General features: G+C 39.0%; 1 protein-coding gene and 1 pseudogene across 1 annotated transcript; both read left to right on the forward strand.

The window, feature by feature from the left end:
• The first annotated feature begins 30,836 nt into the window (after positions 1–30,836).
• LOC132376411 (BTB/POZ domain-containing protein KCTD5-like) lies at positions 30,837–55,734 on the forward strand (annotated as a pseudogene).
• A 2,907-nt stretch (positions 55,735–58,641) lies between these two features.
• On the forward strand, positions 58,642–116,681 carry NOX3 (NADPH oxidase 3). The gene is made up of 13 exons (XM_059941878.1): positions 58,642–58,689; positions 59,308–59,403; positions 59,517–59,627; positions 60,625–60,709; positions 69,037–69,182; positions 71,638–71,819; positions 75,615–75,744; positions 80,849–80,941; positions 82,886–83,139; positions 89,475–89,637; positions 100,862–101,008; positions 105,516–105,640; positions 116,555–116,681. Exons 1-13 carry the CDS (start codon positions 58,642–58,644, stop codon positions 116,679–116,681), a joined length of 1,707 nt encoding a protein of 568 aa, XP_059797861.1.
• The last annotated feature ends 5,761 nt before the right edge of the window (positions 116,682–122,442 follow it).

Below are 122,442 nucleotides of genomic sequence, written 5' to 3' on the forward strand. Positions count from 1 at the left end.
TGCAAATCAAAACTACAATGAGGTATCATCTCACACCGGTCAGAATGGCCATCAACAAAAAATCTACAAACAATAAATGCTGGAGAGGGTGTGGAGAAAAGGACACCCTCCTGCACTGTTGGTGGGAATGTAAATTGATACAGCCACTATGGAGAACGGTATGGAGGTTCCTTAAAAAACTAAAAATAGAACTACCATACGACCCAGCAATCCCACTACTGGGCATATACCCTGAGAAAACCATAATTCAAAAAGAGTCATGTACCAAAATGTTCACTGCAGCTCTATTTACAATAGCCAGGACATGGAAGCAACCTAAGTGTCCATCATCGGATGAATGGATAAAGAAGATGTGGCACATATATACAATGGACTATTACTCAGCCATAAAAAGAAATGAAATGGAGGTATTTGTAATGAGGTGGATGGAGTTAGAGTCTGTCATACAGAGTGAAGTAAGTCAGAAAGAGAAAAACAAATACCGTATGCTAACACATATATATGGAATCTAAGGGGAAAAAAAAAAGGTCATGAAGAACCTAGTGGCAAGACAGGAATAAAGACACAGACCTACTAGAGAATGGACTTGAGGATATGGGGAGGGGGAGGGGTGAGATGTGACATGGACATATATACACTACCAAATGTAAAATAGATAGCTAGTGGGAAGCAGCCGCATAGCACAGGGAGATCAGCTCAGTGCTTTGTGACCACCTAGAGGGGTGGGATAGGGAGGGTGGGAGGGAGGGAGATGCAAGAGGGAAGAGATATGGGAACATATGTATATGTATAACTGATTCACTTTGTTATAAAGCAGAAACTAACACACCATTGTAAAGCAATTATACTTCAATAAAGATGTCTTAAAAAAAAAAAAAAAAAGAAGGTAAGTCACTCTTGGAGGAGATATTTTCAAAACATATATCTGATAAAGGACTTTTACCCAGAATATCAAAATAACTCATAATTTGTTAAGAGGAGAATCCAATAAAGACTGGGCAAAACATGTGAACACTTCTTAAAAGAAGATATACAAATGGCAAATAAGCACATCAATAAGTGCTCAACATCATCAGTCATTAAAGAAATTCAATTGCTACTAATGCCCACTAAATTGGCTAAAATTAAAGACTAACGCTACCAAATGTTATTGAAGATGTGGAGTAACTGAACTTTCTTACATTGCTTCAATGTATAAATAAAATGAAACTTGCTATAGCTACTATGTGAAATAGTTTGGCAGCTTCTTACAAATGCTGCAAGTACATTTACCATACTACCCAGAAATCCCACTCCTATATATTTACTTAAGAAAAATGAAAATATATGCCATGCAAAGATATATCTGAAGGTTCATAGCAGTTTTATTCATAATAGCTCCAAACTGGAAACAAACCAGATGTGCTTCAAGTAATGAATGAATAAACAAATGGTATTACTATACAGGTGACTACTACTCAGTCACAAAAAGAAATACTGAAAGACTTGAAGCATAGATGATTCTCAAATGAATAACGCAAGTGAAAGAAGCCAGACACAGAGAACCTACAGGCCAAATGACAATGACAAAACTAATGCCATGCAAAGATCAGGAGTTCCCAGGGTCCAGAGCAAAGGAGAGACTGAATGCAAAGGGTCATAAGAGGATTTTAAGGATGATAAAAATGCTCTATATTTTGATTGTGGTGATGCTTACTTAGCAGTATACATTTGTCAAAATTATACATTTAAGTTGATTAATTTTATTGCTTAATTGTTCATCAATAAAGCTTATTCTTTAAAAATATCAGAAGGAAACATAATCAAAAGAAGTCATCATCATTTATTTAAAATTCTATGTGAAAATATATCGCTCTTTTTTTCCTATTATTGTGTGTCCTGAGGTGTGTTTTATCTTTTATCGAATAGGGGAAAAATCAAGCTATTTTAAACTGAGATTATGTGGAAAGAGCTTTAAGTGGTATAAATACATTTATATTAAAATTAGAGTACTTTACAGTAACTAATTGACGGTTTTTAAAGATATATTTTAGAAGTGCAAAGAATACACATGGATGCTTATCTTTTTTAAAATTAATTTTTATTGGAGTATAGTTGATTAACAATGTTGTGTTAGTTTCTGCTGCACAGCAAAGTGAATCAGCCATACATATACATATTGGATGCTTATCTTCATTGTGATTTATTAAGTAGTTGGATGGATCTACTCAAATCTCAATATTTACTACTTTCAGTACTTCATTTGAATTACAGTTTCATTTAGAGAATTCTAACTTTTATAATCAATAAGTCATTACTTTTCACATACAATTATAATGAACATAACGTTGGGATAAAATTATGTTTACTCTTTTGCAGTTTCACTTCTAGACTATTTCGTAAAAATTTGAAAAACAAATTCACTGATGGGAATAGATTTCCTCTGCTTGGCTTTCAAATTCATTGTAATCAATCCTGTAACATTAAGCACATTTCCTCATCAGTATGAAAATTAAACTTCAGGGACTGACCTTATAAATAGATCAGAGAAAGCAGAAGGACACTGAGAATAAGTTAACAACATTTCCAGATAATCAAGCCCAATAAAAATGTAGTGTTTGAATGTGAATTTGCAGAATAAATCAAATTCAAAGGTACGTTCCCAGACTTTAAATAGCCTATGCTGAAAGAGAAAAGAGTAACCTAGTAAATCTTGATCACTTTAAATTGGCAGCACCTTGAGTGTGCTCTGCAGAAGGTTTGTGTCAGACACACACACACACACACACACACACACACACACACCATGAGTTCATTATCAAACCAATCACAATAATGTAGATGTAAACAAAATAAAACCAATTTTCTCATATCAGGACGTCTCAGAACCTTTAATATGCTAATCTACATTGGGATTCTTACTGGAGAAAGTTGCATGTACCACAAATTATTTAACTATGAAATCTTTTATCAAGGATCAGCTACTGGAGTTTGTATTTGAAAAACGATCTTTGGGAAAGCTGGCCTAAAGTGGTGTTTATTTTCCCAGAGAAACTCTTACATATGTGAGCACAGTTCTCTAAACCACATCTCACTTAATCTTTTAATAGGTATGTTGTTTTATTTGTTCTGTTTGGTAAATGCCCGAAATAAATAATTATTTTGTTGCTTGTTCTTTAATAATCTCTTGGAAAGTGTTTATTTGTACACATTTTCAATAAGTAAATAATTATAAAATGTATGTATATAATTTAGCTAATTATGAATGGCTCTAACATTTTCTAAACCTAGGCAAAGCTAGTCTGCTTTATAGTAGATAGGCAGACCCTCTTATCTACAAAGGGACACTTTTTAAACAAGAGCAGTTGTTAGAAGACAATTCTCCATGGGTCTCATGCATTTCTGCATGTCTTATGACCAGAGGCATTGACAGTTTTTTCAGTACTATCTTTTGAAAGACATTTGTCTAGCAAACAGCCTTGGAAGATACAGAGTCTTCCTCTGGGGCACAGTACTCCAGACAAAGGTTGGGCAGGTTTGCTAGCAGTCCCCTTCAAAAGAGTAATTCCTTTAAAGTTTGGTCCCTGAACTCCCTTTAAACACTCAGGGCTTCTCAGCCATGAGACAAATGCACTTCATTGGAGTGTCCACCTGGGCTGCTCCGTATCATACCCACGGGCCTCACGGTGCAAGAGAAACATTGTGAACATGAAGTTCAAGCTTCCTGCTGTGCCATGAGTAATAACATCCTTTGTCTCTGACCCAGGAGTCTCATATCTTCTGCAAGCATCCATGAAACTGTGACAGGCTAACATTAGCTTGCAAATAGGATAAAAGCTCAGACTTTTCATAGTTCTTGGCAGCTGTAACATTTACACTGAGGTGACACTTTCAGGTGAATAACTTCCTGTATAACAGCAAGAAAAGTTTGATGATGTCAGTGGAGGATTGAACAGCTCAAGACAGGGAAGGAGCAAGGAGGCTTAGTCTTTTATTTTATTTTATTTTAATTTTTTGGCTGTGTTGGGTCTTCATTGCTGCTCACAGGATTTCTCTAGTTGCAGCGCACGGGCTTCCTATTGCGGTGGCTTCTCTTGTTGCGGAGCATGGGCTCTAGGTGCACGGGCTTCAGTAGTTGTGGCATGCAGGCTCAGTAGTTGTGGCACATGGGCTTAGTTGCTCCGTGGCATGTGGGATCTTCCCGGACCATAGATCAAACCTGTGCCCCCTTCATTGGGGGGCAGATTCTTAACAGCTGTGCCACTAGGGAAGTCCCAAAGGAGGCTTAGTCTTATTGAAAGAACCAAATACATACCATTGGTTCCCAGGAATGGCCAATGTAAGACATAATGACAAAGTCAGAAAGAAATGACAGAGGCAGAATTTCAGAACACAGTGATTTTGTTTTCATTGTCCAGCTGTACCATCTACACAGTTTATGGGACTTACAAGTAGAAAAGAGTGACAGGAAGCTAGAATCTGGGAGAGTCAGGGCAAGTCTATTCTATAGGTCTGCAAGAAAAAATCTAAAAAGCTCAAATAGTTCTATGTGTAAACTATAGTACATCTTATTTTGGTTGCTCTGGCATGATCAGAATACATACTTCATGCTTGCAATTCTAGAATGGAAGAAAGGACTTGAAAGGTAACTTGGAATAAGGACAAACTGCAAAGGAGAACATTCCAGAAAAATAAACGCTCTAGAATTAGAGAAATAAGATCCTACTGTCTACACTCATGGTTAGCACCTAACAAGTTATTCCTATACCATTTTGTTCATTTTATTCTTTTAGGACCCAAAAACCAAAAATCCCAAAGTTTTGGATGATGAAACTCTGGGTCTTATTATTCAATACTGTGGTAAGCAGAATAATAACCCCATAAATATTCATGCCTTAATCCTCTGAACCTGTAAGTAAGTTGCAGTACATGGCAAAAGAGACCTTTCAGATATAATCAAGGTTACAAACTTGAAAATGGGGAGATTATTCTGCCTTCTTTGGGTGGACCAACCTAGTCACACAAACTCCTGAAAGCAGAGAATTTTTTTCCAGCTAGAGGCAGTAAAGATGCAGCAGTGGGAAAGTCGGGGAGATTTGAAGCATGAGAGGGACTCGACTAGTTGTTGCTGGAGGGGCACCACATGGAAAGCATGAGAAGGAATGTGGGCAGCCTCTAGGAGCAAAGACCAGCTAGGGGCAAAGACCTTTGCTGACCAGCAGCAAGGAAAGGGAGACCTCAGTCCTACAACTTCATGGAACTGAATTCAGCCAATGACCGGAATGACCTTAGAAGTGGATTCTTCCCAGAGCTTCAGAAAGGAGTGTAACGCTGCCATCACATTGAATTCTGCCTTATAATCCTTTAAGCAGAAGACCCAGCTAAGCTAAGCTATACCCGGAAATTCTGACCTATAGAACTGTGTGATAATAAATGGGTGTTGTTTTAAGTGCTAAATTTGTGGTAATTTGTTATGGCAGAAATAGAAACTAATATAACACTAAACTCCCTCTGTAACCGCTGATGGACAATTTGTCTGAAACTTTTATATTTGAGGATTCAAGCAGTGATGACCCGATAAGCAAACCTATGGAGATGGTGCCAGTTTTTAATTCCAGTGTCATTTATTTGCCTACAGACATTTGTCTAGTAAATGAAATAACTTGATGAATAATTGAAACTTTGCTATTTGATACCTTTTCAATTATTCAATAACAAAAGAGAGTAACAGTATCATTCCCAGAGAGTTTAAATAAATATTTCTCTCCTGAATTTATTTAACTCTTACACTGTGACCACAATGTCAAGGCTACCATGCTGACAGTCAAGATTGGAAAACTTCCTTTGAATTATTCTTTTAGGCATTGCATGTGAGGTCGCTGTAGGTTAGTGAAGCACATAGGTTAGTATTTGCATCAAGATGCAGTCCTTCTAAAAGGATCTTTCTCGTTCCTTTGAACTAAGGAAGCTAACTTTGAGAATAAAATTCCTTGACAATCTAAACAGTAGAATTGGAGTGTTGTAACTTTGGGGAGATGGTTATATAGTTGATCATTAGTTAACTCACAGCAAGATTATCTTTATTAACAACACAAAAATAGTAGTAAAGAACAGAAAAGAGAAGAGTGGTCTCTCTAGGATACAGTGAGTGGTTTGGAAAGATCACGATTATTTATGTGGTAACTCTGAATCAATACTCCAAAGGAAGGAATGCTTTTCAGTATCACTAACGAGGTCTTAACTCTTCACATGGTTTCTCCCCATCCTTTCATTTAATATTAAGGTACGTTAGCTAATAATAACAGATTACCAATTACCTCCTTCCAAACATAAATCTCAGAAGCAGAAGATTCTATTTTTTGTCTTCTGACATCAACAACAAAACTAGAATAGAAAAAGATGCTGGTACCTCCCTAGAAAATGTTCTGCACTGCAGAACGTGGTAGAGAGCATTAAACCCCTGCCAGGAGAACTTCCACTTTGATAATAAGAATACACCATATCTCACTTACAATGTATGGTCTCCAGTAAAGGAGTGTCAGAAAAATTGAGGGGAAATTCTCCTTATTGAGTCAACATTTATTTTTTAAATTGTACCCGGACATCTGTAAAGGACAAACTCAAAGTGGAGCTTAAGAACTAAATGCTATGTAATATGTCCTCTTTTTAAGAAGGACAATACCATCTCAAATGGATAAAATTTCCTGGTTTGAAAAAGTCCTCTAGGAAGGGGAATTTCCCAGTGTCCTATGGCAACTCATATTGATATAGCATTTTTGGAATATTTATTGTCACATATAACTCAGCTGTTGAAGTCTGCTTCTTCCTGAAAAATCTTTCAGTCAATATTTATTAAGTACCTAACATGGTCTGATTCTTCCTATCTCTTACTTAACAAAGTTACTGAGCTATAATTCACATACCAAAAATCACCCATTTAAAGAGTTTTTAAAGTGGTTTTAGTGTATTTAGAGTTGTACAGCCATCATCCCAGTCTGTTTAGAACATTTTCATCATTCCAGAAGGAATCCCATTAAAAGTCTTTCCAGCATTCTTTCTTCCCCCAGCCACTGGCAACGACTAATCTGCTTTCTGTATCTGTAGATTTGCTTATTTTGGATATTTGATAAATATATGGAATCATATCTTTAAGACTGTTTTTTTTCACTTAGCACAATGTTTCAAGGTTTATCCACACTGTGGTATGTATCAGTTCATCATTCCTTTTTATGGCTAGATAATATTCCACTCTATGAATATATAACATTTTATTTATCCATTTAGCAGTTGGTGGACATTTGGGTTATTTCCACTTTTTGGTCATTATGAATAATGCTGCTTTAATCATTCATTTGTCACACAAGTTTTTGTGCAGATGTATGTTTTCATTTCTCTTAGATACATACTAAGAGTGGAATGATGGATCATATGATGTGGTTAACATTTTGAGGGACCACCAAATTTTTTCCCAAAGTGGCTGCACAGTGTTACATTCCTACACCAGCAATGTCCTACACATCCTTTCCACACTTGTGATTAACTGTCTTTTTTCTTACTGACATTCTAGTTGATCCACAATCAACTTTTCATGTACTAATTAACCATTTATATACCTTATTTGGATAACTGTCTATTCAAATAGTTTGCCTATATGTTAATTGGGTTATTTATCTTTTCTATTATTGAGTTGTAACAGTTCTTAATATATTCTGGATACAAATATTTTATCAGATACATGATTTTCAAATATTTTCTCCTATTCTGTGGGTTGTCTTTTCATTTTCTTGATGGTATTGTTTGCTGAAAAAACTATTTGTTTCTCTATTGAATTGTCTTGACACCCTTGTCAAAAACCATAAATGTATGGGTTTATTTCTCAACCTTGAATTCTATTTCATTGATCTATATGTTTATTTTTTTGCAAGTACCACACTACCTTGATTACTGTAGCTTTGCAGTAAGTTTCAAAATTGGGAAGCATGAGTCCTATAACTTTTTCTCTTTCAAGATAGTTTTTGCTATTCTGGGCCCCTTCAGATTCCATATGGATTTTAGAATCACTTTATCAATTCCTACCACAACCAAATAAAAAGCAGCTAGGAGTTTGATAGAGATTGTGTTGAATCAGAAGATCAATTGGGGAAGTACTGCTGTTTTAACAGTACTAAGTCTTCTGTTTTGTGGTTTGCACCTCTTTTGTTAATTTGTTTCTTTTGTTAATGTGTTTTACAATCAGTCCTATGAATTAACTGTCACTGTGTCTACTGACCAGGCAGTTTGACTTGTTATGTATAAAAGCTCTTTAAAGCTGCAAATTCTCTTTTCTGTTGACTTTGAATCTCCCACAGTACCCGGTTAAAGTATAAGACACTCCACAGAAAGTTAATTTGTAAGCATTGAATAAATAACTTTTACTGAAAATTAATTTATTACATATTGTGGGAGCTGAATGATCCAATGATCACGAACGTGGAAATGAAGACAATATGCCAAAAGATATTGGAGAAAGTCACCCCAGGAGTGGTTGCTGAAGACAAAAGATGCAGTCCTTGACTTACAAATAATGTTTGGCTGTAGAGCAAATACTGTGGCTTATACATTTTTTTTCCACCTCCAGAAACCCAGACATCCATAAAGGCCAGGGGCATAGGCACAAGAAGCCTCTTCAGTCAATAGCAGGGGTCAACATTTTTATTCTAAAAAGGATCAGATAGTAAATATGTCAGACTTTTCGGGCTATCTGTCCTCTGTTACAACTACTCAGTTCCACCATTGTAGCACAAAAGCAGACACAGACAATACGTAAACAAATGAATGTGCCTGTGTTCCAATAAAACTTTGTTTATAAAAATAGGTAGCAGACCAGATTTGGGCAGCGAGCAGTACATAGTCAACTCCTGGTCTATCATGGTGTACCTAGAGCACAGTGCTGTCATTATAGACTTGTTTAACTAAACAGCATGGGCAGAGGGTGCTAGTTCAAAGAGAAATCTTTTTCATTATTACAACCTAAAGTATCAGAAGCACATCTCCATCAGGCATTCAGCTGACCAAGAGGAAGATAGACTGCCGATTCTATACCTTCAGTGATGACTGCCTCCTGAGGAGGGAGCTGGGTTCATGCAGCCAGAGAATGGGGAGCTACAACTGCCCAAGGCCTCTGGATTAGTTTGCTAGGGCTGTTGCCACAGACTGGGAGGCTTAAACAACAGAAATTTATTTTCTCACAATTCTGGAGGCTAGATGTCCAAGATCAAGCACGTCAACAGGGGTTGGTTTCTTCTGAGACCTCTCTCCTTGAAATGTAGATGATTGTCTTCTCCCATGTCTTTACATGATTTTCCCTGTGTGTCTGTGTCCAAGTTTCCTCTTCTTATAAAAACACCAGTCATATTAGATTAGAGCCCACCTTAATGACCTCAGTCTAATTTAATCATTTAAAGACCCTGTCTACAAATAGTCACATTCTGAGGTACTGGGGGTTAGGACTTCAACATATGAATTTGAATACAATTCAGCCTGTAATACCTTCTCTCAGAGAAAACCCAGAAACACTTAAGTGTAAAACCAGCCCCTATATTTTCCTTTTCTTTGTTTCACCTGTCTCTATACCTGTACTTCCCACTTCCCTTTCCATGGCCACCACCAGCTGTGTAGGATCCGGATTTCTTCCCATCCTAGTCTACCAAAGAACAGATAAAATCTCCCAGCTTCTTTCTTATTTCTCCAGCCTATAAAGCATGCTCATAGCCATCTGAAGATTTCCATATGCTTAAAGTAGTGTGTAGTGTAATAAATATTCTTTCCCTCTTTCAGAACTTAAACCTTGTTAGGACAGACATAGTTATACTAGAAGAGATCGTTGAATATACAATGGACAGAAGAAAGATTTGTCTAGTTTACTGTTAATAACACTAGCTCACATTAACATCGAACTTTGCCACCAAAATATACATATACATATATCATCACTTTTGATCCTTATGGTAGCCTGTGAGGAAAATAGGTCAACCCCAATTTACAAATGTAGTATCTGAGCTTTAAAGAGTTTCAGTGATTTTGCCTAAGATTATACAACTAGGTTATACAATCAGAAAAATCCCATGGCTCTGACAAAGACTTGGGGTTATTTGTTCCTGATATTACTCAGATATTCAAAGCTAGAACCTTCCTATTTTAAATGTAAATGAAAGTGTGTCATTTCTGTCCATCAACAGATGAATGGATAAAGATGTGGCACATATATACAATGGAATATTACTCAGCCATAAAAAGAAATGAAACTGAGTTATTTGTAGAGAGGTGGATGGACCTAGAGTCTGTCATACAGAGTGAAGTGAGTCAGAAAGAGAAAAACAAATACCGTATGCTAACGCATACATATGGAATCTTTAAAAAAAAAAATGGTACTGATAAACCTAGTTGCAAGGCAGGAATAAAGAGGTAGATATAGAGAATGAACTTGATGACATGGGGTGGGAGGGCGAAGCTGGGGCAAAGTGAGAGTAGCATCGACATATGTACACTACCGAATGTAAAATAGTTGGGTGGTGGGAACCAGCAGCATAGCACAGGGAGATCAGCTCGGTGCTTTGCGATGACCTAGAAGGGTGGGATAGGGAGGGTGGGAGGGAGGCTCAAGAGGGAGGGGATAGGGGGACATGTGTATGCATGTGGCTGATTCACTTTGTTGTGCAACAGAAACTAACACAGTATTGTGAAGCAGTTATACTCCAGTAAAGATCTATTTTAAAAAAAAGTGTGCTATTTCTGATTGAGAAAAAGGAGGTAAGGATGGAGGGTAGATTTGCCCAAGGAGTAATGAGCAGATTCAGTCCTAGGAGAAAAGGAAGAAAATAAGTAAGCTGAGTAGGCTGCAATATTCAGAAAGTACAATACAAACCCCAACCAGGAGGGGAAATAGTGTGCTTCCCCTCCCCCCCACCTCTGCTAGGCTGAGGGTCCCCAGACAAAAGTCTGAAGTGCTAGCTTAGGGGAAACGTGAGGGAGAAGCTAGGCAGAGCTGCCTGGGCTTCCCAAAACCATTTTCTAAAAGGAAAGATGGCAGAAGGCTATCCCAAGAGGTAGCTGCTCCCATGACCACGGGAGAACAGGTTTGCAGACCTGTTTCAGGTGTTCCAGGCCAATGTTCCTTAATATGCAGCCTATGTATGTCAGACACAAGTAAGCCTGGATCTGCCTGCAGCCTGTTGACAGAAGAAATGGTCTGTCTTAGGTTTATCTTAGGGATAAACCTAAGAAGAAATCCTCACGTTGGAATACTCTGTGTTGAAAAGAAATTGTACAATCCTTCCCTCCCTGTCCTCCAGAAAAGGCTTTTTATTTTCTAAAGGGCATGATGCTTAAATTGTTCCCACCACGGCTGTGCAGAGCTCTTCAAAGGGGCGTCTGTGGCTGCCCTTGGGAGACAGCGCCAAAATACATTAGATTTTGAAGCTCTAATTTGAAAAAATGTTTCTAATTCAGATCCTCCAGTTTCCTTTAGTAAATTTCACAGCATTATTTCTCGTTATACTTCCTCTTGGCACTATATATAATCCTACCCTTCTTCTTACCCTTCAGATAGTAGTCAAGAGTTATTGCATCTCTCCAATTCATCACTTAGTTAAGACGCATAAAGCCTAGTGAGTTATTTTAGCCACCTTTTTCAGGCTTAAATACTTAATATGATCTCTTTATCGTCCCTAGCACTTTTCTGGCAGAAGATCTCAAAGTTGGGAGAAATTTTAAAGATCACCTTAGTCCAGCCACCTAATTGATATCTAAATCCCATTCACCCAGAAGACCAAGAAAAAGAACCCCAAATGGCGACTCAGCCCTCAGGTAACTCAGTACCTTGTGAAGCAACTCTTTCTTTGGACAGTGGATATGGTTTTCCTGTGTGTTTTTTTGTTCTAGTGGGGAAAAAAAAATCTGTGGCTTCCAACTGTTGTTCCATGCTCTAAGCACTAAACAAAAGTCTATTCTTTACACATGCAGACAATCAAGTATTGAAAACAAGTTTCGAGCTCATTGACTATCCCGAAGACTCTAGCTAAGGTCAGATAGTAAGGGCGTACATTAAATTTAACTATGAAGTAAGCAAATTGTCTACCTACTTACTCATTAGCTTGACTGGAAAAAACACAAAGAAAGCATCCAAGTGCCATTTACCGAATTTCCACCCTCCCCATGCCGTCTTTTGGTCAGTGTCCTGCTTGTTCTCCCTGGAGAGCCTTTACTTTACCTTTTCCCTCATCATTTACCTATATTTTCCTTAAGTCCCTACTACGTAATTGGTTAAAAATCTAACGTGAATTTGGACTACTAAGTGACCATGACAGAATGACTTAGTCTTCTCTGACAACATCATTTTATGAGAGACCATCAATATTTAACACTAATAAATACAGGATAGTGCAAACACCAGATGACCTAATAGTTTGAAAGGGGTGAGACCCTGAGCTCTGGAAAGTAATTTTGACCCTTTTAAAAGTACATTGTTTGTCTAGCCTAGGGCTCAGTGCTGGAGAATAACAGTAATGTGTTTCAGATTCTTGAATAAACCTCCATGTCAACGTTAAAGAATTGCTTATTTTTTTTGTTTTGGGAGATGACAACACTTCTGGCGTAAGTTGCAAATCAGCTCAGCTGAATTGCATTTGCATCTGGGAAGTAAGAAGCTTACCATAAGCATTCTCCCTTGATTATCATATATTCAAGGGAAGAAAGGTCTTGACTAAATCTTTACCCTCATTTCTAGAAATCCCTTCATTCTATGGACAGAGAGACCCATTAGCTTAGCTGTTTCTCCACCAAGGCAGCACTCCTGCACCTTCTCTGACTGATGAGAAGTTAAAGGTTTTCCAGGAAGCAAGTGCCACTGACTCCTGTGGTTACCTTTGTCAGTGTGGCACTTAAATATGCCTATATGTCACCCTGCCCCTCTTACCCTGATTCCAAACCCTCTGAGTCTCCCTGCCTTTTTCTATTCCCCCCATGAAGGCATTTTTCACCCTTCTGGCCCTGACAGATTAATCTTTGCTGGGTCAGCTCTGACCTCAAAGAACTCCAGACGTTCCATTTGCTTCCAGAGTAAAAGCCAAAGTTTAACCAGGCATTCCAGATTCTTCATGAGTGAGCCTCTTCCTACCTTTTTGGGCTGACCTCCCACATTCCCTTCACAAATCCTCTTAGGCAGAGCTAACCATTGGGCTCACCTCCCATAAACACAGACCCTTTCACACCAGCCCTTGATGTCCTTTCTGCCTGGAACTTCCTTTGCTACTTGTTTCCAAAGGGATACGTTCTTCTGCCCTTCAGAATCTAACACTAATGCTTCCATCAAGGGTTCTTTGGTATTGCTCATATCATTTCCTTCTAAACTCTCAGGAGATTGGCTTTATTACTTTTTTTGTGGTACTTACAAATAGCCTAACTCGCACTATTTTATCATCTTCCTACCTGCCTATAATAATGTCTTACACCAGCACCTAGTACTCTGTTTGAATCCATTGGCGCTCAATAAGAGCTTATCAGATGACATCAAGCTAAAGCCAGTAACCTGAGTTTATTCATAAACTCAAATTCCAATGAAAAAGAAATAAGAAAGAATAGATGTATAAATGACACATATACATGTCCATTTTAGGCCCAAGACCAGCTTTTTAGAATATTGACCTTGGGCACTTGATCCAAGGCATTTTTGTGGTTGTATCACTGAGTCCTATGTTATTTATATATTTTGCTATTAGAAGAAGATGAAAAAAGCTCATCACTCACTCCCACCAAGTTTTAGTACTGATAAACCACCCTGGAAACTCTTTTGTGTTTCATTCATTGCTGTCTCCGTCACAATGTTGTATTCCGTTGGTACTCTTGCTTTCCTTTTAACATTTCTGTGTTGTTCTCTTAAAGTCCTTGGAGTTGTTGCAGAATATCATTGTGTCTTGTAATCACTGAGAAAAATATAACAATTCAATTTCCCACCAACATAACTCTGGGTAATCCTCCTTTGCTGCTAATTCTGGAAAGGACCAGAAAACACAAAGAAAACATCAAAGTGCTATTTCCTGAAGTAATTCCATTCTCCTCGATGCCTTCTCAAAAGTGACAGCAGAAGCAGAAGAAACAAGGTGCAGCTTCCAGAAGCTAATGACAGTGCCGCAATTCAGGACTGCAATAACTGAGTTTTAATGTCCTGAGCTGTTGCTTGTCATAAATCCTCTATATGTAAAACTCTAGCCTCCGCTAGGCGAGATGAATGGTTAGCAGTGTATATATTATTTATTAAACCTCTTTTTATGTTGCTTGGCAATCTGTGCTACCTTCAAACAAGTTGAAATAATTGACATTTAGCACATCAACCTGCTTTTGACTGAGAAGCATGACATTCATGTAGATAGTAAACATTTGGCAATTGCTGTAAATGTCTCCAAATTTAACGTCATGACCTTTTCTCAGGTAAATGTTTTTGGATAAAATGTAAATAATGATTCACTGTATGTCAAATACCACAGTATGTCAAATACTGTGCAGTGTCAAGTTTACTGTCTTGTTACCCTCCAGGGGTTCATAGATTGGTTGACCTGTTGCATCTTTCAGTGAGTTTTATATTAAAGCTCACCATTATTTATTATAATTTATTGGCTTTCCAAACTTTTTTCCCCACAATATGTCTGATTAAGAAGAAGTGTGGTTTGGTTTCATTGTTTAATTAAATGAAACTTGGCATTTTAAAAATCCATACTGCAGCATGAAAAAATTAATTCTATTTCAGAGGTTTCTAAGCACGAGGATACACACATGCCTCGGAGTCTCTGGAAGTAGTGACTGCAAATCATCAAATAGAAAGTAAGACTAACGGATTCAAGGGGCCCATTTTTTACCCTCCAACATCTCTGGGCTCTTCTCCAATCACATAACAAATGCTAATGTTATGAAAGTATAATGTAACTGCATCTAATCGTGCTGCTTTATAAAAATTCATCCTCATTCATCACCATGAAAAGGATCACTCTAATTAATAATCCATAGGTCCTTTGTTACTGCATTTAAATCCTTTCCCTAAGAAGAGTTCTACTTTTCAGATGGCGTTCTCTTTGTACATGCTAAGTGCACATGGAATTTTTTCATGTGACTTCCATTCCTTTAGTTTAACAAAGTATTCTAGACAGAGTATTTTGCAACTGCTGAAGTGGTTCAATGAGACTATTTTAATGTAGCAATCGGAATAGATATGCATTGACATGCTAAGAATAAAATGAAATCTATTGAAATTTTTTTTCTGATGTTGAAAAATAAGATAAGCAATTCAGTCAAATTTCTAGAGAGGTTCCTACAGAGGAACTCAGATAATCAGTTAAAGAAGAAATAGGTATGAATTCTGTTTTTGAATTGAAGTTTAGTTGATTTACAGTGTTTCAGGTATACAGCAAAGCGATTCAGTTTTATACATATATATAATACTTATATATGTAAGTATGTATATATATATACATTCTCAAATATATATACATATTCCAAAACAAGAATTTTAAAAAAAGAAAAAAGAAATGGCTATGAAGACCCATTGTGTGCCTGATATTTATTTTGCATTTTGATCACCCTTTATTAAACAGTTTTTTCAACAGAATTTTATTAAGCGCCTACTCTGGGCAAAAAGTCACTCTAGACCTTGTGACTTTCGCTCTGGATTGGGGTGCCTTCCTCACAGAGCTTACACTCTGGGGGAAACTTTACATTACACAGACTCACTCTCTCTTTGTTTTCACAATACCAAGGCACAGTTAAAACTGTTGAAACCTAAGAGATCACTTCTTCCAACACCTTCATTTTCTACGTGGAAAACTTTAGTCCCAGGCTTTCTCTCTGACTTGTCCAAAGTCACACACTTTCAGCAGCAGAATGAAATGAGAATGGAGTTCTCCCACCTCCTGCAGGGTTTGTGATCATCCCACTGTCCACCTAATTCATCCTCTAGTGCATTTAAAACTCAATTCAAAATGGCACCTCATACAAAAGTTGGGGAAAAATTATCCTATCCTTATGCAATTGCCGTTATGGGCAAACACAACCAACTTCATAGACATTTAACTATCTCTTAGGAATACTGTCAAATTGTGGTTAAAAATAATAGTGATGATGATAATAATATTAAACTCCTTTATCATGCCTCTTAGCTTCCAGATATACTTCTAAGCCCTTTACGTATATTAATGCATTTAATCCTCAAAACACTATGGGGCAGGTCCTATTATCCCCACTTTACACAAAGACACAAAAAAGGCACAAAGAAGCAAAGAAACTAGCTCTTAAAATATTCTTCAATTTAATGAGACAGTGCAGCCGTTCAAAATAATAAGCTGACAATGTGTACATACTGTACACATTATTGATACTGTAAGATTTCCATAGTTTATTGTTAAGTGAAAAAATATGCATTTATGTATGTGTGTAAATACATATATGTATATATATGTACATATGTACCTATATATATGTGTGTGTTGCTATTGTTTGTTTTCTTTTAATCACCAGGGAACTTTGTCAAAAATATACTTTCCACACTACTCAGGCATAAAAAAGAATGAAATAATGCCATTTGCAGCCATATGGATGAACCTAGAGATTATCATACCAAGTGAAGTAAATCAGAAAAAGAAAGCAAATATCATATGATATCACTTATATGTGGAATCTAAAATATAACACAAATGAACTTATCTACAAAACAGAAACAGATTCACAGATAGAGAGAACAGACTTGTAATTGCCAATGAGAGTGAGGGGATGATTTGAGAGTTTGGGATTCGCAGATGCAAGTTGTTATACGTCGGATGTAGAAACAACAAGGTCCTACTGTCTAGCACAGGGAACAATATCCAATATCCTGTGATAAATCATAATGGAAAAGAATATGAAAAGAATGTATATACATGTATAACTGAATTACTTTGCTGTACAGCAGAAATTAACACAACACTGTAAATCAACTATACTTCAATAAAATGAATTTAAAGTAAAAAAATATATACATACATGTGTATATACATATACTTTCCAGTGTCTTAACTCTAACCTGTCAAATTAGAGTCTCTCTGGATGGGGTCTACACCAACTGATTCAGAGATAGATGATACACCTAAGCACTCTTGGTTAAGGTTGCCTGCCCTAGTGTCGTCGAACTCAGCAGGGAAACAGCATTCTAATTAACTGATTACAATAAGTTATACAATTGCTATTACAATAAGTTATATTGTTATGAAATCCAATAATCTTAAAATTCTCAAGACTTATTTACATATATATAAATATATCCCACATCGTGTACAAGGAAAGAACACATGAACAGGAGCAAGAGCTTTCAGCCCATTGCTAACATCGGGCATCCACGAAATCTTTCCTGTCACTAATACACCAGAAAAGCAGGGTTCAGAATTTTAATTGTTAATCCCTGATTTAGACCACTGAACTGCAATGCCCTTTAAGGCTAAACTAAATTTTAAATTCAATTAACTTGAAGGAGTTCATTGATGACCTTTGAGAAATCAATTGTGTAGTATCCCAGGCAAAAAGATGATCTAACTTCCTTGTAAATTGATGACCTTAAAAGACATGTGCCATCCCTACCAAATATATTGGGAGCGCACTTTCACGGTTCAAGTTCGATGACAGACTCTTATGTCCTAATGGGAAACTTTGAGTCTCCACAGAAAGAGGGATGAACACTGAGAGCCAGCTCTGAGTTTGGTTCTCTGGAGAAACATTTAGCGATTTTTATAAACACTATTTTGGCCTCACCCACTCCTTGCTTTGATTACTTAAATAAAAATTAAAGTCAGTCCTTGATTAAAATCTTTATTTTAAAAGTAATAAATGTTCTGTTTTGGAAAAATAAAAGGTGAAGTGGTTTGTCGCTAGACAAACTTTAGAGGTAGTCATGGAGACACAATTTTCAGTATGTAGATACAGAAAACAGTAGCTGTCACCATGAATTGTCATAACGCTCGAATAAGTCCACCTCCCACAAGTGGCCATGGCCTCACCACGTGCTTTCTCTTTGTCAGGGGCCCAGGATCCCTGAACATCCAGATTCAGGAGTTCCTATCCTATGGCTGAACCTTGTTTCTATTAAATTTCATATCAACCTTGTTTCTATTAAATTTCATATCCAGTGGACCTCCCTACATGACGTATGACCTGTTGCGGAGAAGCTCCCTCCCCAGAGACCCCTGACATCCAAGCAGCCCTTGTCCCATGGAAATGCAAACCAAGCTCCAGTATGTTAGCCGGGGTGGTGGCCATCCCTTGAGATGACTCTGTGATTGACTACAACCACCAGTTCCTAATTTTACTGGCACTTATTAGTTTAATAAATCCACTAATGAGGTAAACAACTGAGTACAACGTTTAGACAAAACAAGGAGATGACCCCTGTTTTGTGAGATCAGCAGAAGCTTAGAGGAAAACAGAACTGGTCCAGAAGATAACAAAAGAAGTGTTAAGATGCCCCACGTTTCATTTGTTTTCAAGGAGTGTTTGTCAGCTCCCCTCTGACTCTCAGTAAACAGCAGCCCAGGTCCCCATTCTATCTGCCCAGCCAGCAGAGTTAAACACTGCTTCTCAGGACAGCCTTATATAAATAAGTTATGGACAATATATTGCCAACTTCCACCACCTAATAACATCATGTATTTTTCATGTATTGTTGGGATTCATAAGTTGGAGGCATATCCATTGAGATGGATAATGGCTGTGTTCTTTTATTTTATGCACTTAGCCTTCTTATTGAGAACTGCATTAATCTTGTGTTTTATAATGGTGAATGCCAAAGATGTGTCTCTCCTTCTCCGATTACAGAAAAAAAAAATCCTGTTTTGACTTCTAATGTACTTGCTACTTCTGTTCATCCCCCGCTTAGACATTTTTTATTAGTATAATTGTTTTTAGAGTCATAAACCAAAAGCTGAAATCTAAGGAGATCAAATTCCTATGGAGTAGATTTATGATCCAATATGAAAAATTTTTGTACTTTGAGATGCAGTCCCCAAAGTCAAGAAGGATTTGATGTCAGAATGTTTTTAAATCATTTCCTAGAGGAGATCTAATACAAGTGCCTGGAAACGCTAGGGCTCCAACAAACGGAGTTAAATTTCAGATTAATTTGCATTGATATCAAGGAGTATTAGGTGATTTAACCATCATTAGTTTCAAATTGTTATACAGATTAAGTAGCTATTTTATCCTAAATGCAAACACAATGGCAAAACACAGAACTATTATTTAATTGTTTTAAATAGGCTGTAATTTTGAATATTTTTAGTATGACAGATTTTCTCAACCCCTCTGAAATAAGCAATGCTGCAAATATGTGAACAAATATCAGTTAGTGCAAACACACCATTACACCATAGAAAAGAAAGCTTCCCCAGATACGGGCTTTCTGCAACTACAGATCTACGTGGACTTTCTAACAAATTTCTTAGCTTACAAGACATCAGAGGCCAAAGGGACTGTGAAAGATAATCTAGTCTTGCACCCTTATTTTACACCGGATGTATCTGAGTGGATAAGTGGATTATTACACAGCTGTTTGAAGGAAGAGATTACGTAAGAATACAGGACTCTGTCTTCTACGACAATATTGTTTCCACCAGACCATCTCATGTCTACATGACCATAGAAAAGCAAAGTGGTAGAGTGTATGTGAAATTTTTTGCCATCCTTGAATGACAATTTGAAGGACTCCATGATTACTATAATATTTTAAAAAATAAAACTAGGTAAAAACCAAATTGTTCTTGGGTGTTACATACAATACCAGCCACTTTTTTTTCTATTTTTGTTGTTTTATTTTTACTGATGGTTCATGGAACTTATTTTTACTGTTTCTCTAACCTTGAAACTATCTTTTAGAAAGCGTTGTTTTCTGATCTTTGTTGTTTTCACTTAGGGTGCAGTAATTGTGAATACTTTGTTAAGATCTGAAAAGGAATATCTGAGGCATTGTGACAAAGCTATTAAGAGCTATTACATCTATACCATCAAATTACTCTATTAGACATACACATTTTCATACTAAGCCTAAAAATGTGATTAAGACCACCAGAATGAGAACCAAGAGGACAAATCTAATTGTTGTACTTATATCAGTATTAAAGATTGCACTGTTGAACTGTTGAAATGTTGCACGTTAGTAGAAATGTAAATTGGTGAAGCCACTATGAAGAAGAGTATGGAGGTTCCTCCAAAAATTAAAAATAGAACTACCATATGATCCAGTAATTCTACTTCTGGATATTTATCTGAAGGAAGTAAAATCATTATCTCAAAGAGATATCTGCACTCCCATGTTAAATGCTGCATTATGTACAATAGCCAAGACATGGAAACAACCTAAGAGGCCACTGACAGATAAATGGACAAAGAAACTGTATATATATATATATATATACATTCAGCCATAAAAAGAAGGAAATTCTGCCATTTGTGACAATATGGATGGAACTTGAAACATTATGCTATGTGAAATAAGTCAGTCAGAGAAAGGCAAATCCTTGTATGACTTCACTGATATGTGGAATCTTAAGAAAACTGAATTCAGAGATACAGAAAACAGATTAGTGATTGCCAGAGGCAGGAGTTCAGGGTTGGACAAAATGGGTGAAGGCGGTCAAAGGTACAAACTCCCAGATATATGACAAGTCCTGAGGATGTAGGGTACAGCATGGTAAGTATAGTTAACAATACTGTATTGCATATTTGAAAGTTGCTAAGATAGATCTTAAAAGTTCTTATCACAAGAAAGAAAAAATTTGTAACTATGTCTCATGATGAATGCTAACTAAAAATTACTGTGGTAATCATTTCCCGATATATACATATATAAAATCATTTGGTTGTACACCTAAAACTAATCCAATATTATATGTCAATTATATCTCAATTTTTTTAAATTAAAATATATATGTGTAGCAATAGTTAAAATTTATTGAGTACCTAATGTGTGCCAAGCCCTTGTGAAGGACCTTATATATATATTTTTTTTCATTTAATTCTCAGCACAAAACTACAAGGTGGATAGCATTACTGCTCCAGGATGCAGCTGAAGAAAGAGAAGGTCAAAGAGAACTTGATCAAGATCATATTGCTCTGGAGTTCGGGGTTTTTGAGCGTGAGCCACCAATTCTTGCTTGGCCCAGCAATAAATCTTTCTCTGCTCATAAAAAAGAAAGAAAGAAAGAAAAAAAGATCATACTGTGAACCAAAGACAGGTCAGCGTTCAGATCCTGGCAATCTGGTTCCAGAGCCTTTGCACTGAAGGAATACAATGGAAACTTATTAAGAACTTCACTTGGAGCAGATTTAGGACCAGTCTATCTTCTACTATGCAGATAACAACTTCATGAGATTTAAAAGCTCTTTTTCCAACAGCCTCATCAATTGCTTTCAATTTCTTATGCAAAAGAATTTACAGATATGTAAATGCAAGCTCAAAGCAGAAATGCAATCCTGATAAATCTGTAACGAATGCAACCTTTATTAACAGTCTATGGTTCCAATGAAAACTCTTCCTATAATTTACAGCAGTGGTGTAATTATTCTATTTCCCATAAATGGCTACCATAGTGATACCAAGTTTGTAGCTTGTCACATGGATGACAGCACAAGTCATATATAGCTGTTCATTTTTAACAAGTCGGATACATTGTGGGTATTCCCTAGCAATAACATTATGAAATATATTTATGAATGTATGGGGACATTTACTTAATGGCACAAATTAAAACATTAAATAAGAAGTAAATATGATAAACAATGAACTGCAGCATGCAAATAAAATGTTGTTATACATTTTGTCATTTTTGCCTTGCTACCTCTATACTTATCCCTTTGTGCCATGTTTTTAGTTAATGTCTGAGTGACAAATGTCACCACAATTAATCCTCCTATGAAGAGAACTATTTCTATCAATGTAGTTATGAAGGGAAGAATGATATCTGGAAATACTTTGGAGTCCTATTTCTGAAATATTGGTATTAAATACCAAAGAATGGCTTAATTATCTTATGTCATTATTTTACTTCAAAGTCTAAAATATTGATAATGAAGTGATTCACAGAGAGTGATGACAGTAACCTTTTACCTTTGTTATGTCTTGAAAGGTCACTTGGTTTTATGGACTTCTATGGGCACTTGTTTCAAGTAATTGTGTACTATACATCAGTGAAATCAGATGTATAATGCCAGAAGAGAAAAAATGCTCCAGCCTAATTTTACCCTATGTCTTCTAGACTGAAGGTCACAATGATGTGTTTTCACATTCACTTAGTTTGCTCAAACAATTACATCTTGGATACCTTCAAGATGACAGAAAATGGTGTAATGAATCTTAAGTTTGTGATCCTCATGTTTGCCCCATAACACTGTGTTTTCTTCTGTCTTATTGCTCTGTAATTGTCTATTTACTAATTTAGAGGGCCTATCTCCCCCTAAATTATAAGTTCCTTGAGATGATGACTGTGTCTTCTTCCTCTTTGAATCTTCATATTCCTCTTTGGATTTTCAATACAGGCACATTACCTTGAACACAGTAGGCATGTAACATCCATTTGTGGAGTGAAGAAAGGAAAAAAAGAGGGAGAGAGGGAAAGAGTGATGGAAGGGAGGGAGAGAGGGAGGGGAGGAAGGAAAGAAGGAAGGGAGGAAGGAAGGAGGGAAGGAAGGAGGAATGAATTCTGCGGCATCCTCTTCTTAAACTAACAGACTCCATCCTTGTAGTCCTAGCAATGACATACATATGAAGGAAATGTGAATTCTAGATGAAGATATCACACAGATACAATTGATACCAACAAAAGACATCAGCACAATGTTCTGCTGCTATGAAACTTAGAGAAAATTCCTCTGGTTACAGTGTACTTGGAGTTCTATTTAATTAGGTTAATCAAGCATGAGATCATACTGATCATTGTTTTTTTTTCTTTTTATACATCTTTATTGGAGTATAATTGCTTCACAATGCTGTGTTAGTTTCTGTTGTACAGCAAAGTGAATCAGCCATATGAATACATATATCCCCATATCCCCTCCCTCCCACCCTCCCTATCCCACCCCTCTAGGTTGTTGCAAAGCACCAAGCTGATCTCCCTGTGCTATGCTGCTGCTTCCCACTAGCCGTCTATTTTTCATTTGGTAGTGTATATATGTTGATGTTTCTCTCACTTCCCCCTCCCCCGCCCCACATCCTCAAGTCCATTCTCTATGTCTGCATGATTTCAAAATGCTCAAGTAGTGTTTATTAAGTGTCTAGCACAAGTCTGATATTATGCTATCCACTGAAAGAAAAGCAAAAGAAGTTGTGCAATCATCCATTCATTCAGCATTTATTATTTGGTAATTTGCTAGATGTGTTGAACACTTTTCCTGCCCTTGAGATAATTACATTGTTCCTGGGAAACCAAAGCCTGCAAGTGTAAAATAGGACACTGAGAACACTGGGATAAATATAAGCATTTAATGATAAAGGTAGTATTAGCCAACATTTAGTAAGTGCTTACTATGTGTCAGTCAAGGTGTCAAGCATTATACATGCATTACTTTATTTAATGTTCACTGTACTTTATACTCATGTCATTGAAATACCCATTTTATAGCTGAGAAGTCTCAGCCCAAAGCATTTAAATAATTTGCCAAAGACATCAGCAATTAATTTGAACCAGTGGTCTTTCTGGCTCCGAAATTCATGCACTTAAACATTATGCTCTACTGTCTCTGGTCACCTGCCTAAATTTTTGGAAGTAGACAATATACTCTAAGGAATAGAGATTCTGTTTTGGCTAAAATTAATTTTTTTTAAGTTTCATGGAATAGACAAAACTTGAGATACAGGTCCTGAAGTGTGGGAATGATTTATATTATTTGAATAAATAGAAGAAAGAATTGGTAATATCAAAGTGAAAGTGTGGAATAGTAAATCCAAAAACGTCAATGCAGATTTATGTGAAATGATGAGATCTGTCTAGGAGCAGGTAATTTAATGAGATGGACGCTTTTGGACCATGAGTCTACCAAGACCAATGGATATGCTCAAGGTGGCAACCTAAAACTAATGAACCACCATCTTCCCCTCCTCCATCAGCCCTTTCTTAATGACACCAAGTTCTGTTCACTTAGCTTTTGAATCAGTTTTCTCCTTTCCATGTCCATCAACAAAACCTTAGTTCCCAACTACACAATTTCTTCCACAGATTTGTGCTCCAACATAACTTACTTTCATGCAAAGTATTAAATCTCTCTCTAATCCTAAGTTTTCCTATTAGAGAAGCGAATAGGAGAATAAAACCTGTTTCAAGGCTAGTATGTGCATTGAATAAAACAGTACATGTAAAGTACATAGCTCAGTACTATTTGCCTGGCACATAGTATGAACTCAATAAATATTAGTTTTGCTATCTTCTTATCTCATCTTTTTATAATGTCTCCTCTGTTACCTATCTCCTAAAATACTGCTAGAGTTAATGTTTCCCAAAATGCACATCTCATCATTTCAGTTTGCTGCTTTAAAATTTTCCAGTGAGAGGACCTTCAAGATGGCAGAGGAGTAAGATGTGGAGATCACCTTCCTCCCCACAAATACATCAAAAATACATCTACAGGTGGAACAACTCCTACAGAACACCTACTGAACTCTGGCAGAAGACCTCAGACTTCCCAAAAGGCAAGGCACTCCCCACGTACTTGGCCGTGTGGCTGACAGTGTCTTGGTGCTCCGACTGGGTGTCAAGCCTATGCCTCTGAGGTGGGAGAGCCAAACTTAGGACATTGGACCACCGGAGACCTAATGGCCCCATGTAATATCACTCAATGAGAGCTCTCCCAGAGATCTCCGTCTCAACACTAAGACCCAGCTCCACTCAATGACCAGCAAGCTCCAGTGCTGGACAGCACATGCCAAACTAGCAAGGAACACAACCCCATCCGCTAGCAGAGAGGCTGCCTAACATCATACTAAGTTCACAGACACCCCAAAACACACCACCAGACGTGGTCCTGCCCACCAGAAAGACAAGATCCAGACTCATCCACCAGAACACAGGCACAAGTCCCCTCCACCAGGAAGCCTACACAACCTACTGAACCGACCTTAACCACTGGGACAGACACCAAAAACAACGGGAACTACAAACCTGCAGCTTGCGAAAAGGAGACCCCAAACACAGTAAGTTAAGAAAAATGAGAAGACAGAGAAATATACAGCAGATGAAGAAGCAAGGTAAAAACCTACCAGACCAAACAAATGAAGAGGAAATAGGCAGTCTACCTGAAAAAGAATTCAGAGTAATGATAGTAAAGATGATCCAAAATCTTGGAAATAGAATGGAGGAAGTAAAAGAAACGTTTAACAAGGACCTAGAAGAACTAAACAGCAAGCAAACAATGATGAACAACACAATAAATGAAATTAAAAATTCTCTAGAAGGAATCAATAGCAGAATAACTGAGGCAGAAGAATGGATAAGTGACCTGGAAGATAAAATAGTGGGAATAACTACCACAGAGCAGAATAAAGAAAAAAGAATGGAAAGGAATCGAGGACAGTCTCAGAGACCTCCGGGACAACATTCAAATTGTACCAACATTGTACATGTTGGTACAACATGGTAAATGTACCAACATTCGAATTATAGGGTTCCCAGAAGAAGAAGAGAAAAAGAAAGGGACTGAGAAAATATTTGAAGAGGTTATAGTTGAGAACTTCCCCAATATGGGAAAGGAAATAGTTAATCAGGTCCAGGAAGCAGAGAGAGCCGCATAGAAGATAAATCCAAGGAGAAACACACCAAGACACATATTAATCAAGCTATCAAAAATTAAATACAAAGAAAAAATATTAAAAGCAGCAAGGGAAAAACAACAAATAACGTACAAGGGAATCCCCATAAGGTTAACAGCTGACCTTTCAGCAGAAACTCTGCAAGCCAGAAGGGAGTGGCAGGAAATATTTAAAGTGATGAAAGGGAAAAACCTACAACCAAGATTACTCTACCCAGCAAGGATCTCATTCAGATTCGATGGAGAAATTAAAACCTTTACAGACAAGCAAAAGCTAAGAGAATTCAGCACCACCAAAACAGCTTTACAACAAATGCTAAAGGAACTTCTCTAGGCAGGAAACACAAGAGAAGGAAAAGACCTACAATAACAAACCCAAAACAATTAAGAAAATGGTAATAAGAACATACATATCGATAATTACCTTAAATGTAAATGGATTAAATACTCCAACCAAAAGACATAGACTGGCTGAAGGGATACAAAAACAAGACCTGTATATATGCTGTCTACAAGAGACCCACTTCAGACCTAAGGACATATACAGACTGAAAGTTAGGGAATGGAAAAAGATATTCCATGCAAATGGAAATCAAAAGAAAGCTGGAGTAGCAATTCTCATATCAGACAAAATAGACTTTAAAATAAAGACTATTATAAGAGACAAAGAAAGACACTACATAATGATCAGGGATCAATCCAAGAAGATATAACAATTGTAAATATTTATGCACCCAACATAGGAGCATCTCAATACATAAGGCAAATGCTAACAGCCATAAAAGGGGAAATCGACAGTAACACAATCATAGTAGGGGACTTTAACACCCCACTTTCACCAATGGAAACATCAACCAAAATGAAAATAAATAAGGAAACACAAGCTTTAAATGATACATTAAACAAGATGGACTTAATTGAAATTTATAGGACATTCCATCCAAAAACAACAGAATACATTTTCTTCTCAAGTGCTCATGGAACATTCTCTATGACAGATCATTTCCTGGGTCAGAAATCAAGCTTTGGTAAATTTAAGAAAATTGAAATCATATGAAGTATCTTTTCCAACCACAACACTAGAGACTAGATATCAATTACAGGAAAAAAACTGTAAAGAATACAAACACATGGAGGCTAAACAATATGCTACTAAATAGCCAAGAGATCACTGAAGAAATCAAAGAGGAAATCAAAAAATACCTAGAAACAAATGACAAAACACGACGGCCCAAAACCTATGGGATGCAACAAAAACAGTCCTAAGAGGGAAGTTTATAGCAATACAATCCTACCTCAAGAAACAAGAAAAATCTCAAATAGACAACCTAACCTTACACCTAAAGCAATTAGAGAAAGAAGAACAGAATACCCCCCAAAGTTAACAGAAGGAAAGAAAATCATAAAGATCAGATCAGAAATAAATGAAAAAGAAATGAAGGAAACAATAGCAAAGATCCATAAAACTAAAAGCTGGTTCTTTGAGAAGATAAACAAAATTGATAAACTATTAGCCAGACTCATCAGAAAAAAAGGGAGAAGACTCAAATCAACAGACTTAGAAATGAAAAAGGAGAAGTAACAACTGACTCTGCAGAAATACAAAGGATCATGAGAGATTACTACAAGCAACTCTATGCCAATAAAATTGATAACCTGGAAAAAATGGACAAATTCTTAGAAAAGCACAACCTTCTGAGACTGAACCAGGAAGAAATAGAAAATATAAACAGACCAATCACAAGCACTGAAATTGAAACTGTGATTAAAAATCTTCCAACAAACAAAAGCCCAGGACCAGATGGCTTCACAGGCGAATTCTATCAAACATTTAGAGAAGAGCTAACACTTATCCTTCTCAAACTCTTCCAAAATATAGCAGAGGGAAGAACATTCCCCAACTCATTCTACGAGGCCACCATCACCCTGATACCAAAACTAGACAAAAATGACACACAAAAAAGAAAACTACAGGCCAATATCACTGATGAACATAGATGCAAAAATCCTCAACAAAATACTAGCAAACAGAATCCAGCAGCACATTAAAAGGATCATACACCATGATCAATTGGGGTTTATAACAGGAATGCAAGGATTTTTCAATATACACAAATCAATCAATGTGATACACCATATTAACAAATTGAAGGAGAAAAACCATATGATCATCTCAATAGATGCAGAAAAAGCTTTTGACAAAATTCAACACCCATTTATAATAAAAACTCTCCAGAAAAGTAGGCATAGAGGAAACTTACCTCAACATAATAAAGGAGATATATGACAAACCCACAGCCAACATCATTCTCAATGGTGAAAAACTGAAACCGTTTCCACTAAGATCAGGAACAAGTCAAGGTTGCCCACTCTCACCACTATTATTCAACATAGTTTTGGAAGTTTTAGCCACAGCAATCAGAGATGTAAAAGAAACAAGAGGAATCCAAATCAGAAAAGAAGAAGTAAAACTGTCACTGTTTGCAGATGACCTGATACTATACATAGAGAATCCTAAAGATGTTACCAGAAAACTACTAGAGCTAAACAATGAACTTGGTAAAGTAGCAAGATACAAAATTTGTACACAGAAATCTCTTGCATTCCTATACACTAATGATGAAAAATCTGAAAGAGAAATTAAGGAAACACTCCCATTTACCATTGCAACAAAAAGAAAAAAATACCTAGGAATAAACCTACCTATGGAGACAAAAGACCTGTATGCAGAAAACTATAAGACACTGATGAAAGAAATTAAAGATGATACAAGCCAATGGAGATAGACCATGTTCTTGGATTGGAAGAATCAGCATTGTGAAAAAGACTATACTACCCAAAGCAATCTACAGATTCAATGCAATCCCTATCAAACTACCAATGGCATTTTTCACAGAACTAGAACAAAAAATTTCACAATTCGTATGGCAACACAAAAGACCCCGAATAGACAAAGCAATCTTCAGAAACAAAAATGGAGCTGGAGGAATCAGGCTCCCTGATTTCAGACTATACTACAAAGCTACAGTGCTCAAGACAGTATGGTACTGGCACAAAAACAGAAATATAGATCAATGGAACAGGATAGGAAGCCTAGAGATAAACCCACGCACATATGGTCACCTTATCTTTGATAAAAGAGGCAAGAATATACAATGGAGAAAAGACAGCCTCTTCCATAAGTGGTGCTGGGAAAACTGGACAGCCACATGTAAAAGAATGAAATTAGAACACTCCCTAACACCATGCACAAAAATAAACTCAAAATGGATTAAAGACCTAAATGTAAGGCCAGACACTATAAAACTCTTAGAGGAAAGCATAGGAAGAACACTCTATGACTTAAATCACAACAAGATCCCTTTTGACCCACCTTCTAGAGAAATGGAAATAAAAACAAAAATAAACAAATGGCACCTAATGAAACTTCAAAGCTTTTGCACATCAAAGGAAACCACAAACAAGACGAAAAGACAACCCTCAGAATGGGAGAAAATATTTGCAAACTAAGCAACTGACAAAGGATTACTCTCCAAAATATACAAGCAGCTCATGCAGCTCAATATCAAAAAAACAAACAACCCAATCCAAAAATGGGCAGACGACCTAAATAGACATTTCTCCAAAAAAGATATACAGATTGCCAACAAACACATGAAAGGATGATCAACATCACTAATTATTAGAGAAATGCAAATCAAAACTACAATGAGCTATCACCTCACACCGGTCAGAATGACCATCAACAAAAAATCTACAAACAATAAATGCTGAAGAGGGTGTGGAGAAAAGGGAACCCTCTTGCACTGTTGGTGGGAGTGTAAACTAACACAGCCACTATGGAGAACAGTATGGAGGTTCCTTTAAAAACTAAAAATAGAACTACCATATGACCCAGCAATGCCACTACTTGGCATATACCCTGAGAAAACCGTAATTCAAAAAGAGTCATGAACCACAATGTTCATTGCAGCACTATTTACAATAGCCAGGACATGGAAACAACCTAAGTGTCCATCGTTAGATGAATGGATAAAGAAGATGTGGCACATATATACAATGAAATATTACTCAGCCATAAAAAGAACTGAAATTGAGTTATTTGTAGTGAGGTGGATGGACCTAGAGTCTGTCATACAGAGTGAAGTAAGTCAGAAAAAGAAAAATAAATACTGTATGCTAACACATATATATGTAATCTAAAAAAAAAAAAAAAAGGTTCTGAAGAACCTATGGGCAGGACAGTAGTAAAGATACAGACATAGAGAATGGACTTGAGGACACAGGGAGGGGGAAGGGTAAGCTGGGACGAAGTGAGAGATTGGCAATGACATATATACCCGACCAAATTAAAATAGATAGCTAGTGAGAAGCAGCCCCATAGCACAGGGAGATCAGCTCTGTGCTTTGTGACCACCTAGAGGGGTGGAATAGGGAGGGTGGGAGGGAGACGTAAGAGGGAGGGGATATGGGGATATATGTATACGTATAGCTGATTCACTTTGTTATACAGCAGCAACTAACACAACAAAGTAAAGCAATTATACTCCAATAAAGACGTTAAATACATAAATAAATAAGAGTAAAACAATTTTTTTAATTAAAATAAAAACTTCCAGTGATTTCTCATTGCATCCAGGATGAAATTCAAACCGCTTAGTCTGATACTAGCCTTGTAGGCCATTCATTCATTGGTAGATTAGTTTAATTTTAAAAATAAGTAAGCCCCTCCTATGCGCCAGGAACTATTCTAGATGTGCAAACAAAAACAACTACAAACTTGGTAATTCAAGGTCTAGAGCTCAAGATGAAGTTCTGGACTAGAAATAGTTTGGGGTTCATCATCATTAGGGTGAAACTATGGGTCTGGTTGAGATTGCTGATGGAGAACATGAAGCTTGAGAAGAAAAAAGGGTCAAGAATAAAACATTTGAGATAACCAACATTTGATGTGATGTTGATCAGGATAGACAAAGAAGAGTTCATGAAGGAAATTAGAAGGAACAATTGGGAGAAACAGAATGGGAACATATGAGTCTGACATTAAAGTCAACAAGGAGGAAGAAAGGAAGGGGAGAGTAGTCAACGACATAGGTAAGTAGACCCTGCAATGAGAAAGCCATCAGTAATGTGTGCCCTGGCAAGGGTAGAAACCTACCTGCAACAGCTAGAAAAGAGAAGAGCAGGTGAAACAATGAAAGCAAGGTTATGGGCTATATTCTTAGGTGCTTCTTGGTGAAATGAAAGAGATACATCCCTCTATGCCCACCCCTGCATCTCCACACATCCAAGAGCAGAATTTTCGTTAAAGAAAGACTTCATTTGCCAGGAGCTTTCAACCCTGACTGCTAATTAGAATCACTTCAAGATAGTTTAAGAAATAATGACACTGTGCCAAAATTCTTATCCAGTTGATTTTGAAATAGATCTGACATTAATATTGTTTTAAAGCTTCAAAAGTGATTCGAATTTGCAGCCAGGTTTAAGGACCATTGTCATAGGCAGCAAGGAAGAAACGAATCACAAGCCTTCTGGTTATCTCATGAAAGAAATGGGTAGAATCCTGTTGCGTGGCAGGGACTTTGAGTAATAATAACTAATATGTTTTATGCGTTTATGCTGCACTGTGTCCAGGAGTTGATGTACACCATCTTAACGTATCCTTACCATCACCCTGTGAGTATGAGTATGATAATCATCCCCATTATATGGCTGTGGAAACTGAGGCTCAGGAAGGTTAGGACTTTAGCCAACGTTAGCCAGCTGGTAAGAGCAGAGCCAGGTTTCACAGAACCCAGTCTGTTGATTCCAGTTTGCTGTATGCCTAACCTGCTCAATCCCACCACAAAAGCACTGTGGTTGACAACACAGAATAACCAAATAATTCACTCCTGTGACTATAGAGACAAAAGCAAAAAGCCAGAAGTGAAAATTTAAGACTAACAACACAAACCAACTCTACTGTAGTTTCTACTAGAACATTCAGAAGTACTATGTTGTTAATTTCCAAAATTATCCCTACATCATTTACTTGGCTAGCTCTAGACTGCAGAAATTTAATTAGCAGGTCCAACACAATCCAGATAAACCACTAGACAGATAATTAATTTTGCTTAAACTAACACTGAACCTGAATGGCACTTCTATTCTACCTTCCTAAGTGACCCAAAACCGAATGAATGTGATGACATAAACTTAAATAATGATTTAGTAGAGCAATTACCAAAAGTTAAAAATTTTCTCGTAAATGATCTGCATGATAGAGAGTCCTAAATTTGCATATAAGTGAAAGTTTATAAATTATTCAAGACAGGTGAGTGGAAGAGTATCACCAGCCGCCCTAAATTGTAACTCATTGTAACTAAAATTCATTGCATGGCACACACACATACAAATCACGCCTGTCCTCAAGGAGTAGACATAAATGTGTTAGCATGTGTGTGTATGTGTGCAGTATTCACATGTTCCCTAACATGGAAGAGCTTAGGTCAATCACAGCATCTACAGTCGCGCTGACAGCCACAGCATTTTAGGGGCTAAGTAAACAATGGATACTTTTTTAATTTGTAAGTGACAGGATGAAGAATATTGTGGATTTTCCCCACCAGACTATAACAATATTAAGGTAAATCAAATTTTGCACCTCATTTATTTAACAATGTCATTTTTCAGTTGCTATGGGGTTTTTTAGCCTCTCAGAACACAAGACTGCACAAATTTCCCAGAACTTATTTTTGCAAAGAAAAAAAAATTGTTACCTCTTGAACACTTAATTATAATTGGTTATGCTTCTTTTCTTTTATTAAGAGATAATTTATGAAAGACTATTTCAAGATTGTCTAAAACGCTGCCTTTGGAAAGACTGAAGCAAGAGAATGTAATCACTATGTAATGTAATCAGAATATGTAATTAACGTATAATCATAAAAGAAGAAAGTAGTCTCACAGCATCTGTGCCTCAAAGTCAACAACAAGACTGTATTTGAAAGGCTATATATGTTTTAAAAAAATATTTTTAATGAAGATAATACGGTTTTTTATAAAATATTTTCTCAATCTTTTTTTTTTTAACTTCAAACAGAAAATTTAAAAATTTGACCTAGAACTTAGTACCAGAAGGATACTGCCTCTGGTTTTCAAATCGGTTCACACACCCCTCCATATTCCCCAGCTCCCACTGGGCTCCCAATCATTCTCCATCCCAAATGTTTCTCCAGTCACATCCTCCTCCATCCACCCCATACATTTCTTCTTTCTCTTGAGTCTTTGTTTGCTACTGAGGGCCATCCTCCAAAACCAAGACTTCATTATTTTTAATTTCTGGTCAATTTTTTTCCTAGTTAAGGATCCATAAGAACATAGAGAAATGCAATCACGGAAAATCACTGAGGATGGGGAGGTCACATAATTTTGTACCCCAAATCCATGACAAAATACAGGGCAAGAGACAAATTTGATTGAGTGATAAAGGTAATACTAAGAATCATAATAGCAAACAAAGTTCAGAATCAAGTGCCTTTTATACATTCTCCTAGTTGTAGACATGAGGTGGTTTAAAATTTATTTCTTTAAAAAAAATGCAACAAACTTCTTGTACATATCTCCTTGGATACATGTGTGAAGCTTCTTTAAGGCAGGTACCTAGCAGAGTTGCTAGGTGGTAGGGTGTACAAATATTCCAGACAGCTACGTACTGCTCAAAGCCTTTCCAGAGTGGTTTTAACAGTTAAATGGTTGGGGGAATTCCTTTTCCTTAATCCTTGCCAACTCAATACACTCTAACATTTTAATTTTTGCCAATCGAATGTGTCAGAAAGGGTTCTTTGTTTCTTCAGTTTGTATTTCTCAAATTATTAATAAAGTTAAATTTCCTTTTATAGGTGTGTTGACCAATTTGATTTCCTCTTCTCATTGCTGTCCAGATTCGTGTGTTTAGTTTTCTAGGGAGTTTTCTGTCTCTTTCTTATGGATTTCTAGAATTTCCTTCTATCTTTATATTAAAGATATTAATTATATAGCATTAATATATGTTAAATTTTTTTCTCAGTTTTCACACTCCTTTAACTACATATTATGTTTGTTATTGTATAAATTAAAGCTTTAATTTTGATGTGGTCAAATTTATAAATCTTCTTTTTTGTACCTTGTTTAAGACATCCTTTTTTATTCCCAGGTGATAAATCTATCTCCTGTATTTTCTTCTAATAGTTTCAAATTTTTGGTTTTCATCTTTACGCATTTAATCCACACAGAACTCATTTGTATAGATAGAGTGAAAAAGGGAACTAATTCTATTTTTTCCATATTGAAAGCCATTTATCTCTTTATCATGTATTAAACAGTCCATCTTCTGCCCACTGAATTGTAACGGCACCTCTCATGTAAGTTCCCACATAAGATAAATCCTCTACTAGACATTATATTCTGTACCATTCAGTCATTTGTTCTTATTCCAAAACCACATCATTTTATATTGTTTTATATTGTATCATATTTTTAATTAAGCTTTATATTATCTTGGAACTTAACAGAATAATTGTCCTTTCTTTGTGCCTATTACCTTTGTTTAATTTTGCTTTTAGAATTATCTTATTTTTCAATTTTTTATTTTTCCATTTTAATTTTTGAATCTCTTTCTCAAATTCCAAAAACTTAGTTATGAGATTTTAATGTAATTGCATTGAATTTAAAAATTGATTTGGTGGGGAAATGGCATCTTCATTATTGTGAGTCTTCTCATTCATGAAAATGATACATTGTTTATTACTTTAAGCTGATTTCAATGTTTACATTACAAAGTTTTGTAATGTTTTCCATAACAATATAACATATCTTTTGCTAAATTTGTTCCTGGCTACCTCATAAATTTTATTGTCATGTGAATAGGATTTTCTTATTGATTGTATTTTAGAAATAGAAAATCTATTAATTGTGTATGTTAATCTTTTATATACCAACTTTCCTAAAATCTTTTAGTCGCTATAATTTCTGATTCTCTTGGACCATATATGTAGATAATCATTTGCAGTCTGCCTTTTTCTTTATAATTCTATAAATTGTAGTTCTATTTCTTATATTATCTTCTGGTTAGGTCCTCGAGAACAAGGTTGGATGATTATAACGAGCATCTTTGTTTTATAAAGTATATTAATGGAAAATGCTTTTAAGTTTTATCATTAAGTCTGAGGTTCATTATAACTTTTTGTTAGATGCCCTTGTTTAGTTTAAGAACTCTATCTCATATTCATAGTTTAATAAGAGCTTTCATCATAAATGAATATTGACTTTTATAGAATAATTTTTCTCCAACCGTTGAGACAGTTCTATTGATTTTGATCTGAATTTGTTAATACAGTGAATAATATTTAGAGATGTCTAATTTTTTTAAAAAACATTCTTGAGTTCCTTAAATAAACAGTAGTTTGTCCTACAATTTTTTCTCTATACACTTATAGTCAATTTGCTAATATCTTACTTAGGAATTTTACATCAAGTTTCAAAACAAAATTTGTCTATAATTTTCTTTTCTTGTACTTTATCTAGTTTGGCTATCAAGATTATACTAGCATAGAATTGTTTTTATAAGAGAGACATCTCTTGTAAAGTTTCCATAAAACTTTCTTCTAAAATTTCCCAGGGCCTTTGTCCTATCACTGCTTTGGGAAAGGACAGGGTAGGATTTTGACTATTAATTAATTTCTTTAATAATTACTTTTCTACTCAGGTCTTCTATTTCTCCTTGAGTACATTGCACTAATGTATATTTTTCTTGAAAGTCATGTGTTTTATCTATTTTTTCAAAATTTTGGAGAGTTATTCATAGTACACTCTGATGCTTCAAAACAACCTGTGTTGTTGCGTTCATTGCTTCAGTTTTGTCTTTACTATTTTGTTTTACTTATCTTTCATTATTTCGTGCTATTATTTAATGATCATCTTCCTCTCTTAACTCTCTATTTTAAACATCTATTTTAAAGTCTCTTTCACATTTTTCTATTATTTCTTTTTCTAGAACTCTTTATTTTGTTACATATTAGAGAGGGTAATATTATGAACCCTCATGTACTTGTCCTAGATTCAAAAATAATAAACTCTCGGCCAGTCTTTATTCATTTGTTACCCCCCATCCACTTTCTCCTACCCCTTGATTATTTTTAAACGAATCTCAGACATTATATCTTTGCATCCACACATATTTTAATATATATCTCTAAATGATAAAGACTCTTTTTAAAATGTAATCACTGTAACATTGTCATACCTAAAGATTAAATATATATATATATATATATTTGATATCACCAGATCCACTCAGTGTTCAATTTTCTTTACAGTCTCATAATTTTTTATAGTTTTATTTTCAGTTGTTTATTAAGGTCCATGCACTGCAACTGGCTAATGTGTCTTAAATCTATTTTGATATATAGATTTCCTCTAACTTTCATGTTGTTGTCTGAAGAAACTGAATAGGTTGTCCTATAGAGCACCTCTTTTTTTTTTTTTTAAACTTTAGGTTTATTTATTTATTTATTTATTTTTGGCTGTGTTGGGTCTTCGTTTCTGTGCGAGGGCTTTCTCTAGTTGCGGCAAGTGGGGGCCACTCTTCATCGCGGTGCACGGGCCTCTCACTATCGCGGCCTCTCTTGTTGCGGAGCACAGCTCCAGACGCACAGGCTCAGTAATTGTGGTTCACGGGCCCAGTTGCTCCGCGGCATGTGGGATCTTCCCAGACCAGGGCTCGAACCCGTGTCCCCTGCATTGGCAGGCAGATTCTCAACCACTGCGCCACCAGGGAAGCCCCTAGAGCACCTCTTAATCTGGAATTTGCTAAATGCCTCCAGGTATTATTTTAAATACTAGAGTATTTTATACTCGTCTATATCTGCTATTCCCTGAAAATTGGTGGTTAGATCTAGGAACCTGATCATATTCAATATTTTGCTTGGCAAAAATTGTCCTATAGAGCACCTCTTAATCTGGAATTGTCCTACAGAGCACCTCTTAATCCTATAGAGCACCTCTTAATTTGTTGTCCTATAGAGCACCTCTTAATCTGGAATTTGCTAAATGCCTCCAGATATTATTTTAAGTACTAGAGTATTTTATACTCTTCTATACCTGTTATTACCTGAAAATTGGTGGTTAGATCTAAGAACCTGATCATATTCAATATTTTGCTTGGCAAAAATACTTTATAATGTTATGGACCATGAAAGATTCTTAATGCCTGGTTGAATTTCTTTTTTTGATGTTATCGACTAGTGATAAAAATTGCCTAAGTCCACTCAAGTTGCATTTCCAAATGATAATTCTAAAATTTTATTATTCCTTTTGCAGTCATAAGCTTGAAATCAGCCCTCCTAGAAAGAGAATTTTTCTTCATCAATTATTTGGTTACCCTAGGGACAGTTCAAACAGAAAGGATAAAAATGTAAAAACGGTTGACTCTTTCCTTTTAACAGGTTTCGAATGAGCTGGGGTCCCAACAGCTTTGAAAGGTGACAAAGGAGGTGCTTCCTTTTAATATCTTTATGAACTCATGCCTTTAAATATATTTGATATGTGCTGTCTTTCTTGGTCCTCAAATTGTTCCATCTCTGGCCTCTGGGAACTTTCTCAGTTTGGCTCTGAAGTCTCCTTGACATGTTACTTGGAGTCTTTGATAGTTCCCTTGTTTTCTGGCATGACAAGGTAGTCCAGGCTCTTGTAAATTTCCTGCTCCAGAACTCAGCCACTTTTCCATGGATTTGTGGTTTCTTTTATTGGCAAATGGTATTTAGAAACCGCAACCTGAGCCAAGAGATGTTCATTGCCCCTTGCCATTTGGTCCCCTCCCCGTCCCCACCACTGGCCTTTTTTATTAGCATAACTAGAAAATAATCTTTTAGATAAATATATCATGATGTTATACTGATATTTCTAGTTCAAATCCATAATTATAGAGTTTCCATTTAGCCTCATTAAGCTCACATCTGTATCATTTTTCCCCACATTGAAAACCTTGGTTCTCAATGACACAAAAAAAAATATTCATTTTCTTTATCCTTCAATACACACAACAATCTTACAGTAATATTACCAATAAAAGTACACTTTAGTTCTTTTAGTCCTTACAGTTTACACCTCAAATGTAGTTCAATTACTTTTAAAAATAAGTTGGAATAATTCCTTTTTATGTAGTTATTGCTCTTTTATTCCTAATAATTTAGATGATAATTATCTAATTTACTGTCTATGGACCGTCTTGCTGTGTACCGAACCTTAAATGTACTAAAAATTTCTCTATGTAAGGTTATCTCTCAATCTTAAAGGAGACCCAGTAGTTGAGTGCTACCTTCCCTGGGACATTTTCCAGTGTCTCTGCCAAGACCTTAAAAGTTTTGCTGGTTATGAACCATTTTTACATTAATTCATGGCTCTATGTTTTATTGCCTTTTAGCACAAATTCAGGGTTCCAACTCGCAAGGCAATTGTCTCCTCCCACAGTAAGGTATGAACTCCTGTCTTCCAAGATTATAAGCAAAGATCTTTCAGTTCTTATTGACAGACAGGACAGTGATGTCACAGCTTCTTCCATTGGGTAGGGAGCCTGTATCACCTCTTGGGTATGCGTGGGGCATCTTTCCTGACCTGTAAGTCCTGAGGTGAGTTTCCACACTGGAACCCACCTCTCACCACTACTTCTCGGCACACTGTGCCCTCTTCATTTTGCTACCTGGAGTTTTCTCATAAACTTGGTTTCTTAATATTTAAAAATAGTTTAGGTGGCAGTTTCTGTGTATTTTAAGTAGTAGTGGAGTTCCCTGCATCTATGAACACCACAGCCTTGATCAGAAGTCTCAGAAATTAAACTTGTACAGATATGTTCACACAGTCCAGAAAACCCAGGTGAAATCTGGAAGTTTTCTTCATCCAGATATTTTGATATTTGTAAACATCTGAATAATTGAATTTTTCACCTGGACACTTGAGTTCATGTAGATATATATCCAGTTTAATTTCTGGTACTCATTTTAAACAGTTTTTAACCTTTTAATCTACGTCCTGCAATAATTTGACCTTGAGCTTGATACTTACACTCTCAGTGATTCAATGGGGACTGCCTTCTAGATCGTGTGACTTTAACTGATGCACTGATGCGCTACAGGCTAATAGATCCTACAAGTTTGAAAGCTTTTTCTCTGTACACCCAGCACAGTTTAGGGGTATTATCTTTTCCAGTTCCTTATTTAGTCAATTGTTGTTCTGAAGGAGACTTCAGGGCTCCTCAAGTGTCTCATTTGCATTTGTTATTAGGTTCCTCAAACTTAGCCCCCATCTCTTCTTAAAAGTTTAATTTTTCAGAAGAGAAAGAACCACATATTTTCAGCACTTTCTACTTCTATGTCTTAAACCTATCTTAACACGATTTTTTAAAGATATTTTAAAATTAAATTTATCCCTCGGCAATTTGATTTGTAGGGTAAGGAGAGCAAAGTTTTACAAATGGAATACTTTTAAATAAATCATAATTAATTAACTATGCAAATATATCAAATAAATGTGGATACATAGTTAGATGACTAATTACCATTCAGAAAGGTTAGAAATTGTAATACTATTTTTTAGCTTGGTTAATATAATATTATAATTGGGGTTGCTTTGATCATAGGGAATGTCACAGACAATAATTTTTCAAGCTTGGCTGATTTTGAAATCATATGGTTATGAGTATTAGCAGCTTAATATAAAATGTGGTGCTGTCCACAAAGTTAAAAGAAAATTATTTTTGTCATAATAAGCTATATTAATTTAATTAGTTGTGCATATGGTTACATTTTTCATTTGAAAACGAAAGCAGAATGGTCGTTGATAGATCCAGTTTTTTAAAAAGAGAAAAAAGAATTCTTTGATATTTTAATTCTACAAGGAAAAATTTTTTGTCTCCTTAGGTTTTATTATTTCATATGTCCTAGTTTTTTTAAATGCCTGTTAATTCCTGTATCATTCAGTAAGTGTTCACAGGGGCTCGGTGATGCATTAGGGCTGCCACTCCTTGAATTAACTGAATGTGCTCTCTCCCAGCCTAATGCAATGACCTGCTACTTTGCCTTCTGGCTTCTAGGCTCACTCCCTCAGATCCATCCTCCACCCTGACACCAAGATCATCTTCTGATGCTGCAATCTGGGGCCTGTTCCCTGTGTTTCACATTTTTACAGGGCTGATCATCCCCTACAGCAACAGTTCTCAACCAAGGGTCCATGAGCCATTCCCAGTCAACAGATTCATTTCTTGGGCTCATACTGTAATATAAGCCTTGGTTTTATTTTCATTTAAATTTGTTTCCAAATTTTAAAATAAGGAGATTTTATGTAAAATTCTAGAAATCTGACTTTTCTTCAAAAATGGAAAAGATATAATAATGCTGGCCCACGTTCCTTCAGGAGCTGAGTAGCAGCTGCTCCTCTCAGATGAGGTCTGTCACAGCAGGCAACTTGGGCCCCAACTCACTGACATTAACCACCTGGAAACTGAATCTGTGGTCCCTGAAAGCAGGCTCAGATCCAAACCTGTTATTTTTTTCCTACAAGGCTGTAGTGGATTAAATTGTGGCCCCCAAAAGATAGGTCCACCTGGAATGTCAGAATATGACTTCATTTACAATAAGGGTCTTTGCAGATACAATAAAGGTAAGTATCTGAGATGAGATTATCCTGGATCAGGACAGGCCTTAAATATGATGGTGGGCTGTCCTCATAGGAGACGGCAAAGGAGAAGACAGAGACACGCAGAGAGCAGAAAGCCAAGTGAAGACGGAGGCGGAGATCGGAATTACACAGTCCCGAGCCAAGGAGAGCCCAGGGTGTTGGCAGCCACCAGCAGCGTAAGACAACAACTTTCTGTTGTTTTAAGCTTCCAGCTGGTGGTAATTTGTTACAGCAGCCCTAGGAAACTAACAGTGTCCCTCTGTGATCTGGCCCTGGTTTACCTCTCCAGTCTCTGCCCCTGTACATGCTTGCCGTTCCCTCACAGCCATGTGGTTTTGTGATTCTGTTTTTGCACCTGCTGCTCCCCCTGCCTGGAAAACTCTTACATCTCTTTCTTTCTGGTTGAATTTCAATTCACTTTAAGGCTGTTATCAGAGGGCAAACTCCTTGGAGAACCCCTCTTCCTTAGCTGGGGAAATGAGCAGACTGCTGCCCCCTAGTGGTAACAATGTTCCTTGACCTACAACACCTTTTAGCACTCGCCACACTAGCCTGAAAGCATGCCAGGGTAAGAAAGCTTCCAGAGGCGTTCATATTTGAACTAATCCTTCATGGCGGTGAGGGTTATGAGGCATGTGATGGTTAATTTTATGTGTCAACTTGACTAAGCTATGACTAAGCTGTGACAATGTTGTTTGGTCAAACACCAATCTACATGCTACTGTGAAGGTATTTTTTTAGATGTATTTAACATTTAAATCAGTAGACTTCGGGACTTCCCTGGTGGCACAGTGGTTAAGAATCCGCCTGCCAATGCAGGGAACACGGGTTCGAGCCCTGGTCCAGGAAGATCCCACATGCCACAGAGCAACTAAGCCCATGAGCCACAACTACTGAGCCTGCGCTCTAGAGCCCGCGAGCCACAACTACTGAGCCCATGCGCCGCAACTACTGAGGCCTGCGTGCTCTAGGGCCTGTGCTCTGCAACAAGGGAAGCCACCACAATGAGGAGCCCATGCATCTCAACGAAAAGTAGCCCCGCTCACTGCAACTAGAGAAAGCCCACACTCAGCAACAAAGACCCAATGCAGAAAAAAAAAAAAAATCCATCTATAAAAAAATATATAAATAAACCTCAAAACAAAATCAGTAGACTGTGAGTAAAGCAGATTATCCTCCACAATACAGGTGGGCCTCATCCAATCAGTTGATTTGTTCTGTGCTTTAGAAAGGTAGCTACTTTGATTGCAATATCAAGATGGAAGCAGAATAACTACAGACAGATATATCAATTATGGACTGTTGCAAATGTTGCAAAAATGCAAGTAAAATGTTGCAAAAATGCAAGTAAAATGTAATAAAGGCATGTAGCGAGGGACCTGGAATGAATGGGGGGTGGGGGAACAGATTAAGAACCAGAGGCAGAATCATGTGACACAAACTGATGGCTGGCGTGCTGCACTGTAGCTTCTTGAAGTCGGGCTTATGTCTTATTCCTCTTGGCCCCCCAGGGCCCACCCAGCACTCATGGGACACAGCATGCAATAACTTGTTAAATGAGGGATAAATGGAAGAATATACAGGAGAAGAATGAAGAAAGGTTTAAAGACAGCCTTGATGCTTCTATTGATACATCAGAATATCCATTCTTTTCCCTTTCAGTGCCTTTTTAAAGTTCTACTTCTTGCCCATCCTCAAAATCTGTATCATCTAAAAATAATCAGGAACAGTGTGGATTTAACTTTGCACAAAACTTCTTCCCCCTTGAGCCTTACCTCTAACCTCTTCCTTTTTTCTGTCCTCCAGTTTTCCTTTGTATCATTTGGAGCCATGAATGTATGAGATGTGATTGATGAGTATGAGGATATGGTGATCAGTGAGGAGATCTAGTTTAGTGGAAGTGGAATCAAGGTTGGTTAGAAAAAATATTGTGTTAGCAAACTTAGGGGAAAATGTATAGGTAGTCAAGGCCTACCTGTACAATGTGGAGAGGAAGAAAATTAGGACGATGTCAAGATACCATTGGGTATTTTGCAGTCATCTGACAAAATCACCTGAACAGAGTCAGAGTGTGACCAAGCAGTTTTGAGAAAACCCAAATTGTACTTTGCACCATATTGGTCACCTTGACAACAAATCCTCTTTCTTAGGACAATAATATCATACCAAGAAAAGTGCTTGCAAATTAAGAAAGTATTAATTATAGGTGGAATATATATGGCTAAGCTAGCTCCACCTGGAGAAATAAGTGGGAAGGTATCTGAAGAGTTTGTACCACTAACACAGGATGGGGTAAGGAGGGAAAATTGAAGTTATGTTACAAAAAGGATAAAGTACAAAGGACAGATGGGTTTATTCACAACCAGCGTCCATCAGTCAAATGATGTGCAGCCAGGATTTTGGATCCATTGGTCTCACCTCGTGGAAGTGACTTTGAACTGAAAAATGGAACAGTTATAGTAGGAGACTGTAGCATTGTGGCACCTGCAGCTTCAGTTGACACTTAAATCAGCTGGGATGATTGAGGCCACACAGAGAGGAGGAGAACCAGATATCAAAAGTGACAATAGACCAAAATACTGATTTTCAACATACTTATAGGAGCTCATTGTTCTTAATGAATATCCATCTTCTAGAAAGCACTCTAATATGGATTCTGAGCAATTCTGTTTTCCCCTCCCCCACCCCGGCCAAAAGTATTGCTAAAAATATGGCAATGGGAAAAGTAAATGTTACTTTTAAATTATCTACAAGTAATGAAGCACTTCTTCAGGACTATTGTCCTATTAAGTTGTACTCTTCCCAGGAAAATTTAGGTTTTAAGTATCAACTTTTAAACTTTGACATAAAATCTGCAAGAGCTGTGTTGTCAGTGAGGTAGGTCAGAGGAGCACTAGATGACTGATCCCATCTTTACATGCGCCAAAAACACAGCTTAATGGCTCTAGTCATTCTGAATAATACTTTTTCTTTATTGGTTCAAGTTAATTAGCCAGACCATTGTAAAATGCATCTAGCTCTGGACATCAGTCAAACAGAAACCTCCATGCGCATAGGGGAAGTTGTCATTGGTAGTTTGGGAAGTGCATCTGTGCATCTGTCTTTAAAGTAACATGGTCAGACAGGCAGACCACAGGACCAGGGGTCAGGCAGGTGCAGCTCAGCTATATTTACTAACTAGGAAATCTTAGGATGACTTCTGAGCCTCTTTGCATCGCTCTATCCTCCTCATCTGTAAAAAATGCCTTATACCACCCTCATAGGTCTGCAGGATTAAGTTTCATAATATATGAAATGCCTGGCACCTGGGAGGCTCTCTGGAAATGTCCACACTCCAGGCTTCTGGAGAGTAAATACATTCTCCCTATTAGCACTTCCAGGCCCCATTGTGTAGGACCCAGGCTCCTGGAATGAGCCCTTTGATGCTTTTCGCTGATTCTTTCACCTCTGTATACTGTAGACTGCAAAGATATGAAAACAGAGGTGTAGTGAGTGATACAATGGAATAGCCGGTAGACTTGAACAGCTGGACTCTCATCCTTTTTTACTATTAACCTGCAATATTACTTTAAACTAGTCCCTTAAGCTCCCTGTCTCTGTTTTCTCCTTTGTAAAGTGAGAATGTTGATCTACATGATCCCTAGGTTTCCCTCAGTTCTTGAGTATTATGATTCTAGGCAATTTTTTTATTATATAAGTTTTGGGTGTACAGCATTATAATACGACATCTGTATACACTACAAAGTTATCACCACCACAAGTCTAGTAACCACCCATCACCACACAGCTGACTCCTGTCACCCATTACCCTGCCCCCAACACACTTCCGCTCTGGTAACCACTAGTCAGTTCTCTGTATATATGAGTTGGTTTATGTTTTATTTTGTTTGCTCATTCATTTTTTTTTTTTAGATTCCATGTATGAATGAAATCACAGTATTTGTCTTAACTCTCACTTACTTGATTTAGTCAAATACCTTTAAGGTCCATCCATGTTGTCACAAATGGCAGGATCTCATTCTTTTCTATGGCTGAGTAGTATTCCATTATATATATGTGCCACATCTTCCTTATTTATTCACCTATCAATGAACACTTAGGTTGTTTCCACATTGTGGCTATTGTAAATAATGCTGCTATGAACATAGGGGTGCATATATTTTTTCTAATTAGTGTTTTCCTGTTCTTCAGATAAATACCCAGAAGTGGTATTACTGGGTCATATGGTAGTTCTATTCTTAATTTTTCGAGGAATCTGCATACTGTTTTCCAGTTTACAGTTCTACCAACAGTATAGGATTTCCTTTTCTCTACATCCTCTCCAACATCTGTTATTTTTGTCTTTTCAATAAGACTCACTCCTGTCGGCATGAGGTGGTATCTCATTGTTGTTTTGATCTACTTTCCCTAATAATTAGTAATGTTGAACATCTTTTCATGTACCTGTAAGCCATCTGTATGTCTTCTTTGGAAAAATGTCTATTCAGATCCTCTGCCCATTTTTTAATCTGGTTGTTTGTTTTATTGTTGTTCACTTGTATGTGTTCTTTATATATTTGTATATTAACCCTTTATTGGATATATGATTTGTAAATATTTCTTCAATTCCATAAGTTGCCTCTTCATTTTGATATGTTGCAGAGGCTTTTAGTTTGATGTAGTTCCATTTGTTTACTTTTGCTTTTGTTTCCCTTGCCTTTGGATTCAGATCCATAATAATACCTCTAAGACAGACATCAATGAGGTTACTGCTTATGTTTTCTTCTAGGAATTTTATGGTTTCAGGTCTTACATACAAGTTTTAAATCCATGTTAAGTTAATTTTTGTGTAAAGTGTAAGATAGGGGTCTAGTTTCATTCTTTTGCACATGGCTATCCAGTTTTCTCAACACCATTTATTGATGAGACTATCCTCTTTCCTTTGTATGTTCTTTGCTCCTTAGTTGTAAATTAACTGTTCATATATATGCGGATTTACTCCTGGGCTCTCAATTCTGTTCCATTGATCTGTGTCTCTTTTTATGCCAGTACAATACTGTTTTGATTACTATAGCTTTGTAACATAGTTTGAAATCAGGGAGCATGATATCTCCATCTGTTCTTTTGAATCTCTGCAGATTCTTTTGACTATTTGGGATCTTTCGTGTCTCCATACAAATTTTAGAATTATTTGTTCTAGTTCTGTGAAATATGCCATTGACATTTTGATAACAACTTCATTGACTCTAGATTAGTTTGGGTATTATGGACATTTTAATATTAATTCTTCCAATCCATGAACATGGAATATCTTTCCATTTATTTGTGTCTTCTTCAATTTCTTTCATGAGTGTCATAGTTTTCCATATACAGGTCTTTCACATCCTTGGTTAAATTTATTCCTAGGTATTTTATTCTTTTTTGATGCAATTGTAAATGGAAATATTTTCTTAATTTCTCTTTCTGATATTTCCTTATTAGTGCATAGAAATGCCACAGATTTCTGTATATTGATTTTGTATTCTGCAACATTACTGAATTTGTTTATTAGTTCTAAGTTTTTTGATGGCGTCTTTAGGGTTTTCTATATATAGTATCCTGCCATCTGCAAATAGTGACAGTTTTACTTCTTCCTATCTGATTTGGATGCTTTTCATTTTTTTCTTGCCTAATTGCTGTGGCTAGGCTTCCAATACTATGTCAAATAAAAGTGGTGAGAGTTGGCCTCCTTTTTTTTTTCCTGATCTTAGAGGAAAAGCTTTGAGCTTTTCACCCTTGAGTAGCTGTGGGTTTGTCATATATAACTTTTATTATGAGTCTTCTCTCTTTTTATTTGAGTCCTCTCTCTTTTTTATTGAGAAGCTTTATCAAAATGGATGTTGGATTTTGTCAAATGCTTTTTCTGCAGCTATTGAGGTGTTCATATACTTTTTATCCTTCATTTTGTAATGTGAGTATCACACTGATTGATTTGCAGATGTTGAACCATCCTTGTAAACCTGGAATACAACCCACTTGATCATGGTGGATGATCCCTTTACTGTATTGTTGGATCTGGTTTGCTAATATTTTGTTGAAGATTTTTGCATCTATGTTTATCAAGGATATTGGCCTGTAATTTCTTCTTTTGTGGTATCCTTGTCTGGTTTTGGTATCAGGGTAATGCTGGTTTTGTAAAATGTGTTTGGAAGGTTTCCCTCCTCTGCTATATTTTGGAAGAGTTTGATAAGGATGGGTATTAAATCTCTTTGATTATTTTGTAGAATTTGCCAATGAAGCTGTCTGGTCCTGGGCTTTTCTTTCTTGGGAGATCTTTGATTACTGTTTCAATCTCCTTACTAGTAATTGGTCTATCCAAATTTTCTGTTTCTTCATCATACAGTCTTGGAAGATTGTATGTCTCTAGGAACTTATCCATTTCTTTTCATATTGTTGTCCAACTTGTTGGTATATAATAGTTCTTATAGTCCCTTATGATCCTTTGTATTTCTGTGTTATCTGTCATAACGTCTCTTCTTTCATCTCTGGTTTTATTTATTTGAGTCCTCTCTCTCCTTTTTTTCTTGATTAGTCTAGCTAAAGGCTTATCAATTTCATTTATCTTTTCAAAGAACCAGCTCTTAGTTTCATTGATCTTTCTACTGTATTTTCAGTCTCGATTTCATTTATTTCTGCTCTGATTTTTATTATTTCCTCCCTTCTCCTAATTTTGGGCTTCATTGGTTCTTCCTTTTCTACTTCCTTCTGGTATAAAGTTAAACTGCTTATTTGAGATTTTTCTTGTTTCTTGAGGTAGGCTGATATTGCTATGAACTGCTTTCTTAGAACCATTTTTGCTGCATCCCATAGTTTTTGGTACGCTCTATTTCTCTTTTCATATGTCTCTAGGTATTTTTTAAATTCTTCTTTGATTTCTTTGATTACCCATTGATTTTACTGTAGCATGCTGTTTAATCTCCATATTTTTTGTGGCATTTCCCTTTTTTGTGATTGATTTCTAGTTTCATGCCACTGTGGTCAAAGAAGATGTTTGATATGATGTCAATCTTCTCGATTTATTGAGACTTGTTTTGTGACCTAACATGTTATCTGTCCTGGAGAATATTTCATGTGAATTTGAGAAGAATGTATATTCTGCTCCTTTTGGATGAATGTTCTATGTATATCTATTAAGTTCATCTGGCTTAATATGGTGTTTAAGTCCAATGTTTTCTTATTGATTTTCTGTCTGGATGATCTATCCATTGATGTAAGTGAGGCATTAAAGTCCCCTACTATTGTTGTATTGCTTTCAATTTTCCCCTTTAAGTCTATTAATATTTGCTTACATATCTTGGTGCTCATCTGTTGGATACATATACTTTTATAAATGTTATACCTTCTTGCTGGATTGACCCCTTTGTCATTATGTAATGCCCTTCTTTGTCCTTTATTACAGTCTTTGTTTCAAAGTCTATTTTGTCTGACATGAATATAGCTACTCCACGTCTCTTTTCATTACCATTTGCTTGAAATATCTCTTTCCATCCCCTCACTTCCAGTCTGTGTGTGTCCTTTCTACTGAAGTGAATCTCTTGTAGAAAGAATATAGATAGATTTTTTTAAAAATCCATTCAGCCATTCTGTTTTTTGATTGGCAAATTTAGTTCATTTACTTTCAAAGTAATTATTGATATGTATGTATTTATTGCCATTTTTATAAACTTTAAAAAAAAATTAAATTCCAAAACTTCATCTTTTTATTCCCCCTCCCTCACATTTTATATTTTCGATGATACATAGGCAAGGCCGCCCCTAGACCAGCTGCAGAGCCTGGCCATGGCTGCTATGGCATGCTGGTGGGAAAGGCTGGCCCCTGGAATGGCTACAGAACCTGACCACAGCTGCTGTGAGATGCTGGTAGTAGGGCTAGCCCCCAGATGAGTCTAGGCAATTTTGATTCTAAGTATGAAGTTCTGAAGACCATCTTTTTTTTTTTTTTTTTTTTTTTATTTATTTTTGGCTGTGTTGGGTCTTTGTTTCTGTGCGAGGGCTTTCTCTAGTTGCAGCAAGCAGGGGTCACTCTTCATCGCGGTGCGCAGGCCTCTCACTATCGCGGCCTCTCTTGTTGTGGAGCACAGGCTCCAGACGCGCAGGCTCAGTAGTTGTGGCTCATGGGCCTAGTTGCTCTGTGGCATGTGGGATCTTCCCAGCCCAGGGCTCGAACCCGTGTCCCCTGCATTGGCAGGCAGATTCTCAACCACTGCGCCACCAGGGAAGCCCATGAAGAACATCTTTTAAAAAATTTTACTTGGGACTTCCCTGGCAGTCCAATGGTTAAGACTCTTCACTTCCATTGCAGGGGGCATGGGTTCGATCCCTGGTGAGGATCTTGCATGCCGCACAGCATGGCCAAAAAGAAAAGTTATTACTAAGTCTTTTGTGTGTGCATGTCCTGTGTTGTTGGATGATGGTTGTGGTGATGACTGTGGACAGGTTTGTCCCTTTTTGCCAGTTTCTAGTTTACTGTTTATTGAATATTCATAGAAATTTTGTTAAGCTACCAAGCAAACATACCTCTTTTCTGTGCTTACAATTCTTTCTTCTATTTTCCATTTTTAAAATTTTTGTATTATTATGGTTCAGCTTCCTAACTGAGTCCTTTGTCAACAAAATGAATCTTTAATATTGTAATAATACAAATATTGATAGCTGAGCAGAATAATGACAAATTGCACATGAGATGACGAATGAGCAGCAAATCATTTCATCCTAGAAGAGAGATACCATTGAGCCTGTTGAGTGACATTGGCATCCTTCAGAACAAATGTACAATGCTTTCTCCAGCTAATACTTTCTTATCTGATGGCTTTATTTAAAAAAAAAAGAAATACAAAACCTTTGTTTGATCCTTCTGTCCTTTTCTGAACTCTGATCAAACAGTCCCACAGTTTGGCTTAAAAGTAAACTTTCCAGCTTGTCTAAATGGATCATGAAAACAGAATATTTCAATAGGTGTTCATTTGCTTTTTTATTTACTACCAGAAAATTCATGGCTGTTACAAAAAAATATTTATTTTTAGGAAGCTTGTTTTATGTTGTTTCACCCCTCCCCGGTCTATTAAATCAAATGAATGTAATCTACTGCTTGATTCCTCAGAAACTTTCCCTGCAGCACACAGGGGATTAGGAAGCATGCAATGTGAAAGAGCAGCAGGAGAGATGGTTTGGAAGTGCTCTCCTCATCACAAATATGTGTCTTCAATATTTAGTTGTTGTGGCAGGAAAACAGCAACAAATACATGAACTGTAAACCATCTGGCTTGAAATATGTTCAAATATGAATGTTCATCTTGAAAAATGAAATCTATGGAATTCTGGCATCCACTTTGACTTTTGAGAGATGAACAGCTTGGATATGCAAAGAAGGGATTTCTAGACTAGCCTTCTTAAACTTTAAATTTTCCTGAACTAGAAGTTAAATAATTCACTACCTAGACAGGAAAACTTTCCTCTCACTTTTAAACTTTAAGGAAAAACGTTGCTCGAAAATCCTGCAATTGTATCTGTGTAGGGATTTGTACAGAATTGTCTTATGTTTTAGGAAGAAGAGAAATGAATGTGGTTCTGTGTTTATTATTTAACCTTTATTAAGTTTCAGTGTATGCTAGGTACGATATAAAACACATAAAAAGCATGATAATTCTGACTTTCACCAGATTCCTAAATCAAAAAGCTAAAACTGGCAAAACAGGAAGCTTTGAACTGTACCACTTAGTTTGGGGGTAAGAAGTGATGAGTTAGTCACTCTGCTTGCTTTTGAACTATGACCCTGAGGCTACCCAGCATCCGTGCCCTAGAAGAAGTAGCTCTCCAAATGACTCCCGGAAATATTTTAGGTGACTCAGTAAATGTAAAGATGAAATGTGCTGCAAACATATGTGAGCAGTAGGGAAGAGGAAGGCAAACAAAGCACAAAGCCCTCTGGGCTTAGCAGACTGGATCAGAGGTGACCACAGGAAGAGAACTAGAAGCAGGAGTAATTTTTGCCTGTTGTTTGATGTTTTGGGAGCTTTTCAAATTGACCCTTTGAGAGACATAGAAATTCAAACTTATTTGCCTCCTTCTCTTCTTCACGTTATATAATTTTTGACAAAACCCAGATTGATCCCCATCTAGAGAGAATTCTCCCTACAGTAAATCCTTCAGCTAGATCTCTTTGTGCTTCGGTGACCCTCAGGTGGACAATCTCTACCACTCCAGGATGTACTCACCTTTAAATGATTCTTTAGTTGCTGCACATGTTCCCTGCTACATTGTAAGCTTCTAAATAGGGGACTATTCACTATTCACCAGACTCTAAGACCCTCTGTGTCTAGCATCGTGTGATGTGCGCAGCGGTTTCAGTAAGTATTCATTTGAAATTATGAAACTTGGATAAATGAAAGAATTATGCCTAGGTGGGAAAAAAAAGGCTTGAACTGGATAATGTTAACAAAGTTTGTGAAACAAGCCATTTTTACATGACATTAAGAGAGCACAATGTTTCCTAAAACAAAAATACAATACACTTAATTCAGCGAAAGGTAGGGTATTGGTGATGTATTTAATTAAATTTTATTTTAAAATCAGATATATTTCAATGCATGGCCTTTCTTTTTTCTTTTATTCTACTTTTTCTTTAAAAAGTTGAATTTATTCAACATATGATTTATCTAACAGAATTTCATAATTTTCACAACAAATGTTCTTCAAAATAACTATGTAAAGACCTGAGATATATGTGTTTGTATTTTTTAATTTCTTTTTTTTCACCTCTTTTCACTTTAATACTTAGTTGTTTATAAATGCTTTTAGGAAAAGGGGCAAAAACATGTTCAATGCTTAGAAGAGGAAATTTGGCAATGCGATTTTTATGCTCTGTGAACTCTGCTATATCTACAGGAAACTTAGATTTTAGTATGCAGCAACAAAAGCTACTAGATGATCAATCTTGCCCTTGAGGATCAAAGTGTTTCTTTGTTCGGTCAACTGTTCAACTAAGAAACTAAAAAGAACTAAAACTATAATGCAGCAAATCCAGTCCAGGAATGTACTGTGGGCAGCATGGAGTTTGTGTCATACATACAAGCAATTAACCTGCCTTTGTAAACGTATTTGTTTGGTTTCCCTCCTACTTTTTCCATTATAGAAAGTTCGTTATTGGTGATCTTTACAAGGGAAAAAACCCATATCTTTTGTGTAGTGAGCTGGAAGAACCAACCAATATATCCATTTAATTTGAAAGATTGTATCTGCCTTAGAAACACACAATGCAGATTTCACTTCATTTGTTCTGAGAAAATTCTGGAAATGAAATGGACACAACTTATTAGCAATGAAAAACAATTAGATGAGACTAGATCAAATTCTGAGCATTTATATCATTTTAGTAGTTTTCGTACAATTCCCTCTCCTTAGGCGCAACTCCATTCACTTGGCCCCAATTCTTGGGAAATGATTCAGATAGTTCTGATTTAAATTCTGATCTGTACAGATTTCTTCACTGAAGTAAAAACTGCGGCAGACATTTTGGGGCGTGATAGGCATCCTCGAACTTCACCAGGTAAATTAGAAATAAAGAGAGCAACCACAATATCTTAGTCATCAAAACTGAGAGCTTCTGAGGAGCCCAGAGGCTGAACTGAGTTGTATTTGGGTGTGTGATATAAGGTATGATATCTTGTATTTTATAAAATCTGATTCCAACATTGTAAACCAACCAGTGATGTCAACAGATTATTCTTATGTGTGAATATAGAGAAGATGAGAAGAAAAGGTATGTCCATCAATTGAACAAGTGTTGAGTTCTGAGTGAATTGAATATAATTTGAAAGTCACATATTTTTTAATATGAGTAAACTAAATATCATGCAAGTTCTACAAAAATAAAATCTATAAAGAAAAATGCTGGGGCTTCCCTGGTGGCGCAGTGGTTGAGAATCTGCCTGCCAATGCAGGAGACACGGGTTCGAGCCCTGGTCTGGGAGGATCCCACATGCCACGGAGCAACTAGGCCCGTGAGCCACAACTACTGAGCCTGCGCGTCTGGAGCCCGTGCTCCGCAACAAGAGAGGCCGCGACAGTGAGAGGCCCGCGCACCGCGATGAAGAGTGGCCCCGGCTTGCCGCAACTAGAGAAAGCCCTCGCACAGAAACGAAGACCCAAACACAGCCAAAAATAAATAAATAAATAAATAAAAGAAAAATGCTGAAGTTAAATCATGATTTATACTTTCATAATACAACTATGAACCATTTTTTTACGCTATAAATGAATAATAGCTTCATTTTAACACAAAGTATCCTTACATATTCAAAATGAGGAACAAACACATCACATTTTAGAAATAAGAATGGAGCATGCAAAGATGTGTTTTTAAACCTAAACCTTTATATTTTTATTGTAGCACTAGAAATAGTCTAAGCAATTAACAACAAAAATGTGACCACAATTATTATTCAGCAATATATGCCTCTCATTTGTAACACCCTGTGAAGAATACAGAAGGCTAGAAAAGCCCAACTCTTCCTGACACTCACTGAATCTAAAATAGACAAGATAGTATAAAATTCTGGAGGTAGTCTCTCTGAATTAATTTTTATAACCCAACTGAATAATGCCTCTAAGACACGTAAATCCTAAACACTTCAGAAATAACAAATCATTTCATCATGGAAGATTATTGGCTTAAAGAAATGAATATGAAGACTTTACACCTTTGTTATTTCTCACTGTTAAAAAAGCTACTGAGGATATTTCACTAGCTGCACGCTTACCTCAGGTTAATGCTGCCAAAATACATGTACTTTTATCTATTTCTAGAGGGGAAAGTTCCTTACAAAAATATCTTTTTCTAAAGAGAAGCAAATTTGCTAATTTTTTGTGGCTACTCTAAAACTTCTCCCAAAGAAGCATTATCTCACATAAGTGTGAGTGTTTTATAACTGTGTGGGTGTACGTGCCTTGGTTAGGGGGGCTGGAAGTGGAGGAGGAATGAGGTTGAACTCACGAGGTAGATATTACAATTAGCCCCGCTAAGCAAATGTATAAACTGAGGCTCAAAAGAGGTAACACAGCCAGGTCTGGGTGACAAGGAGAAAGCTCCCCCATCCATCAAAATGCTTAACTTATGATACCAAAGTTCAAAACGGTTAGAAATATGGGTGTTTTAAAAGGTACCTGGGATTTGTTCCAGCCAAGTATGGTAAGATGACAGACATGGAGACATCTGCCTTGAAAGAAGAGTTTCTTACCTAGAGTTCCCAAGAGGAGGGGACACACACACCACACAGGGCCACATAGGGAAGCACCAGGGTCAGTCAGGAGGCAGGAGAAAGGGGATGAGCATGAGCCAAAGCCTTTATTGAGGTTTTGGTGGGAACGAATGGGTGAGACAGGGAGGGCAAACTGAGCAAGTTTAGGATTGGGTAGTTTGAATAATTCCAATAGGCTCTGGGCTGGAAAAGTGGCGCCTAGTTGTCCAGTATCTGGCCCTCTGGTGACCAGAACATTAGATTGGTGTGTGAGAGTTTGATCCAGGAGACGTTTGGGGAATGGGCTCTAGATGGATTGGTTTACATATCAAAGGCTGTTCTCTGCAGGTTGCTTTCTATCACTAGGAATTAGCCAACCCTGGAAGATACAGTTCCTCCCCTGAGTCTGCAAGTCTCCAACATGTCAAAGACATCTTCCTATATAGAAAATTAAAAAGAAAATGGTTAATAAAATAGGAAACATATATTCATTTCTCTATAACCTATCGGCATTATGTAGAAATAGATGGCATACTTACTCACATATAACAGGATACAGTTGGTGCTCTGTACCTACAGGCTCCACATCCACGGATTCAACAACCACGGATTGAAAAAAGAATTTTTTTTTCCATTTCAGAAAGTTCCAAAAGGCAAACTTGAAGTTGATGCACTCTGGCAACTATTTACTAGCATTTTCATTGTATTCGGTATTTTAAGTACTCTAGAGATGATTTAAAGTATACAGGGTGATGAGTATAGGTTATATGCAAATACTACACCATTTTATATAAGGGACTTGAGCGTCCGCAGATTTTGGTACGCGAGGGGGTCTTCGAACCAATCCCCTGCATTTACTGAGGGAGGACTGTGTTTATTCACAATTAATTATTAACTACATTAAATTAATTCCTGTGACATAAATGTGTCCAATTACAAGAATGCAATTTATACTGTATGTTAAGTGTGTTTGATGCACAAATCCATTTATTAGTACTTCATAAAAGGAGATGTTCAGGGAGCTGTGGTGGCGTTTGCCGCCATCTTGGCAGAGAATCGCTACGAGCTCCTGGGGTTGGGGGTTGGCCTCGGGGCGGGGTTGGGGGTTGGCCTCGGGGCGGGGTTGGGGGCGGCCAGGGGCGGGGCTGAGGGGGGTGGCTTCGGGGCGGGGCTCTACGCCTCGGCGCGTCACCCCCGGCGCGTGTCCTGCTCAACGGCCGAGGCAGCGCTCGGCAGGCGTCGTGCCGGGATCCGAAGTCCTTCCTGGACCGTCTGTGCCAGGCCCACCTCGACCCGGACGCGGACAAGGATGAAACAGGTGTGTCTCTTTCATGGTCAGAGTCCGCACCTAGTTCGGGCCCGTGGTGCACACCCTGCGACACCGGTCATTCACAAAGACCTTGCAGAGGGAGCGGAATTTTACAGTATCACCTCACCAATAAAACTTGCAAAGGACAGAATTAGAGAAGGAGACAGCAAAACGTCACAGCTGCGGGTGACGCACGTGCACCGAGGGCTCCAGGGTCCAGGGGCGGAGCTCGCGCAGACCGGGTCCACCAGGCCGACGGGGGGCGGCCGAGCAGCTGGGCAGCCGCATCGGCTCTTCCTGCGACGACAGGGGTGCAGAACAGGCGGGTTCCTCTGCGGGGTCCCCCAGGAGCTGCACGACTCCCCCGCAGGCCCAAGCAGGGAGCCCGGCGAGAAGGCCACCATTTTGCGAGAACGGGGCTCAAGGAAGGATGTGAGGAAGACAGTGTCCTTAGCTTTAGAAGTGTTTTACCTTTTCCCAAGGTGCAACGATCCGCCATGTCGAGGAAGCCTGGCTGTGAGAAGAAACCTGCTTTGTACAATTTCTCGAGAGAGGTCTGGGTGTGACTCCTTCTGTGCCCTCGAGGTGGGCGGTGAGGGACGGGGCCAGCTGTCCGAGGCCGGGCGTCCCCACTCAGGAGGCCTGCTGCCCGGGAGGGCGTCCCCATAGGGACCTCGGCTTGGTTTTGCCAAGGGCCGCTCGGGCCTGAGGCAGGGCGCTCCTGACTGACCCTTTTAATCACCGAAGATCCCTGAAAGGACAGCGTTCTTTTTTTTTTTTTTTTTTTTTTAATTAATTTATTTATTTATTTATGGCTGTGCAGGGTCTTCGTTTCTGTGCGAGGGCTTTCTCTAGTTGCGGCAAGCGGGGGCCACTCTTCATCGCGGTGCGCGGGCCTCTCACTATCGCGGCCTCTCCCGTTGCGGAGCACAGGCTCCAGACGCGCAGGCTCAGTAGTTGTGGCTCACGGGCCCAGTTGCTCCGCGGCATGTGGGATCCTCCCAGACCAGGGCTCGAACCCGTGTCCCCCGCATTGGCAGGCAGATTCTCAGCCGCTGCGCCACCAGGGAAGCCCCCAGGGCAGCGTTCTTTTTGCTACATAAACAGACTGTAACGGAGCCTGGGCCTCACTGGTGGGCCGTGGCAGCAGCGCCATGGCCCCGGGCTCTGGGTGCCCGCTGGTCACCCTGGCAGCACCAGGCCCTGGTCCTCGGGGCAGGGGGTCTGCTCTGCCTCCTCGATGTGGTGGGTTGGTGGTTCCTCCTGGCCTCCGCGTGTTCACTGCTTCCCGGGCCTCCTTCCTGACCCGGCCCGGATCAATCGAGGCTTCTCCATTTGTCATTTCCAGGCGAGAGCCCTGTGCATCTTTTCTTTCCCCGTGTGGACAGACCACACAGTGTTTTTACTTCTTAGAAATGCTTGAGAGTGCTGCTGCCTTTGGGGCTGGCCTGTTAAGTCAGTTAAAAGGAGGTACAAGTTTTGCCTCGTGGGACCCACCCGGGGGCTCGGGCGAGCTGGCGCCCATCCCTGCCTTGGTCTTGCCTGGGATGGAGGGCGGGGCGGGGTGTCTGCAGTCAGCTTCTGGAGCCGAGACTCCGGGTCACGTTGCAAAGCGGACGTTTACAGCACGTCGCAAACATCTCTTTCCCACTGGCTCTCTAGTCCTCTTGTGTAACTATGCACGTCTCCCTGATATTTCTGGGGCGTTGGGGACACAGCCTGCACAGGCCCTGCTCCCTGACATGACGTTGGAGCTACTAGGATTCCTTTGAAACCTTCTTCGGCTGGTCGTGCGGCCTGTCAGTCCGGGGGGCCTGGCTCGGAGGGCAGCTCTGCTGCCTGACCTTGGGCTTCTAGGCAGGTCTGGCTCCAAACGCTTCCAGAGGCTTCTCGCCTGTGCCCTCTTCTCCTTTGCCAATATTGCCTGATGAACCAAGTTCTGCAGCAACTAGGACTCACCTCCTCCTTTTTGTAAGGTCTGTTGTATGTTGCTAAATGTTTGGCTTCATTGGTTTATAGCAGCCTTTCTATAGGGCACACTTAGCCCTGCTGACCCGTCCTCCCCGGAGCCCACAGGGGTGGGCGGCCCCTTCTTGGGCCCTGGGGCCCTGCTGTGACCTTGACATAATACATAGGCTTGTGGCTTTCCTTTTTTTTTTTAATTTAGAGATAGCAAGACTTAATTCACTCAAGTTTATTCTAAGTGGATATTTTTACTTTTGTACTTCTTTAAGTATCCATATTTTATCAGCTTACACTTCATGCCTAAGTTTCCCCTGAAAATAGCAAATAAAATTGTGTACTTGTGGGGAAAAAAAAATGTTTAGGGTAATGGTTAAAAATGAAGATGCTAAAATCAGAGAGAACTGGATTGAGGTCCCAGCTGCCCCTACTGCAAGTTACTTCGTTAGGCCTGTTTCCACTTCTGTGTCAGGGGGCTTATCATAACCTACCTCATAGAGTGAGTCAGTGTATGATTTAATTGGACAATACTGGAAAAGTCCTTAACCTGGTGCCTGGATTATTGATTTAGGATTTAGAATTACTCTTATTATTTAGGTCAGTGAATACTCATAATTATTATTCTCAACAGGTTTTTTCAAAGTTTTAGTTTTTTTAGGACAACTAAATAGATTCACCGTATGAAGATGCAGAAAGCTTAAGCAATTATTCAAATGATTCAAATCTCCTCCTGTTTTCATCTTAATTGTCTGAAAAATTTAAATGAAATATTTGAGTCAAAACTAGCCAAAAATTTGCTTCAAGTGGGCCAAGTTTGCCTACCAGAGCAACCATAGTCACTGTTTAGTAACTTACACAAAGTCAGAGAAAGGACCAGGCCTATGCACAGCCACTCCTGGGATCACTAAGGTATGAACGAATATTCTCACTGACCTCATGGGTGCACCAAGTGGGATTAGGAAGAAAATAGGGTTTATTCCATCAATCCCACAAAAATATCTCCTTCATTCTTCATAGCCACATGTTAAATTTATGAAAATTCTTCCATCTGTGTTTTTTTAAGATCCTTTTCTTTTTTCTTCACCATCTTCTGAAAGATTGTTTAACTTAGATGTATTTACCCGCTGTTCTATGTCTTCTATAAAAAGCTTTTTTCAAAGAGGGAGAAAGGAAGTAAAGAAGCTAAGTAGAGAAAACTCTATTAAAATGTTTTGCTGTATCCAGCCATCAGCAGCTAGGTTATTTTTCAAATTTACATAAGGATTTATTATCATCTTGACTGCAATCATGTAGAAAACGAATGGGGTACAAAGTACATGAGGCTAATTTAATAAAACGAGCTTTCTTTGCTTGTGAAATCTTTGAAGAAAGGAATCATTAGACAGAGACTTGCCTTGTTTTCACCGAGGTCAGGAGGCATGTCAACTTGGAGATGTGCCTTTGGCGAGAAGTCCTTAATTAGAAATTCCTCAGGAGCTGCTCCCAGTAGGTGCTTCCTAAGACGAAAAGACAAAATAACTTAGCAGGGAAGCCCTTACTAAGGGTAGGGTTACAACGTCCAGGTTCAGGTGAATGAATGAAACAATTTGCTGACAGCAAAAGAGCAAAGCTGTCATGATGGGGTGCTGGATTTTGAATGAAAGTCTCTCCATCATATTAGTAGTAAGTATCATTTTTGTTATTTAACTTTAAATATATACATTGACTGTCTTGATTCTTAGGATAACTTGTATAGCGATATGAAATAACTTCAAGTATTGCTCTGGTTAAAGGACTGAAACTTGTTAGAAAACATTCAATAGATATATTTAATTTACCCTTGCAGAATCATGTAAGTCATGACTTTTAAAGTCAAGTAGTTTGCTTTTGCATCATGTATGAATGTTTCTCTAAATCGAATGAAGGCTTTGAATTAGACTATGAAATTGGAATTTTTCTAGAGTACTTTCTGAGTTGTTTTTAAAGATTTCCTCCTTCTTGACATCACTGACTTAAAACGTGATAGCAATGTTGATTAGGATGGTTTTGTACTTTTCATTAATTTCCTTAAAATATACCCACATGTGTTTAAAATCTTTTTTTATAAAGTTAACAATTTCTTACCATTACGATCACTGTTAAAAAAGCTAATCTATGAGAAATAAGTACTGTATATTGTGGTTGATATTGAGAAGCTCTTCATTTCACTTTAAAAGAAGAACCCCAAGAACCCCAAGTGATTTTGACTAGAAGAAAATGTTGAAGACAGTATTGATTGGTTCTTTTTTCATTCTACTCTAGCTCTCATGGCTGGGAGTAAATTTATATCTGTTTATTGACACATTCTGTTGGTATGAAGAGGAAGAGTCTTTCCTTTATACACGAGTTATTCTGGGTGTAAGTAGATTTGGGGACTACACATTATCATTTCAGAAAAGAAAATGCATTCTGTTTTCCCCGGCTTCCTTGTTTTCATTGTATCTCTTTCTTGTGTGTTTATATATGGGCAGTCAACACTGGCTTGGGCTCGAGCATCTGCAGTGTGCCTGAATTTTAACTGCATGCTAATTCTATTACCAATCAGTCGAAACCTCCTTTCACTCATGAGAGGGACAAGTAGTGTGAGTACTAAATTATTTGAAATAATTTCAGTTGTTATGATCTAATATGTGTCATTGAAAATAAAGATATACTTCACTATGATATTCCCAATAATCCTGGTTAGATTGAGGTTTGTTTCTCTGTAGTGAGAACACAGTGACTAAAACTGAACGTCTGAAATTGGTACATCTGATTTGTCTTTTGCTTTTGCCATTGACTCCCTACATGACATTGGACTCATTGCTCAACCTTCCCCTGATGCGTTTGCTTCATCGGAAAAGAAGAGCTAATAAGATTGACCTGACTCATGAAGATGGAAGTATTATAACAGCTTGAATTATTACAATTTCTGATTAAAAGGAGCTAAATAAGTAGATGAGCCAAATGCACTAAAGAAGCATCTCTCTGAGTTTTCAGCCCAGGAAAACAGTCACTGTACATAGATTTTAGTATGTAAATTTTAGCCCCTACCAGACATATTGGGGCATTTCCTAATTATGTAGATTTCACCGTGTTGGGTACTTACCTGTGTTTCCTGCAAAACAGAATAATGCACTGTACAGAAAAATAAGACCTTCAATAACCCTTCTAGACTACATAATTTATTATATAATCATCTTCATAATTTTACGAATATTTAGTTGTAGATGAATATAGAGCCTTTCTTTGTGTAGTAAGGAATAATTTATAGACTACTTAAACCATGTCACTGAGGATGATGGTTACCATCTTCATTTTCTAAATTAGCTGAGGCATGATTATTAGCAGGTTTATTCTAGAGTTTTGGCTTATAGCCAGGCAACTACTGACTCAGTCACTTTTATTGAGTTGAAATTTCAGCAAAGCCAGTAATAACCGTTTGATTTTGCTTGTTTAATTAATGGCCACTAATTTTTGTGTCATGTAGCCTCACCTTCAGTAATTTAGAGGCGGCCTGAGTCTTGCTTTCTTAACTCTTATGACACTGTTATTGCTATGATTTTCCCGGAATAAGACTTTTAATTTTTGTTATTCTAGTGCTTCAGAGGACCATGGAGGAGGCAATTAGACAAAAATCTCAAATTCCACAAACTGGTTGCCTATGGGATAGCCATGAATGCAAGTAAGTACTTGTTATTAATTGCCTGATTAATTTTATAATACCTCCCATTCACTTTATAGTTTTATTTCCTCCCTGCCAAAGACTCGCCCTTAGGTAAAAGAAATCTTTGCCTTCCATCTGACCGTCCAAACCTTATATAAATGGATTTTTAAATTTCTGATTTATACGCATGCAGTCTTCCCTACCAAGCCTTCAATTTGTCAAGGAAAAGTTTATGAAACTTCATTTTCATTTGTGAATAATTAAGCTTGTTGATAATACCATGGTAAAAACCCACTTGAAAAATGAACACTTTGTTAGTCACTATAATTCACATCAGAAATAAAATTGACCTATACTCAAAATCTCATTCAGTCGTAGGAAAATGACTATCAAATGGTATCATGGACAATAAAAAGAAAAAAGAAAAGCAAGATCATGTGAACAAGGTTCTGAATAGTACTGAGCTAGTGGATATAAAAGGATCTTGAAAAGATATGAAGCTTTATAGGTATACAAAGTGTTATCACTATTTCTTGAATAGAAAACAAGAGAATTCAAGATAAAGGCACTAGAAATTAGCATCAAAGGTCAAGGTTAAAGTCTGGTGAGGAAGAAAGGAACGGGCAGTAACCAACTGGCTTGTGGTTTTGTTGGGCAACAAAGACATTGAAATAAAAGGCTAGCTGAACAATAAAGAGTTATGATTCAGGACTGTTTACCCCAAACGAATTTAACAATAAACTGTTTTTCTCATTTGTTTTTATCCTCTCATGCATAAAAAATAGCAGAGTAAAAAGAACACTCAAAACAAATGTGGGTTTAATTAAGCAACAAGACATGACAGACGGTGCCCCAGTGCCAATTAGCACAACTTTGGGTGTATGCTGAGATGTGTGGGGAGAGTTCCCTACCGACTGTCTTCAATGCCAGATTAAACCAACCCTGGAAACGTTTGCAAAAGGTTTTTGGAGTCTGTTAAGACTTAAGCGTAAAAATACATCATGTCTTAGAGAACACTAGCGAAGGGATGGAGGACAAAGAACAGGGCTAATTCATGTTTGTGTTCCAAGGCCTGCAGTAGCGCTGAGTATATGTAGGTGCCAATAATCTTTGATGAATGAGTGAATATGGGAAGGAATGAAGACTCAGGGAAGCAGATTTCAGATCAGAAATGGAAGTCTTTGCCAGACCTTGAAAGTTGTCTAAAATTAGAATGAGGGTCCCCTGAGAGTGCTGAGTTCCCTGTTGGGGGAGGTGTCCTAGTGGAATCCAAATTGCTCCTTGAAAAGCACTTCAGAGAAGGAATTCAAGGAATCTCTAGGCTTCCTTTAAAGTCTTAAGAATCTTTAATTCTGTATTAAAAGAGGAGATAAAACACAGTACAATGGCAGGAAGAATATGATCACTCTGCAATAGCTTTAAGGCAGAATTGGATTCTAAGAGAAAGTTACAAAGATATTACAGAGAGAAGGAACAAAAAACCCCACAGCATCAAAACAATCAGAAAAGAAATCAAAGAGTAAAGGAAAATATGTATTATGCAATAGGTTTCTCCTTAAACCTTTGGGTATGTATATTTCTTCATCTGGAATCATATATCAATAGTATACCTGCATCAGTGATGTGTACTGAATATCTCCCTCCCATGTGCAAGATACTCTGATAGGAGCTGTAACCTTCTGAAACTGGTACAGTCAGTAATGTTTTCAGAATGGAGTATAATTCATAGGGACAGCAGTTGACTAGAATCAGATAACCAAGTTATTTTGTACCCCTGCTAGTGATGGGTTGTGTGATCTCGGATAAGTTCCTTATGTCCTCCTCTGTGGAATTAAAAGAACAATAATCCGGGCTTCCCTGGTGGCGCAGTGGTTGAGAATCTGCCTGCTAATGCAGGGGACACGGATTCGAGCCCTGGTCTGGGAAGATCGCACATGCCACGGAACAACTAAACCCGTGAGTCACAACTACTGAGCCTGCGCGTCTAGAGCCTGTGCTCCGCAACAAGAGAGGCCACGACAGTGAGAGACCCACGCACCGCGATGAAGAGTGGCCCCCGCTCGCCACAACTAGAGAAAGCCCTCGCCACAACTAGAGAAAGCCCTTAAATAAATAAATTAAAAAAAAAAAAAAAGAACAATAATCCAATCTATCCATCCTTATAAGATGCACAGACCATTTGTCAGGAGTGGACCTCTAGGAAACCGACAGACTTCAAGGTCATTCACTGCTGCTCTTGCAAAGAGAATCAGATCCAAGTCTAACACGGCCAGCAGGTTCCGCTCATCAAGCCCCGCCCACTGGCTCTCCTCCTCACCTCTCACCGCACCCCTTTGCTTTTCCCTAGCTCCTGGTGGTCCCTGAGCAGTCTGTGCCTTTGCTCTTGCTATTCCCTTTGTCCAAAATGCTTGTCCTCTCCTTCTTCATTGGGTAAGTTGTTGCTGTACCCAGGACCCGTTGCCTGGCCAGCTTTCCCCTGAGCCTCCAGGTCTGGGCTGTTGGCCCTCCTCACCTGCGGGTCCAGCCACACCTCCTGCCATATAGTACTATTTCTCAGACTCTGATCACCTTAAAATTTGCGACTGTGCCTTATGCCCCTTGGCTTTCCTGGTCCCGGTGCGTAATAGGTCCTGAACAAATTCGGTCAAACCTGAGGATGGGTAGAGAAGTCAGCTAGCAGGCAAAAGAGATCAAGAGAATTACTGGAAAAAGAGACAAGATGTGAGAGTTGCGGGAGTCGCCAGGGAACCGGGAGCAGTTTGGGGTGGACCAAAGACAGAGTGGGCAGTGAAGAGATTCAGAATGACGCCAGTCATCCAAGATCATCAGTTCGCCTTCTGCTATGACGAGACAAAGCAGGAAGCTGTTTCTCCTCGCCCTTTCCCTCACAGATCCCTGGAGAGAGTCAAGTATTCTCTCTGGCCCTCTTCTGCTTGAGTCCCCACTGTTTGCCGGGCTCCCAAACATCTCCCGGGGCTGTGCCAGCGGGGTCTGACTGCTTCTGAGAGCAGATCCTCCTCATCTCCCACCTCCATGGCAACCAGCAGTGCTGCGGTTGTTTCCATTCCAGGCAAAGGCAGGAGGGTGGGGAGATGGCTCTCTGCGTCTCCCAAACCCTGACAAAGCAATTATTACATTTCACAGTAACTACAAAACGCGGCTGGCAACTGTGCTTTTAGAAAAAAAAAGTGCTAAGCCCTGGTTTCATAGATATACCTTTGCTTTTCACATTTTGTCCTTCCGGTGTATTCACTTGGGAGCAGCTGAAAATGTCCCCGTGCTTATTTTATTAGCGTCGCCCATTATGCTGCTTTTCAAATAGCCGACTGGCTTAATAGAGGTGTGTAACCTTGGAAGAAGTGCATCCACATCGAGGTTTGCGTGCCAGCCTCTAATTTCTCATCCATTCCCCTATAAGTTGAACTGCAGGCTTTAATTGGTCAAATCATTAAAGGACGTAATTAGAGCCTTGTGAAAGTAGGCTGGGGAGGAGGAGGGAAGAGGCAGACAATGGTATCCATAATCAAGGGCATCGCCGAAAATGCGGTGACAGGAACCCTTCTTCCTTTGGCTTCCTGCCTTCCTGCATGCCTGCCTATGATAAGAGCTGCTGGAGCCTTCTTCAACTACTAATAAATCATTTTCAGAGCCCTATAACCTCACTGGTATAAAAATCATAGTTTCGCAGCTTCTCCGTTATTAATGCAGATCTTTCTGGGCTCTCTGGTCCACAGTAGACCTTGAAGACACTTCCAATTGAATAGTAGTACTTTGAGCCCGAGCTTCCTTCAAGGGGTCTGTGAATAGTGACCAAAGGCAGCTCTCTCTCTGGCAAATTCTGCAGCTTGCATCTGCCAGGTTCCGGGGTAGACAGTGACCCACGTGTAGCTCCTGATGAGTTGCTGATTAAACCTCAAGAAACACAACACAGACAGGTTGAGAGAAACGACCTCAGAATCGGGGTGCTAAGAAAAAGTGATTTGGAGGCCTCACCACAGAGAACAGTCCCAGAGGCCCAAACTCTTCAGGACTTGATCCCAAAGGAATGGCTACTAGTTCTGCTTGAGGCACGGGGAGCTCCAAGGAGGCTCTCTACCCCGTCCTGCCTAACATGATTTAATGTGATTTACAAACGAGTGGCATGCACAGGAAGCCAGAGAATATGTGTATTCTTGCAGAAATCAGACCACAAATTTGAAAGTTTGGGGCCCGATTCTGAAATGCAGAATCAAGAAACGCAGCCAGGATTTGTCCCAGCGTCCTTCTTTCTAAAAGCTGCTTAATTAGGAGGTGACTAACTCCAGAATGACTGTTATCACTGACAAGCAGGCAGAAAGGTAGCAAGAACTGACCACACTTCCAAGATTCTCCCTCAATTACACTCCCTTTGATCTCCTGAAAAAGAAAAAGAAGGAAAGAAAGAAGGGAAAGGAACTTTCTCAGGGCAACTGGCTCTAATTGTAGCCTTTATGGTTTTTTTGTTCACTCTTCAATAAAATCTCCTTATGTGAACTCAGAAGTTCACACACCAATTAAATGTGCATCTGTAGTGTGTCTAAGATTGTGGCTCTCTTTTAACTGTAAAAATACTTTGGTAAGAAAATAAAATTGTGGGAAGACCCAGTCACAGCATCTTTTCGTCTGGCATTAAGGTGGGATCCGGAAATGCGTACCTTGGGCTCTTCCAAGGGCTTTGGCAGAAAGTCCCCAGAGGCACCAGGAAGAAGGAACCTGTGTAGTTGGTGACACTGGATTTGCCGTAAGACTTAAGAAACCCCTTTGAGACAGTGTTGGTTTTGAAAACATATTAAAACATAAGTTTCCTGTTTGCATTGCTCTCATATTGGACTACAGCTCCCTTTTAGATGACGAATACTCCCAGTTAACTTCAGATAGAGACACAGGAGCCAGACAGCTGGAAGGGAGCCTAGACGTCAAGGTTTAGTCCAATCCACACATTTTACAGATGAGAAAACAGGGACTGAAAGAAGTTAAGTAACTGAGAAGTATCCTCTTCAGTATTGTTTCTCCTACTTGCTCATATCAAATCTAGTAACATGATATGATTTTGATGACTAAGAGGAAAATAAAACCATATCACTGTTTTATCACATACTTGAAGCAACCGTCACTGTAAATATAGCATGGCTATTCATATTAAAATAACTAAAATGTATAAAGGGAAGAATAGGAAATATAATGTCTGAAAAAGAACAAAATCAGTATCTCTCCTGGTATCTATCAAGTCCCAACAGTCCTGGATTTGGTAGCTGGGATACCTTTGGTTCCAAGCCAAGATCACAGTAAAATTAGGGTCTGATCTAAGAGGAAATAAAACATTTAGACAAACAAAATGGGCACAAGCAGTATCCTCTCTGAGAATTCCTGAGATAAGTAAAATAAGATATTCTACTTTTTATTTTCTACCTGTGAAAAGAAAACAAAATGGAGGTAGCTGGAGCAAAGGAACATTTAAGACATGAATTTTAAAGTACATAAAAAAACTGGAAAGAATGATTTTCAATATATTCCCTCAGGAGCTACCTCTTGCAAAGCATCTTGGGTTTTCTTATACTACTTCATTAGTTTCTTCAGCTCTGTTATGGGAAACCTGGCAAGAAGAATAAATAAAGAGTTCAATATCTTTGCTCATTCAATAAATGTACTTAAATTTAGTTTATCAGTGTCAAATTCTCATGTGGAAATCAACCTAACAGAAAATAGATTGTGATCAACAACTCATTACATGGGAGAAAGATGTTATAGAACGTAGACTATAAAAGACCTAGAATTTATCCTGTGTTCCGTTTCTGACCATCACATGTGGATTATGTAATGGTAAATACATCGCTTAATTTTTTGCTTGAAGCTCAGTATCTATTTCTGTAAAATGGGAACAGCTGCTCTCTGTCTGGTGTGCTTTAGTCCACAAAGGGAGAATTGAAGAAAGCTAGGAGCAGAGGAGTGACGGTAAAGGGATATAATGTAAAAGGAGTATTTACACCCACCTACAAAGAGGACTCCAAAGGTCATGGTCAGTCATCAGTCTTAGGAGCTATTTGACTCTAGATTAAAGACACCAAGTGAGCCATTCAAAGAGTCTAGCTAAGCCCTTAGGAGAAATTCATTTTCAGTAAACTGTAAGGGTATAACAATTATTGATTAGTGAAAAGCAGTATAACTTAAAGGTCAAAAGATGGGGCCCTGGAATCAAGCAAACAGGGTATTATCCTACCTTTGCCATTAATGGACTACAGGTCTCTTAACTTGTTATATACTGGTCTGTAAAGTGGGAATAAGATTAATACCTGAGGATTACATGAGATCATATGCCTTAAAGAATTTATAACAGTGTTTGCGGTATAGTAAGTATTCAATATATGTTAGCTATGAAAAATATTACCTGTTTTTTTCAAGACTTTAAGATACCAGAAAACAGCAATTAAAAATACTGGACAACGTTTATGTTCAATTTAGCAAATAGTTCCTATTTTATATACAGCATATTGCAAGAGACTGCTGCCGGGTAAGCTTTTCTAGCTCTGTGGACGCTAAGACCAAACAAGGCAGCCCCTTCGTAGATGTGGCCGCACATAGTAACAAATGGAACATAACGAGGAAAGACACTGCCCCTTGGGTGCTAACCTCACCAAACCCGTAGGGAGACAGTCAACAGCACAGACTCAGAAACACTATAATGTGCTTTGCCTTCTTAAGTGAGCTTCAACCAAAAGTATATTTGCATTGATTTCTAACTAAAAGGCTGTAGAAAAATGTGCTAAAACACGTATTAGCAGGGAAAACACTACTCCAACAATGTTGTACGCAGATTGACTCCCTGGACCTTTCTCCGTTTCTGTAATCTTATGGTCACTCTGCAAATCATTACTAAGGACAGCCCGGTGCTAAGCATGTGCCAGGTGTTGAGGTTTCAAGATGAATGAGTCTTGAGGGGTCAAAGTCCATCAAGAAACGCAGGTATAAATAAATACTCAGAACCATAATATCTGGGAAATGTCATCAAGGTATGACATCCGTGCTTGTGGAATCGAAGAATGCTTGAGAAGACAACTTTTGAATTGGGTCTTAAAGCGTGAGGACTACTTTGCAGGGCAGAAGAGGGAATGGCTCTGTTCAAAGAAACTCAGGTGGCAGAGAGAAGAGGCTAAATAGAAGATGTCATTTCTAAATTTATCTGATACTGGGACCAAATGCCACCGATATTCACAGAACTTTCTCCTGTTCCTTCTTCCCTCACTCCCCATACCTCAAGCCACAACTTACAGCCATGGAGGACCCCAGAATTCACCCACAACTGTAGAGATTTATAATAGTAGTAGCCTCTGCTGCTTTTCACTGTGGGTGCAGGAAAAAAAGAAAAACATATCAACTGGGAAATTATCTGTACTCTGGGTAATGAATTCTCATTTCACATTTGAATCTGATCCCAATGGCAAGTATCAACTGGCCACCCAGCAGGGCTTCCATTGGTAGGAAAAGACTCAGGATGTCTTTGTCTGGATGTTGTGACTGCTGGCTTCCCCACAGATTTCAGAAGACAGGGAAGAGTAGCATCGGGCACAGGCTTCTTAGGCTGGATGATGCTGTGTTCTGAGCTTATTCTCTTCATTTGGAATTTAGACATCACCAATTCCCAGAATTAGAAAGCTGAATTTTCCTCTTAAGAATATACAGAGAGGCTTAGTTCCATAAATACTGGCTTATTTCAGTCTACTAGGAATAACACATGCAAGTATATGTGTGTATGTGTACATGTAGGTATATATATATACACGTTCACTAAATTGTATAAAGTAAGAATAAAAAATATAAAGTCTGAAAGAGAACAAAAACACTATCTCCTCTGGTATCTATAACGTATGTCGTATGCATATATATTAGTGTGCATGATGCACAGTATTCTAAAAAAATGCTTTCTTATTTCTTGGGAAAGAAGGTGTGTGTGTGTGTGTGTGTGTGCGCGCGTGTATAGGATGGAATACATATATATATATATATATATATATATATATGAAATTAGCTTGTATATCATAATACCTATTCCAGGTCCAGAATGATTATATGTTTATAATTAAATTATGGTGAATTGAAATTTAATTTATGTGAATATAATTAAAATGAATGTTGTGAATCATACAAAATCTTCAGAAGTATTTGATTCATTCCATTCAAGACACTGGGAAAGATGCACAGATTACTCTTCCTTAGATATTACAAAAACCAGAACAGAGAAACTTGACCAGATAGATAGGCACTGAGTTTCTGAGTAACTACCAAGGAAGAAATCCACATGGTGCATGTCCCATGTCATCCCCGGCCCGTAGCCATCCACATCTTGGCGCATTTGTGTAACCTGGAACACTACCACTGGAGCCAATCGCCGGAAGCAGAGGGACTTGCAGCTGCACTTTCCAAACTTGGCGACACCCCAGATGAGACCTACCTCAACCCCATCCGGACCTTCCACACAGTGAGTTCTCCTTGCATGCCACCTAGCTCCTCATCCCCCAGATTCTTCAGGAATACTGTATTTCAAAAGCTTTTAATGAAACAAAAAGCTAGAGAGGTTTTTATGCCAAATGCTAACATCAGTTTCACCTTTTAAAAAAAGTTATTTTCTTCTGCCATCAGTGTTGCTGAGAAGTTATGAACAAGAAGAAAAACCAATGCCACTTAATTAGTTTATAGCAAAAAATAGTAAATACACCTAAACAAGAAATGCAATAACCTGTTAAAACCCTAACATTTAAATTTTTTCAAGTAGCTCATGATTAGATATTTTTTTGCCTATGTTAGAATCATAAAGAATGTGAAGTGCCATCTAAATTCAGGCAGGAGGAATTGGATGTCTTCATTTTCAGTTTGCAAATTGTTTTCTGGATCCCTTCTCCTGTGTCATTTTTGGCACACAGGTGACTAGCTAGTTTGGCAAATCTGATGCTGGGCAAAGCAGCTAATTCCAGAATAAGACCCGCATGGCCAGTGACGTCATTAATGCTAATTAGCTGTGTGCCCATGTGGGAAACAAAAAGAATACCCAAAGTGTAGCCACAGAAATCCACCTGTAAAGATTAAGACATTTCTCTCCTTTAATCCACCCTCTACCTCTCTCTTCCTGATTGATTTAAACTTTTGCTATGTACTACCTACTATATTGGAATATGTATCCAGCATGTTAACGAAGCTCAAAAATCTGTATTGCCCAAGAAGAGCCCCAAGACAATACTCTCCAGGATGGAAATTTCTCCACTACCATCTGGGCCATCCCTTTAAGTGACCCTTTTGCCCACGCAGCCTTATTTGAAGAAGCAAAATTCAAAGTCTCTTTTTGGGGAAATTCTTCCATGTCATGTCCTCTAATTAGCTTAAGATGATTTTGAAAAGCAGACCACTGATCAAGTAGAGCTACATTTTCTTAGCTGACAACAATTAGAAGCTACAGATGCCCTAAGCTTGTGGGAATGCAATGCCTTTGGTGCACTCATTTGAGCTGCAGGATTTGTCTGGGCATCTACTGGGGTTAACTCTTTTCCCCACTAAGGCTCCGGAAAATTCATTGCAATACACACCCGAGAATAAATCTCAACATTTTGAAGAGACTATGTAATAAATAGCACTTATTATAAATATTTTTAAAGCAATTTAACAAGATGATTAAGCTACTCCCTATATGGTTATTTCGTAATTTTAGAAGCAATATACTATCTAAGTACTAATTAAGTTCAGGAAACCCTCTAATTTGGGATATTTAGAGAAAGATGGGTATCAGTAACACAATGTGTACATTACAGAGTATTTCTAAAGAGACACAGTGGAATTGTTTAAGAGAATCATTGCAACTGAAACCAGTCTATAAATATGTTGTGACAAGCGAGAAGTGAGGATTTGCTTTAATAAGCAAAGGTGAATGATTTGTAATTAGCACGTCATATGATGTAAACGGATCTCTAAATGCCTGGGTACACTTGAAAAAAGTCTTTAAAATGTTTTACACATACCCCTTTCAATTTTATTTCCACTCTTTGCTCTATGAAGAAAAAATAAACAACAGAGAAGTCCCTGTCCAAATTACCTTAAGATCTCAAAGCAGCCCAAATTAATGAGATTTTACTGACAAAAGATATAGTGTGAGTTCGCTGAGCTCATTGTTGTCTCAAAGATAGTAACACAATGTGTGAATACTAATGACTTGGCCAGAATATGGGAAACTCACAATAAAAACAAAATGCTCTGCGATTCACATTCTAAAAAGCTATTTAACCATCCTCTACACTCACAGGGCAGAATTCTGGCCTTTTGGCAGGGTCTATCTGATAAGGATAGCTGTATCTTTATTGATCACCTGGGATTTACAAAGCCTTATTCCAAGCCTCCTGAGGTAACATGAAAGAAATGCAAGTCATGGTCCTTCCAATTAAAAAGCGAGAGCAAGGAATAACTGCCAGGGGAACAGAGTGTGCAGCTGCTTTATTAGGAATGCCCCTGAGGGACCTCTCCAAAAAAGTGTTTATTAATGTTAAGATGCAATTAAGCATGGACATTCTCATTTTTATTTTAAAAATTAAAAACTTGAAACTCGGCTTTATTTTGCAGTATTGTATCTTAAAATGCATTTTCATATATTGTCCTTATTTCAATTCAACATAATAACCTTGACATGACAATTGATTTATAGAGGTGGGAAAAAAAATGTAGTTAACGGAATGGCATTGGGCAAAATTTGAGCAGAGTCAATTTCCACCCTCAGGTGGAGTAGAGGAAAGGGCAAGGAAGTTTCCTCTAGAAGTGTATGCGGATGCTTTTCAAGGCTAATATGCTTCTGATTAGAACATTTTGAATTGCTGCCTGCTTGGACTCTCAAATATTGATCCTAAAATGGAAAAACAGGACTGAGACCCTAATGTCATGGTGCTTGTTTCTTTTAGAACACAATCACTGAGTTGCTAACGACAGTCGCGGGTATTACTGGCCTGTTGATCTCTCTGGCTTTGATCTTGATCATGACCTCTTCCACCGAGTTCATCCGGCAGGCGTCCTATGAGTTGTTCTGGTACACACACCATGTTTTTATCATCTTCTTTATCGGTCTGGCTATCCACGGGGCAGGGTGAGTTCTTATGGTGCTCAACGTGTAAGATTTTATCTCTGTGAACCTCAAAATAGTCTTAGAAAGTCTTCTGGATGGAAAAACATGACATGCAGGACTAATGGACACATAGAATGTATGAAAAAGCACATTCACTGTGCCAAACACCTTTTTTAATAATACTGAAAATAAGCAACATAGGTGGTGAAGGATTATACTTTTCCTAGCTAACTCTGTTGGAGAGTCTTGACATGTATATAAGAATTTTAATGTATGCTGAGTAACAATAGATCTCTGTTTCATTCAGAACCTATTTCCACAATCCAATTTATATGGGATTCGTTGGGATATCTATTTTTGACACCCAGAGTTTACTTCTGCTTGGCCAAAATCATCCCAGTGTTGGGGAGGGGACAGTGTGTGAGATGGCCAATCTGACCTAGGCTCTGCCACTAGTCTTCAGAGTGACCATGTGCAAGGCTTTCAATTCCCTGAACCTCAGTTTCCCCATCTGACCTCTAGGAATCCTTTTTCCTCAAACATCCAATAAAATGCTGTGCTGGCATTCAACACCGCCTAATACTCTTAATTCCTTCATCAGGAAGCTAGAGCAGCAGCACCTGAAGTATAGCACCTTCAAAGATAATGTTTTCAATTCTTTAAATATTACCAAAATGGATCTAGACCAATTAACCAATTGATGTCTGTAAACTAGGTTGTCCCATATTAATTATTTCATAAATTGATGCCCTTTTTTCTCATGTTAAATTTTCAAAGTACATTTATGTATATGCATGATCAATTTGACCTTGAAAACAGTCCTGCCCAATAGAGACGGTGCTGTTATCCCCATTTCATAAGGAGGAAACAGATGTTCAAAGGGTTAAGTGATTCGCTCAAGATCCCAGGACAAATAAATGGCAGAGTCAGACCCAAGACACTGGTCTTCAGACAAACAAACCTTTACTCATAACAAGCCCTGAAGATTGGGTCTCTACTTTCGTGAATAAACCATTCCTCGACACTTGCAAGACCGTGCCTGGTGATATTGCAAAGCCCTGTATGGCTTGCCAGAAGTTCTTCATCTGCTGCCCACACTCACAGGATCCCACGTCCTGCACCTTGTTCTGCCACCACGGCAGCTGCTGAGTGCAGGGGTGCCGAGTCTCAGAGGTGGGCTCTGTTTCCCACACTAGATGTGCCCCTCATCTCAGCCCTCCACTTCTTGAAGGGGGTCCGAGCGGCTGCCACTGCCCCTGCCCAGTTAAGAGCTCCCCCATCATCTGTCAGCTTGTCTGACACACAGACATTGTAGGAGGAAGAATTGCCCCGGGGCTGTATTTTACCCTAAAGAACTGGCCATCCCTCTGCTAATCTTTAGAAACCTAGTCGGTCAGTGTTCATATTGACGCTGCTGCCTGGCTAAGGGCTTTCTAGCCTCTTTTAACTTTAAAATACCTGCAATTGACTCTTCTGAATGTGCCATCCCTCACCCTGACTTTCTGTATTTGGAGGGTGGGGTGGATGGTATGTAGTCCCCAAGCCTTCCACCCCAAAGACTGTCAGGCCTTCCTTTCTCTGTGGGTTCTTCTGCCGGTGCCAGGGTGTTAACCCCTGTAGTTCATTTGAGAGGCTCTTCATAATCCACATGTGTCTAGAAGAACTCTTCACAAAAATTACGCATGCATCGCCCTGATCCTTCCTCCCCGGCATTCACACCCTGGTCCATTGTAGAAGCACAAGAGGATTTCAATGGGCAGTGTTTCATCGGAGATATTTTTTAATATCCAAATAACATTTCATAAGATGAAATTTTTTTAGTCATTTTAACTTAGTTGGAAGGCTTATTTTGGGATAAGGGCCTCGTTTAATCTTCTCAGCGTGAAGTATTCTACAGCTACTGTTTACAGCAAAAAGTAATTTGCAAATTCTGTACAAAAATGCCAAGTAGGATTATTGGAATGTGTTAAAGCCCACTAATCTTCTTATTTTGGGATGGCATAGATGAAGACATAAAAAGTTTTAAAATTTTTAAAAAGATACCTACTGCACTTGAGAAGTGTTCTGAGGTTCCTTTAGGTAAAATAAGAAATGTTGTCTAAGGGCTGAGAACGAAGGTGTTAAAATTTACAGATCCTTTTTTCTCTGGCTCCTATTTTTTATTCACCCTTCCTCTGTCTGGGCGTCATTTGCTCATGGGAGATTCACAGATAGTTTTGCTCATCTAACTCAGTGGGATGTTATCAAGTTTGGATGACTTCCATAAAACAGACTGGGACAAAGGCCAGGATGGCAGTTCTCCAGGCCGTTTCCAAGGGCATTGCCGTGCCCTCCTCCCAGGCCCTACGATGCAAAAGGAGACGTGTTACTCCACAGGCTACCCAGGACCTGAGCTGTGTCATGCGAAATTTTCTCTGTGAGGGTCGTGTTCGTCAAAAGTGAATCCATGTATTTCACTCACAAACTGCTAGGAATTGAGCAACACCTGGATTTCATGACCTCAGCATCACATGCTTCACAGCCTGTGCACCAGTGGGTAAAGGGAGGAATTTGTACCTAAGCAAATTGTCCAGGGTCAGTGGGTACTGCATCTGTGGCAAATATAATATAGCAGGATCAGGACTTCCCTGGCAGTCCAGTGGTTAAGACTCCATGCTTCCACTATAGGGGGCATGGGTTCGATCCCTGGTCACGGAACTAAGATCCCACATGCTGCATGGCACGGCCAAAAAATGAAAACAAATTAATAATAATATAGCAGGATCACAGGACTCTTGATCCAGTGCTCCATTCACGAAGGCCAGCTTCCTTTTTCACTCTCCAATTCAACAATATCATCTTGAAGGCACATTTCACACTGACCTATTTTTTTTTTTTTTTTTTTTCCTGGTGAATGACTCATTTATTTCAAGTATTGGAAACACAACATTGCAGCATGACAGAATAATTTTTTTTTACTATTTTTGACATTTGTTTTAATAGAGTATGATGTATACATATCATACACATATGTATATACATATACTTATGTATGTATATATACACACACAAATATATATATGTATATAAAATTTTGTGTGTGACCCCAGTAAGTTCCTTGATGTTCAGATAATATACTTTTTTTTTTTTTTCACACACACACACTGTATTTTATTTTTACAAGAGATAAATAGACTGACACCAAGCATTGTACATGGATGACCACAACAAAAGCAACAATGATTGCCATTACCAAACATGAAACACACTCATACTATGTCATAATATTGACATTCAGCACACTGACCTATTTTTACCCTGTCAAATACTAAGCCTGCTATCGGTTACTGGGGGGGAAAATACCATTATTCAGGGCACTTCTTTTGACTTCTTCACTTGATAACTTCTAGGTGCTCAGAAACAAACCAGGAAGGGCAGAAGTTCAATAAATTTGCAAAAGACCCAAATAGTACAAAGTTAGCCAATTAGCCCAAATCAGCAATCAGGACAAGACGCAACCTAATTAAATTCAACAGTCTACAAAAGGATGTGTTCCAACAATTTTCCTTCATTATGAATTCTCTAATACAGACACTTTCAATTTAACACAAGATACCACCGAGGGGCACTTCTTTACTGGTATCTTCAGAGTTACTCAAAGCTTCTTAAATTCCTATTTTTAAAGATGCTCAGGGAAATACACCCCAGCCCAGATTTCAAGACAGTGGAAATGTTATTGCAGAGTCCGTCGTAGACTATGTATCTGTGGCATCACAAGACTGCACAAAATCAATTTCAAATTTGGCGGTTTTGTTTTGTTTTGTTTTTAATGGCAAGTCGGATTGTTCGAGGGCAAACCGCTGAGAGTCTTCTGCTACACAACGTCACCTTCTGCAGAGACCACCTCGCTGAGTGGCAGACAGCTGCCCGGTGCCCCGTGCCTCAATTTTCTGGCAAGGAACCTTCGGTAAGAATGAGCCCAGGAGCTTTTAAAAATAGCTGTCGCCACAGTTAAAATAGCTAGAGCTTTTATATGCTTGAAAAAAGAACAGCCCGTGTCACCATGAGACAAAGCCAACTCTTTATTAAGTGTGCTAATGGAGAACTCGAGTTAGGGATCATTTTACGAGAGGTTGCCTGCCAAAAGCACTTTGTTCATTTTGAAATGTGTTCTTGCACTTGCATTTAAATATGGATGGCTGAGAGGGTGGGAATTCAGAGCCCCGCAAGCACAGTCCTGTCTCCAGAGGAGTCAGAAAGCTGTTTGGCTCACCTCCCTCTGCACTCAGCTCCCTACCCCCTGAGCAACTGCCCTCTCCATTCTGAGAATTAATAGCATCCCTTCCCAAATGAACATTAGGCGACGACCAAATGAGAATCATGCCCTCTTTATAAGCTTGCCTTCTTTCTTTCCACAACTTTCGAGATGGAAAAAAATTGAGTTTACGTGCATTTACTTCCTGTTCTAATTAAACTTTTACTACTGAAATAATGAGAATATTAGCCCCAAATAGACTTAATTAGAGTAGATGATAACGTCCACAAGATCTCAAAAGTAAGATTTCCAGGGTATGCTGTAAGCATGACACTTGGTGGTGTAGATAAATAGAAATAGTAATTCTCTTTGGTACCCTCACAGGTCTTATAGAACAATGCAAACCTTGGGGCAGCTGGGTAATGCATGAAGGAAAGGAAATGAAGCCAGCAGATTAAAACAAGGGGGAAACAAGTACCAAAAAATATGTATCATTAAACAATGGGAAGATAGTTTTCAGTATATAAATGGTGAGGATTCGGGAAATTCTGTCATCAGCATATGAAGAATATAATGATTGACTTTTTCGAAAATCCTTAACTCTATTAAATTAAGCGCTGGATTTTAAGAGTGGAAACAGCTAGGAAGAATGTTTAAAACCGAGAGAAGTAGAATAGATGTGTCCATTAGACTGTGGTTCTTTTAATGGCCGGTATAGATTGTCTCTGCCTTAAACCCAACCATCGGGAGCCACTACCCAGCCTGCATATTAATGAGGAACATGAATGCCTCTCTAAAATGTTCAGCTACAGTGTCTCCATAAAAAAATCAATACTCTCCCACACCTCATGAATACAGACTAGAGCCTGCTCCCAGCCGTGTATGCTGACATTCACTATCATGAAAAGGGGAGAACGTACCCACCTCTCTGTTCACTCTCCCCTGCTATACTTCCTTGCACACCCAAACTCATGTTGTCACTCTTTCCCATTATTTTTAATGGATCCTGATTCAAAGCGTGTGTGGGCTCTGCAATTACCGCTTGGCTGAGCTGTACGGTGTTCTCTCTGATGTCTTAGAGACACTGAATCCAAAAGGCATCCCAAGGACAAGTGCCCTCGCTTCACTGCACCACACCTACCCCGTCTTTGCAGGAATCCATCTCTTCCTCTTTGCCTCTCTTAACTCGGTGCATTTTCGTGGTGCTTTTCTCAATATTTATCAGTTCACCTTTAGGGGTGTACGACTCCCATGGTAGAGCTAAGGATGCTTTGTACATCACCTCATGTAAACTGAACTGATCGAAGGAAACAGTTATACTTTGCAATCCCCTTTTCCCCCACTTGACTCACTCCCCCTTTCTACCCAAACTCACAGACACATGCAAGACTCCAGACTCAATAGAATTCCTCATGCAATCCATCTCAAAAGATGCCTGGTCTTCCTTAGCCAAAGAAGCACCTTATTTCATTTAACTGCAACATTAACAAATAATAATAGTAATAAGACTGGCACTTTTTAAATTACTAGGGAACGATGTCAATGGTATAGGAAAAAGCTTTAACTGAGGTAGAGTCAATTCAGCAAACTTTTGCCAAGTGGTTATAATATTCTTGGCATCGCAGTAGACGCAGGATTCAGGGATGTGGTTTCTGCTCCTGGAAATCTTATTGTCTAGAAAAAGAGGCCATTCATAAGCACATACATAAAATAAAATCAAAGCCAGCATGTTCTTATTTCTGGTAGGAATGAAAAACCAGGAGTGAAAGTGGAGGAAACAAATTTCATTACTGCAGCTTTTAAATCAACATGGTTTTATTTCTATCATAAAATACTCACTGTACCATGACTTCTTGAGTATTTTTAGAGAAGAAAAAATAAAGCTAAAAATCCACAGGTCTTTTAACATTAAAGAAACTTAGATACTAAATAGACCTGGCCCTTTATTTAATAGATGGAGAAATCGAGGTCCAAGGAGTTTTTATTTCTTACTTATGGTCACAAAGGGCATTCCTAGCAAAATCACATCAAGGAGCCAGAGCTCCTAACAACTCTGTGGCCATGAACTTTCACCTCTCTACTCTTCGACATTCATTCTGAATCTCTGGCCTCCTTCCACTCCTCATTTTGTCAGCTCTCTGCTGCTATCTACAACTCTATGCCCCCGACATTGTGTTTATCTCTGTGAGTAGAACTAAAACATTTAAGAGCTTGGAGGGAGCCCAAATAATAATTTCCTTCAATTCTCCCATTTTATAAAACAGAAAATTTGAACATAAAAAAACCCAAGATTTTCCTAAAGGCATAGGGTGAGGGATGGTTACCCCAAGACCAGAAGCCAGGTCTTCTGGGACCCAGTCCAAGTTCTACCTTGCCCCTCCCGCTCTGGGCCGTGTCTCCTTGCTCTTGCCTATCCTGGTCATCACTGCTGGGATATATATCTTTTTTTTTTTTTTTTTTGAATATATATCTTTGAGTATTCATCTCTGGCCATCCTCTCCTTCCATCCCTACATTCCAGGGGCCCCAGGAGTATCACAGTGTAACTAAACTGGGCTTTCTCCTCCTGGAGCAATTTATATACTAGATAGAGATAGAGCCAAGGATTAATAGCTTACATTCTCCTTCCTGACTAACCGTACAAAGAAAAATAATCCATTCCATTTTATCAACATGGAAAAAGCAGAGACCATGACTGACTTGACACCAACAAAATGAAGTGTATGATGTCGCAAACTTTCTAAAATGGGTGTGGAAGATTACTTGTAAAAATACATAGAAACTATGGGAGTGGTTTTGCAAATCTGTCTCTAAGCTCATATAGAAAGAATTGCATCCTTGTTATCATTTCTGTAAATATCCAAGCCAACTCTCCAAATATTTCTTGGTTCATTCGAGCATAAGAGACCTAAGGATTCACTGCTTTGGTCCAACCCCATCCTTCATGTCTACCCCTTCCTGCCTTATCCCTTCCTCTGATCATCCTCACCTCACCCACAGCATTGGTGGACAGAAGGTTTTATTCTCTCTGCTATTCTGAACACGTTGCTGAACCCCACTGAGGCAGAAAAGAATAAGTGGGTCAAATTGCTTTGTGTTGCCTACATAAATCGAGCCTTTATCAGGCAAACAAGAGGCTCCCAGGGAAAAAGCACAGAAGGTTGATGTAGGTGAGAAAAAGACCTAGAAATAAACAAAAGAGGTTTAGAAGAAACAGGAAAGATAACAAAAGCAAAAATGATGCTGAAGGGCTTGTGACCTGTCAACAGAAAAGACGGAGAAGGATAATAGATAGGGGAGTAATGAACAAGGAAGGTGATGAGTCAGTCGGTGAGGTTTCAGTGAATATCTGAGTTCAAGAGAAGGGGACACCCTTTCTGTTCCTGAGTTAGGATTCTAAGAGTGAGGTCGGTGGATCTAGAATTCCAAGGAGGGAATTCGGGGAAGTTAGGAGGAGGCTTGGGTTCTAGTCCTCGCTCTCTGTGACCTCCTTCGGTGTCCCTAGGCAACTCATACTCATTCCCAGAACGTTATGTTATTTCTTCTTTAAAAGAAGAACTAGACTAGATTTCTAAGAACCCTTATCATCCTAAAATTCAATGAATTCATGAATCTCTAATAGTTTGTAAAGTACGTACCCTTCCTAATGTCAGCATTGGACAGAAGGAAGCATGATTACACGGGAAGAGCACAGGCTGGGTGGTCAAGGCCAGTTCATGTCTTCACTGTGCACCTTGTTTATCACCTTTGTGACCCTGGACAATTTGGTTCATCTTGCTGAGCCTTAGTTTCCTTTTCTGCCAAATAAAGAGAATATCATATGCCTCAGAAGGTTGTTTGATATCAAACCTAGTATAAATCTTCAAAATTTTAAAGTTCCCATTCCTTCCCTTTTAGGGGAAGCACACACCTAATGCTGTTACCCAACCCATGGTACGAGAGTAGCCTGCTGGTAAACTGATCCTCAGTAAGGCAGATTATACTCATAAAAGGTTAACACAGAATGGAAAAGTTCCCTGTCAGAATTCTCCAGACAAGTGTTGAGGCTTTTGCTCTGATTCTGTAAACCTAGATTTAAAGTGTTGAGGAACAGGGGACTTCCCTGGTGTTCCAGTGGTTAAGACTTCGCTTTCCAATGCGGGGGTGTGGGTTAGATCCCTGGTCGGGGAGCTGTGATCCCACATGCCTCGTGGCCAAAACAAACACCAAAACATAAAACAGAAGAAATATTGTAACAAATTCAATAAAAAAAGACAAAAAAAAATGAAGTGCTGAGAAACTAAGTTTGTTTTATTCCATATAACATTGGCTGCACGCACGTGTGTGAGTGTGTGTCAGGGTGGGTGTGTGAGTTGCTCTAGGCAGATCCCCCAAGTTGTGATGCATTGTTGGCCCCAAAAATTACTATTCGAAACATTTTTTATTGAATTTTCATGTCCTATTAACTCAGTAATGTGGTTTGTAAGCCTTTGACTTTGGCTGAGTTTGGGAGCATTTATGACCCTATCATACATAAGATAAACATCAATCTGCTCTCTATTTCTTTGCAAACGCAATTATTTCTAATTACATAAAAGCATCATTGATCAAATAAGCATAAAAACCAATACAGAAGAGTTTAGTCTCTTAAATAAGCTTGTAGACTTCAAGGAATGTTATAGTATTTAATACAAGGAGATATCTTGGTTGTTGATAACTGGCCCAAACTTAAAGGAAAAAGTCTGAACTCCATCGTGTTACGTATTGATTGGTTCAAATTGAAGATATTTGGATTGTATTTTCATTTCCTTTTCCTCTCTCTCTGCTGCTCTTTGCAGGCTTGGAAATGGGTTTTAGGCCCTGTGGTCTTGTATGCGTGTGAAAGAATAATTAGGTTCTGGCGATTTCAACAAGAAGTTGTGATTACCAAGGTACGCATGTAGGTTTACGTCTGAATAAAAACCTGAGTGTCGATGAAAATTTTTTATTAGCCCAAGTTTTTAATTTGCCATTTTTATTGCAGAACCATCTGTAATTTAGAGGCTCATCTTCTGTTCTAATAATTTCTTGTATCCTGTGCATCTTTTAGTGAGGCTAATTTTACTGAAGACAGGGGTCAGGGCTCTGACTGGTACACAGAATTCTGATAAAGGTTATGGTACAGCCCTGGAATCATCTGTATTTCTCTTTATTTCAGTGTCTCTCTAGGAGGAAAATGCAGGAGGGCTGAGTATGCTTTACATGGATCATAGTGACTTAGAGTATAATCACTTCCTCCACAGCATAAAAATACGAATGTTGCAAAAAAAAAAAAAAAAAAAAATACGAATGTTGCAAACGCACAAATAACGTACATATATTTTCAAATACACACACTCTCACTTGGAACCACTAAACGGAAGATGCGGGAACAGTCACCCTCAGGTTCAAAGGGAGAAAGGGCACCGGGGGGTTCAAAATGGAGAGGGAGTGCCCTGCCCGAGGGAATGAAGGCATGGTGGTAATATTTTCCAGTCTTGCCATCCCTCCTCACAGCTCTCCAACTTTTACGTCGTGCTGGAGGAAGACCTCAGCAGATAGATCAAGAATACATGCCTAGGAGGACTTCCCTGACTGTCCAGTGGTTAAGACTCCGTGCTTCTACGGCAGGGGTTCAGACCCTGGTTGGGGAGCCGAGATCCGGCATGCTGCGCAGAGCGGCCAAAAAATTTTTTTAAAAAAGAATAAATGCCAAGGAGACTGAAAGCTTACCCCAAACTCTCCCCCTAGTTGTTTCAATCTCTTAAAAGAAATTCTCTGCTAACCAAACCCATGCAGCTTTGCTAATACAATATTAACAGAATACTCTGTCTCTTTAACTGTCTTCATGAAAGCAGATGCACAGAAATTGCTTCATACTTCTGTTTTAAACTGCTTCTCTGTTGCTGTTTTTAAGTTAAGCACCAAAGGATATCAAGCTGTATCAAGAGCCAGACAGTAAAACTTCTGGAAAGCTACTCGAGCTGTTACTAGGGAGACCATTTAACAGCAGAATCAGAACGAGTATCAGTAGGGAGAGGAGAAACTAATGATTAAAATGCTGTGAAATTCTCTTCTGAATGGAAAAATACTGTCACAGTATCTAGACACTAGATTCTGCCCCCTTATACCTCCTGCCACAAAAGAAGACATGGGAGCCTGGAAACAAGAGGGAAGTCTAAGAAGGGAAATTAGTTCATTGTCTCTGATAAGTAGCAAGTTATAGAGCTCTTTAAAAAGCAATAGCCTTTGCATCACGCTTTCTTACATCTAAAACTCAGAGCCTAGGTAGGAGATTGGACGAGACTTGACTAAAACCACACCAAATGAATAAAACATTTCAGAGTATGAAGGCTGTTTTTTACTCAGAATGAAGAAATACGAGGGTTAGTTCACAAAAGCAGGAAAAGATGCACATCACTGAAAATAGTAACAAACTGGACCTATATTTTAAAACACGAAGTTAATTCTATGGCTATTTTGATAACTTTAAGCATAATTAAGTGCTATGGATGATATGCTAGTTTATATTCTCTTGGGCCTGAAATTAACTGTGCTATCGAATCGTGGCCACTTGGGACAAACAGTCATGTGCTGGACACCACTTTGCCCCTGGATGCAGCTGCCCAAATTTCCTACCTAGCACGCTGAAGGACGTCAATGTCATTCTTGCTGGAGTTGCCATCACTTTCATGTCCGGGTTGGAATGATTCTTGGAAACTCATAATGAATGGTCTATGTCAATTATACCTCAGAAAAGTTGATATAAAAAATTTAAAACCTTTGATGGAATGAAGGCCATTGTCTTATTATTTAACCTGAGTGAAAGAACCAACAACTCTCTTGCTGTGATTTAGGTGGTAAGCCATCCATCTGGAGTGCTAGAACTTCACATGAAAAAGCGTGACTTTAAAATGGCACCAGGGCAGTACGTCTTGATCCAGTGCCCATCCATTTCCTCGCTGGAGTGGCACCCCTTCACCCTCACCTCCGCTCCCCAGGAGGACTTCTTCAGTGTGCACATCCGGGCAGCAGGAGACTGGACAGAAGCTTTATGCAAGGCCTTTGGGGCAGAGGGACCGGCCCTGAAGGAGCCCTGGAGCCTGCCAAGGTGGGAGCCCATTTCTTTTTTATGTGTAAGTTAGAATATTATAAAAAATAAGGTCCTTTAGTGCATCAACATGCTAACAACTTCTGCAGTATCTTATTCTGTATGGTAAATTTGAATCCATTTATAAAATTTGAGAATCTCTATGAAAAAAATATAACTCAGTAGATTTCCATTAGGAGCAAGTACATTTCTTTAAAAATGTTCAATGAAGACAGGTGATGATCCAGGGAGAGGAAACATTTTGCTTTCCCAGGTCCAAAACATCACTTTGGCGAATTATAAGCAGCTTGTGATGAGTAAGGTAGCCCGGTGAACTTTTTGCTGTCACCGTCCGAGGTTTTTCAATTACATTTGTAAAGTTTGGTCTTCGTAAAAAGGATGCTTTACAGTCCAAATTAATCTGGCAGCCTCCATACACTGGAGAAAGAGCTAAACAATTAGACTAAAGCTCAGAAAATGAGAAAATAATCTGAGAATCAAGAAAGTTAGTGGTGTTGTGCATTGTCAGTCTCACATGTGTGATTACAAAAAGCATTAATTAACCTCCACTGTGTGCCAGAAATACAAAGATGGCAAAACATTGCCTCCATTCTCTAGGACTTCTGAAACCAACACTGGTATGCAAACAAATGATTTAACTTTGCTACAAGGAAGATGGGTAGACCTGAGAAAGTGGAAGAGCACTGATACCATCTGTAGTTTCCTAGAGTTGTCGTAACAAAGTACCATGAACCAAGGGGCTTAAAGCAACAGAAATGTATTCTCTCACAGTTCTGGAGACTGCAGGTCTGAAATCTAGGTGTTAGCAGGGCCGTGCTCCCTCTGAAAGCTGTAGGAAGGAATTCTTCCTTAGGTCCTCCCAGCTCCTGGTGGTTTGCCAGCCATCCTTGGCGTTCCGAGGCTGCGGCTGTGACAGTCCAATCTCTCCGTCTGTCATTACGTGTTGTTCTCCCCTCTTGTGTCTGTGTCTCTGTGTTTCTGTGGTCCCTTCTTACAAAGACACCAGTCATACTGGACTAAGGGCCCATCTTCCTGAATGACCTCATCTTAACCTGATTACTTCTGCAACAATCCTATTTCCAAATAAGGTCACATCCTAAGATAGGATTTCAACATATCAGCTGGGCTAAACAATTGAATCCAAAACAACATCCTATTCAGAAAAGCCTGGGCATGCAACAGAAGTCCCAGTGTCCTTGGCTCCTTTTAGTAAACAATGGCTTAGAATCGATTCCCACTCTTGCTGCAGGATTACCCAATAAGCACTCAAAGCCCATGTTTCGGGACCCAGAAAAACAGGGACACACGCAAAAAAATGTTGAGAAAAACTTTGTGAAGGAATTTGGTATTTCAAAAGAAGCATCAAGACATCCCCTCTTCTGCCATCCTTGGAGGGTATCAGGAACTGCCAAGCAGTGGCCACGGCTACAAGACTTCGGGTGGTGAACCCAGTAAGGACACACTTAGAATGGAACTTCCTGAGGGCAAGAGGTTGTCCTCCTCTATACGTCCCATGCCTAGAGCAGTGTCTGACATGTAGTGGATACAGAGTAAATATTTGATGAGGAATGAATACCTGGACCCAATATGGCCGCTTCAACTCATTTAATTTAACAAATATTTACCGGTGGTAAACTAGGCACCAGAATAAATTTAAGGCACAGAATCTACTCAGCTTATTGTCCCTCCTCTGTCTTCCCGTGGGACACTGAACTGTGACCGTGTAGCCCTGGGCTTGCTTGTGTTGAGTGGGCGGGAAGAGCCACAGTCTTCATTTCAAACACTGGTACTAAAGAACAGTGTGATGATAAACCAAGTACAAACATCATCTGTTCAGACTAGAGCCCCAAGTCACAAGACAACATCTGACTATTCCATTAAGACCTTATCCTTTTTATCATGGAAAGGAAGCCATGTAACAGAATTCTGAGGTTCAGAGTGTGGTGTGAATGCTTAAAATCAGGAATGAAAGTAAACACACATACGCACACGCACACGCACGCACACACACAGGTCCCAGCCCTCCCTTGGCATTGCCAAGGTGGATACCTTCATCCTATTTGCTGGCCTGGTTTCTGCTCTGAGTGTATATAGTTGTCTGGCCTATCGACCAACCTTCCTCTTCACAAACCAGCTCTCATTTCAGCCAGTCCCCCAACAAGAGCTCGGGAAGTGTTTCTCTGCAGTCGTTATGCTTTCTTTCTTTTTGTTTTATTGAAGTAGAGTTGATTTACAATGTTGTGTTAGTTTCAAGTGTACAGCAAAGTGATTCAGTTATACATATATACATATATCTCTTTTTTTCAGATTCTTTCCCCTTAGAGATAATTACAAAATATTGTGTACAGTTCCCTGTGCTATACAGTAGGTCCTTGTCGGTTATCTATTTTATATACAGTAGTGTGTACATGTCAATCCCAACCTCCTAATTTATCCCTCCCCCACTTTCCCCTTTGGTAACCATATGTTTGTTTTCTATGCCTGTGGGTCTATTTCTGTTTTGTATATAAGTTCATTTGTATCTTTTTCTTAGGGTTCCACCTAATATCGTATGATATTTGGCATGCTTTCATCTCCAGGGTGCATCTTCAGCGCAAGGCCTGACATGATCTGGCCCCCAGACCTCTCTGGGCACCCCTGCCCCACCTCCTGCTCCCTCGCTCACTCAGCCATTCTTCCAGCCTCTTGCTTCCCTCCCACACCGAGCACGCTCTCCTCAGTGCCTTTGCCACTGCAGCTCCCTCTCCCTGGCACACTCTTCCCCCGGTCTCTGCTTGGCCGCCCCCTCACTGCCCGCAGGTCTCTGCTCTAATGTCTCCTATTGAGGCCTTCCCTTCCCATTTCCTGTGATCCAGCAACCCCGACAGACACTCCACACTCGTCGTGGTCACCGTGCCCCGCGCCTTACTCTCTTCCTCTCCACCTGACACACTAAATAGCTGGTTGTTTATTTGTTTACCATTTATCTCCCCACACGAGAATGGGGACTTTATCTCTTTGGTTCACTTTGTTGTCCCCAGTGCCCAGAACAGGCCCTAACTCTCAGCTGGCACTCAATAAATATTTACCGAGTGAATAAAAATGAGTCGTTGTACACAGTGCAGCTTCCCTTCATTTGTTAACTTTGTTTGACCTCTGCCCCTATATATATGTAGGCATACGAAACCCCCCAAAACCTAGAATTTGTTTAAATCTTCAACACATGACAAATCAGAATTTTATTGAACTTCCTTCGATGATTTTACCTCTCCACATTGTTTTAATTTTGGATTAAACGAAACAATTTAGGGAGAGTACCATAATTTTTCACTGCTTTGCACCCAGAAAGGATTTAATCCAGTCCCAGGAACCTGTGAGACAAGCAGTGACTGAGGACCCCAAGAGGAGATGCAAAGCTTAGTGAAGAGCCGGGAAACTCTTCCTCTGAACTCAGGGAAAAGGACAATGCAAGCTCTTTTAAAAGACTTCGCATTAACAGATACACACTACTGTATATAAAAGAGACAAACAACAAGGACACACTGTATAGCACAGGGAACTGTATTCAATACCTTATAATAACCTATAACGGAAAAGAATCTGAAAAAGAATAGATATATATGTATGAAAAAAATAGATATATATGTGTGTATCACTGAATCACTTTGCTGTACACCTGAAACAATGTAAATCAACTATACTTCAATAAAAATAAATAAATAAGATAAAAGACTTCACCTTCTTAAGTAAAATGGAGGAATTTCTCAGAGTCTGTGTTAGAGTTTTTAGCGATTTAATCTACTGCCCAGAGCCAAGGGTTCCAGCGTCCAACAGCCTAGGTTCAAAGCCCAATTTTGCATGGGATCTTGGAGGATGTATGTAACATCTGCCTCAGTTTCCTCATCTGTAAGATGAAGATGAAAATAATAGTACATAAGTTCTGTTTAGGATTAAATATGACAGTCCATATGAAGCCCTTAGCATAATGCGTAGTAAAAAAAAGAAAAAAGTTAGCTACTATTGTTATTGGCAAAATAAGAAAGGTCATCTACCACAGAGGCGACAGTGAAAGTGCTGATGACACGGGAAGGACAACGTGGATGAATAAAGTTCATGGGTTCAGAGAGACAAGATGGGAGGTTGATGAGGAGGTGGGTGGGTGGTGCTGCTGACGGGAGCAGCAAGGGCCAGGTGATGTGGCTGCTGGAAAGGGGACTCACTTCTAAGCTGCTTTATTAGAAACTGTATCCACATCAGACAGGAAGTAACTGAGTGAACTTGACAAACGAGAATTTGTGCAAAGGAAGCCAATTCAACATTGTGAGAGATGGAGATATTTTGGTACAAAAAAGAACAACTGGGGTGTCATGATAGCTAGATCAACTAGTTTAAGGGTTGAGAGGCAGGAAAGGGAAAACACCTGGTTTGTTTCTCAGGAAGGCAAAAGGCATGAGTTGTCAGAAGACAGATCCCAGTGAGACACGAGGAAAAACTGTCTAATACTTAGCCCTCCCTGCCCCGCTATGGAACAAGGGGCCCTACAGTTCCACGTGGGAAAGTGATGAGTGATCAGGGATGTGAAAGGAGGGAATCTGTATGAACCAGGAGGCAGGACTCAATATTTCCTCCTGCTGCTTCCAGCTTAGATTCTCAATTTTAATTACGTAGAAATTTGTTTATTATGCATTTCTATGAATTATATGACACAATTCTTCTTTGGGTTTAATTGTTATCTTTTAGAATCAGTGTCAAATAAATCCCAAATACAACTAATTATAAAAACAATTAACAATAAGACATTTTAATCGTGGACCGTTTCATATTTTTTCTCTGTCTCTCAATTCCCCTTATCTAATTACTTATAAAAGAATTTACCGTGGGCTGAGATACTAACCCTTTCTGATTAATGACCTTTTATTTTTATTCTTCTATTTCCATATATCAATATGTAATAAAGCCTTATTAATTAAGATTAACTTGAGGAGAGTTAATTTGAATTGTTAGGAGGTCTGGCATATGGAATATTTTAAAATAAACCCAATTGAACTTTCATGAACACATAGTAAGCCCAAAAGGGGCAACCTCGGGTGCCTTCAACAGACACTCCTTAGGGAATGGTTATGAATAACTTAGAAGCTTCTTAATTAGCATATCTTTGTTCATATGTAAATGTGTGCTTTTGGAATAGTTGAGGTTATTTAATACATTCCGTTGACTGAAATATTTTAAACATTCCCTTTACAGTTTATTCAATAAATTGTTATTGAACAACTCCATGTAAGGTGCTGGGATGCAGTGGTGGGCAAAGACAGACATGGTCCCTCCCTCTGCAGACCTGAGAGGCTAGTGACCAAACAGACACAAAGTAAGTCACACACACACACACACACACACACACACACACACACACCACCCAAAACAACTATAAAATTACAACTGTGATAAGGACTACAGAGGAGAGATGCATGGTGTCATAAATTATCTAAGAGGGGATTTAACCTAGTCTAAGAAATCTATGAAGACTTCCCCAGGGAAATGATAATTGGGATAAGACCTAATGGAAGGGTAACTATGAACCAAATAAGAGGATAGGAGAGAACTTGGGGCAGAGCGTTCCAAGTGATTAGTTGGATTGTCACGTGCAAAGGCCCCTTAGCCAAACAGGGTCCTGTGTACGTTAAGAAACAAAAGAAAAGCCAGTGTGGAGAACTGGCCATGAGAGATGGAGCAGAATCCGGGGTCAGTCCATTTAGGACCAAGGTAAAGACAATTGCACTTATTCAATGAATATGCCTTATCCTTATAAAGAAAAATTTGCTAAGCAAAGACAAAACATCAGTGCAGCCCCTGGCCTAATTATCACAGATTTTTGAGTTCGCATAATCTAAAATAATGAGTTTTAGAAATTCCCCACAACTGACAAATTATTCCAAAATTATGTTTATTCCAAATGAATGGCTTCCATTAGACTAAAATTATATAAACATACGACGAGGTGGGAACGGGGAGAATTGTATTAGTAAAAGGACAGATAAGCCTTCTAAGCCACCTTGATGATTCTGTTTTTTCCCTCTGAGGGCAGATGGGAAAAAAAAAGGAAAAGAATAGGCATCTTCTACCAATCTTCATGATGCTTGAAGGCAAAACAAACTCTTAAGAACTGTAAAAAAGAGCTGTGCCATAAGGCCGGCCACCATATCCCTACACTATGTGTGTCCAAATAGGGCATTCTCAAGCAAGAGCCAACTTCCCTGCACACATTTGCTAACACATCCCATACAAAGCACTGGTCTAGGACGGCTTTGTTTTCAAGAGCAGAGTGTTCTGAACGTCAACGGCACACTTTGTGATTGCAGGCTGGCGGTGGACGGGCCGTTCGGAGCTGCACTGACAGATGTGTTTCACTATCCAGTGAGCATGTGCATTGCCACGGGAATAGGGGTCACTCCCTTTGCCGCTCTTCTGAAATCTATCTGGTACCAATGTTGTGAGTCACAAACCCAGTGGAAGCTGAGCAAGGTATGGAAAATATCACCAGCTTATCCTTCCATGAATTCAAAGGTTCCACATCCTTCTATCTGTCATCTGCCGATTCCTGGGGAGGGTTTTAATTAACTATGAGGGATAAACTCAAGGATCCTTAACTATACTTATGTTCTTAAAGATCTCCATTCAGTATTACATTTATGAGAAGGGTTATGTCTAATCTTGTTAAAGATGACAAGACATAAATTTTATTGCTTCATTGCCATGACAGGACATGTAATTGCTCATGTCAGTAAAATATGGACAGGCTGCAAATGGCTATGTGACCGGCCTGCAGTGAGTACTATTAACAGGCAGCCTTAGACTCGAGCTTGATGCTGTGGTTGCAAGTGTACGATTCAATATCTTCATCTCGTGGACTCGGGGTCTTAATTGAGAAGCAAAAATGCCACAGTTGGGATTCATTTGTCTGCTTGCCTGGTGTTGCCATCCAGCTCCAAATCTCCTTTTTGTCATTTCTTGTATGTTCTCTGACTAGCTGCCTCCATGGTTCCCTTGCTCCCTTTGTGCATCCCATGTTCGAACCCTCTTAAGATAGCAGCAGACACTAGAGCAGCAGGAGAAAGGGAGCCATGCTAACACTAAATGGTGTCAACTCAGGAGGGCCAAGGACGTCAGGCCAACTTGGTTCTGGTCCTGGTTCTGCCACTTCTCTGATTGACACTTTGGCTGCAGTTTCCTCGTCTATCCCAGGAAGATGCTTGATTAGGTCAGCATGTCTATGGGACGTTAGTCATATGAGAGGGTCCACTAAAGAGAATTGTGTAGTGAAATGATTTCAGAAATGCTGTCACAAATCCCCCTTTAGAAGATTCACATCTTCTGCTAGCCTATTAAATAAGTTCTGCAGAAAAGAACCTCATTCAGTTTCATTTCACCCACCCTTCCCAAGCATATTTAGCCATGGAAACTTTCTTCATCTATCATTCTTTAAGAAATGGCACTTTGTGAAGCACTGGGGCAAGGCCAGAAGGGAAGATCTCTACAGGTGGGGCTTTCTCAGCCAAGAAATTAGCATAAAATTAGCTATCACTTCATGAGTTTCCAAGTGACAGGCGCTTGACATATGTTTTTTCATTTTATTTTTATAATCTTCCCAACAACCTTAGAAAGTAGATAGCACAAGCTCTGTTTTCCAAATTAGGACTCTGAAGCTTTAGAGAGACTAAAGTCACTTCCCTGAAAATACACTGTTAATGAAAGGCAAAAATCAGGGTTCGAACTCAGGTGCATCTGGCTCTCTGGTTTGACATAACCAACACATGGTAGACATGGCTTCCACCTACTGTCTTGTAGGAAGACTGTGGGATTCCTGGTCAGAGAATCTACCTCAGCCTGATTCCACCCTCCCTAGAAGCATCAACCTGAGTGCATCAGTTCACCTCTCAGAGCTAGGTTTCCTGATATACACGATGGGGAAATAAGGGTCCATATCCATCAGGGAGTTTTAATACCAAATAAGACAAATAAATAGTGTAGAAACAGTACTGTGTAAGTGTGTATGAGATTATATTAAATGTGCATTAATATATCTGCCAAAGATATAAATAGATTACTAGTACTACTACTAATACTAATAGCCTAGATTAATCAGTCATTAACTACCTAGAAGGCAGGGAGTTAGGCATTTCACACATACTATCTCACATCATCTTTACTTACCACTTACCCATTTTACAGATGAGAAAACTGAAGCTGGATCACAAAGCTAATAGGAATGATAGAATCATATCATTGAATTGTTACAATACCTCTTTCAGATAAGTAGTATCCTCAGATTACCAGTGAGGAAACAGAAGCACAGAGAGCTAGTAAATATCAGAATGAGAGTTTGAATCCTGGTTCTTCTTAAGCTAAATCCCATCTTCTTTTCTTTATACTACAATAAGATTAACCAAGTGTTTTAGTCTGTTCGGGCTGCTATAGCAAAATACCATAGATGGGGTGGTATACCATACATACATACAACAGAAATGTATTTCTTACAGTTCTGGAGGCTGGGAAGTCCAAAGTCAATGCACCGGCATCAGACTTGGTATCTGATGAGAGCCCACTTCCTGCTTTATGGACGGTCATCTTCTAGCTCTAACTTCCCACTGCAAAAGAGGGCAAGTTTTTTGGACACTGATGGGCACTAATCCAATTCAAGAGGGCTCCACCCTTATGACCTTATCACCTCCCAAACTCCCCACCTCCAAATACCATCACACTGGGGATTAGACTTCAATATGTGAATTTGGGGCAGGGGGCACAAACATTCAGTCTAGGGCACAAAGCAAGCAAAACAGACACTGTTTCATACATTTGGACCCCACTGCAAAGCTTTATTATGGTTTATGTTGATTTCCCCATCTCTGTAAGCTCTTTCCTCTTGCTGTCTACCAAGTCAGACCCAGTTATAGCAGCAGCTCATTGCTTCATGGTTCTCACTGTACAAAAGGTCACATTATGCTTCACATGGAGATGGTGATGGAATTGTGTGTCTCACTGTCATTCACTTATTCACTCAATGAGTATTTATGCAGCACCTACTATGTGCCAAGCCCCGCTCATACTGACTGAAAAGCCTATCACTCTCCTCTCACCAGACTCACAATACCTGACCCTTCTCTCAACATCCATTACCCCTGTGCTGTTCTCCTTTTATATCATTTATCCTTCTTTTTTGTTTTAACATTCACAAAGTACTTTATTTCCCTTAACAGATTCTGAGCTCCTTGAGCGTGGCTTTTCTCGGTATCTCCATTATTAGAGAGATATATATTTATATATGCACACACACTATAAATTTTGAATAAATCAATGAGTGAATAAGTGTCCACTTGGCCAAAAGAATTAACAAATGGCTTCTGCACAATTTTCTGCAAAATTCTAGGTTACTAAGATTAATTTTTTTTAAATTTAAACAAAAGACTATTAGTTCAGCAACTTTATAATTAAAATAATACATTCCAATTATTTTATCACAAATAGGAAAATTCTTCTAAGAATCCACAAAATCTTAAAGTCCATATTGGAACCCACAGAATATTAATACCACCTTCTCTCTCACCATTTCATTGTTATTCCTGGACTGTTTACGGGTTTTCTCAAAGCTGTTTCAATGGGAGGGCTACGGAGTTACCACAAAAGTATAAAACAGGGGCTTTGATCTCTAGTCCAAAGAACAGAAATCATAGAATTGGAAATAAAACACAATGTTTTCATGACTTATAAAAATTGGGGGTAATATTGAGACAACCCTCAACTGAAAATAAAGGCAGGAGTTATAGTATATGGGAGAAAAGAAGCTAAAAGCGTGGAATCACAAAATTGAAGGGGCTTGACCTCCCAGTTTTGCATAGGGCAATACTTAGAGTGGGAAGTGATTTGTCCAAAGTCTCTACCTGGCTAGCCACTGAGTCAGGACAGGAGCCTGTGTTTCTGGTTTCAAAGCTCTTTTATGAAAGAAGTGAGGTTTCATGCTACAGAAAGTTCAGGCTGAAAATCCCACTTGACATCCACTTCCTCAGAATCTGCATGCTTGAGAAAAAGCTTAGGAAATTTCTCTGTTTTAAAGCAATTCTGTGTTTATTTGAGTACAGCTACATTAGGCTTATGTAACTAATATTTGTCAGGGCCACCCACATGCTTTTGAGATATAAATACTACTCCTTCCACTAAACTGTCAGCATCTCTATAATTTTTTAAGTGCGGGAGAGCAAAGCAGTACATTCTTATCTAACAGCATCTTCACAATTATAGATGTGGGCTATAGTCTTCAGAGTGTTCTTTTCTGCCACAAGGAAAGGGGAAAAAACAGCATAGAGGTTCAGAGCTGGAATTTTAAGCTTAAATAGTTAACTGCAATTGGTTGGGATTTTTTCCCTCCTGTGTAAAAGTTGGTATAAAGGCAGTCTTTTTTACAAACAAGCCTTATATTGCAAGTTTAGAGTAAAAAATTTGCACCAAAGTTTTCTTAGTTGTGACCACTGCAAACTACATCTCTTTATCCTTCTCCTCTGCCACATTATTCTAGAACACTTCTAAGTAAAATGCAAAAGGATATCCAATAGGACTCCTGCATCTTCTTTGGGGTCATATGTAGCACTTTCTGTTTGAAGCTGGCGTTTTTCAAATTTTTTCTAGCTATGTGTTATTATTAAAGATAGTGGGGAGGAGGGGCAGAGGAAGAGAGAGAAGTGGTTAGGAGGAGACTTCCCAAGAAGGCAAAATAACGATAAATATAATGATGCCCTGCTGTGAAGAAAATGGGAAAAAGTTGTAATATATTAAAGGGATATTTCCAACCCAAGAGTAAGAGCCAAACTTCACTTAGTTGGAGGCAAATGAGAACACAGCGCTCTTTTGGGATGAAGGAAGGGGGTGTGAGCGGCTGGGACATCCCTGTGATACAGTACGGAGGAAGCTGAGGGTTAAAATGCCCCTTGGGGATGAATGTCCCCCCAACTCCTGCCTAACGGGGATGATTAATTCTACATCACACTCAATTTGTGAAAAGAGCTCTTGAAAAAAGTTAGGACAGTTTGCTTGTGCAAACTGTCAAAATGATGAATGGAAATAGGTGTGTACAAACTGGGAGGGGGGTGCAGATTGCTGACATAAATGTATTGGCCTCCACATTTTAGTTCTCCTAATATCACAGCCGTGCAGTCAGAACCGAGAGAACAGCCAACTGGATGATTTGGTTCATTTTCTTAACTGCATATGTAATCTTCAGATGATAATAAAATAGATTCTAGAAAAACTGAGATAACCTAATTTCTTCATAAATTGTCTTCCTTCATCAGCTCAATAATACATAACCGTGATAATGAGTATTTATAGTGTGTCCCGCGCAGAATGGCCTTTGGGTTCTTAACCTAATATAATAAACAGATAATTCAAATAAAAAGACAGCATGGGCCAGTGGGAACAAGGCAAAGAGGCCAAGAAAGGCAAAAATCCATACTCTCCTTAAATATATTAATAAAACAAAGGAGGGCTTGCTCTCTTTTCTAATGAATGAAAAATGCATTTAATTTAATCTGTTTTGAGAAATTATTTACTTTCACTTTCCCTCACCCTGGCGCCCTGGCTACTCCTGGAATTGATCATCTCTGGTAACCGCTGAGAGTGTCCTGATAAATTGAACCAGGCAACATGAGGCCAGCTTGCGTCTCCAGGAGACACACGTGCTTCTCACCTTTCACTGGGCAGCCTCAAAAGACTCCAGTCCCCCAGGAGGTCTCCCCATTGCCCTGTGGGGAAGTGACCAGTATTAATATTTTTAATATCTTGGTTTATTAACCACACAAGCCATACATGATTACAGGGTCCTTGTAAAAGATTCAAATAAAATACGCAGTCAAAAATCTCAATCAGAACAGACTTGTTGTTGCCGGGGTCGGGGGGGGGGGGGGGGGCGGGTGGTGGCGAGGGATGGACTGGGAGTTTGGAGTTGGTAGATGCAAATTATTACATTTAGAACGGATAAACAACAAGGTCCTACTGTAGAGCACAGGGAACTATATTCAATATCCTCAGATAAAGCATAATGGAAAAGAATCTGAAAAAGAATGTATATATATATGTACAACTGAGTGAGTTTGCTGTACAGCAGAAATGAACACAACATTGTAAATCAACTATACTTCAACTAAAAAAAAAAAAGAATGTGTAAGCATGGCTTTACAGAGAGGAAAGTGCACTGTTCTGGGGACTCTTGTGATGAAAGACATCAAGACTTCATTTAGCTGTGTTTTTTTTAAACCTCATTTCTGTTTAGAAATAAATTGATTTAGCAGTTTGAAAAAAAAAACTCCCTTTATTCACCTTCCTTCCCAAATTAACCACCACCACCACTTGGCCCTCCAGGGTTCTCACCTGAAAGGGTTGAGCGCATCTTATTCCATTCCTTTCCTGCACTTTTGTGTACACATACACACCTACATACATATGCAAGGTGTTATTTTATTTTTACATAAATAAGGATGTGGGGATGGGGAAGGAGGGAGAGAAAGAAAGGTGTGCAATTTGTGTTTTTGTTTTTCATTCTAACTTGGCCTGGAGCTCCTTCAAGTGTCACTGCCTATTTATTGACTTTATTTTATTTAGCGCCTTCAGTGAATTCTGTAGTATGACTATCTCACAATGGATTTTATCATTCTATTATTAATGAACATTCCAGTTGTCCAACAACTATAATTTGAACAAACTGAGGCACAATAAACTTTAGGCCCCAGTCAAAGGGCAAAGCAGCAGCATAGCCATGAAATAGTTAACATTAAGGATAATGGCTTTAAAAAAAAGTCTTAAGGACTAAGAGTGATTGACAAAGGCTGGTCTTAGTCTTACAATGGATAATGGGAAAAACAGTTTTATAATTTTATTTCTTTAAAACCAGATGTGGAAGCCACGTTAGGGAAGCTTCTCAAAACTAGTTGCTTCAAAATCTGTTTGCTATTGTCTTCACCCACAATGACCTTGGTAACAGCAACCACAAAATAAAAACCAGGACAATAATAGTTACCATTTATTGAGGAGGTATTATGTTTTCTAAATATCAGTCTCAGTCTCTATCTTTTCAAAGAGAAAAGTTCTCTTTTTGGAAAATAGTCATGATTCCCTCCATGGAAAGTCACCATCACCCTCCCTGATTGAAGCTTCTATCAGTTCTGTTACATTGTATAGGGAGCGTGGAATCTTAGCTCAGGCTACTATAACAAAATACCAAGGCTGAGTGGCTTAAAACAACAACCTTCTCATAGGTCTGGAGGCTGGAAGTCTGAAATCAGGGTGCCAGGATGATTGCTTTCTGGAGAGGACTCTTCCTGACTTGCAGATGGCTACCTTCTTGCTGTGTCCTCACATGACGAGAGAGGGAGCTCTGGTCTCTTCCTCTTCCTATAAGGGCACTAATCCCATCATGGGGGCCCACCCTTATGACCTCATCTAAATCTAACCATCTCTTAAAGGCCCCATCTGCAAATCATCACATTGGCGGTTAAGATTTCAACACACCAATTTAGGGGGGATGCATTCATACCATAACAGTGGGGAACATAGGATGCTGCCCAGGAGGAGGCAAGGTCACAGTGCAATCCCACTGGCCTCCTAGGGGGAGCTGTTGGCCAAGGTCAACCCTGGCACCCAACATGGATCTTATGGTACCTTTCACTAGTGAATGGGTTCCTCTTTCAGAACTACATCTTTATGATCAATACTGAGGTTTTGAGACCAGTGCTAGAGATTTTGGTTTCACCTCCTGTCAGTAACCACCATCTCTATAATTCAGCAGTGACGGTGGACACAGACCCCCAAGTAAGGCAAGTGTCCCCTTTTTCTCTCTAATATAAACATGTGGCATTCATTCTGTAAGCTCCTCCAGATGACAGTGAGGTAGTAGCAATATCTCAGCTAACATCTCAGAGCACTTACTGCATCTTTAGACTTTGAGCTAAATGCTTCCATGAAACCTATCCTTTCATCTTCAAAATAATCTCATGGATTATTGTTCTGTGTTTTTGTTTTTGTTTTGGGTTGTTTTTTTTTTTTTTGCCATTTCAATGTGTGATAATCTAGACTCAAATTACATAACCTGCTCCCAGTTACACAGCTTGAAGGTGGTGAAGCCAGGAGACTAGGACAGGTTGCAGGACTCCAGGCTCACAATGTTTAACTACTATGTTATATTACACCTTCAACCTGCACCCTCATGTGCAATTTCCTTCCTTAGAAAGGAAAAAGCCCCTTGGGTGCTCTGGGTGATAGATAGATAGATAGATAGGTAATTTTTGTCCCCATTCCATCCTCAGGAAATTGATTTTGGGTCTAAAGAAATGCAGGTTGTATTTGAGGATGTGTCCTCCGCTGTGTTTGTGGGTACCTATCCAGGCCATGGCATGGGAACCTCTGATGGAAGAGTCTGGCGCTCTGGTAGTAAAATAGAGAAGTAGCTTTTCTTATTTCATTTCCTGGAATTGTTTATCCAAAAATAGCATGGGGACATTTCCTACTGGGCCCAGATGACCTGGTCCACACTCTCTTAAAGAGAAGCCCAGGCTGTGGGAAAGGTGGGGATGAGCTGGAGCTGAGACCCAGGCCCCCCCAGATTGGCCATGGCTGAGTTTATCTGGTGGTTCGTGGTAGGAACGATGTGACAGCGAAGGCCTGTGACAGGCCACATGCATACAGAACTCCCTAACCCCATAACAACGTCCTGGAGTGGTGCCCTACAACATCTGGGGATCCATTAGATCTACAAAAATGTGTGGGCTGAGTCCTGTAAAAGAAAACTTCATTACTACAGAAGATCAGAACTTTTTCATCATTTTACTGAGGATGACTTTCTGTGTAACAAAACCTTTTAAAGTTACCTGAGGTATTTTAGGTCTCTGTTATCCACTATAGAATTCTGAAAGCCATGCTTTATACAGGTAACCGATTTTAGGGTGGTTTTATTTTTGGAGACTGAGGCGGGGCGAGAGTTGGGAAGCACAGATCACAGACATGTAGCCTATTGTTTGGGACGTTTGTTCTACCATTGACCAGACCCTTCCTACTGGAGGAAACACAGAGGTGGGAAGCCTCTGTCCCTTCACAGTGAGCGTCCCTCACTATTAGAAAGATGAAAGGGAGTCAAAGTAAATGTGCTTTTTCCTGTCTTCAAAGTCCGTTTTCTTCTTTTTCTGCCCGAAGCACTTCACCGGAGCCCATTCAGTGCCCCTCCATTGCCTCTTGCACCAAAGCTGCCCAGTGTCACCTGTAAGTCAGTTACAGAGGGAAAAGCACACAAAGCCATTACAAGGAAGCAGAACGTATAAAAGCCTTGGCGAACCCTCAGAACACTGACACACAGCTAAGCCACAGGAAAGTAAGGACAGGAATGATTTCTGTTTGAAAGAATAAGGGTCAGTAAGTGGAGGAAGCTAAGATGTGATTGTTTTTCAAGTAAGGGTGATTGGGACTGGATTGGAAATTGACAGGTTTTTTTAAAAACACGATTTTTTGGTTCGTTGTTTCAGATGAATGTATTTTTAGCATGTTTCTTAAAGAGTGAAAATAATAGAAAAGAAGTCAATGATGTTTGTTTTATACCAAATGCACCATTAATATTCTTAGATCAAACAAGCTACTAGGGGCAGGAAGGGGGGGAGGAGCATAGGTGAGAAGGGCATTAAATTCAGTTAGTTGGTTTTTATTTCCACAGGGAGCAAAGCGAGTTAAAGGCAGGGCTAAGTGTTTGAAAGAGTAATTTAAATGAGGCACTATACAAGGTGGAAAGAAAGAGGAGAGCAGTATTCATCACCTACATAGGATATAAAATCAGCCTCTGGCCTCCATTCTTCCTTCCTTCCCCTACCCCTCCCCGATTCACCGCCCAGTCTATAAAAATGCTGCCAGAATGGTCGGTCCAGGATCCTTCCTCAGATGACATCATTCCCCTGCTGGGCACCCTACAGTGTCTCCCCACCTCACTCAGAGTAAAAGTCAGGATGGCCTCACAGCCCCCATCTGCACCTCCCCGCCTTCCCCTCAGACCTCACCTCTCGCTGCCCACCACCCCCCAATCCCCTCCACCAGCTCCTGGCTCCTCTCTGACAGCTCCCACCCCGGGCCTCTCCCCTAACCATTCAACTCTCTCCACGTCTTGGATTCAATGTCCTCTTTCCTGGTCCATTTGACTCAATATTGCAGGACTTTGCAGCCTGCCTTTTTTTTTTTTTTTTTTTTTTTTCAGAGTACCAATCACCCTCTGACATAGTCTATATTTTAGTTGTTAATTTATCATCTTTCTTCTCCCTCTAAAATGCAGACGCCATGAAGACAGGGAATTTTTGTCTCCTTTGTTTGCTCTTCTAGTTCCAGAGCTGAAAACAGTCTTGACACAGAGTGAGCATTCAGTATGTTCAGTACATTCAATTCAATTCTGTGAATCAACAAGGCTGAACACGATCATCAGGAGGGAACCACTGACTCCGTTTTACAGCTGAGAAAAAGCTCCTTTCGGGGTAGGGGAGCTAAGATACCTAGGGATTATTATTAGTCCTGAGATTAATATTCCAAGAACCCTTCCAAGCAGCAACTGTCCAACAAATATGTAGGCTCTAAGCTTTTGTTCTTCTTGAGTATTAATTTCATAAATTCCTGCACAAACCTGGAGAGAATAGGCAAGATACTTAGCCTTGAAACACGTTCTGTGATTTCTTTTTCCTCATGAATATGATCTGTTAATTAAATCTCGCCTGTAAATGTCATTATATGATGATGGTGAGCTTGCAGCCTGGCTGGGGAAGAGACGGTGAGAACACTGGCTATTGGAGACGATATTTCCTGGTGGAGATCAAGGTCGGCCCCCTCCTCTATCCTGTTAACCAGCATCTCTTTTGGGAGGGGGTGCAGGAAAGAGCAGGGGGCAGTAGGGTGTAGGAGTGTGAGAAAAACAGGAGAATTAATAGACCTATCTCCCGTGGTTTCTTCTAGATACAGTTATCTGAAACTCAAAGCACAAAATCTAAGCCTTTATTTTAGCAAACCCAAACTACTTCTCATCACATGCCATTTGCTAAACACAGAGAGTTAAAAAAAAAAAAAAGAAAAGAAAGAAAAAAGAAATGTTCCTCAATGTAATTTCATTATAGCAGTTGACACACAACCTCTGCCACCACCCACCAGCTTCCTTGGACACTGATATGTCTAGCTGATGGGAAACTTCTGGCCTGTGTGGCTTGATTCTGCAATTACCATAATCTCCACCCTCCGGAGGTCATGGCTGGTGAAGTGGATTAGTGAACAAGCCTTTGGGTCTCTGGAGAAGGTTCAAATCCAGAGCTTAGGTCATAAGTGAAGATGAAGGGCGTTGGTCTAACAGTTTATCCCCCTTTGGGAAGAGTGAAAGGCACAGCTAGTTATGATTATTAACCTCATTCAGAAGAAGCACAGCCAGGAATGGGGTAAATTGATCCTCATCCAGAGAAACTGGCAACAGCCCACAGGCTCCTGACTCTGAATTCATTCTGGGCCTTTTCAAACACAATATGAATTTTTTCAAAAGAAATCACAGTGTGACTGTTTGTTCACTGGCAGAGAGAAGCGTGTTATTTTGCAGAAGTGCCCATTTGGGCTCAAATAATTTAATGGAGATAAAGTAGTCTGCGATTATCAGCACATTATGAAAAGAGGGACAGATCTGTTTTCTTGCCTTCTCTCTTGACAGGTGTATTTCTACTGGATTTGCCGAGATCCAGGAGCCTTTGAGTGGTTTGCCGATCTCTTACTCTCGCTGGAAACAAGGATGAGTGAGCAAGGGAAAACTCACTTCCTGAGTTATCATATATTTCTTACTGGCTGGGATGAAAATCAGGTATAGATAAGACTTTGAGAATGAGCAATATTGTCTAACTTGTCTCATGATAGAGCAAAGAGAAGAGGAATAATTTCAATAATGAGCTACACAGTTATCTAGCAGCATGAAAGTATTATTTTTATGTTCTTTAAAAGAAAAAGAGAATAAAATAAAACCAGATAAGAAAGAGCTATTCAAATGGTAGCAATAAAAGCTACAGTTAATTTGCTGAGGAATAGAAAAGAAGATTGGAAAAAAGAGGTTGGTTAAAGGAAGAAAACCCCAAGTTTGGAAATCCAAGAAAAATTATGTCATTAAAAGTTGCATTTGGGGCTTCCCTGGTGGCGCAGTAGTTGAGAATCCGCCTGCCAATGCAGGGGACACGGGTTCGAGCCCTGGTCCGGGAAGATCCCACATGCCACGGAGCAACTAAGCCCGTGTGCCACAATTACTGAGCCTGTGCTCTAGAGCCTGTGAGCCACAACTACTGAGCCTGTGTGCCACAGCTACTGAGTCCGCGTGCCTAGAGCCCGTGCTCCGCAACAAGAGAAGCCACCACAATGAGAAGCCCGCACACTGCAATGAAGAGTAACCCCCGCTCACTGCAGCTGAGAAAGCCCACACCCTGCAATGAAGACCCAATGCAGCCAAAAATAAAAAATAAATAAAATAAATAAATATTTTTAAAAGCTGCATTTGAAATTTAGTAACATCAAGCAAACATTATGGATTGGCTATATTGTCTCGTTGAGCTCCGAATTGGTTCTAATTCTATGTTTTGAGCTGTTCAGAGTTAAACAGAAAAAACTGACAGGTGTTGACATTCAGCATTTTGTATTGTAAACCATGTGAGTTCCTACAGAAAATAATTATTATGAATACATGATTTATCTAGAGATTTATTTTTCTTAAGGCATTCTTAGAAATTGTGTGCATGTATGTTTATTCACCTAAGATCAAAATGATCTTCTGTTGGGGCAGGTGTTCTGCTGTGTCCATTAATATGTATTAATGACATATTAAGGTTGAGTTTACCAAAAATAATGCATATCAAAATATTGCACTATAGTACTATTTCAGTGTTGATAGTATTGAATGATAACTATTACATTTCCAATCTTTTCTAACTCCTCAAATATGGAAGCTAACAATGAAGTGATTACTAGATTATGACATTTATGTCCTAATCAGCACTTCTGTGACAGCTACTATAGATATTTAAGGAAAGTGTGTTTGAGCCAGAGATTTGCATTAGTTACTAAATTTACAAATGAATGCACTCCTGAGAGCCTCTCTCTCTCTCTCTCTCTCTCTCTCTCTCTCACACACACACACACACACAAATTGGCCCTATAGAACATCACTGTAATTTGACTCTGTGCTTCTGCAAATGAATAAGACTTTGCTTGAAATTCAGTAGCTAAACAATTTTTTAGGGTCTTATTTGCAGTCAGCCTTACATATTTATTCCTCTGGGATACTCTGAAAGAGAGGTTTCCTGGGAATTAGGCTCGAAACATCTTCATGAATTAAATAATGTTAATTATGTTTTCCAAACAAATACTTTTTTCTTATTCAAATGGGATTTTTGACTAATGATCCACTTGGTGAAGTACAAACACAGCCTTTGTCTTCTGCTTTCTGGTCCTGTGCTGGCTCTTCTGCTTCTAAAGTGAATCGATCCCGAGTGTCCACCTAGGCAACCCCAGTCACTTGGAAGTTGCAAGACCGAGGCTCTGTTTGATTTTGTGACAACACAACTCTACCCCATCCCATCCCTGCCACTTCCAAAAGTACGCTGTAAGAGATACTTTTCTTCTGGATACGAGCAAATTAAAATAGACATGTTCTTAAATTTTTGCCATGACATGTTGGAAATTCTTGAGATGCTTAAATTTCAGGACAAAATAATTGGTACATGCTGTCAGTCAGGAATCAAGAAGCTGTTTTAGAAACAGCCAATTGCTAAACTGAATTCAACAACCTCAAAGTGGCAGAATGACAAGAACAGAAGGGACAGATGGAAAAGGGCAAATTATTATTATTATGAAGGGCAAATCAACAGAGTTTGGAGATTAATTGAACACTGGGCTGAGAAATATGGAGCAAATATAATTCCAAATGTTTGAACATCAGTGATTGGTAGCTGGAAGGTACCACGGACGGAAGTGGGAAAAACTCCTTTTTCTACTGAATAATGCCCAAACTTCTTAGCAGATATTTCCAGGCCCCTCCTGACCTGACGGCAAAACCCACTTGTTCTATAGAATTCCCATCATTTTCCCCTGGCACCAGAGCCACCGAACAACACGTGTTCTCCCATCACACCAAGGACTTTCTTGCTTCCATCTCCCCTCATACTGTTTCCTTTCCCTGACATGTCACTCAATGCCCTCTGTCCCTCCTGCTGCCTGCTGCATGGAATCATCCTTTCAAGACCAGTCCCCACTAAGGCCTTCCCCAGTTCTCTTAGTCAAAATTACTTGGGGCTTCACCAGAGTAACGTGCTTACTTCTCCAGAGCACTTCGCTTCTGTCTCTGGTAAAGAAGGGTGCTGGTCTGAATCAGGGCATAGAAATTGTGCACATGGTCTGCCTCTCCCTCCAATGACCAGTGCCTCACAGAGCAGAGACCTTCTGTCTGTCTTCTTTGTACCACTCCATTCGTAGCCCTCTGCCTGCCTGTGGAAATCACTTAACAGTTGTACATGGAAGTAACTTGAAGTCACAAATTATTTGGAAAGTGAGATGATTCATTTTGAGCTATGATGGTCAATTTGAAGGAACAAAAAGAATCCTACATAAAAATATGTTTGGGGAGTTTGAGATGAAGAACTCTACTCAAGCAGGAAGATGAAGGCTTGGGAGAGAAAGTTTGAATTCATCTTTGTAGATGATGCTAATTGGATTGTGAAAATGGAAGCTCTCTGGGGAGTAGTGTTCCAAAAGAGGTGCAGAGAGCTGAGCTAGAGACTGGGAAGGCAGCTACATATCAAGACAGGAGAATATGATAAGAAAACAACAACTACTGTTTCTTTCTTGAATCAGAGAGAATTAGAAGAACTAGGACTTTGTAATGCAAATAGAATCAAGAAGAAGCAATCTTCAGCCACATGGTGGAGAAGCCAAGGAAAATAAGGCCTGAGTTGGTCATTAGATTTGGCACTTAGTCTAAAGGGAGTCAACTGTCTCTGCCTTCTTATTCTGCCCACTGCTGGAACCAGCTTCCTCTAGAGCACCAATCCCTCCTACTGTTAAGCAAAAGGCTGTGGAGATGCAACACTGCCAGTCTAATCTGGAGGCCAATACAACTCTGACCCTGAGTTCCAGTTCTGATAATGGGACTTCCGCCAGTTTTCAAGGCTCTGTCCTCAACTACCACCTCCGTTCTTATCCCTGAACTCTTGTCTCATATTTCGTGCTTTGAAAAAGTTGCCTAAGAAGGGGTTCCTGCCCCACTCTTGCCAGTTTTCCCTCTCTTGCCTGGAGTCCTCTTCCCAAATTCAGTTCCTGTAGTAGCCCTGCTACCTAGGCTCAGACTTGCCTGGTGCCCACTTCCTGCAGCCTGGATATCTGAGACTCCACCGAAGTCTGCCACCGTCTACTGCCTGTTAGGGTGCAGCCTCCCGACCCCTGGCTGCTTTCCTAGACTGATATGAAGGCCAGCCGGGGAAGCCAGTCTTGCAGCAGGATCGTGGGGTAAGAGTTGGGCCCAGCAGGGCTGTTACCCATACTGGTTAGAGGATGTGAGCAAATGAAGCACCAAAGGGCAAAAACCCATGAGCTCAAGAGCTGTGGTGGGGTCTGAGCAGAGCAGACACATATCCCAGGAGGTAAGAAGCAAGAATCCTTCTTACCTACCAGAGTTGAGCATGGGCTGAAACAAATCATAGCAACTTAAAAAATCATCACTAGTCACGGCTATTCCCCAGGCTCTTACTTATCGACCACTTGATGTCTGGGTGCTTTCGTGTAATTTGAAGGCAAGCCGTTGGCCACAGAGCTCCAGCCATGCCCCTTGCTAGTTCTGGCCACCTTTCTGCCTGCCAGACTCAACATCCTCCCAGCACTTGAACCTGGACACAGACCGTTTCACCCCAGTAGGCAGATCTCACTGTAAAATCCAGCTTCACCCTGGGCATTTTCTATCACTGTAATCTGTCAGGGCCCTTCTCAAATCCCCAGGATTTACTGTGAAGTGAATGGGGACAGCTAGAGATTACTTTTTGAGAAATTTGGCAGAAAAAAAAAAAGGAAGTAGCTTAGTGCTTGCTTTCCTTTACCCCTTTTTACTGTATTACTCTCATCCTTTCAAGAAAAATCTTCTTTCCAGGCTCACGTTTCTGCACATCAACCAAATAGAAGGCACTTTGTTTCAATAGTGCCCAAGGTAGACTACAAAGAATTTCCTATAAAAAGTTGTGTATTAAATCTACAAATGAGCATAATTACTTCATCCTTCATTTATTAGAGGTTCCTTTTCTTTTTCCTCTAAATGTCATCTGATACCACAATTTTTACTTTAGGCCTTTCACATAGCTTTACACTGGGATGAAAATACTGACGTGATTACGGGATTAAGGCAGAAAACCTTCTATGGAAGACCGAACTGGAATCACGAGTTCCGGCAGGTAGCCTACAGTCACCCCAGGTAAGGCAGCTCTCTCTCCTCTGCCTGTTGGGAGCCTCCGTGGAGAGACAAAGGCTCCATTGCTGCTGGAATGGAAAGTTCTCGCACAAACCGGTTAATCTGCAGCAGTGGGCATCTTGTTTAGAGATAAAGCATCCACCTTAGAAAAGATGGTCATGGGATATTTCAGGAACCACAAACCTCTGCTTGAGCAGATTACAACATCTGACAATTATCAATTCCATTGAAATTTTTCACACTTAAACCCAATCGAAGATGGTATTTCTTTTTTCTTAAGTTTTATTGAAGTATAGTTGATTTACAATGTTGTGTTAATTTCTGCTGTACAGCAAAGTGTCTCAGTTATACATATATGTATTCTTTTTCATGTTCTTTTCCATTATCGTTTATTGCAGGATATTGAACATAGTTCCCTGTGCTGTACAGCAGGACCTTGTTGTTTATCCATCCTACGTATAATAGTTTGCACCTGCTAATCCCGAACTCCCGGTCCTTCCCTCCCCCACCCTCCCTCGCCCTTGGCAACCACACATCTGTTCTCTATCTCTGTGAGTCTGTTTCTGTTTCACAGATATGTTCATCTGTGTCGTATTTTAGATTCCATGTATAAGTGATATCGTATGGTATTTGTCTTTCTCTTTCTGACTTACTTCGCTTAGTATGATCATCTCCAGGTCCAGAAGATGGTATTTCTTTTTTTTTTTATTTTAATTAATTAATTTATTCATTTTTGGCTGTGTTGGGTCTTCGTTGCTGCACGTGGGCTTTCTCTAGTTGCGGGTATTGGGGGCTACTCTTCGTTGCAGTGCGTGGGCTTCTCGTTGCAGTGGCTTCTCTTGTTGTGGAGCACGGGCTCTAGGCACGCGGGCTTCAGTAGTTGTGGCTTGCGGGCTCTAGAGTGCAGGCTCAGTAGTTGTGGCTCGTGGGCTCTAGAGCACAGGCACAGTAGTTGTGGTGCATGGGCTTAGTTGCTCCACAGCATGTGAGATCTTCCCGGACCAGGGATCAAACCCGTGTCCCCTGCACTGGCAGGCAGATTCTTAACCACTCCGCCACCAGGGAAGCCCAAGATGGTATTTCTTAAACTCCCTATGCCTTCAAGAAATCTTGGGTGAACACAGTTGACCTCTAATTACTCAACTGGAGAACTCACTTATGCCAAACTGTAAACTGTATCTAGCATATCTAGCAAAGCAGACAAAACTACTCTACAACCAAGCAGGGATATGGGGTGGTAGTAAGGACCCAGGAACTGGAGTCCTGGTGCCTGGGTGTAAATCCTACCTCTGCCGTTACCACTAATTTACCTTGAACAGGTTATTTAGCCTGGCACTGACTTAGTTCCCATCTCCTTAAACTGCAAATAATAAAACTGTTTACCTCCTAGGCTTCTGTGAGAATTAAATGTGAGAATACTTATAAGGAGCCTAAAACAGTGCTTTGAGTTCAGTAAATGTTAGCTGCTATCATTAGTATTATTATTTTAATTATTACTATTATTATTATCATTATATGTAGAGGAAGAAGAGCATTTGCTCTGGGACTATAAGGCAGGAGTAAAGGCTGATTCTAGAAGATTCTAGAAGATACTGGCTATGTGACCTTAGACAAGGCCTCACTGTAAAACATGAACGATTCTATGCATCCACAGTGTTATTTTCATATTTTAAAGATGCATAGTATGTTGAAGAGCTTCATAAAGGACCATGCACTAATATAAATAGTTATTGTTGTTATTATATATCGCCTAAATCAGTCTTTGTTTTGAACCCAATCATCTACAGATCTTGAAAGTAGCCTGTCCTAATACTGTCTTTGTTTAAAGAATAGTTTCCACATTTGAGGAAAGTCCTGGAGGGAGCAAGGGAGTGTGCCACGTGGACAACTGGAAAAGAGCAAAAGGGCAGCACGTGCCAAGGCCCTGAGGCAGGATACACTGTTTCTGGCATGATCCAAGAGACCAGTGAGGTTGTGGAACACAGCGGTTGAATGAAAGAGTAGCAGGAGAAGGCATTTAGGAGAGACAACTAGGGAACGTACAGGTCATTTTATTTGGATTTTACTCTGAGAGGGGAAGCTACTTGAAGGATTGAGCAGAAGAGTGAAATAATCCATCCATTTTATGTTTAATTGGATCCCTCTGGCTGCTATAAGAGACGAGATTGTAAGGGGCCTTGGACGGAAATGGAGAGGCCAGTGAGGAGGTGGCCTGGATTGGGGGGGCCACAGTGGAGGTACTGAGAAGCCTTTGGATTCTGGATATTTTTTGAAGGTAGAGCCAGCATGACTTGCTAATGGGTTGCATGGGAAACATGGCCCAAGCTAGAATGGAGTTCCCACCAGCCGAGGTGAGGACAGCTGTAAGGAGTGGTTGGCAGGCATGGGATGTCAGGAGTCCAGTTTCTCAACATGTTTAGCTTTAAGATGCCTGTTATACATCCAGGCAGGGATGTTGAGTAGGCAGATGAATATGAGTCAGGAGTTCACGGGAGAAGTTCAGGTTGGAGATACATGCTTGGGAGGTGTGAGCATATAAATTGTGTTTGGGGCCATGAAACTAGATGAGATGGAGAAAGAAGCAAATATAGATTGATGAGAGTTCCAAGGACCACAGTATTTGGAGGATAGGGAATTATATTGTCTATTTGCAGGTTATGGAGTTCAATATATATTATTCATCACTATTTTATTAATCATGTTGTTTAGGTCTTCTGTAGAACCCATTTTCTATCCATTTTATCAGTATTGAACCAGTAACAGTAAAAAATATATATACTAAGGTATTTCTGACTAATTTCTCATTTCCTGTGATTTCCCTGTTGTCTTCACATCTTTCCCCCCAGTTCTGGCATTGATGCTTTGTGGCCTTCCTTCACAGAGGTTATTGCTTCATTAGAATTTTTGTAGTTCCCTAGCATTTTTCTGCTCTCTGGAATACTTTTCTGGTGAATATTATTCCTCTTCTGGTCAATTTGGATGCTATTTTATACTTTTTCTTATATTCTCTTTGTGCCAGAACTATTCTACTTTTCTTAAAAAAATTAATTGTCACTGAATCTGTTAGACTTCCCTGGACCAGCTATTTGAAGGAGGTTTGGTGAGGAGGGAGGTGTGCAGGAGGAACCAGATGGCTGCCCAAGGTTCATAACTTATCCAATTCCAGGGGCTTCCTTTGTGTGAATTCACTCTGACCTAAACTGTCGTGCGCTGTGAGGCCCCCAGCCAACCCTTCTGCACCCTATGCCCAGGCAGCCTTTGGGAGAAACCCTGGACCCAAAACAGTGTTCACTGCGGAGGCTCTGAACCCCTGACCACACCATGCCAGTGTCAGCCCAGGGAAGAGACAGAAGGCGTGCTTGTGGGGACTTACTCCTGATCTTGAATTGTCCTGAGAATAAAAGAATTCCAATGGGAAAGGCCAAGAAAAGCTTAATCTTTGGCTTCAGGGTTAAGGGAAGGAGCGAGTGGGCCAGCTGTACTACCTCTTCCTCACCTCGGGCTCAGCTTCAGATGCCCTATAAGAGCTGGCCAAGCCCCGTGAAAGTGGCCTTGGGACTCTGCAGGCACCACTCCTGAAACCCAGCTGCTTCATTTCACCTCTTGCCTTGACTCTTGCTGACATTTGGTCTAGAATCCGATTCTCGCCCTCCATCTGTCCAAATGTGGTGCTTTGAACCCATCCCGGCTTCTGGAGCTCAGAATCCAGTTCCTCTGTGCTCCTTACTCAACATCCAGTCTGGGCTCTTAGACTCCCAGCCTCCTCTGAGCCCCGAAAGTCACCCTTCATCTCACACCCATCCGGTACTTCTCGTCCAGAGGCAGAGACTGGATTATTATATCTGCAGTTTCCTTTAAAAATTATAGGTCGAAAACTAACAAAATGTTACAAGCTTCTATGTTACAATCACATTGGTATTTTCTCCTTTTGGAAAAGAAAAAATCTATTCATCTGATAAATGTTTTACACTCAGTTTTCAATTATCATGGGGTGAATGTTCCCACGTTGCAGGCTTTTGGCACAGACACATATATCTTGGTTTTTAAGTTTTTATAGATGAGACTGCCCTTTGCTATGATTGTCCCTCATTGACTCCTCACACTGTATTTGTTTATTTGTGTTACACATGAAGTTTGCAGCCCAGTGGGAAGGGCTTTCAGACCAAACCATTTAACTATCTCCCTTCCTTCAGAAAGGTGTGAGCCAGGAACACAGCATCAAGAGACCGAGAGGGGAACTGAGTTTGCACACACTGTATCTCCAAAATTATATTGCAGTGTGCTGAAAAGTGAGTCTGTCTGATTTTGCAGGGAGTGAAGAGCAGAGAAGAGTTTGAAGGTGGGAAAACTATGTAGCTGTCACTTTTCTCGTTGCCCTTGTGAGGAGTGTTTCCATTCCTTTTCAAAAGCCGTAATCAACGTGTAGTACATAAATGTATCTGAAGCCCAGTTGAATCTTTCAGCACAGCTGAAAACTTGTGGAAACTCTCTCTTCCTAATGGATGACTTCATCTCTTCCAGAGTAGAAGAAGGCCCCAAGATTTGGATGTCACTGAATCAAGCCTCTATATCATACTCCCTAGCCCCAAATTCTAAAAATACTGTATTTGTAATAGATTTAGACTCTAGAACACTGCAACTTGTTATATAGCTTCAACTATCAATGTAATTAACATCAGACATGTGTAGGCAAAGATCAATTATCATTTTACCCATGGAATGCCAGATCCCTGGGAAGAGACAAGTCACCAGTAAAAGGCTTAGCACTACTCTTCCAAAAGACCTTTTAAATGTCCTCCTTAAAGTTTTGTTTTCTGCTGTGTAAAGAAGATTTATGTTTAATGAAGTTTTTAATGAAGAAATCTTAGAAAGAGAATGCCAATAGAATCTAATTTTTAAAAAAGAAAATCTAATATTGAGAAGTATTTCAATATCCTGGCCTTTGTCCAGATATAAATAAAACACACAATTCAATTATTGTTCTGCACAAAGGACAAAGTCACATTAATTTTCCTCAAGATGGTTATTAAAGAGATAAACGGTATGTTTTCCCCTGATTATGTCAAGGAGATGTTTGTTCCCTCCCAAGCCTTCTTGGCTACTCTTATAAGACAGGTCTGTTCTGTCATTAGCTCAGATCTTTTGGCAAAGATGGGCCATAAAGAATTGGTGGATTTGTTCGTGGCCTCAGAAAAGGTTCTTTGTTCTTGAGGGTCTTTGAAATAGGCTCTCAACCATTTCTACTCATCAGCATGAAGCCAAGGATTCTTAGGGCTTACTCTTTTAAAAACATTTACCTGTTCACTTAAAGCTGGACCCTGTTCTTGTTATAAGAAGAAGGAGTTGAATCAAAAGAATAAAGGGAAGAGGGGCAAAAATGTTTTTTTACAGAACATGAAAAACAGCACCAAAAATAAAGCTTGAAGGGAAGCAGATCAAAGAGAACAGTGCACGCTATAAAGAAAGCAGAAAATTGCAATAATAACAGTAATAGAGAAACAAATTGATGGGCATCAAAATGAAAACAAATAAGGAAAGGGAAAGAAAAAATTAAAAAGAGATCAAAGACCAAGAGTAGAAAATAGGAAAGTATATTCTGTTGTTTTTATGTGCAATTAATTTTCATAATTGTATCAGCTGTATTACAAAAACACAAGTATATTTTTAAAAGAAGATCAATAAATAGCAAGTGGATATGTAAAAAGTAAGTCTTTTACTGATACGGCTAAACTCACACACATGTGACAATTGTTGTATATTGCTTAAGTTAGACAAGCACAGAAAATTACTCTAAACACAAAAACAATGGAAATTATTGTCTTAATTAAAATATAATAGGTTAATTAAATACATACAATACATACACTGATACCTATGTCTTATTAATCTTTAGAAATGTGTATCTTATACAAAAATAGGAGTTATATTTCATTTTTTGTAGATGTTCTCAATATGTTCCCAAGCTTTTGGCAAATGTTCAGAAAATCAGGAAATAGTTTCCAAGAAGGTAGACAGAATGAAAATAAATATATCTTTATCACATCTAGCTACTTTTTTGATAAACACACATTATGCGTGTACCCAACCTTCTGGATTTGTAGATCAATTGTTTTTAATTAATTGAATAAAATGATTCCATGACTTCAATCTTCGATCTTACATTTCACGTAATATTTATAGTTTGCCACTTTTGACTTACCTACTAATAACTTCACCATGCCTTTTAGGCATAAAACTTTATGCAACTAATTACCATAAAAACTTTGAAGGTTTGGCCATTTTTTTCGTAACTTCAGTAGAAGTGTTTCTTTTCTCTTGAAGGACAAAATAAAGAAGAATACTACCATTTGTTAGAACAGCACAACCCAGTCCAACTGTGAAGGAAGGTGCCAATTTACCATAAGATTGGGAGCTTCTAATCCATGCTGCATGAATGTATTTTAGACCACCCATTGTTTTCAGAAATGTAAAAATACCTTTATACTAAATCGAGTAAATGTGTCCATCTGGAACCACATTTGCTTGTGTGCACACCCTCCAATTCTCATTTGTACGTGCATATGTGCAAAATGTTTTCAAATGATATTTTTAAGAAATTAACATTCTGATTATAGCACACAAGTCTGCCTATCTAAAAGGATATCCTAAACATTCCTTACATGACTAAATTGTTCAGAATATTCAAATAAATAGACTTAAGTGGAAATCCCACACAAAATAAATTATAGCTTCATAAGAAAAAGAAAACCACCATAAACTTACGACTGGATATTATTAGCATACGTAAATATACCTTTGCACCAGAGGACATCCAGCCCTCCAGTTATAATTAAGTGAAGATTCAACGAGAATTACTGGCATTATTCCATTTGTGGTAGGTGGGATTAGGGAGGTGGGTGAGGACAAGGTGGATTTAACACTATTCTGCAAATTTTCTTTGGTGATATTATCTATCAAATCATTAGATATGGCAAAAATATTTGGATATTTCTGTGTGAAGTATTTCAGTGTGAAGGTGTATATTTTTTAGTGTTTTATCAGAGTAGGGGAGGGGACAAGACTGGCAGAAACATGGATCTACCATTCCCAGGGATCCAATGCTACGAGTCAACTGCTTTCATTTCTCTCCCCTCTTTAACCATGACATCCTCAAGGGCAGCAACTTTATCTGTGCTCCTCAGAGCCAAGCACAGTAACCTGTTTCAGCAAGTGAAGGGACCCCAAGAAGGATGAGGAAGCTAGGACAAGAGTGCTGACTCGCCAAAGAAGATGGAGTCGGTGGGAAGAGCAAGAGGAGGGTCTCAGCCATGAGCAAGCACCATTAGGGACGCCTGTAGCCCTTAAGCAACAACTGAGTAATTAGCATGCAGAGAAAAGTAGTAGAGCAGGCTGCTACAAATCAATTGGGAGATGGGTTTAAAAAAAAAAAAGGCCAACGCAATTATCATCTGTGGTTATGAAAAAGAAGGTGTTGTACAAAATATAATTATGTGTTGAATCATTTGGAGGCATTTCTAATGAAAAACATTCTCTAGGAAAGATTAACCAGAAGTTGTGTCCATTGTCTGACACCGAGCTTGTAGCTCTTGTTGTCTTCTTTCTAAGCCTCCATAAATCCATGGGAAGCTTCTGTTTATCGATTTTATTTGCAGAAGGCACTCAGGGCATAAAGTAATTTGATTTTTTTTAAATGGGGTTTAGGGTCTGCCCCTACAGGGTTATAATTTACCAAGCATAAAAGCCAACACAGAAAAACAAACATACAATTTAAAGAGAGCAGGGCTCAAGGCAGCAGAACCTGGGAAGCCAGCAAGATGGTGGGATTACTCCCAAGCACACCCACTCTCCCATATATCTGCTGGGCGGAAACCTCCTGGGAGGTGACATTTTGGCTGCCTTTCAGGCATGGCATCGCTGAACTGTTTTGAAAAATGCATCAAACCCACAAAAAAAGAGCACAATAGTTATTTAGCAAATAAGAGGGGGACAGGAGGATTTTCTTTATGGTTTATCAGAGCTAAAAATAATGCTGTTAATGTTAACCATCTTTGCAGCTTGTGTAAAATTTGTCCTTTTCCCATGAAAGTCAGCAGCCCAGACTGATCAATGCCGCTAATGTTGTCCCTAATCCAGTGCCTCCCGTGTGTGCAAACTCTGCGGCTTGCAGGCTGTAAACTGAAGAAAAATGCCTTGTGTTTTTATACTTCTTTTAGAGAGAATCTTTCTTTTTTTCCATTCTGAGCAATTGTGGGTAATTAAACTTTATAGAAGAATTTTTTCTTTACCAACCCCATTAGGGTTCTGTTGCAGTTGTCCGTTGCCTCATAAAAGAAAAAAAAAAATGCTGCCGCGTCTGTACCTTAACCAGTTTGTGGGGCTTCTCAGCTCCATGCTTCACAGTAAGCCTTCGTGATGAGAAAGCTCCATACTTGAAACCACAAACGCCGAGGAGGGGAAGCAAGACAAGCAAAAGAATGCCATGTGTGGGGACAGTAATGCAGAGAGAGCTAGTGAACCACGGGCCCTTCTGCCTTAGTGGAAGGTAGATAATGAATGGCCTTTGTGAGACTTTTTGGTCATTGCATAACCATGACAGTTACATAAATACAGAAACGTGTGTACTCAAGCTGTGTAGTGTAGTAGCCACAACTTCACAAGAGGCAGGGTGACTGTGAACTGCTGCGGACACCAGTGGTACACCTGGCAGCCAGCAATCAGAATCCTTTGAAATGGAGTCTTAAAGGCAGAGCATCAAAGAGCATCTTCACGATCTGCAAACAGTCACCATGGCTGCAAACGAAAGGGCAATCTTCGCCTGTTGGGAATGGGCCAGTGGGCAATCTCTTTGGTGACACCTACACTAATTGAAAAATATCACCACCCATAACAATGTCTTTGAATGTAGATGCAAGGATGCCTTAGGGCAGCAGACTCCCCACTGGGAAGCGTTTTGCCTGACCCATGTATCATTCAAAATGTTGCAGTCCAGAACTCAAAAAACCCAGCGCAAGCGTGCTGATCCAGGACGTCTGTAATCACTGCTGGGTCAACAGCCCACATCGCATCTTGCGGTCAGCCTCGTGGAGCGGGCAGACATCGTGTGGGTCATAACGTAAGACAGCGGTTCCCAAGAGCTCACCATGTGCTAAGTCTGGTCTAACCCTCACAGAGGCACTAGGAGTTTGGCATAGAACTGTCCCCATGGAGAGATAAAGAAAGGGGGGTTTTTAAGAGATGAATTAACATGCCCTAAGTTTCCCAGCAACGAAGTGGTGGAACAAGTAGCACTCTTAACCGTTGCGTGATATTTCCATAAACACCTTGAAAGTGCTTCATTAAGTCATAAACATAATTTTTCCAGTGGGCAATACTTTCTGAAAAAGTATTTTCTCAAATTTAGCCATGGGAATGATGTCTTTAAAAATAATACTTACACATTTTAAACATACTGTCATTTACAAATGAATCCACTTGATAAGTTCCTTTGAAGCTAGAGTTTGAAATGTAATTGAACCATCAATTTCTACCATGGATATTATGGTCCTGGAACACATAATTAAATGTGGATTTAATTCATGGCAGGGAATCACATTAATATACAAGCTAAGAAGAATGAGACTATAGAGGCATTTCCCAACAAAAAAGGTCTGAGGAGGTAAAGGTGGTGTAGTGAGCTGGTCCCGGAGTCCGAGGAATTTCTCAAAGACAGTGTTCCTCAAAGTGCAGCTCATAGTGCCATGTGCTTTAATGTCACCTGGGGGCCTTGCTAAAAATGCATTCCTTGGATTCGAGCCTGGGACTCTATGTTTTAATAATCTGCCTAGATAACTTTATGCGCAGCAAAGTATGAGAACTTTTGATCCAGACTAGAGCAACTAATTAAGCTTGTGCCAGAGATTGCAAAAATACTACAAGGAATAGGTACAATGCAAGATAAGGGGAAAACATGGTCTCTATAAGTCCCTGTAGAGACCGGCCCCTCCCGATTTCCAGAGACAACCTGAATCCTGGTGCTGACTTATTGTTTATATATAACGAGAGCTGGCAGTTGTGTTTACAAGGGAGTTGAGCAGCCCTGGGATAGTCACTATATGCAAAAGTACCTCTTCAACACTGTTTTCTGAAAGGTCATAATTAGAGATGACAACTTTGGGGTGACTCCATTTTCAGCAATGTGATTTTCCTTTCCAGCTCTTCTTTTTGACCTTCCTTGAAAAGTAAAGTAATTCCAAAGGGAGAAATAAACTAAGTTGCTAGAACTTTTGTGTAAATGTTATCAACCATGAAAAGGCAGGGTTGAATAATAGTAATAACTAACAATTTTAAAACCTTTTGGAATGCATCATCTCATTTTGCTTTGGATAAAACATACCACGTAGTCGTTATTATCTTGGCTTTAATCATGCGGAGATTGAGGTTTAGAGTCTTACTCAAGACCACGCGGATAATAATGAGCAGAGCCCTTTATTCACTCCTTCAACAAACATGTATTGAGTGTCTACTGTATGCTGGATACTATTCCGAGCGGTAGGATTACAGTGATGAGTAAAACAGACCAGGTGCCTGCTCTCAGGGAGCTTACATTCTAATCACCAATCCAAGAGGTGGACCAAAACTCCAGGCGATATCACCTCTATATTGAAACGCCCTCGCCTGCCCTCATGGCCCCTGCCAGCCTCAGTCTTCTTGGTCTCACCTACCTGTGTGATGCAGGGCATTACAGGACTCTGAGAACCTGTGGGAGAACGTGGTACTGAAAGGAGGAGAAAAAAGTCTAAGAAAAAAGGAAGTGGGTGGAGAAAAACAAATACATAAAGTCACAACCGCAGCTACTCACTGACTGTATCATTCTGTCTCGGCTCCTGGCTGGCCTTGCCCTGTGTAACACGTTCTCCCCTTGTCTTGCCTCTATTGCAGCAGTAACATTGGAGTGTTCTTCTGTGGACCCAAAGCTCTCTCAAAGATAATTCAAAGAATGTGCCGCTTATATTCATCAGCTGACCCCAGGGGCGTTCATTTTCATTATAACAGAGAAAGCTTCTAGACTTTGGAGGAAAAAATCCACATGTTGTGTGAGTGGCTACAATCATATAGGTCAAGAGTCGGGAAACTTTTCCCATAAAGGGCCAAGTAATAATTATTTCAGATTCCGTGGACCATATGGTCTCAGTGGCAACTACTCAACTCTGCCATTACAAGCACCAAAGTAGCCCCAGGACCTCAACAAATGGGCATGGCTGTGTTCCAGCAAAATTTTATTTATGGACACCGAAATCAAATTTCACAGTATTTTCTTCTGTCATGAAATCTTCTTTTGATTCGTTTTCAACAATTTAAAAATGTAAAAGTCATTCTTGGTTCATGGGCTGTCCAAAAAACGGTGGGCCAGATTTGGCCTGTAGGAGGTAGTTTGCTGAGCCCTGATATAGGTCATCTTTCCCAAGCTTGTTTTCGTGCTTAACAATATGTCCAAGTGGAGACCAGCATGGCTGCTTGGCTCGAAGCCTCCTTTAGAAGTCATTTCAAATTTCATCTCCCTCATGGCAGAGACATCTGCCTTGTATCCAAACCTGATCTTTTCTGCTTTAAACTTAAGCTCCTTTGTGCTTTTTTTCATCCTCTATAGATCTGAGAAATCACCAATGGAGGTTATCTTTCACAAAAATCCTTTCTATACTTGAAAATGATAATAAAATCATCCTTTACCTATCCCTTTTCTAGTCCAAACAATACTGAACTCTTAACTTTTCAGCCTAGGATATATACCCTAGCACTTCAATCATTCTTGTTGCCCTTCTTCAAATCCATTTTCATTTCTTCACATCCTTTTAAAATGTGTTGACTAAAATGAGACATAATGTTCTAATCGAAGCATGACTAGTAGTGGCTAGAAGTGTGATTCTTTTTTTAGAGCTTGTGTGACATATGCTTTTCAATGCGACTAAATTCTGTTTGCCTCTCTTTCTTTCCTTGATTCCACATTCTTTCTCACTCTCTTTTAACAAATCTTTTTATTACTATCACATTTTGATCTATGATCATCTTGACATTTATACCCCAACTCAACTTCTGCCCCACAAACATACTGGGATTTTTTTTTTTTATACTCACACTGAGCCAGTCTTTCCATGCCATGCAGCTGTTTTACCCCCAAAGTGTTCACAAAATAATCCTCATAGGGTATAGTTTTCTCTACTATTATCAATTATTTTTTTAGAACTTTTCTTTCTAATATTTTGAGATTGTTTTCACGTCTAGCACCAGTGACTAATACTGGTATTTAGCTCAGGAATATCTATAGATTTAATTAGTGATATCTCAAACCTTTTGTTTAGATGTTCAAGCTTAGATTCTTTTGTTTGGATTCAAGTTATCAAATCCAAAGAACTCCATCATGAATTCTTGTAACTGCCTGTTAATGTGAGCACCCACTTGGGAATATGTTAATAATAACTAGCCATTGAGAATGGCACATCACCCTATACTTTCTTAGCTTAAAAATAACATGTCATATACAATGAAACAAAAGCATTTATTGAAATTAAAATAGACTGTGTTTTACAAATGCTTCTTATCTTTGTAGACTGCCATTTTGCCATAGAACAGAATTAAATTGGTGTGACATGATTTGTTTTTACAAAGTCAGGCAACCACTTAAGTTCTTTCAGGTATTTCTAAATTATAAATTGATCATTTCTTTTACTTTATCCTCAGATATTAATATTGATTCTATAATTTCTAGGGTATATACTTAACTATATTCTAGGAAAAAGTTGGGTATATTCCCTGATGTCTCAAAAATTATTTCTACTAATTTTGCATTGGAATTTATTAGTATCTTTAAGTATTCCTTGGTGAATATTATTCAAACTCCACTAATTTTAATATACCCAATCTTTCTATTTATTTCTCCATTTAAACTTGATTCAGGCTTTACAACTAGGAATTTCTGCAGTCAAATGTATATATCTAAATCTTTAGCAGGAAAATTAAATATATCAAAAGATTTTCTCATGATCACATTCAGTTATTACTTTTCTTTCCCTGTCTATTTGTAAATAAAATGCACTTTCTGGTCAACTAATTTTGTCTAATAAGTATACTTGTCATTAAAAATAGATTTCAATCTCTGTACATTTCTCTTAATTTTGTTATAAACCTAAAACTGTTCAAAAAATAAACTTTTTTTTAAAAAAAGATTTTGCTGCATTTTAAAAAATCTTTGCTGTTTGCATCCCTTTTTAGTTTTGAGCTTTAGGTTACTTCTCTACATACTATGTAGAATCTGACCTATCTAGATAGAAAAATTACCAAAAAAGTCAGTAGATTTCTTTAATGCAGCAATAATCAAATAGGAAATGTGGATTTTTTTAAAAAGGAAATACTATATTCAAAATAGAAACAAAAATGTAGTAAACATAAATTTATTTAACAAGAATTATGCAAGATGACTTGATAATGAGCAAACATTTACAGAGAGATTTTTAAATGGTTAGAAATAGCATGTTCCTAAATAGGAATATTAAACATACCAAAAATATTGATTTGTTCCAAATTAATTAATAGGTTAAATAAAATTACAATCGAAATTTAAATTCTCTTTAAAACTTTTTGAAATGGTAGATATGCTAAAGTTTACCTAGGAAAATATATAAGCAACAGAGAAGCAAAAACATGTGAGAAAGAAAAGAGCAAGCAAAGGGAAGAGAAGAAAAGAGGAGAGGAGAGAAAGAAGAAAAGAACAGAACAGAAAGGAAGGGACGAGAAGGAAGAGAAAGGAAAAGGAAATTCAACATCCAGAGCATCACTGTAAAACAGAAGACTGTAAAGTAACCAGAGAGAAAACGCTGTTACTTACAAATAAACAACAAAAAATTGGACAGCTGCCTTTCAGAAGCATCAGTAGAGACCAGATGATAGAGAAGTAATATCTTCAAAGTGCTGAAGGAACACTATTGAGAATTTTGTGTTTAGTGAATTTACTGGTCAAAAGTGAAGGCAAGGGCTTCCCTGGTGGTGCAGTGGTTAAGAATCCGCCTGCCAATGCAGGGGACACGGGTTTGAGCCCTGGTCCGGGAAGATCCCACATGCTGTGGAGCAACTGAGCCCATGCGCCACAACTATTGAGCCTGTGCTCTAGAGCCCGTGAGCCACAACTACTGAAGCCCGTGTGCCTAGAGCCCATGCTCCACAACAAGAGAAGCCACCGCAATGAGAAGCCCGCACACCGCAACGAAGAGAAGCCCCTGCTCGCCGCAACTAGAGAAAGCCCGCGTGCAGCAACGAAGACCCAACGCAGCCAAAAATAAATTAATTAATTTAAAAAAAATAGTGAAGTCATAATACAGATATTTTCAAACAAAAGAAAATCCTGTAATTTATCTCCCTCACTGAAACAACTACAAAAGGATAGATTTAAGGAAGGAGGAAGTTCAGTTAGTGAGATACAAAAAGCAGTGATGAGCAAAGACAGTGAGAAATATTTTGTCAAAATCTCTAAGCATTGGCTGTAAAAGAAAGAAATGATTATTTCAGAAGGAATGCTTTTAAAAAGCAAAACTAAAATACTGGATGACGATAATATGGAAAGTGGGAAGATGACACTAGAATTGAGGGATTCTAAGGTCCATATAGAATTGTTCAGGAGGAGCCAAGAAATATTGACTAAATGTAGCCTTTTATTAAGTTCTATAAATAACGTTAAAAGGGATAACCTGAAATGGATTCCCTGCTCACCACCATTCCTTGTAATATAATTTCTCTATTCTTGAGTTTTTATTCAGCCTAAATGACTAATTTGTTGAATTAATTGTCAAGCAGTATGTTTCAAGAAGGACTCATGAGTGTTATATTCCCTGACTTAGTTCATATTTGAGAATGTCAGTCTGTTGCTTTTTCACTCAACTGACAGTTGGTTGCATCTAGTGCTCTTAGACCATATTCTTTTCCCCTCAGAAGTTTGCAGTATTACTGTGGTGTTTTCTGTCATCTAATATTGCTGTGGTGAAGTATGAGGCCAATTACATTCTTTTCCCTTTGAAAATAAATTCCCTTTTTTGCCTAGATGTCTAAATAATTCTTCTTTATCTTTGAAGTTCATAACTTTTTGGTATTGAATACTTCATACTGATTTTTCCTGTATTACAGTGTGCTTTTCTGAATATTTTTTCTTCATTTCAGGAGAATTTTCTTGCATTAGGTCTTTGAATACACTTCTATTTCCTTTGTCTTCTTATTTCAGAGACTTCAGTTATCCCTATACTGGATCCTTTTTCTTGTATATGAATTTTTCTAATTAATCTCATTGTCTCTTTAATTTACTTGTGGCTTCTCCTATCTTCTTACTGGTCCACAATCTCTTTCTGAAATGCTTAGAGCCATGTATGTTTTGGAATTCAAAATTATTTTGTATTGTAGAAAATAAATGTATATTTCATATATTGCATAAACTCCCAGTAGAATCAGGGGCAGCACCCAGCACTCAAAAGCTTTAATGATTTTCAATGAAAAGTATAAATATGAATATTCAAATTAAGTGGGATAAATAAAGATTTTAAGTAACTTCATATCTGTTCAGGACAGGTTATGCTGCCAAGTAGGTGACCAAGAAAAACCCTCTAAAATTCTTCATTTTTAAAATTTTGAAAGTTCAGCTTAGGGAGAGATTATGGGCTTGGAATATGCTTTCAGTAGTAAATATTACTGTTTACAATTTTTTAATTAGTTCTGTGAAGAAGCTGTTCGGGGCCCTTTGCTACTTTAGACCTGCAGTATCTCTGTTGATCTCATTTTGTTGTTTTATAATTCTGTCTTTTTTTCTCTTTCTTATTAAATTAATGTGCTCATTAAGTTCTCCATTACATGAAGGAATATTGAGGAATTACCTGAGTTATCATTTCTACTAGACTTGGTTAATTCATTCTTATGGTTGTTTTCTCTTTTTTCCTGTAGTACGTCTACAAAGTTGCTATGCTCCTTGTATTTTTTTTTTACCTTGTTCATGTTAGTTACTCTGTCCAGTTATTTTATTGATTCTTCCATATTATGAATACTTTCTTGGGGATTTTTTTTTTCCATGCCATCTCTAAAACCACCTTTCTCTCCCTCTCTCTCTCTCTCTCTCTCTCTCTCTCTCTCTCTCTACTGTAACACCTTTATTGAGGTGTAATTCACAACCATAAAATTAACCCACTTAAAGTGTACTATTCAGTTGTTTTGTATATTAACAGAGTTGGGCAAGCATCACCACAATCAATTTTACAGCAGTTTTACCATTACAAAAGAAAACCCATATCAATTAGCAGTCACTGTTCAGAATGTACACTATATTCACATACAGGTTTTTGTGTGAATCATGTTTTCTCCTCCAAAGTTTGGTTTAGCCTGAGTATTTCATGTTTTATCCACTTTTCTGTCATCTGAGAGAACAGTAGCTGGGTTGGAGCAGAGTGTAAGAGAGGAGGGAAGTTCAGCTTGGGTGGTGTACAGACTATCTTAGATTTCCTGGGCTCCATTTTATCTTCTAAGAGTATACTGACTGTCTTGTGTCTTGGTTTACTCCAACTAACTGGGCGAGGGAGGGTGTAGTGTATTTCCATGGGGAGATACTCCCAGGCTTCAGGCCATTTTGGGGGAGTTAAGTGTGAAGCTTGGATCTGTCTCTTCCAACAGGGAAAGTCAGCTCTATTGATTTCTTTCCCTCTCCATTCATAGCTTCCTAGTGGAAGAGGAAAAAGATAAGAATACCCTTTCTCTTCACTTCTTTCCAGAAATAAGAGTATTAGTGACTCAGGAGTGAAGCTTCA

The sequence above is a fragment of the Balaenoptera ricei genome, chromosome 12, assembly GCF_028023285.1.
Source record: "Balaenoptera ricei isolate mBalRic1 chromosome 12, mBalRic1.hap2, whole genome shotgun sequence".
In the NCBI taxonomy this organism is placed as follows: Eukaryota; Metazoa; Chordata; class Mammalia; order Artiodactyla; family Balaenopteridae; genus Balaenoptera; species Balaenoptera ricei.

Excerpts from the sequence above, each read along its gene's own strand:
- NOX3 (XM_059941878.1), top strand. The coding sequence starts at position 58,642 with ATGATGGGGTGCTGGATTTTGAATGAAAGTCTCTCCATCATATTAGTA. Across the intron at positions 59,404-59,516 it reads ATACACGAGTTATTCTGGGT|TCAACACTGGCTTGGGCTCG; the intron begins GTAAGTAGATTT and ends ATATATGGGCAG. Across the intron at positions 69,183-71,637 it reads CCATCCGGACCTTCCACACA|AACACAATCACTGAGTTGCT; the intron begins GTGAGTTCTCCT and ends TGTTTCTTTTAG.